The sequence below is a fragment of the Aedes albopictus genome, chromosome 1 (assembly GCF_035046485.1).
Source record: "Aedes albopictus strain Foshan chromosome 1, AalbF5, whole genome shotgun sequence".
Lineage (NCBI taxonomy): Eukaryota > Metazoa > Arthropoda > Insecta > Diptera > Culicidae > Aedes > Aedes albopictus.
The window spans coordinates 173492013-173636191 of record NC_085136.1 but is presented as its reverse complement, the minus strand read 5'-3'; the positions used below and the strand labels follow the sequence as shown (position 1 = coordinate 173636191).

At 40.6% G+C, this 144179-nt stretch overlaps 5 protein-coding genes and 3 long non-coding RNA genes across 9 annotated transcripts; 3 read left to right on the top strand and 5 right to left on the bottom strand.

Annotated features, from left to right (window-relative positions):
- The first annotated feature begins 2335 nt into the window (after positions 1-2335).
- On the top strand, positions 2336-53691 carry LOC109397228 (nucleolar protein 58). Its single transcript, XM_029874165.2, has 6 exons — positions 2336-2566; positions 2681-2757; positions 29800-30237; positions 31637-32037; positions 52805-53295; positions 53355-53691. The coding sequence occupies exons 1-6, from the start codon at positions 2522-2524 to the stop codon at positions 53565-53567; spliced, it is 1665 nt and encodes a 554-aa protein (XP_029730025.2). The 5' UTR covers positions 2336-2521; the 3' UTR covers positions 53568-53691.
- LOC134285300 (uncharacterized) lies at positions 32428-52810 on the bottom strand. Its single transcript, XR_009996281.1, has 2 exons — positions 45470-52810; positions 32428-40066 (listed from the first exon to the last, which is right to left on the bottom strand). It is a non-coding gene; the product is annotated as an uncharacterized LOC134285300 (long non-coding RNA).
- Positions 53692-72268: 18577 nt separating the features above from the next.
- Positions 72269-78927, top strand: LOC134285299 (uncharacterized). Its single transcript, XR_009996280.1, has 3 exons — positions 72269-73350; positions 73421-75912; positions 77163-78927. It is a non-coding gene; the product is annotated as an uncharacterized LOC134285299 (long non-coding RNA).
- Positions 78928-88012: 9085 nt separating this feature from the next.
- LOC115259302 (uncharacterized protein K02A2.6-like) lies at positions 88013-92745 on the top strand. The gene is made up of 4 exons (XM_062845848.1): positions 88013-88131; positions 88623-90741; positions 90799-91562; positions 91624-92745. Exons 2-4 carry the CDS (start codon positions 88814-88816, stop codon positions 92691-92693), a joined length of 3762 nt encoding a protein of 1253 aa, XP_062701832.1. The 5' UTR covers positions 88013-88131; positions 88623-88813; the 3' UTR covers positions 92694-92745.
- A 2992-nt stretch (positions 92746-95737) lies between these two features.
- LOC109423872 (uncharacterized) lies at positions 95738-102850 on the bottom strand. Of its 2 annotated transcripts, none has more exons than XR_009996279.1 (2): positions 102296-102850; positions 95738-102238 (listed from the first exon to the last, which is right to left on the bottom strand). It is a non-coding gene; the product is annotated as an uncharacterized LOC109423872 (long non-coding RNA). The 2 variants fall into 2 exon arrangements; XR_003897701.2 differs by having other exon boundaries at positions 95738-96102.
- An 11799-nt stretch (positions 102851-114649) lies between these two features.
- LOC134289842 (uncharacterized) lies at positions 114650-121072 on the bottom strand. The gene is made up of 3 exons (XM_062856476.1): positions 120896-121072; positions 120289-120639; positions 114650-114844 (listed from the first exon to the last, which is right to left on the bottom strand). Exons 1-3 carry the CDS (start codon positions 121070-121072, stop codon positions 114650-114652), a joined length of 723 nt encoding a protein of 240 aa, XP_062712460.1.
- Positions 120909-124456, bottom strand: LOC134285298 (uncharacterized protein K02A2.6-like). Its single transcript, XM_062845847.1, has one exon. It carries the CDS (start codon positions 124320-124322, stop codon positions 121386-121388), a length of 2937 nt encoding a protein of 978 aa, XP_062701831.1. The 5' UTR covers positions 124323-124456; the 3' UTR covers positions 120909-121385.
- On the bottom strand, positions 124432-125875 carry LOC134289839 (uncharacterized). Its single transcript, XM_062856470.1, has 2 exons — positions 124520-125875; positions 124432-124461 (listed from the first exon to the last, which is right to left on the bottom strand). Exons 1-2 carry the CDS (start codon positions 125873-125875, stop codon positions 124432-124434), a joined length of 1386 nt encoding a protein of 461 aa, XP_062712454.1.
- Between the last annotated feature and the right edge of the window lie 18304 nt (positions 125876-144179).

The following is a 144179-nucleotide window of genomic DNA, read 5'->3' as shown; positions in this document are numbered from 1 at the left end:
TACACGTACACTACCTGAGTTACTGGTTGAAAATAGTAAACAAAAATCAGCTGGTCCCGGCAAAATCAAATGGGCATATTTTCAACCAGTAGATTTGCATTAGTGTTCGTGACACCGCGCTGTGAAACCACTATGGGAGCACACTTTGCATGTATTAGTGACATGTTTTGCACCAGACACGGATCTCACGCACACGAATTATCTTCTTCCCTACCTCTATAGGGCACTGCATTGTTATGATTTTGTATGGGATTTTGACGTTTCTTGGCCTTGTTGTTTACAAAATTTCTGTAAGAGTGAAAGAGAAGGAGACAATTTCATGCAGTGCCCTATAGTGACATTTCAACACACAAACACTAGCGCGATTTTTTCCTCACACAAAAGTGCACACCGATTCAAAGGCTATTGGCCTCCTAAAGTGAGGTTAAGTTATGTGAAATCCCATTTCGAATTTTAGTGATTGAGTCGTTTCGGATAAAATTTAATGTGGGATCGGGGTAGAAAAATTCATTTTATCGATAAATTTACCAAAAAAATGATGATTACAAATATAGATAGTAGAGTAAACATAGATCCGCTAAGATGAATCCGTTGTATCCAAACGAACTGTCAAAATCTGTATCCAAACGAGCATGACGTCACGATTTGGACAACATCAATGGAACGCATGACGTCATATTCAATCGTCGCACTTTTGAAAATTACTACTTACACGCTTGAAAAATTTTAGTCAGCGGTGTCCGCGGATCTATGTTTACTCTATAGATAGTAGAGTAAACATAGATCCGCTAAGATGAATCCGTTGTATCCAAACGAACTGTCAAAATCTGTATCCAAACGAGCATGACGTCACGATTTGGACAACATCAATGGAACGCATGACGTCATATTCAATCGTCGCACTTTTGAAAATTACTACTTACACGCTTGAAAAATTTTAGTCAGCGGTGTCCGCGGATCTATGTTTACTCTACTATCTATAGTTTACTCTACTATCTATAATTACAAATTAGTCTATGATTACACCGAGAAAAATTTCTACTCACTGACTGAGTTGGCCTTACTCATGTCGTTTTCGTTTTTGCGGTGGAGCTACACCGGTGTAGCACTTTTGCACCGAAAATGTTCGTTTTTGATTTTCGTGCTACACCGGTGCAGCACTTTTTCTGCACCGCGAATGATAGTGTAGCACTCAAAAAATCGGGAGTGTAGCTGGTGCACACCGTGTCCACCAATCAGCGTTTGCAAAGTTGTCTATATTTTGGTGTTTATACACGCACACCAATGCAACTGCACCGAAAATGTTCGTTTATTCTGCAAAAAGTGTAGCACGAAGCGGTGTAGCACCGCCGCAAAAACGAAAACGACATCAGAAATCGAAAAATCCTTTGTTTTCTTACTCAGTTTCGGCTAAAAGTGGGACAACCCATTGGCAATGGGTTGTCACACTTTCAACGGAAACTGAGTAAGAAAACAAAGGATTTTTCTATTTCTGAGTATTTAAGACCAACTCAGCCACCGAGTAGAAATTTTTCCCTGTGTAAACTGACGGGGAACTGGTATTTCCTATAGATAGTAGAGTAAACATAGATCCGTCGATGATGAATCCGTTGTATTTCGTTTGTCAAAATTTGTATCCAAACGAGCATGACGTCACGATTCCAATTACAACAATGGAGCGCATGACGTCATATTCAACAGTCGCACTCCTGAAAAATACTATTCGCACGCTTGAAACATCTCACTCAGTGATGTCCGCAGATCTATGTTTACAATAGAAATACACTAGAACTCTAATGGCGCTGTAGTCACTTTTCCTATTTAATTAAATTAGTAACTTTTATTGTGATAATTGATTGTTTTCAAGTGTCCAGCTTGAAGAGCATCTTTTGTTTTGGTAAACAAAATTTATTTGACACTTCTAGTACCGCTACTGACGCTGTAAGGGCGTGGCAAACTAGATGTTAGTCACACGAACAGTCGCGACAATGGACTTCTGTGGCTAGTTATTCTAATATGTTTACTCTACTATCTATAGTATTTCCCTTTCAAACTTCTAAATTTTCACGACATAACCTCTACTTTTAATCGCCAATTCAGATTGCATATGCAAATATTACCCAATCGAACGGGTAAACAATGATAAAACTAACGTCCGGGGTAAGAGTGCAAATATTTTCCTCGCAGCTTCACAACTACATCTACAAAAAAGGCACGCATACATTTGAATGTGATTACCTCTATTAGACTCCCATTGGTTTTTACCTATTAATGGTTTTTAAAAATAATCGTGTAATAGGAGTCTCAGCGGTTTCGCGCTTCCGGGTAAACGATTTGCAGAATACAAAACCACACCATAACAACATTTCAGACCAGACCGTCAAAATTGCCTGTTCAGCACATTTTCAATTCTTGAGTTTGTCCGCGTTTGTCTAAAAAAATCTGAATATATATTGTAGCTTACCGATTAATAAATGGCAGGAACTAATTTCTGATTATTCATTACTAAACAACTATTACAATGTTTGTGCTCTACGAAACCCCAGCTGGTTATGCCATATTTAAGGTAAGATTTTCGCTATGTTTAGCAATGAAGAATGTGCTGAATTGAAATTCCTTAAGAATCCTGATAAATTACAGTGACAGCCAATTTCAATAAAATATTTTCATATCTTCGCAGCTTCTGGATGAGAAAAAGCTTCAAGAAATTGACAATCTTTACCTAGAATTCGAATCGCCTGAAAATGCCAATAAAGTGTAAGTAGCCCCAGTACTTAGGTATATAAATACTTATTTTCCTCGTTCAGTATCATTGGCGTGCGTCTACCTAACTCATTTTATTAATTTTATTTTAAGTTAGGTATGGTGTGATCATTTGAGCATAGGTAGTATTCTATTAGAATGTGTAGTGCAACATTTGATGTTGTCTTGCTTTCTACCAAATGCAATTTCACGTTTCTGAGGTCCCCGTTAATTTCCTAAGGAGTGAGGAAAACTGTACAAAACGGTGCCCAAACTATTTTGGGCTGCTCTATGCATTATAATGATCCACAAATGTTAGTTTGGAGTCTAAAACAATCCCTAGATCTTTTATTTTCTCACAACGTGCAGAGCTGTTTAACATGGCGCGGATTTTGCGTTTCGCGCGGATTTCGCGCGTTTTTGCTAATTTCGGCGCGGATTTTGCGGAAATCGTTTTCAAATGCTTTTACATTTGGACATGAGGCTCAACACAATCAGTAAAAAGTAATGAACATTTTCAAATTAGAGTTATGGAGCTGGGCTTTCTTGGTGAAAGCTGTTTTTTATGGAAATTGTAAAAAGACGCCTACCGGAAATTTTGGAGAAACATTTGTTTGAATTTTGAAGTCACATTTAATAGAATCTCATAAAAAAATCATTGGTTTTGTAGACAGTATGTCGTTAAAATTCAGATATTCCTAAAAAAAACAGGTAAGACGCCCTGAAGACTTTTATGATTGCATTCTTAGAAAATTCCACGCATAAAAGGTTGGAAAAACTCTAATGATTTTTTTTTAACATGCAGGAATTTTTTCATTCATTATGGATGAGTTTAACGGAGTTCACGGAATTCCTGAATCAGTTATTTGTGAAATTTATGTAGAATCGATTTTTTTTGCTAAAATTCTGGCAGAATTATCCAAAAAATACGTAAATTTCTGTTGTAAAATTTCTCTTTGATTTCCAGTTGGAACACTCGTTTTGAGGAGAGTTGCGGGAACGAGTATTAAAGGATTTCTTGACAGAATTTTTTGAGGATTTTTTTTTGCAGAATACTTGTAGAAATCGTTGAAGTTTTCGGAATCCTAACTTGTTAAAATCTTCACTGAATTTTCAGACAGTTTTTTTTTAAGTGTTTCCTTTTTTTAAATGTATCTCTTAAAAGTAAAGTTTATTGGTGGTTTATAAGGTTTATTGGTGATATATTATATCAATGGTGAATATAATAATCAATTAATTCCACTTGTACAGGTAATCTTCGATATAACGTACCCTCGATATAGCGTACCCTCGATATAACGAATTCGATATAACGTACATTTTGCTTCGATATAACGTACAACATTGAAACTTTTTATTTTTTTCCAGTAATGATCTTTAGATTAACTACGAAATCACTCAAATCAATGTTTTGTTGCAGCATTAGCTTTGTTACTCAGAATTAGCGCAAATTGAGGAAAAATTTTGTGTACGTTATATCGAAGCAAAATGTACGTTATATCGAAGCACAAAAACGAAATGACTTTTTCGCGAAAACTCTTGTTTTTCATTTTAATTTTTGTGAATTTCACCGATATCATTATTTGGGGTTTATTTCACGTCGAATCCATCAACACTAGCATATAAAATATTAAATTTTTCTCTGCTTCGATATAACGTACACTTCGATATAACGTACAAAGAGAAAATTTATTTGTACGTTATATCGAAGAGTACCAGTATTACTCTATTTGTATCTTTATAAAATAAGTGTTAACGCCACTGTTGTTGCAGTTAAATCAGATTCTAATGAGATTAGGTATCATATAAAATCACACAAATAGGTAGATCATTTCTGATCATTTTCTGTTGCTTCGGGGTCACTTCGGATTTCCCGCGCAAATAAGCATTATTGTAACCGACTATAAATAGGGTAAAAGCTCCCTTAGTGGAGGTAGTACCAATAGTGGTGGTAATGCCAATTTAGCACTATTTCGAACAAAAAGCTTGCAAATGACATTTTTAATAGATGCATCATAACTAATTAATAACATTGATTCAGTTTTGTCCCTGGCCAAGTTCGCAGGGGTTGACGGTATTAAAGTGAAGGAGTTTCATTTTGATTATTGTAATGTAGTGTTCTTTAGTGAAACATATCACCTTTTCAACACTTTAATGCGCCTCCAACGGTTCATCACGAACTGGCTGCTGCAGATGGAGTATGGCTGATCATATGCATCAGACATGCTCGATAAACAGGAGGAACCGCCGGGGCTCAGTAGAGTCTATTCCTAAGCAATAGTTCCAAGTCGGTTGGATTTGAGAAGGTTTTGATGATCGTTACAAATCCTAATAAAAGTATTATAGGATTTGTGACAGGTTTTGGAACCTTTTACAGCCATCTGACTTCAACATGTTGTTTGGGCTCTATTTCCCACGTTTCTCGGTTGATTTTTATTGCATAGTAATTTATTAATGTCATAGTCGCTTTTTCGAATTTTTACAATGTTAGTTGGTCATATTTTCTTTAAATAAAGCAATAAAAATCGACCGAAGAATCAATAGTGGGAAGGAGATTTGCAGCACTTAATTGTGCTGATAGATTCAAAGCTAACGTGCGAACACTTAAACGCATTGTTGACGTCAATGCGTTCGACGTGACATTTTGTACAAAAACTGACTGCTTTATATTAACTGAACAACGTTACTTGTGTATGACTAGGTTGACATTTCTAGGCTACGCTTGAGAAAATGATATGGTTCATCTAGGTAGGACCGATAGGACAATTGAACGAATTTGAATATTTTTAATAGTATTTGTAACGGGATGAAAGTTGACATGAAATCTTTATTATTTTAAAATTTTATTGCAATCAACTGAGCAACTTGGCGTATTTTTGATTATCTCTTAGATGTTCAGAAGTTCAGTTACATGTTTCTGTGGATTTTGGACCGATGACAATTTAAGGACACAAGAGATGAACACAAGTAGAAAACGATTAGCGAAATCAAGAAAACAATTTGACACAGGATCGACTATATTTTAACATACAGGGTTCGATTGATTCGATAAAAAAAACAACATACGACAACTGACTTTACGAGGAGAAAAACATATTTAACCATACCACAAAATCAAACAAGGAGACAAACACAAACCGTGTGACCATAACACTACATAGGCAAATCCTGACTGACTGACCAATTGAAAACTTTCCAATCTTCTACCGTAACTTTCTGAGTCAGTAGGCAACAGTGTCTTAATGGATATCATTTTCCACGTACGGCTGGCAAACTGCTTCTGAAAGATTACGTACTCTTTTCCATCTTCGGGTCTAGTGTAGAGGTTTCAACTCTATTCAGAGTGCAGCTAGAAACCTAGCAAAAAAAAAAAAAAAAAATAACATTGATTCAGTTTTGTGTTCAGGATTTGCCGAAAAACCTATTTTAAACAATTATTTTCCTTAAATTTTTTGCTCCTTTGCACCTATAGTGGTGGTAGTGTTCCTATAGTGGTGGATCCCATAAGAACCCAATGGGATGCGCCACTATAGGAACCAATGTTAAATTTTACCTCCATAATAGGAACCGTGTACCTATAGTTGGTGCAAGTGATTTATTAGCAAAAACTTAAATAAACAATGTTTTATACATTTTTCCTAGCAAATTTAAGTGAAAAACTACCGATTAACGTTTTCAGACTTTTTATTTTGTGGTATTATTGTCTATCCGGTTGGAATCAAGACCGACATTCAATCAAAAATTGCCATTTTCTTGGTCCACAAGTGTCGCAACTGTTTCGCATCTAGTGCGCTGTGTTGCTGACAACAACGGGAAGGATGCGCACTACTTTTGACATGATTAAAAAACGTCGCGAGTTGGGTCGCGTCGCGACTTGATTGTGCGAAGTCCGGTTTGGTGGCGGCCCGACAATATCAATTTTATTCAATTATTTTTCTACAACGAGCTATTAGTAGCACCACTATTGGTACATTTACCCTACCGATCACAGAAATAAAAAAAATGTCATTTGTCCAGTCTTAGTATAAGATAATCACTATAATAGTTGTAAAAATAGTAAAAATACCTGACCTGAAGATATATGTCAAGTGTTCCACGTCGTAATAAATTAAATGACCAAGAAGAACTGCTCTGTGTTGTATGTCGGCATCGGCAGTCAAGAAGAATTCCCAGTTCCAGTGGTTGTCCAGAAATTGCCCAATTCATGGCACCGGCATCACAGACGCTAGAATGTGCGTGAACAATAAGTTTCTGTAGAAAATAATCCATGAAATTCTTAAGAAGTTTCCGATAATACTAGATTTTATTCCAGGATTTCTACCATAACGTTGGTTATAAATTGTTTCAAAACATTCGCCAAGAATGCTCTCTTTTCGGAATCCTAGAGATCAGGAAAACCTATTCTCGTTAAATTGCACATACACTGATTGATAAAAAATCAAAGAACGATCGATTCAAAACTTTTTATTTCAATAAAATGAACTAGCCTGTTTACAACATTTTTCAATTCTTGTTTGATGTATAAGTTGTCATCTAAAGTCATAGATTAATAATAGTTATAAAATATTTTTCATTAGAAATGCTCTTCATCTGGACTACATCAAAAGTCTGGCTTTTTATTAGTAATCTGCGGAGGCAGCCATTGTGAGCCAATCGTGCAGAGAGAACTGTCAAAGTGTAAGCCAAATGAACATGCTTATCGTTCGTAGGAAGGCGTCGTTTGAACGGTATTGCAATCGGAACTAAATAAATTAAAATTATTTATTTTTAATATCGAGAAATTGGTGGCATATGTAAGTTTAGTAAAAAGATAAAAAATTATTGATTCTGCTTTCAAAAGCTCATGCTTATGACGACACTTTTGTTGCTGCACTTGTCGAAAAAACATCCATTGCTACTTCTTGCTTCACTTCTGCCGATATGATAAGGGTAACACTTTTGCAATAAATTTCAGATTTCTTCGATTGCTCCGCTATTTCAACAACATTTTGAAAGAAATTTCTACCATAATTAGAAAATGTAAACAAAACAACTTGAACCACAACGAAGTCACGCACAAAGTTTGAACATCTTGCTTTGTAGCAAGTGTTGGCAGCTGTTGTAAACAAAACAAACAGCGTTGCCGAATCGACATACGTAACTTCCGCTCATCTCTATGTAGAGGATTTCTACTTTTTATGAGCTTCAGTCATCAAAACCATATGTTTTTGTACTGGCGCGGATTTGATGACCTCGGCGCGGATTTGATGACCTCGGCGCGGATTTCAAATTGATTGGCGCGGATTTTGAGGTTTCCAAATCGACCCTTTTGTAACAGTCCTGAACGTGTAACATATTCGCTTCCTAATACTACTGGAAAACTTTTGTGTGTTTTGTTACTGTAACTTATAATATTACATTTTTTACATTAAGCTTCAATAAACTTTTGCAGCACCACGTATGAAAAACTCATTCTGAAAATTATAGTTCGTCAAAATTTCAGCATTTTTTATTGATGTTCAAAAAGTTATAATCTTTTAAATAAAAAAAATATGTTGACCAAAAAATTTCTGAACGGACGATTGTTTGATACACTGTACTACAAAATCCAAAAACATCAAAAATATTAACCTCAAAATTCATATACAGGTACTCTTCGATAAAACGTACCCTCGATATAACGAATTCGATATAACGTACATTTTGCTTCGATATAACGTACAGCATTGAAAAATTTAATTTTTCCAGTAATAACTCTCAGATAAACTAAGAAATCACTTAAATCAATGTTTTGTTGCAGCATTAGCCTTCTTCTTCTTTATGGCTCTATGTCCCCACTGGGACTTGGCCTGCCTCGCTTCAACTTAGTGTTCTTTTTGAGCATTTCCACAGTTATTAATTGAAGGGCTTCCTTTGCCTGCCATTGCATGAATTTGTATATTGTGAGGCTAGTACAATGATACACTGCCCAGGGAGTCGAGAAAATTCTCCCGACTGGAACGGGAATTGAACCCGCCGTCTCCGGATTGGCGATCCATAGCCTTAACCACTAGGCTATCTGGAGACCCCATTAGCCTCTTTACCCAAAATTAGCGCAAATTGGGGAAAAACTTAGTTATATCGAAGCAAAATGTACGTTATATCGAAGCATATAAAACAAAATGACTTTTTCAAGAAAACTCATGTTTTTCATTTTAAGTTTTTGAATTTCACTGAAATCATTATTTGGAGTTAATTTCACGTCGAATCCATCAAGACTAACATGAAAAATATGAAAATTTTCTCTGCTTCGATATAACGTACACTTCGATATAACGTACAAAAAGAACAGAACATTTTTTGTACGTTATATCGAAGAGTACCTGTATTGCCAATTAGTGTACAGTCTTACTCAAGTCTTAGCTAAACTCTCGCCTTCAACAGTATGTCATGGTCTGAGATAACATATATTTTGAAAGTAGTAGGGTAGAAGCTTCAGTTTTGGCCAGCCCGGAGTTTTGGCCATAGTGCGGTATTCAGCCTGTAACGATCTAAATTGGCATAAATTTAGTTTTTACTAGTAGATTCTAATATAATAATATGATTGCAGCTGTTGAAACCATACATTTTGATTGAAAACTGGAAGAAAAACATAATTTTCCTTAAAAAAATCAGCTCCCATATATCTATTTTGGCCAGGGTGCTTCTAATTTGGCCACTCCCATAAGAAATACACGTGATTGGCCAAAATAGAAACCAAAGCTGAGAATATGGCCAAAACTGCGGCAAAGCTTCTATTTTGGCCAGTACCACTTTTAATACAAAAATCAAGTATTAGCCTGATTTCTGCATTTTTCTAATAAAGTGTATATCGAAACCTTTCATTTGACACGTTGGTAGTTTTCATTGGATTATTGGTTATTTTTATAAAAATGATTTCCCTTAGACTGGCCAAAACCGGTGCCCGCACCCTATCACACACATCGCTAACATTATCCGATTTAACATTTAATTGAAACAGGTTTATCTGGATGCCTGATGTCACGCTCTAATGATACTGAACTTGTTTTTAACGATGGCTTGTTCCACTCGCTCCAAATAGTTTACTATGGGATGAGTTTTAAAGTTACCATCGTAAAGCAAACATGAATCCTTCACTCAGCATTCAGTGATGATCGAAAAATGTTGATTTTGTTTCATGAACACACAAATAGCACAAGGGTCATTCCACATCAAGTGTACACACCGCGTGTTATCGGCTGTTTTGGGACTGGTCCTTAATTGCCTTCCGATGTGGACTGTATTTTAGGATGGGTGTGATTTCGTTGGATTGACTGTCGGCTGGCATCCCAGGGCAATTTAGGTGTAAATTCCTTCAGGGCTTGTTATCAAGCTCCGTATATCACTTAGGGGCGATTTCTTCACCCTGGCTTAAGCGTTAAGCCAGGTTTAACTATATGGGTAAGCCTGGCTTAACGGTTAAGCCGAGGTGAAGAAATCGGCCCTTAACATAACTACACAGTTTTTTTTTTTTTTACCAGTTCGTTTATTTGATTAGGCTCACATGTTTAATACAAAACTCTACAGAGCGGAGGATCAAAAAGATTTTACAAAAATACAAACAAAACACTTTCAGTATTTGGATTTCCGGGCACACTTTTTCTTCGGAACGGTATTCGAACCGGAGCTGGAGCCGGAACCAGAAGCTGCAAATCGGGATCGTCGTTGCTGCGCTTGCGGGTTAGCCATCGCTTCCTGGAAGGCTTTCGCCACCCCTTCCAATACCGCTATGCTTTTTTTTCTCCGTTTTTCTCTATCCAAAACGTCCTGGTCAACAATAGGCTGCACTTGATCCGGAACAATTGCTTCCGGGGGTTGTTCAAAACTTTCCTCAAGAACTTCGATTATATCGTCCTCCAAGACATCTTCCGTACTGTGATCACCCGCTTCCAGTTCGCCACCAGCAACAATTCCAGCATACGAGACTACCTTCCCCTTTTCCTTCTGCGTCAAATTCCGAACTTTTTTCTGAGGACAAGCATCTCTCCGATGTCCGACAGCTTGGCACGAGAAACATGTTTCTTTCAGTCCATCGTAGAACACATTTCCCCTCCAGCCTGCAACATCGATGAATGAGGGAACATTCCTTTTAACATCCAAATATACTCCTCGCACACCAGTCTGAAGATGACCGACGCCTGATTCCGCTGGGAATTTCTCCCTGATAACGCATTCTACCTTCCCGAATTCCGAAAGAACAAGTGATAAATTATCGTTACTTATCTCCGGCGGGAGATCAAATACACGCACATAACGCATATCGGTGCCGGCGATTGCCATCCGAACCTCCACTGATTTGCCGCAAGAATACACAAATGCTCGGGGTTCCGAATTTTTTTTTCAGCGTCATTTTCATAGCGTCCTCGGATGAGAACTTAATGAAGAGGGACCGATTGCGTGCCGTTTTGTAAGCTGATTCCATAAGTAGTAAATCGGTGTCCAGCTGCTTAAAAAAATTGGCAATATCAATCCACGAGGGCCTTGGGCTACCCGGCGGGAAGCGAAATTGTACAGTGTTGAGCATCATCTCATCCATTTCGGTTGCTATTTCTGGAACACAATATGCACCACCGACGAACGAGCGAATGTGAACGACCGTTAAACAAAGCGGAGTAGGTACACGCGCTTTTGACTACCTAGCTGGCACACTATCCGGGAAGAGCAAACTAGCATACGTCCGCGTTTGACGACAGCAGCGACAGAACTGAACTACACAGTTTATTTAACCTTTCAGAACGCGCGCACTCAAGCAACCGAAACTGCACCGCGCTCGCACTGTATACGATGAGCGAGGTTTTTTGGTGGTGTTGTACTTTTTACAACAGCGCGCGTCCTGAAGGGTTAACAACAGACTACATTTATTACAACTAATTACTACACTAACATCTATTTGTCGGAACAACACATAATTTTGGCTCCGCTCAAGCCTCTTGCCGACGTAATACTGAGGTTCGGTCGGTTGTACTATGCTTCGGTTCCCTTGGCTCTCTCATGGGCGATGCATCGCCGAGGGGTTCATCGATGCAGGCCAACACTCTAACATCGACCATTGCTGATTTTGACCAAATTTTGTTTGTTGTCTATAGCATAGGTTCCCAAACTTTCTGGTGCGCGACCCCCTTTTGCCAGCAGACGTACTTTTCGCGACCCACCATAGAAATTCCCTCATTTGTTGTCTGTTGCAGTAAAATGTTGTACTGTACCTCGCGACCCCCCGGATGATGGCCGGCGACCCCCTTGGGGGGTCGCGACCCACAGTTTGCGAAACCATGGTCTATGGAATGTTTGTAAATGGAGGAAGAAAAAATCAACATTTTGGTGCCGATCGGATCACCCCTCGGCCCGTGGCATCTCTCGTCTTTGCCAATACAAGATTTTAAATTTTAAAATAAAAAAATATGTTTGGCAACACTACAAAAAATAATATTTTTCCTGGATTCCTCTGACAATTTTCTTCAAAAATGCCGAAGGTTAAAAATATATTTTAATTTCAAAGCTGTAAATTAGGTATTCATAAAGGAAGGAAGAACTTGTTTTATTTTTTGTTTTGGCAAAGACGAGGGGTGCTGCCACGAGCCGAGGGGTAATCCGATCGGCACAAAAATTTGATTTTTTTTTCTCCTCCATTAAGACAAACATTTCTTTCAACAAAATTTGGTAAAAATCCGTGATGGTCGATACAGGTCGGACTCGATTATCTGGCGCTTCCCAAAATTGTATTTTACAAACAGAATGCTGTAGGAAGCTGAAATTTTGATTGATCACTAATCAAAGTTGGTTTGACAAAATGTCAAAATTTCAGTTTTATAGATCATTCCGTTCCCCAGATATATGTTTGAGAAGCATCCGAACCCGTCTCCGGATAATCGAATCTGATCTGTAACACGTTTCTACTTTTTCTCGGTCACTTCATATGGAATGACCAAAAGAAATACATATAGGGTGGGGCGGGGCAAGATGGGTCAGTGCCATTTTCGGGCGCATTAATAATTTTGTTAGATGACCAGCATGAATATACAAAAGTTTGGGGCATTGATTGAAAAATTATTCACTCTCATTGGAAATAAAAAATAAAATGGTTTTTAGCCATTTTTCTTATGCGATACATTCCATATGATTTCCATATAAACGGCCGCGGGGCAAGATGGGTCACCTTTAATTTTGAACGTATTTTTGGAGCATTCAAAAGTTATTTATTTTTTATTACAAGACTATCTTATAAATGACTTCAATCAAGCGGAATGAACGCTCAAAATTATAACATAAAATTATGCTAATTTTTCAGTGAAAACATCAATTTTCAAGTTGCCTTAGGGCCACTCAAATCGTAAAGTTTTTAATATTCCAAATCTATCTATATAAAAATGCAGTGGCATACGTGGGACCGCGCATAACTTGCGAACGGAAGGTCCGATTTTGGTCGTCATAGTTTTGTTCTGTTAGTTTCCACCCAAGGAAGGTTTATGAGGCATAAAACATGGAAAAATTGAGAGTTTTTGCAAATCGATCTTCCATACATTTTGATCGGGGATTTGGTCTTGCCTAGAAACTTGAAACGTCAAAAAACGCAGTAGGCAAGGCAAAGTTTGCCGGGTACAGCTAGTAAATTTATAAAATGTTTACTAGTAGCTCTTGTTTACTCAGTATGGATATGCACACCAAATTTTGAATTTCTCTTTTTTTTTAACCAGTCTATTTATTTAAAGGCTCAATCGCCGTGAACAGCTTTACAGAGCCGAAACTCGTGACTAATTATACAAAATATAATTAAAAAAAAACTTATCCTTTCTTGTTTTTCATCGTTGAAACTTTTTCTTTCAAAAAAGTGTCGATAATGCGCTCAACTACATGGCCCGTGTTTGGGGAACACTGGTTGTTACATGCTTTGGTTTCGCTTAGAAATCCTCTACATAGAGATAAGCGGAAGTTACATATGTCGATTCGGCAACGCTGTTCATTTTGTTTGCATCAGCTGCCAACACTTGCTGCAAAGCTAGATGTTCAAACTTTGTGCGTGACTTCGTAGTGGTTCAAGTTGTTTTGTTTACATTTTCTAATTATGATAGAATTTTTTTTTCAAAATTTTGAAAAAAATAGCGGAGCAATCGATGAAATCTGAAATTTATTGCAAAGTGTTAAGCTAAACATATCGGCAGAACTAAAGCAAGAAGCAGCAATGAAAGTTTTTTCGAGAAGTGCAGCAACAAAAGTTTCGTCATAAGCTTGAGCTTTTGAAAGCAGAATTAATTAAATTCTATCTTTTTACTAAGCTTACATATACCGTCAATTTCTCGATATTAAAAATAAATAATTTTAATTTATTTAGTTCGGATTGCAATACCGTTCAATCGACGCCTTCTTACGAACGATCAGCCTGTTCATTTGGCTCACACTTTGACAGTTCTTTCTGCACGATTGGCTTACAATGGCCGCCTCCGCAGATCTCTATAACGTAGGATTACTAGTTTCGCTTGCCTCCTGTTTTTTCGTCCGTCGTCGCTTGTGTGTGACCACGCTGTAGTCCGTCGATGAACTCGATTCATTGTCATCAACATCAGTCCAGTCGTCGTCATTGTGTTTTGCTTCTTCAGCAATAGGTACGCCCGATGATGCATTTGGTATGCGCGATGAAGATTTTTTCTGCTGATTGTTTATCGGTGGAAAGTCTGTTTGCTTGAACAAACCGTCGGGAGAAGACAAAGCTGGTGATGTTGCTGATACGGTTTCGTTTGGGGAGTGGGGCTCCGAGCACATCCCGCCGGGCTGCGACGATCCAGATGATTTCGGCTGATTAGGGTAGACAACCATAGTCTTCTCGTTTTGTATGGTGATGACCGAAGGGATATCTCGGAATAAGTTTATTCGCAGCACACGCACGCCGTTCGACATGCCGGGGAAATAATGTTTCCATTTCTCGTCCCTTATGGAAATTACCTTCCTAAACTGCAGCATATTTTCGCAGATGGCTGCATCGCTGATCGACGGAGACAAATCGAGCACTCTAACGGTTACCGCTTCGCAATCGACGTACACCGGGATACGAAACTCTTTGTTATTACAAAGCATTGTTCGCTTCAGATTGTGGTCTGACTGGTAGCGAAAAGCGATCTCGCAGGAAACCATTTCGATGAGCACATAGGGTAGGTAATCAAAATTTGAACCAAATTGCGGCTTTCTGAAGCAGTGCAAATTTTAAGTGATTTTTTCTCCCACATGGAAATAATTCACTACGACAAAATCGTATGTACATGAAAGCCACGGGTATAGGCTTTCTGTTAAATGGTAAAAAGTTTGTATTTGCACCGAATTTCATTGAAATATTTGATTTTTCATCAACAATGATTTTAATCTTAATTTGAACCATCGTAATCATAATTTGAACCAATTTTAATCTTAATTTGAACTACTGGCGGCAGCAGCTCGAGCAACTCACAAAACAGACAATTCCATGCTAAACAATGAAAAATCACATGAATCTGCTAATTCTCATACCTATTTTTCATTAGGCAGTGGAATCTCAACTCAGAATGTTCGAAATTTTTTAGGAATTTGGCAACTAAATTTGGATTTTTTCATCCCCCAAGAGTAAACAAAGCAACCACTAGCGCAATCTACAGGCCAACACTAGAAGCTCCCCCCGTTTACTAGTTCAAATTTAGATTACAAATGGTTCAACTTAAGATAACATTCTCCATGTAAGAATTACTTAAATTTGATAATTTTATGACAAATAATGCGGAATATTATTCGGTCGGTCGATTCTACGATAAATAAGCTTTCATTTGACGTGTTCACATATTACGTTTGATACAATGCATGAGCTGTACGAGTGCACCGAAAATGTGCTTTTTCTTGGGGGAAATGGGTGAAATCACAGTGATTTTTTAATTGCCTGTTTTCCATGACAAAAACGCTTTTTTCAATGCTTTTAAAGTCCATGTTATCAGGTTATATTACGGAAAGCTGTTTAACATCTTTTTCGGGACAATATTTGCCTGAAAAGTACGTCGTTTTAATGAATTTTGAAATGGTTCAAATTAAGATTACAATTTGACTAGTTCAAAGTTTGATTTCTTACCCTAGTTGCGTAAATGATGCAGCTGTATGCTCCTGACGTCCGCATATTGGAGTTTTATATCTTTCTCCAAAAAAGATTGCACCTTTCCAATATCAGGACAAATTGGTAAGACACTAAAAGTAAAATGTACGGTATTCTTCCGCACACCGTACATTTTACACCAGCAGTGATCGATAGCAAAAGAGGAATCAAAAAAGCGCGTCCGACGTATGCGATGTGTGGCTGTGAACTGAATTTTGAATTTCTCATCCAGCAAAACGTATTGCTGGAACCACATCAGCAAATTAAATTTTACTGAACAATCAGTAATGGTAACTGAAAATTCAGCAAACAATTAAATTGCTGGATAATCAGTTAAACACTTGTCAAACACTTACAATTTTCCAAAAATACTTTTGCACGTCTCCTCACATCAACGCGAGCTAACAGGAATCAATAAAAATTCCATCCAAAAAGGTACTCGGCAGCATCAAATGTAATGCGCCACGCCCACGATGGACATTCCTAGCATTGTAGGGCTGCTTTGGAGCTAAATTTGGTGGGTTTAATATTCATTATTGAACTTTCTTTTTTCTTCGAAAAGAAAAAAAACAAAAAATCCGGCCGGAATCGAGCGCGGACAAAATTACTGGTGAACCAGCAAAAAAATCGCATTACTGGATAGCCAGCAAAGTACTTATTGCTGGATGGATTGCTGGATCCACAGCATGTCAAAAACCAGCAAAATTTTGCTGGTTTCCAGTGAAATAAAAATAGTGTGTGGAGCATTAGTATGGGACACGCTTGTATGGAAAAAATAAATCCTCGCTCCAGTCGACTTTTTAGATCCCATTTAGGTTCCATATGAACTGTACAAAATTTCAGCGCAATCGGTGAAACTATAATTTAGCGCAAGCGGTTCAAAGTTTTCATAGGATTTACTATGGGAAAAGTTACACTTTCAAACTAAAAATCCCAGAGGTAGCCCCTTGTCTCCTTAATTCAAATCGATCAACGCTTCTTGTAGAAAATTCATTTATGAAACTTTCCTTCGAAGACCGCAAAACAATTGGATGCTTGTGGAAAAAGTTATTGATTTATTACCGATTAGTGATCCGACGAACGGCTTTTTGTTTTGTTTTATCAGCAGCACTGTAGCTGCTGCCTTGGCTGCTGCTGTTTCTGGGGGTGGTGATACCACCCGCCACCCCATGCAGCCACGGCTGCAGCAGTGCTGCTGATAAAACAAAACAAAAAGCCATTCGTCGGATCAGTAATCGGTAATAAATCAATATTAATAACTTCTTCCACAAGCATACAATTGTTTTGCGGTCTTCGAAGGAAAGTTTCATAAATGAATTTTCTACAAGAAGCGTTGATCGATTTGAATTAACGAGACAAGGGGCGACCTCTGCGAATTTTTATCTGAAAGTGTAACTTTTCCCATAGTAAATCCTATGAAAACTTTGACCCGCTTGCGCTAAATTATAGTTTCACAGATTGCGCTGAAATTTTGCACAGTTCATATGAAACCTAAATGGAATCGAAAAAGTCAACTGGAGAGAGAATTTTATGTTTGTCCCATCCCGGATAAAAACTAACCATAGGGTATTTGGTGAAAACCATTCCTGTACCATACAGTAGTTTCACCTGAGCTGTGGATTTTTTCCCAATTTGACCAATAATTTACCCATCTGTACATATGTACGTTGAGTTATTTGAATTTCATAAACCATATAATGTTATATTATCTCGTCATGTTCCTTCGATAATGGCAGTTCTAGCCAAACTAACCTAAACTCGTCTAAGTCTGAGTAGCCTCTGATTGCATTAACAGTTAAAGCTTAGGCTCCCATGTCCCACCAGCCAGATAACTGGGTTTTGCAAACTAAGCATTATTTGTGGCAACACTTTGAGCGGCATGATGGAACTATGCCTAGCGCGCTAAGTGTTATTAGACCACTAATGTAGTTGCATGAAGTGGGTGACGAGGTACATAAGTATCATTACAGCGTGCTTAACCGTTATTGCAATATTGAGGCTCCATTTTGACTGAACTATGAAATATGTACATAACAACTTATAAGAAAACTGTCAAGTTCGATTCAACTATAAGTTAGGTTAAAAAGCGAAGACGAACTTATATCAGAAGTCGTTTCAGTGTCCAGTCCAGTCCTTATGTTAAAAATGTCAAAGATAAATCGCATTTAATTCGGTTGTTGAACAAGGCAATTTCACATGAGAGAAGACCAATAATTTACCCATCTGTACATATGTACGTTGAGTTATTTGAATTTCATAATTTGACCACACGGATTGGTATTACCGAAAATTTGCACTTCAAGTGAGTCATTATATGGTTTATCTAATGTAAAACAATACAACATAACAAAAGAGAACCATTCCAAAACCATGATTAAATTTATAACCAGTAGTGAAATTACAATTAAAAACAATATATTTACCGTACATTTTATTGTTTGAAACCATACGTGTACCATACAATGTACGGTATATTAAAGCCCACGTATCAGTATTTCGAACAATTCATTTACAATAAAATGTATGGTTTTGTAAAAAAATATATATGGAGAAAAATATTTTTTTATATTGTTACGATACTTAACAACCCGTATAGTATATTGTAAAAATCTTATTTACAATTCACTGTATGGTGTCTACATTACATCTTATTGTTTTTGTATTTTTTATTTTTACAGTGGTGTTAATTGTAACAATATGGTTCTAAATAGTACTGTTACAATACAACATTCGGTTTTTCTACTGTATTTTTTATTCGGGATACTAGTGGAGCATATATGAATGCGGAACAAATCTCATATTTTGACGTTTTTCGTTGAGAAAATGTGAATTACTTAAAAGGTAGATGGGTCACCCCGCATTTTTTTCACGGAGCAAAATCGATCACTATTCAAAAATGCTTGTTTAACATCATATTTCGTATTCAATGAACTTTTCATCGACTTTTAGCATAGTTAAGTAGCGGACGAATACAAATCAATACGATTTGTATTTACAAAGTTATGGTGATCCATCCTTAGGTGACCCATCTTGCCCCGCCCCACCCTAGGTATTATTTTTTTGTTTATTCCTCATTCAATATTATATTTCACCCCGTGTATTGGGGGTCTAAGGTATCGAGTGCACCAGGTCAAATATTTGCCATATGCTTGACACTAATGAGAATTCGATAGATTCAATCCCAACCCGGGAGCAACTAGTAATCCTACATTATAGAGATCTGCGGAGGCGGCCATTGTAGAAATCCTCTACAATGGCCATTGTAGAAATCCTGCCAACACTTGGTACAAAGCTAGATGTTCAAACTTTGTGCGTGACTCCGTTGTGGTTCAAGTTGTTTTGTTTACATTTTCTAATTATGGTAGATTTTTGCCTTTCTCGTACACCAAGGTGTACCGAAAGCCTATATGTTCACTCCAAAAACGAAAATTTGATAGAGCCTCCGGAGGGATCAAGTCTTATATACCAATCGACTCAGCTCGACGAATTGAGGTGATGTCTGTGTGTGTGTATGTGTGCGTGTGTGTGTACAAAAAAACTCACATCAATTTTTGGCAGTAAACCTCAACCGATTTTATTGACCGACGGTTTATTCGACACGGAATCTGGTCCCATTGTTTCCTATTGAAAATGGTTCAGATCGGTCCAGCCGTTCCGGAGTTATGGCCATTTAGGTGTTCCGGACCGGTACCCCAGGAAAGGGCCAGATATGAAAACGCTACAAACCCATCCATGCGGCACATCAAACTACGGCATTTTCAATAACTTGATGAATGGTAAGCAGAAAAATAGTCTCAGACCATATCTGAACCGGTAGTGTCCCGGAACCGGTTCCGGGTGTCCTGCCGGAAGTGACCAAACATAAAAGTGAACTAAACTAGTAATCCTACATTATAGAGATCTGCGGAGGCAGCCATTGTGAGCCAATCGTGCAGAGAGAACTGTCAAAGTGTAAGCCAAATGAACATGCTTATCGTTCGTAGGAAGGCGTCGTTTGAACGGTATTGCAATCGGAACTAAATAAATTAAAATTATTTATTTTTAATATCGAGAAATTGGTGGCATATGTAAGTTTAGTAAAAAGATAAAAAATTATTGATTCTGCTTTCAAAAGCTCATGCTTATGACGACACATTTGTTGCTGCACTTGTCGAAAAAACATCCATTGCTACTTCTTGCTTCACTTCTGCCGATATGATTAGGGTAACACTTTTGCAATAAATTTCAGATTTCTTCGATTGCTCCGCTGTTTCAACAACATTTTGAAAGAAATTTCTACCATATTTAGAAAATGTAAACAAAACAACTTGAACCACAACGAAGTCACGCACAAAGTTTGAACATCTTGCTTTGTAGCAAGTGTTGGCAGCTGTTGTAAACAAAACAAACAGCGTTGCCGAATCGACATACGTAACTTCCGCTCATCTCTATGTAGAGGATTTCTAAACTAAACCCATGCATATCAAACCGCGGCTTTTTCGATAACGTGGTGAACAGTAAGCAGGAAAACATTCTCAGACCATATCGGAACCGGTAGTGTTCCGGAATCGGTTGCAAATGTCCCGCCGGAAGTGGCCAAGTATTAAAGTTAACCAAAACCATGCATGCGACATATCAAATAGTGGCTTTTTTGATATCCGGATGAACAGTAAGCAGGATAATATTCTCAGACCATATCTGAACTGGTTGTGTCCCGGAACCGGTTCCGGGTGTCCCGTCGGAAGTGGCCAAATATAAAATTGAAATAAAACCATGCATGTGACATATCAAACCACAGCTTTTTCGATTACCTGATGAACAGTAAGCAGGAATGCATTCTCAGACCATATCGGAACCGGTTCCAGATGTTCCGCTGGAGGTGGCAAAGTCTAGATTGAGTTTAAATATGGGCGAAAGTAACATGAGAGAGTTCTCTTCATCGACTCTCTCTTCTGCAAATTAAAGTGACAAGATGCAAATTCAATCGAACTTGTTTACACTTAGACGCTAGATCGCATCGCCACCTTGCGATTTATGACCAAAAAGTGCAACCATACTTGCATCTTGTCACTTTAATTTAAGGAAGAGAGAGTCGATGAAGAGAACTCGCTCATGTTACTTTCGCCCTTATTTAAACTCAATCTAGAAGTATAAAAGTTAATTAAACCCATGCTAGGGACATATCAAATCGTGTCTTTTTTGATATCCTGATGAACAGTAAGCAGGAAAATATTTTCAGAACATATCTGAATCGGTTGTGATCCAGAACCGGTTCCGGGTGTCCCGCCGGAAATGGCTAAATATAAAAGGGAACCAAACCCATGCAAGCGACACATCAAATCGCGGATTTTAAGGCATCTTGATTTGACAAAAAAAAAGTTTCCGGCCATATTGGGGACAACCGGTAGTGTTCCGCAACCGATTACGGTTGCCCCATCGGAAGTGGTCTAATGTGAAGGAGAACCAAACCCATAAATTCGACACATATAATGACGTTTTAGGTAAGCTGATGAACGGTTAACAAAAAAATCATAGACCATACTTTGGAAAACCAATAGTGTGCCGAAACCGGTTCCAGGTGCTCCGACGGAAGTGGTCAAATGTAGAAAAAAAACCAAACGCATACACGCAGCACACTAAATAACGTCTTCTTCGATAACGCGAAGAACGGTCAGCAATAAAATAGTCTCAGGTCAGTAGTGTTCCGGAACCAGATGCGAGTGCCTCGCCGGAACTGGCGAAATGCACGAATGAACCAAACCCATACATGCATTACATCAATCTGCGACTTTTTAGGAGAACTGATTATTAATTTGCATGAAACTAGTCTAAGACCACATCAGCGACAATATGGAAGTGGTAAAATGTGATTCGAAAGTTGTAAATGTGAAATTGAATCAAATCCATGCGTGTCGTACCATAAAACCACGCGAATTCGATAATGATTGCTGTCAAATTACCTGTGTAAACTTTCAATTCGATAAACTAACTCTATTTTAGTTTTGTTTAGATTGTATGATTTGTTTTTGAACACAAATCTTACAGATATTGTGGTGGTACGAATTGATAGCTTGTACATTTTACGATTGTTGGCTTCCGAGGTTCACTGCGGTTGATCACCAAACGGATCAGGTGTCGGAATGCACCAAATTAGAACTTTCGGAAGTAGCAGCTGCACGAGGAGCCGCTGCGGGTGTAAGTAACATCACAATATCGTATCATTCGTATTTACAGTGTATTACACTGTGACATTTGATATTTTTTTTAATTCAACAAATTTCGAATGAGCGGGGTACAAGTTAAAAAGTGTCTTATTAAGGAGTGATGAATACGCGGGGTTTGACAGTACATCAAATAGCAGCTTTTTTGACAACTTCTTCTTCTTCTTCTTCTTCTTCTTCTTCTTCTTCTTCTTCTTCTTCTTTATAGCTCGACGTTCGCATTGGAACTTGGCCTGCCTCTCTTTTACTTAGTGTTCTTTAGAGCACTTCCACAGTTAATAATTGAAGGGTTTTCTTTGCCCACCATTGCATGAATTTGTATATTGTGAGGCAAGTTCAATGATACACTATGCTCAGGAAGTCGAGAAAATGTTCCCGACCGGAACGGGAATCAAACCCGCCGTTTCCGGATTGGCGATTCATAGCCTTAACCACTAGGCCAACTGGAGACCCTTTTTTGATAACACGATGATCGATTCGTAAGAACTAGAAATCCTCTACATAGAGATGAGCGGAAGTTACACACGTCGATTCGGCAAAGCTGTTTGTTTTGTTTACAACAGCTGCCAACACTTGCTACAAAGCTAGATGTTCAAACTTTGTGCGTGACTTCGTTGTGGTTCAAGTTGTTTTGTTTACATTTTCTAACTATGGTAGAATTTTTTTTTCAAAATTTTGTTGAAATAGTGGAGCAATCGAAGAAATCTGAAATTCATTGCAAAAGTGTTACGCTAATCATATCGGCAGAAGTGAAGCAAGAAGCAGCAATGGGAGTTTTTTCGACAAGTTCAGCAACAAAAGTGTCGTCATAAGCATGAGCTTTTGAAAGCAGAATTAATAAATTTTTATATTTTTAATAAACATACATATGCCGCCAATTTCTCGATATTAAAAATAAATAATTTTTATTTATTTAGTTCCGATTGCAATACCGTTCAAAAGACGCCTTTCTACGAACGATAAGCATGTTCATTTGGCTCACACTTTGACAGTTCTCTCTGCACGATTGGCTCACAATGGCCGCCTCCGCAGATCTCTATAATGTAGGATTACTTGTAAGAACATAGCCTCAGATCATATTTTAGACAACCGGTAGTGTCCCGAAACTAGTTCTGGGTGTCCCACTGGAAGTGGTCAAATGTAAAAGTGATTTGTACCCTTGCGTAAGATAAATCAAATCGTGTTTTTTTAGGTAACCTGATGTATGATATTGCATCTTTTGCACCGTATTCGACCCCCTGCAAAAAAATTTTGTCCCACCACAATATGTTCCCACCAGTTTTAGCATACATTGGTTCGTTTCGCTGCTAGAATTTTTCAGCGTCGGTTACACTTTTTGGGTGGTGCATGGAATAATCGGTTTGTTTACTTGCTACTTCCTTTGGTGTTCGACGTGTGAACAAATATTTCAAACGTTTGAACATTTGCACGGTAATCTAAAGAGCAAAGCAAGATGCAATATTGCCTCAGACTATATTTGGGAGACCCGGTGGTGCTCCGGAATCTGTTCCGGAAAGTAACCAAATGTACCATGCGACACATCACATCACGGCTTTTTTAATAACCTGAGCAACGGTTAACTAGAAAATAGGCTCATACCACATTAGAGACTACTGGTAGGGTTGCACAACCAGCGTTTGATGCTTCGCCGGAACTACGAAATTAAATAAAATCAATGCAAGCGATAGGGGAGACTGGGGAGACTTGATCCCTTTTTCTTAATTTACCTGAATCTTTAAGAAAAACACAAAACTAGATCCGATTTCCGTATAAAATGGCAGGTAAACATCTATTGCAAGTTTATACACAAAGAAAGCCTTTAAATTATTGTTAAAGTTTTCAAAACTGTGTTTTTATGGAGGCATGTTTTATGATGTATTTTTCAAAAATGGGTGACACTTGATCCCCCTTTGTGAACATGGTTTATTTGAAGGGAAAATAATTCCAGAGTCTTCCTGTTCTTTTTGTTTTCGAGTTTTCTTGTATTTTCGATGAATATAGAGTGCTTGAAATTGTAAGATTTCCTTGAATTTTTAAGGATATGTTGTATTTTCAAAATGGGGAGACTTGATCCCCATTTTCTTGGTTTGTACTAAAGTTATAATTATCTGACACATTTTATCGTTGAATAGACTAGAATTCCAAGTAAATAGAGGCTTCCGAATAGAATTTTATTTTTCACATGTATAATGTGTGTGTAATCCTCGAGGGATCAAGTCTCCCCATGTCACTGTTGTGTATACTAAGCTGAATTAATTAAAATATGTTAACAACAGCCTTATTTGGATAAATAAGTTTGAAAGTATTTTATTAAAACTATGCGCTGTGAAATTTTGACACGATTTGGTTAAATTTTCACAAAGTTATTGAGATTTTTCGGAATCGCCTTAAAGATTTCTGAACTGCCGTGTGCAGCATAGTTGTCCCATGTTAATAGGGATTCCCATAGAACATGGGACAACTATGCTGCACACGGCAGTGAAGGACTGAAAACAAACCATCAGCCGTTAAAAAATAATGCAATGTACAATCGAAATCACTTGCAGCCAAAACATAGTCGTTTGTCCAGGAGTAGTTTTGGAAAAATTATGCTAGAAGAAAAATGTGTTTGATTCCGAGCAAATATGGGGGGAACAAGTCTCCCCAGGGATCAAGTCTCCTCAGTCTCCCCTAAATATGTGTAAGAGAACAAAATCTTGACATATTAAACCCACATACAAACAGACGTCTCACTATACTCACTACGTTCTTGTTTTTAACGGTCAATAAAATATAACCGAGAATGTGCAGAAGACCGCAAAGTTATCTGTGAATGTGTAAAAAGTTATATCTTAGCTTGTTAGTATCGTCTTGATATTGATCAGCTCCCAATGTTAGTGAAGGTACTCAAGCAGTCATCTGAGAAATCTGATATTATTCAGCTCTGCTTTTACGCTGAACACAACGTCGGAATATGTGCCATCAATAAATTTTAAGTCAATTCAATGATGGCTTTGATAAAATGCTTGCTTTTCTTAAAATATATCAGGATTCAGGAACACTTTGACTTACGTTGACGGAAAGATCGTGAGAACATATACGGCGAGAAAGGCACTATCACCTCTAGGTGGATTAATTTGGGTTTTTTTCAAAATTTTGTTGAAATAGGGCACTGCATTGTTTTGATTTTGTATGGGATTTTGACATTTCTTGGCCTTGTTGTTTACAAAATTTCTGTAAGAGTGAAAGAGAAGGAGAGATTTTCATGCAGTGCCCTATAGCGGAGCAATCGAAGAAATCTGAAATTCAATGCAAAAGTGTTACGCTAATCATATCGGCAGAAGTGAAGCAAGAAGCAGCAATGGAAGTTTTTTCGACAAGTGCAGCAACAAAAGTGTCGTCATAAGCATGAGCTTTTGAAAGCAGAATTAATAAATTTTTATCTTTTTACTAAACATACATATGCCGCCTATATCCCGATATTAAAAATAAATAATTATAATTTATTTAGTTCCGATTGCAATACCCCCTGGCCAAGTTCGCAGGGGTTGACGGTATTAAAGTGAAGGAGTTTCATTTTGATTATTGTAATGTAGTGTTCTTTAGTGAAACGTATCACCTTTTTAACACTTTAATGCGCCTCCAACGGTTCATCATGAACCGGCTGCTGCAGATGGAGTATGGCTGATCATATGCATCAGACATGCTCGATAAACACGGAGGAACCGCCAGGGCTCAGTAGAGTCTATTCCTAAGCAATAGTTCAAAGTCGGTTGGATTTGAGAAGGTTTTGATGATCGTTACAAATCCTAATAAAAGTATTATAGGATTTGTGACAGGTTTTGGAACCTTTAACAGCCAGCTTACTTCAAAATGTTGTTTGGGCTCTATTTCTCACGTTTCTCGGTTGATTTTGATTAGTAATTTATTAATGTCATAGTCGCTTTTTCTATTTTTTATCATGTTAGTTGGTCATATTTTCTTTAAATAATGCAATTAAAATCAACCGACGAATTAATAGTGGGAAGGAGATTTGCAGCACTTAATTGTGCTGATAGATTCGAAGCTAACGTGCGAACATTTAAACGCATTGTTGACATCAATGCGTTCGACGTGACATTTTGGACAAAAGCTGACTGCTTTTTGTTAACTGAACAACGTTACTTTTGTATGACTAGGTTGACATTTCTAGGCCACGCATGAGAAAATGACATGGTTTATCGAGGTAGGACCGATAGGACAGAACGATTTTGAATATTTTTCATAGTATTCGTAGGGGGATGAATACATAATAGTTGACAAGCAATTTTTGTTTTATTACAATCAACTGACCAACTTGGCGTATTTTTGTTTATCTCTTAGATGGTGTTATTACACCAACAGAAAAATATCAGGAGTTCAGTTACATGTTTCTGTGGGTTTTTTACACAAGAGATGAACACAGAGAAGTAGAAATCAAGAAAACAATTTGACACAGAATCGACTATATTTTAACATACGGGTTCGACTGCAGGGATAGGGTGCGACTCAAAACTCTTTGCGTGCCGCACACTCTGCTACGAGACAGCACAACAAACTAGAAGGAGACGAGTACGCGCAATCGGTTGTGTGTTGCTCGCTTACTTTGCCGCGCGCTGGAGCTCTCACGCTCTGTCGTATGCACTCTCTCGGTGCTTGTCTCCGTGCTTAGCACTTGGCTTGATACTACGCACGATTGGCAAAATTTCGAATCAAACGACCCATCACTTGTCAACCCTTGACAAGCTTAACAACTTTGACGAAAACACAAACTCTTCAATTAATTTATTAATTGATTTTTTTCTGTTTGGAGACAAGCGCAGTCCAAGCACCGTGCATTACTCCCTGCGCCGTAGAGCTAGTGCTGCGATTGTCTCTCGCACAATTACGAAAGCTCTCACTCATACGTCTCTTGTCTCTCGGCAAAACGGGAGACGAGCACTTGCGATTGTGTGAAGCACACGCTTTTTTCGCACCGCACGGTGCATGCCGCCAATCCCTGTTCGACTGATTCGATAAATCTATCTAGAAGACAATTGACGCTAAGATTGGAAAAAAAGCTTGCAGTTGGGACTAGACTAAAATAGTGGCCGATAGGAAACAATGCGCTAGACAGCATTATTATACATTTTTTAATATTTACCCGCAGGCTTTTCGCCGGTTGACAGTACAGTATTTAGCTGTGTACGAAGATACGGATTAGTTGATGTACAGATGACAGGGTTCTCACGGGAAGTGCTTCAAGCGAGGCTTACATAACAACTGACAATAAAGAAACCTATTTTCCTTGACTTTCTACGCAATGGACATCCGACCGAACACACGTGTTTTCGTTAATCTCCTAGGCATTATTAAGACATGACGTATCTGCAAGACGGAACAACTAGCAGGTTACAGTTCCAGACGTCTCTTTTTATTAACGACATTCAGCATATTTCCAATAAAACTACACTTCAATAAAGCAAAGACTAAAGCTGCTATGATAGAACAAATCAGAATGACTTAATTGACTATTACCTTGGAGATCTACTTCGAATCACTGACAAATTGACAAGAACCTAACTAAATTCATGGACCATACTACAACAAACCAATTGACATAAAGAAAAAAGGGGAAACTTTTATTAAAACTATTTTTGTTCAACGCAGGCCAAAACAGTGTCGACTTGGGCCACGATATGCCTACGTACTTCTGTGTGTTGAAACAAAAATAGAGGCTCATAGAAGCAAACGTAGGGAAAGGGTGCGGTGTTAGAACATAAGCACAGTGTGCTACCGCCGTAATCACTATGAAAAAAAAAAAAAAAAATTTAGTTCCGATTGCAATACCGTTCGAACGACGCGTTCCTACGAACGATAATCATGTTCATTTGGCTCACACTTTGATAGTTCTCTCTGCACGATTGGCTCACAATGGCCGCCTCCGCAGATCTCTATAGGATCAGGGATAGGGTGCGACTCAAAACTCTTTGCGTGCCGCACACTCTGCTACGAGACAGCACAACAAACTAGAAGGAGACGAGTACGCGCAATCGGTTGTGTGTTGCTCGCTTACTTTGCCGCGCGCTGGAGCTCTCACGCTCTGTCGTATGCACTCTCTCGGTGCTTGTCTCCGTGCTTAGCACTTGGCTTGATACTACGCACGATTGGCAAAATTTCGAATCAAACGACCCATCACTTGTCAACCCTTGACAAGCTTAACAACTTTGACGAAAACACAAACTCTTCAATTAATTTATTAATTGATTTTTTTCTGTTTGGAGACAAGCGCAGTCCAAGCACCGTGCATTACTCCCTGCGCCGTAGAGCTAGTGCTGCGATTGTCTCTCGCACAATTACGAAAGCTCTCACTCATACGTCTCTTGTCTCTCGGCAAAACGGGAGACGAGCACTTGCGATTGTGTGAAGCACACGCTTTTTTCGCACCGCACGGTGCATGCCGCCAATCCCTGTATAGGATACTGCAAGATGACGTCACGAAGCCGTGCACTGACAGTTCAGCGAGCTTGTTTACATGGACATGGACATGGATCTCTGGCGGAGATCCGGCAAAATTCTTTTTCGATACAAATTCAGTAAAACGGTAGTTAGGCGATTGATTTTGTGCTGGTAGAGTTGAATATAATCTAGATTTCCGTATCCCAATGGTTTCGGGACGGAAAACGTAAATTTAATTTTCGCCACTCGTTTAAAATTCTAACACCTTGTAAACAAGCTCGCTGAACTGTCAGACAAAGTGAGGTTAGATCAGGTGCTTGCAGTACCCTATAGTCTATTTTACGAAACGACAACAGTGTTGATATTGATATTAACACTCACGGGCTTGGGCGCAACCTCCTGTCGAATTTCCATTCATGAAATGAGCGATCAGCTGATCCGAAACGTCTCGTAAAATGGCTCATAATGTAGGATTACTAGTGTTGGCAGCTGTTGTAAACAAAACAAACAGCGTTGCCGAATCGACGTATGTAACTTCCGCTCATCTTTATGTAGAGGATTTCTAGTTGACACTGATGCTTTCCAGGCTTGAGCCAAGGTGAAGAAATCAGAGAAAGTTAATGATGATTAACCTGGGCTTGTTAGGGGAATATCTGTAAATAAAAAGAAAATCGGGTTAAGTACGGTTCCTTTGAGGTCGAAATACGTATCTGTCAAAGGATGCAAATTCTTAGAGAAAGTTAGCCCGGTTGAAAATTTGCCTAAGCCTACCCTGATAAAAATTTCCAATAAAATCACCATAAACTACCATTGAATAATGATAAATTTGACTATTCAACAACAAATTATGTTGTGTACGTATTTTCCTGCTGAAAATGGTGTATTGGAACTACAATACGTGTACAATAAAATCAATGGCACTAGAGATTTCAATAATAAAAACACCATAAGTTAAATGGTAGTTGACTTGATTTTTTTCCAGAAAATTTGGATTTTTTTATAGTAAAGATACATAACAACCCCCATTTTCTATTGTAAAAGTGAAATTTACAATACATGCTATGGTGGAAAACCATAAGATCTGTTGTTATTCTATCGTTTTAAACAATTGAATTAATGGTAAGTACCATTCAATTCAGCGTGTTGTAACAATCCATTCTGTTGTATCTCTATGATCTTTTTTATCACCTGCGCGGCACCAGGGCACCGCGGTGCACAGTTTTAGGAGAACTGCCGTAGCCGAGTTTATTTCACACCTTTTTTCAGTGTTCTCATATACTGTATTTTTTCATGATATCTTTTCAGGGTTAAATTGAAGCATTTCGAAAAATTTGCTGATACAACTGAAGCATTATCTGCTGCCACTGCTGCTGTTGAAGGAAAGCTTTCAAAATCGCTGAAGAAAACTCTGAAGAAACTTGTTTCCGATGACGTACAAAACCAACTGTTAGTAGCAGATGCAAAATTGGGCAGTGCCATCAAGGATAAACTAGCACTACAATGCGTTTCCAATTCGGCAGTGCAGGAGCTTATGCGTTGCATCCGCTCGCAGTCAGAAAGTTTACTGTCCGGATTACCAAAAAAAGAGATGGCAGCCATGGCATTGGGCTTGGCTCATTCCCTGTCTCGATACAAACTCAAATTCTCACCAGATAAGATCGATACCATGATAGTACAGGCGCAATGTTTGCTAGACGATCTGGATAAAGAGCTCAATAACTACATGATGCGTGCTAGAGAATGGTGAGTATACAGTTTTGATGCATCGATCGAAGAAGAGTCAGATTTTTGGCAATCACTTTTCTTGCCATTTAGGGTAGGACGGGGCAAGATGAGCACCATTGGGATCACGTGGAGTTTATTGAAAGTGAACGCAATTTTTCATAGTATTTTTTATATCCTTCAAAAGAAGAATATTAAAGATGTTGACAGTCCAAGGCTTGTGCAGTCTCCGCTGTGTGGTCCAATGACCACCCGTATTTATACTACCTTAGGTAGACATAATGAATCCGAGTCCGTCACTTTCAAAGAACATATCTGTTTGCTAACAAAACTACAAAACAAAAAGACGATTCCGCTATCCCAACATCGGCAACTTTACCAAAAAAGTACAAATAACACAAATCCATTCACCAAAACATAACATAGGTATGACAATTACGCAACAAAGGAACAATTTCGTTCACCACAAAAAATAACACCGCTAGCCATCATGGTTTCCCATAGCGGAAATCACCATGGTTACAGGTCGCAAGGCCTGATAAAGTGTGGAACGTTTTGATGGCTTTGATCCCTGACCATCATGTAATCAAAATCCCAGGGATACTCAAGTGACCATACTGTTGGGTTGTGGGGGTTGCGTTTGTGGGGTGCATATATTGACAAGCATTGCTATGGATTGTTAGGACTGAGTAGGAGCGGGAAATGGATCTACGATTGCTTAATTGCCATTCTACCTACTGGTATAGTCGTAGTTCAACAGTGGTGGCGCCGCTTTTCGCTTGTGTTCGGCCTAGGTGGTTTGTTTAGGCGGTGCGGGAAGGTCTGTATGTACTTAGTACGTGCAGTGCGTACGGCTTCACCATTGTGGTTATTTGGATAGTGTAGGATAATTGGGTTTGGGACTAAGGGGGTCGTCATTGATTCTGCCGACACCATTGAGTGCTCATTGTTGGCGGTTGTGTTGGTGACGATTTCTTCAGCTTTATAATCTCATTTATACCACGCACAGACTTTGGGAAGAGGGACTGCTTTGTAATGCAGGAGAGGGATTTAAACTCTGCGTTACGGGTTGGCTGAGGTCATGCAGATAGAAGCAACCCAGGTGACCGTGCGGCTCGGGTCGTGATGGATGCATGAGTGCAGTGTGTGTGTGGGGTGCGCTACTTACTGGCACGCATTCGTACACTGATAGGTTGATTTTGAGTCATATCCCTTAATTCTTGGCGATTTCATCGAGTTAAGCAGCATACGATCAGCTACCTATTGAAAACGAGAGTATTATTCAAGTGATGTTTAAGCAAATCAAGGAAACATTAACATATGTTCAATATTGATAAACACATGCTAAACTGATGAAATACTCCGTGATAGCCGATAGTTCAATCGATACATTGCATAAACAGTTTTCTCTACATTACAGGTATGGTTGGCATTTCCCGGAACTAGGAAAAATTTTAACCGACAATATCGCTTTCATAAAAACGATTAAACTGGTCGGTACCCGTGACAACATGGCAACTACAGATTTGTCTGATATCCTGCCGGATGAGCTGGAAGAGAAGGTCAAGGAAGCCGCAGAAATTTCAATGGGTACTGAAATATCGGAGGAGGACATATTGAACATACAAAATTTATGTGATGAAATTCTCTCAATTAATGAGTATCGTTCACATTTGTATGATTATCTAAAGACGAGAATGATGGCAATGGCCCCGAACTTGACTGTGCTTGTTGGAGAAACCATTGGTGCGCGCCTTATTGCACATGCTGGATCCCTAGTAAATCTAGCTAAACATCCTGCCTCTACTGTACAGATATTGGGTAAGTAAAAAATCTAATTCGTTATTCCGGACAATTATGAGGAAACTTTCTCGAAGAACCAGTGCCTAAAAAAAATCAACCCAATGATGTTCAATCAGTGCGGAAACGAACACACAGGATGAACAAATGCAGGGGTTTGGTGTGGCCACAGTGGTTTGGGGGCCCTTCATATAGAGGATATATTTTGGAAAAAATCTAAAAAATATTAATCATTTTTAGAAAAATGTAATAATGGATGGTATTATTGTCTTTGTGCAAGAGTTTGAATCTAGTTGTTCTAGAAGCAGAGCTTTAAAAAATGTTGATATCCAATCGCAGAAGTTTTCAATTCACGGCGTTTTTTTAAGTTTCACATAGAAATCGAATTTGAGAACTTTAGTCTATTTTCTAAAAAAAAAAATTAAGTTTTTCTCAACAACAGTTATTTAGTAGCTTTTTGGCCACACGCCTTATTTGTTTTTACCATTTTTACTCTTTCGAGACAAATGGTACCAAAATTTACCTGTCAAATACGAAGAAAATAAACAAAACAAACGCACGCGTCATTGCACCAACGGCGGATGTAATATTTCGTCGGTAGAATTTAGCTTCTGGATTACAAAAGAAGTGCAGAAATTCACTTTCATCAATCATGTATTCTCATCTGTACTATACTTCAGTGCCAAGATTCATTGAATGGTCAGTTTCAACAATTATTCAAAAGTTACGGTGTAATTTGAGAAAAGTGGCCTTTTCGGGTAAGCCCGTCACTCATCGGCGGGGGTAACACCGTCATGCTTTTCGGATAACCGGATGTTTGTTGAACTGGCTAGGAATTTCTAATAGATGCCACGCAACTACAAACCGATGACCAACCGGGGAAATTTATATAGGGGTCGTCCATAAATGACGTAGCATTTTAGGAGGGGCTGGAAGTTGAAATCTTGGATTATGCTACGAGCCATGTATTACGTATTGGAAAATAGGAGGGAAGGGGGTGTCAAAAATCGTCAAAAATGCTACGTCATTTATGGACGACCCTATATGAGTTTTTCTATGGCGTCTTTCAGTAATTCCTACGGTTCCTAATTTATCCAACTAAATATACTAGGATTTCTCCAGGAGTTCCTTCTTTGGCTCTTCCTGTTTCTTCTGGACCTTCTAAGGGCATGATTTATGGATTTTTTTCAGAGATTGCAAATTCACTAGCGCCGCCTAGTGGCAGAATTCCGAAACACGTGTCCCGTTTTATGTAAGTCTATGTCATACTGATCAACTTTGCCGAAGACACCAACTTTCTAAATTATTGAGATTCTAAGATATGAGGTGTTGAAAATTTACATGCTCACTAGCGCCGCCCAGTGGAGGAATTTTAAACTTCGTAACTCATCATCTGTGGCGTATCCAATAATTTTTCCGAAGACACTATTCCTAATTATCAGGGTCGCATATCGTAACGTTTGCTTAACAACCTAATATGGATCCTGTAGTGCAATTTAGCATCAATCTGTGGCCTCTGGTGGCCACGTTACCAACTAATACATAATATGAACCAAAGCTCTAAATGGTAGATCTGTTCAAGCCCTAAAAGTATTGCACTATCTCTTAACACACCCGAGATAATTGGACATACCCCCAAAAAGTCCAAATCCCATAAGCTTAGTCTCCTATTAAGCGGATTTCAATTGCTAACCCAAAGTTTACAACTTTCGCTAATATGAAAATGAAACAAAATCGGTCGGCATTCTACGGGTGTTTTTTAATCTTCGCCGGATGTCCAATTTTTGCCTCTCGCTTTATTGATTCCACTGCTGTTTATTTTGGGACTACTACGAAAGGCCGAATCACGAAAGGCCGACGGTAACAAAAGGCCGAGGGGAACGAAAGACCGAAAGTAAAAAAAAGGCCGAAGGGAACGAAAGGCCGAATGTAACGAAAGGTCGAAAGTAACGAAAGGCCGAATTACAAAAGTAGTCATTTTATTACTTAACCCTCTTCTTTCCATTACTTTTCATAATTAAATCTAGAGCAAGAAAAAAAAAATACTAAAGCAAATAAATGTCGTTCAACATAAATTCATTTTACTAAAATCTTTTTGGAAGTTGGAACTGTTGTCTACAAATGTGACATGTATAGTGATATTACAGAACATGGCATAATATGGTGATAACAGCAGCATATGATGATAAGAATTGCAAATAGCTGGCCGAACAACTACGTTTGCTATATATCGGGGAAACGCTTGCTGTCCGCACTCGCTAACGCTCGTCGGACCTAAAAAAGATAACTGTTCGCATTCTACCTAGCATACTATTTAAACTACTGTTTTGCTGGAATTCGAATCGATGCAATTACCTTCTGCCTTCTGCCGCCTTAGTTCCTCAACCCTCCATGCACCTACGCCGCATGATTCACATTTATGTGCATTTTACAGAGTGGAACTACTAAAAAATTACAACTATTCAATTTGAAAATATAAACTACTTAAACAACACTTATATGCATTCTTTTAATTGATAAAGCATTTAACTAAACGGAAACCGAGTTAATATGCGTCTTTCGTAATTCGGCCTTTCGTTATATTCTGCCTTTCGTTACATTTGGTCTTTCGTGATTCGGTCTTTTGTACTTTCGGCCTTTTGTGGTAGTTGCACTGGTTTCGGCCTTTTGTGATTCGGCCTTTCGTGTTTCGGCCTTTTGTATTAATCTCGTTTATTTTCCACACCGCTGCTCACTTTAACGCAAAATATAAATAAAAAAGTGACATAACACAAACAAACGGAATAGCAACCCAATGCAATAATTAAGCTGGGCCCCAAGTGTGGAAACTCGCCGCTGGTTCTATGCTATGTTTTTATTTTTCTCTCCGATTTGGATACCACTAGTAATCCTACATTATAGAGATCTGCGGAGGCGGCCATTGTGAGCCAATCGTGCAGAGAGAACTGTCAGAGTGTGAGCCAAATGAACATGCTTATCGTTCGTAGGAAGGCGTCATTTGAACGGTATTGCAATCGGAACTAAATAAATTAAAATTATTTATTTTTAATATCGAGATATTGGCGGCAAAAAGATAAAAATTTATTAATTCTGCTTTCAAAAGCTCATGCTTATGACGACACTTTTGTTGCTGCACTTGTCGAAAAAACTTCCATTGCTGCTTCTTACTTCACTTCTGCCGATATGATTAGCGTAACACTTTTGCATTGAATTTCAGATTTCTTCGATTGCTCCGCTATTTCAACAAAATTAAAAAAAAAATTCTACCATAATTAGAAAATGTAAACAAAACAACTTGAACCACAACGAAGTCACGCACAAAGTTTGAACATCTAGCTTTGTAGCAAGTGTTGGCAGCTGTTGTAAACAAAACAAACAGCGTTGCCGAATCGATGTATGTAAGTTCCGCTCATCTCAATGTAGAGGATTTCTACCCGTAACAGGTTATTGGTTCGTCGAGAAAATTTCCTCTATTGCTACAGTCATAGCACAATTATGGGTCAATCTCATATGTATAGGATAGTAAACTGGCTGACAGGAATGGAAAATAATTAAGATTGCAGCTGAGCGTAGACAAACGCAAACCAAACCTACTCGTGTCTCGCACCTAAACTAGTTCTTCATGAATAAAAACTCGTTTTTATTTCGTGTTGGACGGGCTTGGTGGTTTAGTGGCTGATTCGTATGCAGAAGGTCCTGGGTTCAATCCCTGGCCCGTCCCTTTCTCCTACTTTGTATCTTTCTATACACTTTCTCTTCTCTACATATACAACTCATTTATACAGGTACTCTTCGATAAAACGTACAAAAAAAAAACCCCTTTGTACGTTATATCGAAGCAGAGAAAATTTTAATATTGTTTATTCTAGTGTTGATCTAGGGGCAAGACACTGTGCAAACGAGAGCAACTCTGAGAGATTCTGAGTTACTCTCTTTATCGATGATCGACGAAATTTGTTGAAAGACATCCCTAAAACTGCAATTTTCATTCAGCACATGCAACACTTTACAGTTTGACATTGGTGCCAGATCGCACTTTGGCATAAATGGGAAAATTTCTGAGGAACTGTGAGGAATTCTGAACAACACCTCGAACACGGATTTGCTCTCGTTAGATCTGTCTTCCCCCTAGGTGTTGATGTATTCGACGTGAAATCAATCCCAATTAATGATTTCGGTGAAATTCACAAATCCAATAATGAAAAACATGAGTTTTCTCGAAAATATAATTTCGTTTTTTTTTGTGCTTCGATATTAACGTACACTAAATTTTTCGCCAAATTGCGCTAATTTTGGAACAAGGCTAATGCTGCAGCACAGCATAGATTTGAGTAATTCCGTAGTCTATCTGTTCTGTCACCTTCCAACCACCCCTCGGTTGTTGCGATCGAAAAAGCTCCAACCCACCTCGAAGAGAAAACCACGAACACGAACAGCAATCAGTACGCGCTCGATAGCGGTAGAAACCATACCTTAGTTTGTAGCACTAAGGGTGCCGTTATAGTTACGCGTGAGAGTGAGAGTGCGCGTGTGCGAAGCCGCAAAAAAGAATATCAACAACAGCAAATCCACGAAAATCCTTTGGACGCGCACTCCCACTCTCACTTTGAAGCGGCACTATGTCGGCGCCGTAAGTTTTATTAGTTGGTCCGTCCCTCCGAAGTTCCGCGGTGTCACAGTGGGTGACTATCGTAAACCCGGTAGTATCCGTTCCGCCGTAAAGTGCCACAGTTTGTGGGCCAGGTTCCGTCCCGAATCCGCTTGGTCGCAGGGTCACAGTGTGTGATTGCTGTATTCCGTTCCCGCCGTCGGAGTTACAGTCTTCAAAAACCACCAGTTTCCCGTTCAATCCCGAACATAAAGTGGTCCGTAACGAAAAAGTGAAAAAGTGCAATTCAAACACGTCCGTAAACGTGTTCGAACTTGTTCCGCCAACCGTGTTAATATGTGCGTAAACCATTTCACGAACTCTGCGAGAAGTCCGATCCCGGTCGGAAAGTATTTCGTCGAGGAAAAAGCTTCGTCGAGAAAAAACTTCTTCGCGACAAGTGACATTTGCGTGCGCGTATGTGAGTGGAAGCGAAAGCTCCAGAAAACGATTCTGCGGGTGGACGAAACCGTTCGTCTAAACAACAACAAACTTTCGTTCGTCGTTGCGTAGTGCGTCGCGTTTTCGCGTTGTGAAAAAACAAACATGGAAAACAACAATTCGAATGATCCAACCACGTCTGCAGTGCCGGAGACGGATCAAAACAAAGCGGATCATCAGACCCCGAAACCGACAGGATCCGTGAAAGTGCCGAGGCCTTATGTCGTCGCAGTCGAACAGTAATCCTTTCCGCTGCTACAGTAAAGTCAGGGACAGACTGGTGGTATTCGTACCATGGTACAAGTTGTCAAGAAAATTATTCCAAGCCTATCTTGATTGGAGACAATAATCAGTATGAAACTCATTTCAAGATAATTGTACCATGGTACGTACACCACCAGTCTGTCCAAGGTTTAAGAGGGAGCTCACCTGCGAACCGGAAACGAAAAAGCAGCTGAAAGCAGTCTTTCGGCAGCGCGACCAGATCCACCAAAAGGTTGTGAAGATGGAACGAGTAGTGTCGGATGGTCAACCAAAAAGCCTGGCACAGCTCACCGTCATGTACAGAAATCTGACAGCAGCGTACACGGAGTTCAGCACCTTTCATAGTCAAGTGATGGCTCTGATTCCGGATGAAGATTTGGACGACCAGGAGGTCGAATATGCGACGTTTGAAGAGCTGTACAACTTCGTCTCCGAGATTGTGGAAGAGCTGATTCTGGAAGCCAAGGATGCGGCACCGGCTGCACCCGCTGAGAGACATCTTATTATTCAGCAACAACCGTTGAAAGCCCCTATTCCGACGTTCGACGGTAGCTATGCTGCATGGCCGAAGTTCAAGGCAATATTCAATGACCTGATGTCCAAGTCCGGCGACAGTGATACCTTGAAACTCTACCACTTGGAGAAGGCGTTGGTCGGGTCTGCAGCTGGAATATTGGATACACGGACAATCAACGAAGGGAATTGGGTTATTAAATTTAGAACAATGTATTGTTTTTTTGATTTTATACGAAAGAGCACCTTTTTCTAAGCCAGTTAGATTTTTTTCAGATTTTTAGAACTTTATTTTGATACCTAAATTCAATTACAAACAAATTTTTTGAAATCACCTTTTGACAGCTGGGCAACTGTTTGACAGCTCCGCCCAGTACAAAATGCTATGAGGGGTGATTCGACAAATCGCTCCCATACAAACTTTAAAACGATTTTTAAATTGGTTCCCGGGCACCAAAATTCATGAAAATTTGGATTTCGGCTCAGTTTGGCATGCAGATTCAGAATATGGAACTATCTCAACACCGCTAAAGAAGCCAATTACGGACAGGCGTGGCAAATATTGACTGAGCGGTATGAGAACGAAAGAGTGCTCGTCGAGTCGCATATTCGAGGACTCTTTTCGTTGAAGCGGATGTCGTCGGAGTCGTCAAAGGATCTTCGTGCCCTAATCGACGAAGCTACGCGGCACGTGGAAAACCTCTAATTCCTGAAGCAAGAACTTCTGGGTGTGTCCGAGCATATGGTTGTCTTCCTCATCTCCAACGCGCTGGACAAATCCACTCGGAAAGCTTGGGAGTCAACGTTGAAGAAAGGAGAGTTGCCGAAATACGAACCGACTGTCAAGTTTTAGAAGACCAGATGCCAAATATTGGAAAATTGTGAAGCCGCCGTACAGCCTCAATCATCGCAACAAGTCAAACCAAAGTCTGCTGCTGCCATCAGCAAGCCTCCAGTACAGAAGTGCTATACGAACGCAACGAATCCTCTAAAGTCGCAACAAGAGCTCCGATCGATGTGTGTTTTGCGAAGGTCAGCACCGAAACTTCCAGTGCGATGTTCTAGGCAGCCTTACAACAGCGGAGAGACTCGAAAAGGTCCGAACAGCCCGTGTCTGCTTCAACTGCCTCAGGAAGGGGCATCTATCCAAGGAGTGCTCGTCCTCGAAGCATTGCAAGAAGTGTCTCAACCAGCACCATACGTTACTACATGGAGACAAGGAAGTAAGCGTGAAACCGGAAGCGCAGTCGAACGTGTCCGTCCCGAAGTCGACAGAAGAGCATGCTGCTCCGGCCCAACCATCGGCGCCAGAAGGCAATGCGACGGTTTCCACATCGTGCTCATGCAACTCTGCCCAACCAATGAAGACCGTTTTGTTGCTGACCGCGGTGGTTCATCTGACGGACTCGAGGAATCAGCTGCAACCGTGTCGCGTTTTACTCGACAGCGGTTCCCAAGTCAACTTTATATCGGAGAAGATGGCTGACTCGCTCGGCCTACCGAAGCAGCCTGCGCGAACATCGAAATCACCGGCATTAGCGCTATCCGGACGATTGCACGAGAAAGGATCAAGGTGAAGCTGCACTCTCGTGATGATACGTTCCACACCATTGTGGAATGTCTTATTACTCCAAGGGTAACCGGAACCTTGCCAACTTCCAAGATCGACGTAAGCAGTTGGGAACTGCCCGACGGAATTACGTTGGCCGACGTCGACTTCCACAAACCATCCCAAGTAGACATGCTGATTGGAGCCGCATATTTCTTCGATCTGCTCAATGCAGGTCAGATTCAGCTTGCGCCTCACCTGCCGCAGCTTCGTGAGAGCCACCTTGGCTGGCTTGTAGCTGGCACAATAAACGACTGAGATGCTCCAGTCAGGACCGCTGCACACTCCAATGTAGCATCAGTAGCAGATATCGAGCAAATGATGTACCAGTTTTGGCAGATTGAAGAGGTTCCCAACGTTTCAAAACATTCGGCGGAAGAGCAGTTCTGCGAGGCCCATTTTCGGTCAACTCATCACCGCGATGACACTGGAAGATTCGTGGTCAGGCTCCCCTTCAAGGAAAACGTGGATCAATTGACGGATTGCCGAGAAGTTGCCCTGAAGCGTTTGTGTGTAAGGAGACGCTTTCAGCCCTTACCCGCTGTTACCCGGCAGGGCGGCCTAAAGCAGGGTACCTCCACTAAATATTGGATTTCGGATGAAATGAAATGTTTAAATAAATAATTTTGCAATTTCATATACTTATATTCTAATCTGACCTTTTACCCCGTTTTCCCCTTTGCACTTCGGCTTCGGTCGACTCGTTGGGGCCCTTTGATGAACAGCAGCGGTGGTGATGGTCGTCGTTGGTTTCGCTCCCGCACGGACTATGCGGAGCTTCTTCCTTCTTCTTCTTTCTTCTTCTGTTTCTTCTTTTTGGGCACTTTTAAGACTGCTGAGCAGTCGTCCTTGTCGTTTAGCTAGGGGGAAGAGCGGGCTCCTTTGTCGGATCCCCCCTAGCGACGGTGGTGAAAAACACCGGATCTATCCACTCGCCGTGAATAATCCCGGCAGATTCCGCAGAATGCTGCCACAAGTTGTACGCCCCTTTGTACAAACTTGTCTTCGTTCTCCTTGACACTTAGCTACACGGGCGAGACTGGCTCTATTGGCTGAGCCCGTGTAGCGAGAACGGTCGATGTGTGGTACACTTGGCGAACCGCAATGGCGGTGGTCCACACACCTTTTGACACTATTACTAGCACTCACTTGTTCCCGAACCGCGGCCGGCACTGTCCTCTTTGGGAACTATGAACGGACACTCCCGACGTTGCTGGGAACAACCATCCAGCTAATATATGCGACACGGAGGCTGAATTGCGCTTTTCCCGGTCAAATTAAACGGGGAACCAAATCGCGTCCGTCGTTGTTCGCGGTTCGTAACTTTCTCCTCTAATAAAACAAAACAACACCACACACCGCACTCGATTCTTTCTGCTGCTGCTGCTGCTGTTTTCGATGTGTGCAATGGGGTGGGGAGATTGGGGGTCAAATGCCTCACCGATACAATATATATACGAATTTATTTCCCTAATTTTAACTAAATAAATATCAAACAAAAATTCATAAAAACAAACAAATTAAACTGTTGCAAAACACAGTGGTGTAGGTGGGTGAAATGCACGTAGCGACAAAAGTACACAAAATTGTAACCACGGGTTACAATCTCGCCCACACCGAGGAGAAACAAAATGGAAACCATTTTTTTTTTAACTAACCCTAACACCTAACACCGATAACAATATATATAACGAATTAAAATGAAATAAATCAACATGAAAATAAATAAAAAAGTGTAAATAAAAAATCTGCCTAACCTAACCAAACAAAGACATTTTCCACAGATTAAAATGTTACAAAGACACTATCAGGGAAACGACCGAACAAAAAGAAAATGGTTAAATCGGTACATCGTCTCGTGGTTGTTCTGCAGACAAGGACTGGGACCCGTCGCTATTAACGGCACCAGACCACCCTCGGACACATCCGGTTCTCAATGGGAGAGCTAAGAATCTTCAACTCCCCCAGACCAATTCGGGATAACACTCAAAACAACCTGACTTCCTAAAACCCTGCTAGCCTCCGATTGGAAGTAGCGTAGCAGAGGAACGGTTGTCGTGGTATGGTTTTTTTTCAAGCTATTTTTTCTTCCGACGTCCACTATTCCCGTCCTGACGGTATTTATACTTCCTAGACAGGTGGGGTTCCAATTCAATCCACATTCATCCAAAGTGTATCACTCATTCATCCCAATCACTGGCCTACGCGTACACACAATCACACAAGACATTTGAATGAACACCCCGCCATTTCACACACTTTCACTCATTCTCATTCACTCTCATTATTTCACTCAAACAATATAACTCATGCAGCACACAAAATACCAAAACAAACGGGCAATAGACGCAAGGTATTGTCTTTTACGCTACAAGTAATTCCTTTCCCAAGGATACTTGAGCAAGACACCGAACGTGAATGCAGATTAATTACGAACTGATTCCGTTTGGAATCAGTCGAATTTCCCTGATTCTGGCAGATAAAAACAACGAAGAACAAACAAATTAAAAAAGGTTAAAATGGTGTTGTCATCTATGCGCTGGAAATCAACATGAAGATAACTTTCAGTGTACAGGTGCGCATACATAGATGACCTCCCGAATGGATCGGCGGTCGTGTTTGAGTCCTTCCCTCAGGGAAGGATGATTTAATTGGGGTGTATTGGCGTTGTATTGAGGTAATGACCCCTAGAGGTCACAACCTCGAAGAGTTGTCAGGTGCCGAGAGATTTAGGTGTCGACTCCTGAGGAAAGAAGATGATTGCCAGCGTGAAGTGATGCGCGATGCTCCCGGATCCATCGATCTTCGGAAGCTCCCAAGTGAGCGACCCAGTGAAGTCGATGTTGTGGATCCGAGGAGCTCTAGGAAGATTTTATATTCACGCTGGCTTGGGAAAATTTGCTGCCTCCCTCCAACGGCTCAATCAGGTTGTGTGGGCGACACCATTCTTCTTCAGGTGAGTATTGTGATTAAAGTTAGTGTAATAACCGCTGTGTCCTAGTGGTGACAACCGTAGTTGTCAAGCCAATGTTTGACAGTCTTGGGCTGCCGCTAGGATTATGGAATCGGACACTCCCTGGTGTTCCACTAACTTTTCTCAAAATCTCACACTGAATTCGACATCTACTTGCAGGTCATCGTTGAGCAATATGCAAGCAACGGATGCCTGTATCAAAATAATGGAGATGTTACTATCTTTGAAGTGAAAATTAATGTTCACTCCTCCTGTACCAATTAGGGAAAAAATGCTATGAAATTTTGAAATAGAAATAGCCTTTGAAGAATTGGTACAGATAGGAGCTACGGGACGTTTTCATTGAAGAATTATAGGGAGATTAGATTTCCGACCGGTTTAGTTGGATCTAATCCCATTTTGCAAGCAATAAGGGCACCGAGAAGCTTCAAATCCCTTAAATCCACACAATACGCAGAAATCACGCTTGGGCTTGGAACACTTTTCGTGTTCATGCCCCTGAATTCCACAGTTGTAACACACTCCCAAGTGTGGCGGACGGTGTTTGTCCACCAGGGAGCTCAAACATATTATGCCTTCTTGTCGCGACTGTGAAGATTTAGGGATTGGGCTAGTCTTCTCTCGGAGATTTCTTTCGGGTCGACCTCCCATATCTTTGAAACGAAGAGGTGGAGGTCTATTTCGTTTTGGTGACGATGGAGGGCTATTCTTGTTGTAGAATACCCTTGGTACCCATTTCCATTGTCACGAGATTGTTGTTGCTGCTGGCTTTGTTTATAACCATCATATGAAGCTTGCTTGAAATTGTAGATGCTTCCTTGGGAACTCCAAATACTTTTTGGTAAATTGAGGTTTTGGAAGCATCAATGGTCTTTCCGATGAGCATCAACTCGGACAATGTGTTCACCGGCTTGAAGACGAGTACCTGTTTATAATCAGGCCTCAGGTTTCGCTTGAGGATGTCTAGCTTCTCGTGGGAACTTAGCGGCGCAGGCATAGCACGGAAGATCTTCTCCATCTCAAGATAAAAATCTTGGAAGGATTCATTCCTCTGCTGTCGCCGCTGAGACGCTTTCATCCTCAGCGCAGCATCAAGTTCCGGGTGCACGAAGTTTGCCTTCAACTCGCACACCAGGTGGTTCCAGTTGTAGAACCGCTTCTGGGAACGCATCGCTTGAAACCAAGCCAACGCGTTACCGGTGAACAAATGCATTGCATTGCCGAGCTAAACAGTTCTGCTTCGGACATTTGTTCTGACTCAGCATAATGATGGACACATTCCAAAAATTCGTTGAGTCCCATTCCTTCGTCATTCCCAGCATACTTCCTGATTTTCCAATCGGCCACCCGTTGGGGCCGACGCTGGTAACCGGTGAACTCTACCGATGCTAAGCTTCCCGACTGCTGCGGAAGCGCGAAATTCGGAAGAGTGTGTTGTTGGTAAAAGTGCTGGGAATTGAGCGAAGGTCCGAGATTCTCAAAGCTTTTAGAATTATTCACCTTACGCGAGTCAAAACGTCTAGGAAATGGTTGATTGGGTAGTCCAAAGTTCTTGCTAGAAGTTTGCTTCTGCAGGTTCTCCGGAGTACCCAAACCTTCTAACGCTTGCTGATCAAAATCAGGCAAATCCGGTAGATCGGGACTTTGTTGCAATCGAAGATCATGCGTATCTACCGGGAAACTCTGGGAGTTTGCGTTAGGCATAATTTTGTTGACGATGTCCTGTAACTCAGAGATCTTCTCGCGAAGTGTTTGCACTTCGCGGTTAGTTTTCTGTAGTCCGGATGCAATCGTACTAATGGACGCAAGGCCGCTACCTAGTTTTCTGATTACATCTTCGAGTGAATCCACTCTGGATGCAGTCCTAGTTTCGCTTTGATTAATCTGCTCTTGCGTCCTTTTGATCTCCGCCCTTATGTCAAGTAAGACATCGCGAATTTCTTCGCCCACCGCCTGATTGGAGGATGCTTCAACGATTGGAAGTTGGTTCCCTTTCGGTGAAACATCCTTTCCCGCGGCAATTTGAGCCAGCAAATCCTCACCATCATCTTCTTTGTCTTCCTCGGTTGGCGTGAGGAGAGGCACTAAACTATTCGCAAAGTGGTAGTTATGGAGGGCTACCACATCACTCAACAAATCTACAAAGGCCTCGTTAGCCTCCCCCACGACATAGTTTTAGAGTTTTAGAGCCGAGCACCCAGATGGAGCAATCTGCTCCGGTAAACCTCCTTGTTCGGACACCTGTACCCCAAATCTTCCTTCATGGACTCAAATTTGCCACGACAAAGTTCCAACTCCGCGTCAATATCCCCTTTAAAGGAACGGACAGTGGTCTCGGAGCATTTCTGCTCACTGACCAAAAACGCTCGCAGTCGACTACGCTTTTTGGAACTCGATTGACCCGATTCAGGAGGGATAACAACACCGCGGGAGTTCAATTCAAAGTCAATTTCGTCAGGTTCTAAGTGATCGGCACGCAAATGGAAGTAGGCGACGTTGAACTCCCCCAACGTCAACATGTCGATCGGCATTTTGACGAATGAGATCACAAATCTTAAAAATGTGGACGAAATTAAAACTTACCAACTGTTTCGTAAGTATAAATACGGTGAGGAACCAAGTTTCGGCTTACTGACGGTTCCAAAATGGTTCTCGGTCACCAGGTTGCGTCAAATGCTACCCCAAATCGGCCCAGAAGAATCAAAAATCTCGCCCTGAGAGCAAAGAGACCCAAAATGCACCAATTCGTTCTGCAGACGAGACGAATAACCGATTTAGGACACAAAACAACAAAATAAAATAAATAATACGACCACGCGACTGTGAAAAATGTCCCCACCACTGCGTTTATTCCACCCAAAATCCAAATTTTGGTGGAAGTACCCCTCGCTCAGTGGGAAAAATCGCAGATTTTTCCGCAAAATTTACGTTGGGCGCCAATTGTAAGGAGACGCTTTCAGCCCTTACCCGCTGTTACCCGGCAGGGCGGCCTAAAGCAGGGTACCTCCACTAAATTTGAATTTCGGATGGAATTAATTGGGAAAATATAAATAAATAAATTTTGCAATAAACTTTTATATTAATCTCAAACCTCTGTTTTCCCCTTTGCACTTCGGCTTCGGTCGACTCGTTGGGGCCCTTCGATGAACAGCAGCGGTGGTGATGGTCGTCGTTGGTTTCGCTCCCGCACGGACTATGCGGAGCTTCTTCCTTCTTCTTCTTTCTTCTTCTGTTTCTTCTTTTTGGGCACTTTTAAGACTGCTGAGCACAGTCGTCCTTGTCGTTTAGCTAGGGGGAAGAGCGGGCTCCTTTCCGGATCCCCCCTAGCGACGGTGGTGAAAAACACCGGATCTATCCACTCGCCGTGAATAATCCCGGCAGATTCCGCAGAATGCTGCCACAAGTTGTACGCCCCTTTGTACAAACTTGTCTTCGTTCTCCTTGACACTTAGCTACACGGGCGAGACTGGCTCTATTGGCTGAGCCCGTGTAGCGAGAACGGTCGATGTGTGGTACACTTGGCGAACCGCAATGGCCGAACCGCAGCCGGCACTGTCCTCTTTGGGAACTATGAACGGACACTCCCGACGTTGCTGGGAACAACCATCCAGCTAATATATGCGACACGGAGGCTGAATTGCGCTTTTCCCGGTCAAATTAAACGGGGAACCAAATCGCGTCCGTCGTTGTTCGCGGTTCGTAACTCTCTAACAAAACAAAACAACACCACACACCGCACTCGATTCTTTCTGCTGCTGCTGCTGCTGTTTTCGATGTGTGCAATGGGGTGGGGAGATTGGGGGTCAAATGCCTCACCGATACAATATATATACGAATTTATTTCCCTAATTTTAACTAAATAAATATCAAACAAAAATTCATAAAAACAAACAAATTAAACTGTTGCAAAACACAGTGGTGTAGGTGGGTGAAATGCACGTAGCGACAAAAGTACACAAAATTGTAACCACGGGTTACATGTGGAGCGGTTAGGGTCACCAAGTTTTTAGTCGCACCATGCTATGGGGTGAGGGTTCGATTCCCGCTCCGGATGATGAAACTTTTCGTCAGAATAGTTTCTTCTCCGTATCCACTGGTGCATGCTCCGTGTGCCCCTTGTCTGGTGTTAAGTTTCATTCAGTCTGTACAGCCTCTGGCTGAAGACGGTGTCCGCGTTTTTTTTAAGCGTTTTTTGTTGCTAGAGAAGCGTTTCCTGCGAGATCCTGACCTCAAAGCGCAGTACGTTGAGTTTGTTCGTGAGTACGAGTTGCTGAACCACTGCCACGAGATAAACGAAGCCGACGATACTAAGGACAAACGGAAATATTATTTACCGCACCACGCAGTATTGCGACCTGCAAGTACCAGTACCAAGTGTCGTGTCGTTTTTGACGCCAGTGCAAAACCATCCCCATCTGCACTCTCGTTGAATGACGTTCTTCACGTGGGACCGGTGGTCCAAAGTGATCTGTTCACTATAGCGCTTCGATTCCGTAAGTACAAATTTGTATTTTCTGCTGATATTAGCAAAATGTACCGGCAAGTGCTGCTGGTGCAGGACGACACGTGCTACTTGAGGATTTTTCGGAGGGAGGATCCGTCGTAACCGCTGCGTGTGCTGGAGCTTAATACGGTAACGTACGGCACAGCTTCAGCCCCATTCCAAGCCACCAGATGCCTCATCCAGCTCGCCGAAGAAGATTCCACGATTTCTCCCGAAGTAGCCAGAATCATCAAAGAGGAATTTTATGTGGACGATGTGCTTTCGGGCGCAGACACCATCGAGATAGCGGCTTGGATAGCGGTTGAATACTATAAGAAGCTGAAATCATCTTTGGCTCGTGGAGGATTTCCATTGACAAAGTGGTGTTCCAACTCGGAAGTCTTTCTGCAGCATGTCCCACCAGAAGAGCAGGAGAAGCAGCAATCCATTCCGGTCTACGAAGCGAACGAGTTGATCAAGCTGTTGGGATTAACATGGGATCCGAAGGCTGATACTTTCCACATTGCGGTCCCGTATGCTCCATCGTCTGTCGCCATTCATGCCACCAACAGAACCATCTACTCCGAAATAGTAAAACTGTTCGATCCCCTGGGACTTTTTTCTCCGGTGATCGTTGTCGCCAAACTCCTGGTACAGCATCTGTGGAAGACGAAACAAGGATGGGATAAACCTGTGGAAAGGGAATGTCAGCAGAAGTGGAACGAAGTGCAACAAGCTATACCGCAACTAGCTCTCATCCAAGCGCCTAGGAGGGTTACAAGTGACGACGCAGTCTTCTTTGAATTGCACGGATTTGCCGATGCATCTACCGTTGCTTACGGTGCGTGCTGTTACGTGCGCAGTGTTTTGCCGAATAAAACCGCTAAACTTGTGTTGTTGACCAGTAAATCCAAGGTGGCACCGCTCCATGATCTGTCGATTCCAAGGAAGGAATTGTGCGCAGCGTTGCTTTTGACTCGTCTGTTGCAGAAGGTGATCCCAGCCATACAGATGTCCTTTCGTGAAGTTGTTCTATGGTCCGACAGCAGCATCGTTCTGGCGTGGTTAAAGAAGCCGTTGGACCAACTGCAGACTTTCGTGCGTAACCGTGTAGCGGAAATGTGCAGTAACACGGAAGTTGCCAGTGGAAATACATCAGCTCGAAGAACAACCCCGCAGATATCGTCTCCAGAGGGCAGCTACCTGAAGCTCTTAGCCAGAACCGTTTGTGGCAGCATGGACCAGAATTTCTAGCTTGTTCCGACTACGAAATGGATGTTGCAGACAGTGTTCCACCCGAACCGTTACCAGAAATGAAGGTCGTTGTAGCAGCAGTAACCAAAATTGGTACTTCTCGGTTCGAATTCTTGCATCAACATAGCAGTTTCCGTAAGGTTCAGCGAATCATGGCGTATGTCCGAAGGTTCTTCGATAACTGTCGGAAAAAAGATCCAAGTCAGCGAGTGAAGAATGTATACCTGACCGTCAGCGAGTTACGACGAGCAAGCGAGGACATCTTCAGGGTAGTTCAGCATACTCACCTGAGCGACGAAATCAAGCTAGCTGCGTCTGGTGAATCAAGCAAGCAAATTGGAAACCTCCGTCCTGTCCTCATGGACGGTTTACTTCGTGTCGGAGGGCGTTTGGATAAGTCGGCGTTGCCTTTCGAAGCCAAGCACCCCATCATACTACCTGATAAGGATCCACTGATTAAAATGTTTATTCGCACCATGCACGAGGAACTCGTCCACGTAGGGCAGACCGAACTGATCAATGCCATCCGGCAGAGATACTGGCTGCTGAATTCCCGTTCTACCGTCAGGCAGGTCACACGCGGATGTGTCAAGTGTTTCCGCACCAATCCCGTCGGAACCACACAGCTTATCCGTCACGAATGAACTTCATTGTTTAAAGTGACGTTAATAAAAAAGGCCACACAGCTTATGGGATCCTTGCCATCATCGAGAGTAAATCCATCGCCGTCATTCGCTGTAACAGGCGTAGATTATGCGGGTCCGATCTGGGTTAAACAGGGAACGTACCGTCCGAAGTTGGTAAAGGCCTATGTAGCAGTGTACGTTTGCATGGCTACCAAGGCCATCCATTTGGAAGCGGTCAGCGATTTGAGCACCAGTCATTCCTGGCATCGTAGAAGAGGTTTGTAAATCGCCGAGGTCTGGTTCAGCGGCTTTACTCCGATAATGCCACAAACTTCAAGGGCGCACACCATGAACTGAATGAGCTCTTCAAACAGTTCCAGAACCAGCATACGGTTGACGAGATCCAGCAATTTTGCCAAATGCGTGAGATGGAATGGCACTTCATCCCGCCGGACGCTCCCGAGTTCGGGGGACTTTGGGAGTCCTCCGTGAAGTCGGCCAAAACACACTTGAAAAGGATTGTCGGCAACTCCAAATTGACATTCGAAGAGCTCGCGACCGTTTTGACCGAAATAGAAGCGGTACTAAACTCACGTCCTCTATTTGGCATCTCAAATGATCCAGCTGATCCGAAGGTAATTACTCCAGTACACTACTTGATTGGACGTCCGCTAGTTGCCCCAGCCGAACCGTCGTTGGAAGACATCAAAGCCAGCCGTTTGGACCGCTGGCAGCACCTGCAAGTAATGAGAGACCATTTCTGGAGAGCCTGGAGTCGCGATTACCTCAACACTTTGCTGCCCCGCAAGAAGAATTTGAAACCCGCACCGAACATCGAAGTGTGAACGATTGTCCTGCTTCACGAGAAAACGCAACCTCCTCTCAACTGGAAGTTGGGCCGGATTTCAGCAGTGTATCCAGGAGATGACGGCTTAGTGAGGGTGGTCGATGTTTTCTCCAAAGGGTCTACGTTTCGTCGTCCCATCACGAAGGTTTCGATTATGCCCATCGAAAACAACCGTCCAGAACCAGAGCTTGAGGACTAATGTTGAAATCTTCATTCCAAAGGGGGGAGTATGTTCTGTCACCATCCATCCACCCCTCGGTTGCTGCGATCAAAAAAGCTCCAACCTAGTGCTTTGTGCATGCTTCCTTTCCTTTGACACTTCGGAGCACGGCTTAGACATGACTGAGTACAAACAATGCTCATCTACAGCGATATTTTTTACCAGCATCGCACCACTGTCGTACTGCATTACTTCCATTTTTCACTGCTATCACTGCTTACTGCTATCACTCATGATACTCATACATGAAAATATAAAACAAATATTAGTAGCGCTTTTGGTGATACTTTCACGACCGCCATTCAGAATGGTGCAACGGATGCAGATACGAAGATCTTCCCTGCTGGCTAGCAGCGTTCATCAAATTCAGTTGAAGATGAAACTTAAAATATACGAACACGAAGAGCAACAAATAGACGAACGCGAATATTCTAAAACAAAGAATGATCTTGCATCCTCACAAGCAACATCTTTCGTTCAAGCACTTTTGAATGTCCATATGCAACTTGTTCTCACAAGAAATTTGCCTCGACCAAGTTGGCAGAACGCGCCCAACCGAAGGGCAGGGTGTACAGGTACTCTTCGATATTATAACATACAAAAAAAAAATCTCTTTATACGTTATATCGAAGTGTACGTTATATCGATGCAGAAAAAAATAGAATATTTTGTATGCTGGTGTTGATGAATTCGATGTGATATAAACCCCTAACAACGGTTTCGGTTAAATTCACAAAACCAATAACGAAAAATATGAGTTTTCACAAAAAAGTCAGTTTGTTTTTTGTGCTTCGATATAACATACATTTTGCTTTGATATAACGTGCACTATTTCTTTTCCAATTTGCCCTAATTCTGGGTAACAAGACCAATGCTGCCACAAAACATTGAGTTATTTTGAGTGATTTCGTAGTTTATCTGAGGGTTATTACTGGAAAAAATGAAATTTTTCAATGTTGTGCGTTATATCGAATTCGCTATCCAGGGTACGTTATATCGAAGATTACCTGTATATAACGCCTACAATTTATGCAACCAAAGCGAACTGTGCCGCTTGACCGTCAGTCTGTGCAGCCTTTGGCTGAAGACGGTGTCCGCGTCTTTTTTTTTTTAATATAGTATTAACCGCACAATCTATAACCTTACGAATACTATAAATATCCCCTATCCATGGAACGGTGACTCCCAGATCTCCCATCCTTTCCGTCTAACAAATACTCCAGTCCATGCGGATTGTGGGGACGCAGAGTGATCTCGGTCTGTAGTACCAACAACCAGTACATTCTAACATTCCTTTCCCTTCCAGCTGACTGTAAGGATTTGGCCGGCGCCGTTATTGATCAAAAATGTGTGAGCTGCTTAGAAAACCACTTTGAAAATAAGTTGAGTGTCCCAGCCTCATATCCCAGTTGGATCTCAATGCAATTGGGTTGTTTAGTGAATAAAATATTGCTATTTTCTACAGCCTAATCGAAAGAGCTCATTTTTCTGAGTACAACGTGATTTTATTGGATTCCAACGCCTTTGTTTTGATGGTTAAATTAACAAAACAGTTTTAATTTTCGTGGATACAATGACAGTTCAATCGTTTAAGTGACAGTTCGACCCGAACAAAAAATTTTCCCCATACAAACTTTAAATGCATTTTAAAAATAGTTCCCGGACTCCAAAAATTTTGAAATTTTGGATTTCGACTAATTTTTGGGCGGAGAACCCGATAATGAAATAATCCGGATACCCCTAAAGAACCCAATTGGTATCAGTTTAGATCAATCACGGAAGAGCAACCATTGATATGTATTATACTGCCGTGAATCGCATATCAGTCCCATCTTTGCTGGATTTCCTATGCAAATGGGACAGATATGCGATTCACGGTAGTATAGGGCACTGATTTGCACGGGTATTCAGCATGACCATGCTGAGGGTGACGGGTTCGATTCCCGGTCGGTCCAGGATCTTTTCGTAAAGGAAATTTCCTTGAATTCCTTGGGCATAGAGTATCTTCGTGCCAGTGGCGTAGCCAGAAATTGTCTCTGGGAGGGGTTTTCAACGGCCAATAATACCTTTTTTGATTAGACATTTACATTTTGTGAAATGTAATGAGCAATTGTATTCGTAATTTGAAAATAGCGGCGCAGCCGAAAATTTTTTCGTCGCAAAGCGCTTTATACTGAAAATTTGTTCCACAAATTTTGGCTCTGTGGGGGGGGGGGGGGGGGGTTTAACCCTAAAACCCCCCCCGTGGCTACGCCAGTGCTTCGTGCCTGCCACACGATATACACATGCAAAATGGTCATTGGCAGAGGAAGCTCTCAGTTAATAACTGTGGAAGTGCTCATAGAACACTAAGCTGAGAAGCAGGCTTTGTCCCAGTGAGGACGTTACGCCAAGAAGAAGAAGGAGAAGGGCACTGATTTGTTTTGATTTTGTTTGGGATTTTGATGTTTCTTAGCCTTGTTGTTTACAAAATTTCTGTAAGAGTGAAAGAAGGAGAGAATTTCATGCAGTGCCCTATAGTCAGAATTGATCGTTGATCGTGATGGATTAAAAACTCGTTTTTATTTCGTTTTGCTTCGTTTTTGTTTTCGTTGCGCGTGCGAATAAACTCACACTGCTTACTCTCAAATCCGTAGGTAAGTAAGCCTTGTGTTCGTTTTTCACTCGCGAGTTGGTTCACGATGAGAACGTTTCCGTTGATATTTGTGACAGAGTTACCCATAATTGTGCAATGACTGTAAATTGGACGGATACAATTTTGATTATTCAATGATGATATGAAGGACATGGTTTCGCAACTTCTATATGATAAAGGATGATTTTATTTTCCTTGGCTGTCTGAATGATCATCTATACTTTCTTAAAAAAAAATGTTGTTTCTTAGTTATAACCGTTTCTTTCACTCCTAGGTGCGGAGAAGGCTCTGTTCAGAGCGTTGAAGACAAAGAAAGACACACCAAAATACGGTATCATATTCCATGCCAGCTTGATTGGTTCGGCTAGCGCAAAAAATAAGGGCAAAATTTCTCGATCCTTGGCTGCGAAAGCTTCACTAGCGACACGTGTGGATGCATTTGGCGAGGACGTTACTATGGAACTTGGTACTGAACATCGGGCCAAGCTAGAAATGCGGTTACGCATGTTGGAGGAAGGTAACCTGTCGAGACTTTCTGGCACTGGAAAAGCTAAAGCAAAGCTGGAAAAATATCACTCCAAGAGCGAAGTGAAAGTTTTCAAGGCCGGAGAAGATAATACAATTCCTATTGGTAAAAAACGAAAACTTACCGATGCCGATGACGACGAAGAAAAGGTAGAAATTCCCAAAATTAAAGAGGAACCATTCGACGAGTCCGGCGGCCAGGAGGGGTCATCAAAGAAGAAAAAGAAAAAGAAACAAAAGGTCAGTAAACACAACACTTGTACTTGTACTTGATATTAATTATTATTTCTCTTTCGTAGGAAACTGAAGAACAAGTTCCAAAGAAGATTAAAACTGAAGATGATGCAACAACCAGTGAGAAGAAAAAAAAGAAACGTTTGAGTGAATCGACACCGGCATCTGCATCTGAAGAGCGGGAAGGCAATGAAGACTTCGAAAATCAAACAGAAGTGACAACTCCTAAATCAGAGAAAAAGAAGAAGAAGAAAAAGGCTAAGGAAGAAAGTGTCTAGTTGGGCATTTTTATTTTGTATTTTTGTATTTTTATTTTATGGAATAACTAACTATTGAATTGAATTGATTCAATACTATTCATAGACTTTTGAAATAAATATGAGTATATTTGACAACTTGTTACTTGTTGGGATTTCAATTCTCTCCGTTGACGAATGTTTGTTTGTTTGTTTATTTATTTATTAACGACACTTTACACAATTGTGCATTCGTGTCGCTCCGTTGACGAATGTATACCGTAAACGCACAATAGAGGCTTGCAGCAAAAACCTAACCTCATCGAATTCTCATACGATTTGTAAACATTGCCCTCAATTTTTTTGAGGGCAAGGGCGGCTTTATGCCCGAATAAAAAAATACAGTAGAAAAACCGAACGTTGTATTGTAACAGTACTATTTAGAACCATATTTTTACAATAGACACCACTGTACAAATAAAAATACAAAAACAATAAGATGTAATGTAGACACCATACAGTAAATTGTAAATAAGATTTTTACAATATACGGGTTGTTAAGTATCGTAACAATATAAAAAAAATATTTTTTTCCATATATATTTTTTCACATGTACGGTTTCATTAAAAAAAGACGCGGACACCGTCTTCAGCCAAAGGCTGCACAGACTGAATGAAACTTAACACTAGACAAGGGGCACACGGAGCATGCACCAGTGGAAACGGAGAAGAAACTATTCTCACGAAAAGTTTCATCGCCCGGAGCGGGAATCGAACCCTCACCCCACAGCATGGTGCGATTAGAAGCTTGGTGACCCTAACCGCACGGCTACGAGGCTAGCATTACAAGAATGCGCTTTGGGAATTCTCCAGAGCGTTTTGGATAACCCTTCATATATAGGATCGCCCACGTCTAAGTCTGAGTAGTCTCTGATTGCATTAACAGTTGAAGCTTAGGCTCCCATGCCCCACCAGCCAGATAACTGGGTTTTGCAAACTAAGCATTATTTGTGGCAACACTTTGAGTGGCATGATGGAACTATGCCGAGCGCGCTAAGTGTTATTAGACCTTTAATGTAGTTGCATGAAGTGGGTGACGAGGTACATAAGTATCATTACAGCGTGCTTAACTGTTACTGCAATATTGTGGCTGAGGCTCCAGTTTGACTAAAGTTTGCAATACATAACAACTCATGAGAAAACTGTCAAGTTCGATTCATGTATAAGTTAGGTTAAAAACTCGGTTTTAAAGCGAACCCGCAGACGAACTTATATTAGAAGTTCTTTCAGTGTTCAGTCCAGTCCATATGTTAGAGATGGCTCTACGTCAAAGATAAAGTTCGTCAATCGTATTCCTCTCATCGCACTCTATATACCTAGCCCGCTATATCTCTTGGATCTGCAGTTCATAAGACATCTGGTTTACTACTTATTTAAACATTTTTATTGACTTTAAATTGATGTTTCAACTTAAGGTACACCGGGGCAAGTTGAAACGGGTGGGGCAAGATGAAACAGTGGATTAACATGATGTTTTCTAATCACGATAAACAATTTGATTGCCATAACACATAGTTTTTGATTTAAACGATCTTTTAGCGAAGGATACATTCCCAAATTGTATTGAAACCTATTTCAAAACTCCGTGTTTCATCTTGCCCCACCCGTTTCAACTTGCCCCGGTGTACCTTATTCACTTTTTTCTAGAAATCCTCTATATAGAGATGAGCGGAAGTTTTATATGACGAATCGGCAACGCTGTTTGTTTTGTTTACAACTGCTTCCAACACTTGCCACAAAGCTAGATGTTCAAACCTTGTGCGTGACTTTCTGTGGTGCAAGTTGTTTTGTTTACGATTGCTAATTAATGGTTGAGCTTTATTTTACAAAATTTTGGAAAAAATTGCAGCGCAATCAAAAAAATATGAAATGCATTGCAAAGAGCAGCGCTAATCATATTAGTAGAAGTGAATCAAGCAGCAGCAATGGAAGGTTTTACGGGAAGAGAAGATACAAAAGTTTCTACATGAACATGAGTACTTGAATAAGCATAATTAATAAATTATTATCTTTTTTACTCAGCCCTGTCGTCCTCCTTAGTCACGGTTAGTCGACGACTAAGGAGCATTATTTTTAAGTCAAAAAAGATTTTTTTCAAAACAACCATGTAAAATGGTTCATGTGATTATTACCACCACCCACGTGGTGCACATTTACCAAAAAAAAAATCACTTCACGACCACCCCCTCAGGAAGCAAAATTTAATAAAACTTTATTTTTGACCATTTTGGGTGTTCAGTGTTAACGCCCTGACCGTACCAGATTGAGTGTGAATGGGATTTGGCAAAAGCCGGTGTTATAAACACGTAAAAGCAAAAGGGTTTCGGAAGAACATAGCTAAAGACGTGCTTAGCGGTTTGCAGTCTGAACATAAACTGACTAGATGGTTTATTGCTATCTTCTCATACTCTCTCGATTAACAGTAAATCTCAATGAGGGGGTTTGCTATTACACCGTCATATCTTAATTCGAATGGATTGCGTTTTCGTGATCCTTACAGTTCCTTTACCCTTGAGATAAAAGCTAATTTATTCTGAAATGCTAACTTACACATATAATCAGAGCGCAACTTTTTTACACAATTTTTAATTCCCTTTGTGTTGCTGATTTATTAACTTACTATATGTTTATTTAATCGTGTTTTTATAATAGCTGTTCAAAATCACTTTCTTCAAAAATCCTTGAATCATCCTTTTATCGTTATGAAAAAAGTTCAAACAATTTATGATTTATAAAGAAAAACTACTTCCAGTCAAGAATCTAAATAGTTATTCTGTCCACCACGTCTAGCTAGGTCTAATAATCTAAAATTCCTTGGACACTAAATTTGCTGTCGAAGGTCGCATCCTAGATCTCTTCATATCATCTGTACGATTAGTTGGAATCATCAGTATAAACATTTCCTTTAACGATTAGTGAGCTCATGCTATCAATCCTTTTTAGCGAATTCAGTGGAAGCACGATCCAAACAAGTCCAAGTTCCATCAAATTCTACTGCAGTCAATTGCTCACGATTCCAGTCTCTGACCCAGGTCATAAATGGGGCGCAATTGCTCACCAGACCTTACCGCACGACTTATTCTTGTACATGCACCGTTTCAATGGTGATCTCTTCCCGGTGTTCATTTCATACAAAAAGGAAGGACAAAATCTCCGTCACAAAATGTGTAGAAAACAAAAAAATACAGAGAACACAAAACACAAAATCTATTACTAGATTCAACAATAGGCATATCTGCAGTAAATAAGTTCTCTAAATGTGTCTACAAAATTGCAGGAAAAATATCGGTTGTTCGAAAAAAACGAACCCTCTGCACAAACATTCTTTTATTGTAATCTCACAAAACCAAATATTCACGACAAAAACAGCTTAGGTTGGGCCGTGAAAAAAAAAAACAAATATCACTATTTTTCCTATCAAAGTTACTTTTTCAGCAGCTCAAAACACCAAAACATAAAAGTCATTAAAACATACCATGTGATGTAGCACAAAACAACAAAATTAAAAAATGTCCTAAAGGTGTAATTACCCTAGTCAATATCAAAACTAAACTTGACTCACATGACAATGGAGAAAAAAATACGTACACATTTGCACCCGACACTTCCATCACCAAAAAATAAAAACACCACTCCAAGGCTGACCGACAGAAAAGCGGTCACAAGTGTAAGAAAACTTCCAGGACCAGCAGCAAACAAGAGCTCATGGGCTATGTAAATTCTCATCCAGGTGACGATGTACTTGCATCATGCAAGTTGCATGCACGCATTCGTCACTTCAGTGTGTTTCTCTCTTCCAGCTTAGCTCCATAGTAACTTTCAATGCTCACTGTCGCCAGAATTGCTCACTTCACTTCTCACTGAAGATGACTGGAACCCAACGTAGCTTTGTTCTCTATATGAGCAACTAAAATTATAGCTCATGAGATAATCCGGACGGCGGCTACGGTAAGCTTGCTGATACTCTCACCTCAGAAAACAATCCAACAGAGGCAATGGCGAAAAAGTTGTTGAAATGCACAAAAGAATCTATATGCAGATTACAAATGGTGCAAGTCGACGAAATATGCTATCCTCAGAAGAAAAAAATCGGCAAATTGCGTATACAAATCACGGGTGCTTAAAAATGGGACGGAAAAAATGTTGGACAGGGAAAAAATGTAACGATGCTACATAGTACACCCTTTATCCGCAGAAATACGTCCATAATACAGCAGCTGACCCGTATCAAAAACGATCTTCATTGGGTGGCCTGTTAACAAGTTCAAACTCGCTAAATACTTTTCACATATGATAGACAAAGGCTGCACGCAAAATAATTAGTTACAGCAACACAAAAAGTTACACTTGCCACATTTCACAAAACACAAACTGCAAAAAAAACCAGTTCATCCTCGAAGCCACTGTTATAAACACGTAAAAGCAAAAGGGTTTCGGAAGAACATAGCTAAAGACGTGCTTAGCGGTTTGCAGTCTGAACATAAACTGACTAGATGGTTTATTGCTATCTTCTCATACTCTCTCGATTAACAGTAAATCTCAATGAGGGGGTTTGCTATTACACCGTCATATCTTAATTCGAATGGATTGCGTTTTCGTGATCCTTACAGCCGGTACCCACTAGTAATCCTACATTATAGAGATCTGCGGAGGCAGCCATTGTGAGCCAATCGTGCAGAGAGAACTGTCAAAGTGTAAGCCAAATGAACATGCTTATCGTTCGTAGGAAGGCGTCGTTTAAACGGTATTGCAATCGGAACTAAATAAATTAAAATTATTTATTTTTAATATCGAGAAATTGGTGGCATATGTAAGTTTAGTGAAAAGATAAAAAATATTGATTCTGCTTTCAAAAGCTCATGCTTATGCCGACACTTTTGTTGCTGCACTTGTCGAAAAAACATCCATTGCTACTTCTTGCTTCACTTCTGCCGATATGATTAGGGCGAGAGGGTGACACTCTGATCTTTTGAGTTTAATCTTTTTTTAATCTTTTTTGAATCATTCGGAATCTTTCTGAATCTCGCCAAATCATGCATATGAAATAGTGATGTAATTTTTGCTTCAGTGCATTAACAGCATCTGTCAAACTCGGTTCGCGCGCGGCCGCGGGCTAAAACCTCTACACGACTCCACACGACCAGCAGCTAAAGTGAGACTTTTAACCGCAAAACAGCCGTCTCCGACGAGGAAATCCGATTCCGAAGCATCCTGGAGATGTTTCTCGGCAAAGTGGAAACAACCTCCGCAAGGTAGCTCACAGATATCAACCGTAAGTGCTAGGTACTAAATAAATAAAACTTAAAATTTTGCTTTTTCATTGCAGAGATCCATACGCTACCGCGCCGGCATCTGCGGATTGCTGCTCCATTCAACTTCCTCGGGAACATCCAACACTCGCCAAATACCTCGACGTGGTCAGCTCACCTTGGTCACCTGTGCTCCAAGCCATGCCATACCATCCGGATCTCTTGCGAACATAATCTTTGAAGGATAACTATTCGACATACTTGCAACATGTCCTGCCCACCGCATCCTTCCTGTTTTGGTCACTTTCTGGAAGCTGGTTTCGCCGTAGAGTAAAGCGAGGTCTCGTTCATCTTCCGCCGCCACACACCGTACTCCTGCACACCGCCGAAGATCGTCGTTAGTATGCGCCGCTCAAAAACTCCCGAGTGCTTGCCGGTCCTCCACGAGCATGGCCATTTCTCGTGTTCGAAGAGGACCACCGGTTTGCGTTTTGTAAATTGTACATTTAGTGCGGGGATGAATCTAGGTAAGTCAGACGCTTGTCTCTTAGAATACTTTAGTTTTAATTATTATTGGTGAAAGACTATTGAATTTGCTACAACTTCTTGTTTTTTTTTAAACTACATATGAAATGAAGAAGGGTGTGATTCGGAAAAATGGGTCATTCGAGGAAAAGTGCCATTTGTGGAAACGACATTTGGGGAAAAGTAGCACAACCTGAGACAGCCCAACCAGTTTGAATATATAGATAAGAGTTTTTGAAAACAGATTTACTTAATTTCAAAGACCTTTTACGTTTCTGCGACAAATATTTTGCTTTTGGTTGACATCCGAAGTGGCCTGGAATGTGTAAATAGATTTTATGCCTTTTACATGTCGCAACTAGATTTAGACTACCTAGTGCATATTTTACGGAAAAGCTCATGAAAATGAAAATGAAAATTGATTGATCGCCCGTAGATGCTACTCCAGTATCACCAGCTACGCTCACACAAGGAACCAATGAGATACCTGCTTGGGGTGAACAGGCATCTTCAGTGTGTGAGTACTGATGATCTTCTATTTTTAAGCGATAATGGCTACGTCAGGTTGCTGGTCAATGTGGGGATGGGGAGGGAAGTGATGATTGCAATCACTTGTTGCCAACAGACCGCGGAGTTTATTGTATCTTCCAAGGGGTTGGTCACTCGGTACATTGTGCCCGGCACACATGTCGGCACATTGAGCCCGGCACACATGTCGGCACATCCCGGAACATTTCGGCCCATCAATGAAATCCAACTTTGCGGTATGGAATTAACCTGCCAACCAAGGTTGCAACCATTCATTTGCAAAAATTTACATTCATTTGCTATTATCTCAGTTCAGAAGCATGCTATCGAAAAACAATGTATGGATGAATTTACCCTTGTAGTTTTATCTGAAAGTTTGCCGAATAACATTGAGGTTGCACACGCATTCCAAAGTCGTGAGTGAGCTGTGAAGGCAACTTTCCACAGCGTGAATGAAATTTATATTCACCGCGTGGAGAGTTGCCTTCACAGCTCGCTCACGACTTTGGTATGCGTGTGTGACCCTAATGCTATTCGGCGAACTTTCAGATAAAACTACAAGGCTCAATTCATCCATACATTGTTTTTCGATAGCATGCTTCTGAACTGAGATAATAGCAAATGAATGTAAATTTTTGCAAATGAATGGTTGCAACCTTGCTGCCAACATACTTACAATTGCAAAAATCCTTTTATATGAATTTAAAACAAGTGTTCTGGGTGGGATTGGGTTGGTAAATACTGATCAGAATAACAACATTTGCCAAACATAGACACGGTTCTAAATAGCGAAATCATATTCAAAGAAAACTTCCACTGGGCACATGCGGCACACCTTCGGCACACACTGATAAATAACCGGCACAGTTTCGGCACACATTGGCACACTCAAAAATAACGGCACAAATGAAGTGTGCTGAATGACTAACCCCTTTGTATCTGCACAAGGTCATGCGGATGTCGGATTGATTGATTGATTTGTCTTTATTAGAGAGACTTTCAGCCCTTGGCTAGTTCGTCTCTCGCGGATGTCGGAGTGTTGTTGGGAAATGTTTATTTTTGGCATAGCAGTTCAGAGTAAAATTGATCACTTGTGAACAGTAATCGTTTTTTTTTTTTACATGAAAATTCGTATATTCGCTTTAAAACCCGTTTCAGGTCAACTATGGGTAACTAGCGGTAACATCATTAAAAAAATCTACATGGACCAGCTACTTCACCCGTCTCATCTATCAAATGTTTTGTAATATATTTTTTCACTGTTGTGTAATATCAATAAAAATGCTGTGGGTGGGGTGTTTCATTCGACCAAGCCATCCGAAATTACATCGGGGTCTGACTAGGGGCAACTCGTTGTATGAAAAAAAAATAACTGTTAGGGTGAGGTGGGGCAAGATGTGTCACGGGGCAAGATGGGAAGATATCGTTTTAGAGTGATTTACAATCCGAACTACTTAGGCTGGCCATCCGTCCCGTATTTAACGGGACACTTCAATTTTCAAATACTTGCCACTGGAACATTGTTCATGTTTTTGACTGAATTACTCGTTCTTTTCAGCTGAAATAGCCTTATTCACAATATCCACTTCTGTTCTTGGACATTGATTTCTTTTTTTTTTGTTGAGTTTCCAGCATGTGTCCCGTATTTAAACGGAACAAATCTGGTCAGCCTAGAACTGCTACAATTTGGTTTTGATTATGCAAACCTTCCTAATACATCACGTTAGGAACAGCTCGCTGACGTAGTGTACAGTTTGGGTAAAAAATGACCCTAATGCACAAGGAGGGTTAACATGATTCTATTGGGAAATCAGCATGAATCTATGAAAGCAAAGGGTGTTTATTGAAAAAAAAAATCCCATATAGTCCCCATATAAGTGACCGCAGGGCAAAATGAGTAATAATATTTTTGTAGCGCATTTTTTCGAGTATTGAAAAGTGTTTTACTTTTTATTGCAATACTTTCTCGTAACCAACTGCAACCAAGCAGAATGAGCTCATCAAATTATTTTTTGAGAAAATATAGATTTTTAAGTCGTCTTACAGCCATCCAAAATAAATACGAACAAGACGTTCACTAGTATGTAGCTCTTATTTGCTTAATATGTATATGGAGTATAGATGAATACAGAGAAAATCGTGTATATAGTAGTTTTTCGTTGAGAAAATCTGAATCACTCAAAAAGTTATCCATCTTGCCCAGTTTTTTGTTCTTTTTTGTGAGCAAAATCAATCACTTTTGATAACTGCTTGTTCAAAAGCATGCTAATATATTGAATAGAAAAGGACGAAAACAAAAACTAATGTGATTTGTATTTATGGTGATCTCTCCTAAAGTGACCCATCTTGCTCCATCTTCTACTCCCCCATATACAGCGATGTTCATAAAAATGGCAGTGAAAACCGATTTTTATACAAAATGGCCAACTTTGACATGATGTAACTTTGGTCCCCTATAATCGATTGAGCTGAAAATTTGACAGCGAACAATTGATCATGCGAGAGAAAGTTGGAAATTTAGGAAGTCAAAACTTCGGTGAAGTTCGGCGTCGGCATTCTAATTTGGGGTTCGCCGACGCGTAAGAATTGCCTGTGTCGGTGACGTTTCAATTAGAATTCCGACGTTTTTACTTCGTGGAACTTTTGTTGGGGATAATTGATTTCACATATCGACTTCGGTCTAAAATAAATCAATATGTACAATACAAATATGGTCATTTTGTTAGAGAAAAAAAAAAATTTCGAAGCACGTGGAAAACACTATGTGAAATTGTTCAAAATAATACCAGTATTTGTTTTGATTTTTTTTTAATTCAGCAAATATTTTTATAATTTTTAACCTTATATATTGACTTGTTGCTGAGCTTGTTGCCTAGGCGGTAATAGTTCAAATAGCGTGCGAAAATAATTCTTCCTACTTCAAGGTTAAGCTACAATTCAATTTGTTAACACTGCTATTATTTTGAACAGTTTCACATAGTGTTGAACCTTTTTCCACGTGCTTTGAACATATTTGTAGTTCGCTGTCAAATTTTCAGTTCAATCGATCATAGGAGACCCAAGTTATAGCATGTCAAAGTTCACCATTTTGTATGAAAATCGGCTTTCACTGCTATTTTTATGAACACTACTGTACGTTGATCAGAAAGTGGCGCAAAATCTCTAGTAAACCTCCGCTCACGTTTAATCGTTATGGTATCTTGCACAATAAGTGCGCAAATGAGTCAAAGAATACTGCGTCGAAAACACCAACATGATTTAGACATTCCCTAGATTATGGTTTTTGAACAACTTTGTGGAACGATATCTTTGTGCATATGTCATCGATTTCCAATTTCTACGCTTCAAAACAAATATAATTAAGCAAATATTTCACTATTTGACCAATGCCAAATATTTGACCACTTTTGACAGTTTTGACCAAGGTGTACTGATCTGAAGTCAAGCAGCCTCTATTCAATTCTGATCTTTTGATATTGCTGACTGCACCCCAAATTGGACTATCACTCTATTTTTGGTACGCCTAAAAAGTGTGATAAAAGTGCACAATTGCCTCGGATCGCCTCGACGACTTCGGTGCACTTATTCCTTGATTTGCAAGGAATAAGTGCACCGAAGACCCCAACTCGATCCGACGTGGCCCTGCGCTGCAATCACACTTTGAAGGTGTGTGCACACTATTGTGTCAGTCCAATTTGGGGTGCAGTCAGCAATATGCTGGTTGGCATAAATTGAACATTGTTAAGTATTTTGAAGCGAAAGTAACACCGTGTGGAATGTGTTTTAAACGTACAAGCGGATGTACACTGCGGGAAATAAATATAAAGACAGAGCCGTTTCCCATACAAAATAATCATGTTTATGGATCAAAATCTCTTTTTCTAGCGATTCGATTGTTTTGGAATTTTGGCTGCCACCCTAAAATAACTAGAATTTTGACTATTAGTATAAATTATCATCCACGCAAACGTTTACATAGACTTTTCAGATTCAAATAATTATAAAGACACGATTTTCATACAAAAAGGTGTCTTTATAATTATTTAAATCTGAAAAGTCTAGGTAAACGTTTGCATGGATGATAATTTATACTACTAGTCAAGGTCTAGGTATTTTAAGGTGGCAGCCAAAATTCCGTAACAATCGAATCGCTAGAAGAAGAGATTTTGATCCCTAAACATGAATATTTTGTATGGGAAATGGCTCTGTCTTTATACTTATTTCCCGTAGTGTATAAGACTATTTGCTCCTAACATTTTCGAGCAACGCATATTAAAAAGAATCAACTTATCAAAGCGAAGGTACAAAGTCTATGATCATAACCCGTACGGCAGACATCATACATCAGTATTTATAAACAATTCGTGTATGCGGGTAAGTACTTACATATTTTAAGATACACTGCCTGATAGGTAAACTTTTTATGTTAAATCTATAGAAGTAGATCAGTTTTCTTCATAGTTATTCCTCGTACTGAACAGATCTTGCCGTGAAGAAGGTTCACCAAGTCCTCTGAAGTCGTTTGGTGACGCACAATGAATCTACGTTTAAAATGGATCAGTTTTCTTTATAGTTATTCATCCTACTGAACAGATCTTGCCGTGAAGAAGGTTCACCAAGTCCTCTGAAGTCGTTTGGTGATGCACAATGCATCTACGTTTAAAATGGATCAGTTTTCTTCATAGTTATTCCTCCTACTGAACAGATCTAGCCGTGAAGAAGGTTCACCAAGTCCTCTGAAGTCGTTTGGTGACGCACAATGCATCTACGTTTAAAATGGATCAGTTTTCATCATAGTTATTCCTCCTACTGAATAGATCTAGCCGTGAAGAAGGTTCACCAAGTCCTCTGAAGTCGTTTGGTGACGCACAATGCATCTACGTTTAAAATGGATCAGTTTTCTTCATAGTTATTCCTCCTACTGAATAGATCTTGCCGTGAAGAAGGTTCACCAAGTCCTCTGAAGTCGTTTGGTGACGCACAATCAGGGATGGCAAAAATACTTTTTTCTCTTTTCCGTTCATCGATACTGGCAGTAAAATAAAAACAAAACAACGGCAGCACCAATACCATCAGACGCCGCGCCGACGGCAGTCAAGCAGACGCTTGATGGTTTTCGCTTCCCCACGAAAACATTTATGAGCAGTCATGCTGAGGCGGGTGATTGCGAAAAATGTCAAATATTTTCAACTGCTAATAACTCACTTGTTTTAATAAATAACTTAAATCGATTTGCACAAATAGCTAGAGCGCACTCCTAGCTTTGTGATGCATGTAAAGAAGTTTGTCTGGAAGCGGTTTGAAACGCAGAAAAATGCGAAAACGGGAGAGACAGAAATTTTTGTCGTCGTTGTGCTCGAGTACTGGCGCTCTCGCGCTTGGAAACCGTTTCGAGGAAGAAGGCTGCAGGAAAAAAAAATGTTATGACATTTATTTTTCGAACAGTTTGAGTTTGGCTGGGCCTATGATGTTCGTGTGGAAAAATGTCAAATGTACAGCCGGTAACCGTTTTTTCCAGTACATTTCTCATCCCTGCGCACAATGTATCTACGTTTAAAATGGATCAGTTTGCTTCATAGTTATTCCTCCTACTGAATAGATCTTGCCGTGAAGAAGGTTCACCAAGTCCTCTGAAGTCGTGTGGTGACGCACAATGCATCTACGTTTAAAATGGATCAGTTTTCTTCATAGTTATTCCTGAACAGATCTAGCCGTGAAGAAGGTTCACCTAGTCCTCTGAAGTCGTTTGGTGACGCACAATGCATCTACGTTTAAAATGGATCAGTTTTCTTCATAGTTATTCCTCCTACTGAATAGATCTAGCCGTGAAGAAGGTTCACCAAGTCCTCTGAAGTCGTTTGGTGACGCACAATGCATCTACGTTTAAAATGGATCAGTTTTCTTCATAGTTATTCCTCCTACTGAATAGATCTAGCCGTGAAGAAGGTTCACCAAGTCCTCTGAAGTCGTTTGGTGACGCACAATGCATCTACGTTTAAAATGGATCAGTTTTCTTCATAGTTATTCCTCGTACTGAATAGATCTAGCCGTGAAGAAGGTTCACCAAGTCCTCTGAAGTCGTTTGGTGACGCACAATGCATCTACGTTTAAAATGGATCAGTTTTCTTCATAGTTATTCCTCCTACTGAATAGATCTTGCCGTGAAGAAGGTTCACCAAGTCCTCTGAAGTCGTTTGGTGACGCACAATGCATCTACGTTTAAAATGGATCAGTTTTCTTCATAGTTATTCCTCCTACTGAATAGATCTAGCCGTGAAGAAGGTTCACCAAGTCCTCTGAAGTCGTTTGGTGACGCACAATGCATCTACGTTTAAAATGGATCAGTTTTCTTCATAGTTATTCCTCCTACTGAATAGATCTAGCCGTGAAGAAGGTTCACCAAGTCCTCTGAAGTCGTTTGGTGACGCACAATGCATCTACGTTTAAAATGGATCAGTTTTCTTCATAGTTATTCCTCCTACTGAATAGATCTTGCCGTGAAGAAGGTTCACCAAGTCCTCTGAAGTCGTTTGGTGACGCACAATGCATCTACGTTTAAAATAGATCAGTTTTCTTCATAGTTATTCCTCCTACTGAATAGATCTAGCCGTGAAGAAGGTTCACCAAGTCCTCTGAAGTCGTTTGGTGACGCACAATGCATCTACGTTTAAAATGGATCAGTTTTCTTCATAGTTATTCCTCCTACTGAACAGATCTAGCCGTGAAGAAGGTTCACCAAGTCCTCTGAAGTCGTTTGGTGACGCACAATGCATCTACGTTTAAAATGGATCAGTTTTCTTCATAGTTATTCCTCCTACTGAATAGATCTAGCCGTGAAGAAGGTTCACCAAGTCCTCTGAAGTCGTTTGGTGACGCACAATGCATCTACGTTTAAAATGGATCAGTTTTCTTCATAGTTATTCCTCGTACTGAATAGATCTAGCCGTGAAGAAGGTTCACCAAGTCCTCTGAAGTCGTTTGGTGACGCACAATGCATCTACGTTTTAAATGGATCAGTTTTCTTCATAGTTATTCCTCGTACTGAATAGATCTAGCCGTGAAGAAGGTTCACCAAGTCCTCTGAAGTCGTTTGGTGACGCACAATGCATCTACGTTTAAAATGGATCAGTTTTCTTCATAGTTATTCCTCCTACTGAATAGATCTTGCCGTGAAGAAGGTTCACCAAGTCCTCTGAAGTCGTTTGGTGACGCACAATGTATCTACGTTTAAAATGGATCAGTTTGCTTCATAGTTATTCCTCCTACTGAATAGATCTTGCCGTGAAGAAGGTTCACCAAGTCCTCTGAAGTCGTGTGGTGACGCACAATGCATCTACGTTTAAAATGGATCAGTTTTCTTCATAGTTATTCCTGAACAGATCTAGCCGTGAAGAAGGTTCACCAAGTCCTCTGAAGTCGTTTGGTGACGCACAATGCATCTACGTTTAAAATGGATCAGTTTTCTTCATAGTTATTCCTCCTACTGAATAGATCTAGCCGTGAAGAAGGTTCACCAAGTCCTCTGAAGTCGTTTGGTGACGCACAATGCATCTACGTTTAAAATGGATCAGTTTTCTTCATAGTTATTCCTCCTACTGAATAGATCTAGCCGTGAAGAAGGTTCACCAAGTCCTCTGAAGTCGTTTGGTGACGCACAATGCATCTACGTTTAAAATGGATCAGTTTTCTTCATAGTTATTCCTCGTACTGAATAGATCTAGCCGTGAAGAAGGTTCACCAAGTCCTCTGAAGTCGTTTGGTGACGCACAATGCATCTACGTTTAAAATGGATCAGTTTTCTTCATAGTTATTCCTCCTACTGAATAGATCTTGCCGTGAAGAAGGTTCACCAAGTCCTCTGAAGTCGTTTGGTGACGCACAATGCATCTACGTTTAAAATGGATCAGTTTTCTTCATAGTTATTCCTCCTACTGAATAGATCTAGCCGTGAAGAAGGTTCACCAAGTCCTCTGAAGTCGTTTGGTGACGCACAATGCATCTACGTTTAAAATGGATCAGTTTTCTTCATAGTTATTCCTCCTACTGAACAGATCTAGCCGTGAAGAAGGTTCACCAAGTCCTCTGAAGTCGTTTGGTGACGCACAATGCATCTACGTTTAAAATGGATCAGTTTTCTTCATAGTTATTCCTCCTACTGAATAGATCTAGCCGTGAAGAAGGTTCACCAAGTCCTCTGAAGTCGTTTGGTGACGCACAATGCATCTACGTTTAAAATGGATCAGTTTTCTTCATAGTTATTCCTCCTACTGAATAGATCTAGCCGTGAAGAAGGTTCACCAAGTCCTCTGAAGTCGTTTGGTGACGCACAATGCATCTACGTTTAAAATGGATCAGTTTTCTTCATAGTTATTCCTCCTACTGAATAGATCTTGCCGTGAAGAAGGTTCACCAAGTCCTCTGAAGTCGTTTGGTGACGCACAATGCATCTACGTTTAAAATAGATCAGTTTTCTTCATAGTTATTCCTCCTACTGAATAGATCTAGCCGTGAAGAAGGTTCACCAAGTCCTCTGAAGTCGTTTGGTGACGCACAATGCATCTACGTTTAAAATGGATCAGTTTTCTTCATAGTTATTCCTCCTACTGAACAGATCTAGCCGTGAAGAAGGTTCACCAAGTCCTCTGAAGTCGTTTGGTGACGCACAATGCATCTACGTTTAAAATGGATCAGTTTTCTTCATAGTTATTCCTCCTACTGAATAGATCTAGCCGTGAAGAAGGTTCACCAAGTCCTCTGAAGTCGTTTGGTGACGCACAATGCATCTACGTTTAAAATGGATCAGTTTTCTTCATAGTTATTCCTCGTACTGAATAGATCTAGCCGTGAAGAAGGTTCACCAAGTCCTCTGAAGTCGTTTGGTGACGCACAATGCATCTACGTTTAAAATGGATCAGTTTTCTTCATAGTTATTCCTCGTACTGAATAGATCTAGCCGTGAAGAAGGTTCACCAAGTCCTCTGAAGTCGTTTGGTGACGCACAATGCATCTACGTTTAAAATGGATCAGTTTTCTTCATAGTTATTCCTCCTACTGAATAGATCTTGCCGTGAAGAAGGTTCACCAAGTCCTCTGAAGTCGTTTGGTGACGCACAATGTATCTACGTTTAAAATGGATCAGTTTGCTTCATAGTTATTCCTCCTACTGAATAGATCTTGCCGTGAAGAAGGTTCACCAAGTCCTCTGAAGTCGTGTGGTGACGCACAATGCATCTACGTTTAAAATGGATCAGTTTTCTTCATAGTTATTCCTGAACAGATCTAGCCGTGAAGAAGGTTCACCAAGTCCTCTGAAGTCGTTTGGTGACGCACAATGCATCTACGTTTAAAATGGATCAGTTTTCTTCATAGTTATTCCTCCTACTGAATAGATCTAGCCGTGAAGAAGGTTCACCAAGTCCTCTGAAGTCGTTTGGTGACGCACAATGCATCTACGTTTAAAATGGATCAGTTTTCTTCATAGTTATTCCTCCTACTGAATAGATCTAGCCGTGAAGAAGGTTCACCAAGTCCTCTGAAGTCGTTTGGTGACGCACAATGCATCTACGTTTAAAATGGATCAGTTTTCTTCATAGTTATTCCTCGTACTGAATAGATCTAGCCGTGAAGAAGGTTCACCAAGTCCTCTGAAGTCGTTTGGTGACGCACAATGCATCTACGTTTAAAATGGATCAGTTTTCTTCATAGTTATTCCTCCTACTGAATAGATCTTGCCGTGAAGAAGGTTCACCAAGTCCTCTGAAGTCGTTTGGTGACGCACAATGCATCTACGTTTAAAATGGATCAGTTTTCTTCATAGTTATTCCTCCTACTGAATAGATCTAGCCGTGAAGAAGGTTCACCAAGTCCTCTGAAGTCGTTTGGTGACGCACAATGCATCTACGTTTAAAATGGATCAGTTTTCTTCATAGTTATTCCTCCTACTGAACAGATCTAGCCGTGAAGAAGGTTCACCAAGTCCTCTGAAGTCGTTTGGTGACGCACAATGCATCTACGTTTAAAATGGATCAGTTTTCTTCATAGTTATTCCTCCTACTGAATAGATCTAGCCGTGAAGAAGGTTCACCAAGTCCTCTGAAGTCGTTTGGTGACGCACAATGCATCTACGTTTAAAATGGATCAGTTTTCTTCATAGTTATTCCTCCTACTGAATAGATCTAGCCGTGAAGAAGGTTCACCAAGTCCTCTGAAGTCGTTTGGTGACGCACAATGCATCTACGTTTAAAATGGATCAGTTTTCTTCATAGTTATTCCTCCTACTGAATAGATCTAGCCGTGAAGAAGGTTCACCAAGTCCTCTGAAGTCGTTTGGTGACGCACAATGCATCTACGTTTAAAATGGATCAGTTTTCTTCATAGTTATTCCTCCTACTGAATAGATCTTGCCGTGAAGAAGGTTCACCAAGTCCTCTGAAGTCGTTTGGTGACGCACAATGCATCTACGTTTAAAATGGATCAGTTTTCTTCATAGTTATTCCTCCTACTGAATAGATCTAGCCGTGAAGAAGGTTCACCAAGTCCTCTGAAGTCGTTTGGTGACGCACAATGCATCTACGTTTAAAATGGATCAGTTTTCTTCATAGTTATTCCTCCTACTGAATAGATCTTGCCGTGAAGAAGGTTCACCAAGTCCTCTGAAGTCGTTTGGTGACGCACAATGCATCTACGTTTAAAATGGATCAGTTTTCTTCATAGTTATTCCTCCTACTGAACAGATCTAGCCGTGAAGAAGGTTCACCAAGTCCAAGTGGATCAGTTTTCTTCATCTTCAAAAATAGATCAACTATACTTGCAGATTGGAGGAGCCCATGAGATATTCTTTCCAGTAGTCAGAGCTTGTCCTACCTTTCGATTAATTCACATAACACATTTAATTAGTTTTGTTATTTATTTATATAAACATATTATTCATTTGAATACATAAATAATGCAATATGTGTTCCCCTTTCGAAAATTTATAAATTCTCTCCCGGATTCTCCTACAGAACCAGGGGAATGATTCAAATTCAAAACAAGGAATTGGAATTCCCTATTAACAATCGATCTTAGGAACCTTACGGCGTTTATTCAACTGCGACCGTACTCACTGTTCGCTAAAAGCGCTCCTGCTTCACTCCTTTATTTGTGCAATCATTTCTCCCACTTGTAGTCCTGCAGATCGAGATCACTCAGCTGCGTCCCTTGTATTACTCGTATTAAATATCGTCCCACGAAGATAGGCATCTGTGATCGGTCGTCATCAATTATTCTTTGGTGAAGACCAGCCGACGCAAGGGAATATCCATACCGTACCGGTAGAGCAACTCCACTGGACCATTTTGATGCCGTGAAACTGTTCAGTAAACTTTCACTGGATTTCTCCGATTCGCATGATGGTGATTTGAGCGGCGTTGCTTCGATAGGCCATCAATTTGACACGCGCATCTTTTCGGCACAAGTTTCTTGGTGGGTGGTGGTGACTTTTGCTGACGTACCTTCATAGGTCGATACTCCAGAATGCTTCGTGGCTTCGGCGTGGGACTCGTGGGAGCTTTCTCCGATTCGGAAGTTCGCGAATATCGGACCCGCTCCACTGGTGCTGGCGAAGGAATCGTCGCGATGTCTCAGGTCGCGATGGACGATCCTTATTAGTAACGCGATGTAACTTTGGCACAAGTTCCGGCGATGAGCGGCCGTTAACAGTCATTGGACACCGGATGCATTGCGGGATGATTGCGTCCACTTTTTTCAGTTTTCATATGCACCTCGGGGGGATGACGGCGATGCCGGATGGAAACGCGGACGCCACTCTTTCCAGCAACTGAAAGAGAAAAAACATTAGTTTTTTAATAACTGTTTTATTACTTTAGTGTTTTTTAAATAAATTTATACCTTTCATTTCGACCTCGATTTCGTATTTATGAAATGAAGAATCACTTTTTGTTATGCACGATCAGCATCAGCAGTCAGATCAAAACAAACACTGAACGAAATGATTCAGTTATTTCGATATAACTGACGTGCGTCCTTTTTTCTATTAATCCCGCCAAATCACCTTGAATCTTTTCGAATCTTTTTGAATCTTTTAAATTGATTCCAAAAAGATTACAGTGTCGCACCCCCTGGATTAGGGTAACACTTTTGCAATAAATTTCGGATTTCTTCGATTGCTCCGCTATTTCAACAACATTTTGAAAGAAATTTCTACCATAATTAGAAAATGTAAACAAAACAACTTGAACCACAACGAAGTCACGCACAAAGTTTGAACATCTTGCTTTAGCAAGTGTTGGCAGCTGTTGTAAACAAAACAAACAGCGTTGCCGAATCGACATACGTAACTTCCGCTCATCTCTATGTGAGGATTTCTACTAATGATGGTCCATAATAGAAATCCTCTACATAGAGATGAGCGGAAGTTACGTATGTCGATTCGGCAACGCTGTTTGTTTTGTTTACAACAGCTGCCAACACTTGCTACAAAGCAAGATGTTCAAACTTTGTGCGTGACTTCGTTGTGGTTCAAGTTGTTTTGTTTACATTTTCTAATTATGGTAGAAATTTCTTTCAAAATGTTGTTGAAATAGCGGAGCAATCGAAGAAATCCGAAATTTATTGCAAAAGTGTTACCCTAATCATATCGGCAGAAGTGAAGCAAGAAGTAGCAATGGATGTTTTTTCGACAAGTGCAGCAACAAAAGTGTCGTCATAAGCATGAGCTTTTGAAAGCAGAATCAATATTTTTTTATCTTTTTACTAAACTTACATATGCCACCAATTTCTCGATATTAAAAATAAATAATTTTAATTTATTTAGTTCCGATTGCAATACCGTTTAAACGACGCCTTCCTACGAACGATAAGCATGTTCATTTGGCTTACACTTTGACCACAAACTCATTTACAGACCACTTACTGCGAAGGAATCCGATAAAAAATCATGGTTCTCGGGAATAGAATTTTTCATGAAGTACTAGCACATTTCCCTTTATTTTGATCACGATTTCTTCAGCGTGTTCATCAGGGGCCCCCCTCGTCATGTAAATATTATTTCCGTCTCTTTCTTTCACATGTGAAAATAAGACGTCAAAATCAGAAACACTGATATAAATAACGAAATCACTTTCAATATATTTGTTAGCCAAAACACTAACATTGACCTTAATTGACTTAAAACGATAAATATTTAACCGTATTTTATAGGAATTCATGATGTATAGTTGAATTATTATGAAGTAGTTGTTTCATTTTAGAATTATCGTCATCAAATCACTATATATTCGGTGGCTTGAAATTGCATTTTAAATCAAGCTGCTTTTTCTGCACGGTGCATATCCACGTCTTGGTTTGCGCGGCAAAGCGCATCGCGTAGAAAAACAAAACAAAACACTTTTCTTTCGTCCGACAAATTCTCGGTTTTACGAAATTTTTTAAACTTCTCCAACCCGGTTAAATCTAATTTCAAGGTAACTATCATTTAAATATTAATAGATTAATACATATTGATATCCACCTCATTTATAATATTTCTACCAGGTCGATCAGGAAAGCGCTCCAGTTGCTGAAACAGTGCAAAGTGCCCTAGTTCCATCCCACTGTGGCCGCCGGGTTTTATGAAGTTCAGCTGAACTGGTCCGAGCAATTGGTTTACCCCCTACCGCGGATGTTGGACATTGGGATCGGCAAACAATAATCCGCGAGGTGCTCAACCTGGGTGATCTAGGAGATTCGGATGTAATTTGCGTTGGTTTACTTTGGACACAGGAAGCTCGCACCGGGAAGCGCACTTCCAACAGAAAGATGAGGACGTATCCGACGTGGAAGAGCTGCTGGACGAATTGGAACCGGAGGTCTTCCGGATCCTGACTGGGGTGAATACGGTGATGCACAACTGGTTGTCCATTACAATGCTGCGTGTGCTGCTAGACCTTCCGAAGGCCCAAATTGATGAGGTGCAAACACTCAGCATATCCAGTCTAAAGTGCGAGATGATATAATTAAGTGAACATATACTGATCCGACTCCACACCAAAATCAATGTAAAGCATCATCAAATTTCCACCCGGTAGAGTCTCCAGATTGGGCAACTGTAACAGAACCTTCTGAAAAAAAGTATTTGAAGGCTCTTCCCGGTGAATCTGAACTAGCAGTTGAAATGGCTGAACGTACTGCTGCTAACACTAACAAACACCAATCAAACAATCCGGGTGCCACTTGCAAGCTCACCTTCAACTAAACTGCTGCACGCTGAATCAAATTCTTACACCGTTCGAGAAGCTGCTTAAAATCCGGAAGTGGTGTTCAGTGCTGGAGGAAAAGGCTCTGCGCGAAGAGCGGCGCACCGAAGGCACAACCTACATTTCCCTGCAACTGGGTAAGAAATTAAATAGATTTTATGTCTTTCATTTGCACACATTTGCACTGCGGCTCCGTCAAAGTCTATTTTTCGTTAAGGTGAAGATATGACGAAGCTACAGCTCAAATTTTCAAGAGCACAAATCTTGGATTGAAGAAATGTCGGATTGCGTTGAAAAGTTGATCGATTTGTTACCCGCTGCTGGTGACTAATCAATCAACTTTTCAGCGTAATACAACATTCGGTTATTCAGATTTGTGCTCTTGAAAATTTGAGTTGTGGCTTCGTCATATCTTCACCTTGAGAGAATACTAATTATTAGTTGCGCTTTCATATGTGAATCCAAATACACCTAATTACGACCAGATTCCCCATGTTATTTCAATGTATTTGAATGGAATCCGCAGCAGTATTTAACGGGAGCGTGTTGAAAGTAATGGGTTTGTTTCCCGATCGGTCCAGGAACTTTTCGTGGTGTAAATTTCATTGACTTCCTTGGGCATGAAGTATTTTTGTGTCTGTCACACGATACCTATACAATGTATATGTATATGTATAGTATACATATGCAAAATTATAGTTGTCAGAAGGAAGCTCTCAATTAATAACTTTGCACTTCCACAGTTGTTAACTGAAAGCTTCCTCTGCCATTCAGCATTATTTGCCTGCTTTCAGAAAAAGTTTAATATATACTTTATTATGCTATCAAATATTTTAGAAGTGTTACAAATACATTTCATTGACCCAGGTAATATCAAGAAAATTGATAGATACCCACTACGTTGTTATTTCGATTCCAAAAACCTTATTTTAGGTCAGCTGATTCTTATAATATTTCCCAAGTACATGACCACTTCACGCATTTTGACTATTTTTTTTTTTTTCAAAACAAGCGGCTTTTCTGACTAATGTTTTGTCATCAATTCATTGGATTTAAGATAAAGCTACAATCAACCAAATTGTTTAGAAAATTTGGAAATTTACACTGAAAATACAAGGTGCTCATTATGCCCTCCTACTCCTATCCGTGTATGGAAAATCATGTCAATTGGTTCAAAATTGATGAGTTATAGCAAAAAACAACCCGTGCAAAAAATAGAATCGAGTGTATAATGTTCATTATACAACTCATTTCACTTGCATTGTGAACATTATGCAACCCAAATGAGATGTATAATGAAAAAAATAAACAGCAAAAAATGTTGTAGGTATGTAATTGTTGCAAAACTCGATTTTTCAGCACTTTAGTTCCCCGCTTTAACCTTCCGTCAGTCAGTTATGCACCAGGGTAAACCTCATGTAACGGGTAGTACTCGCTCTTGTAACGGGTAGTACTTGCTCTTTTTAAAACATTTCCGACTGGAAACGTCTGCGTGTTATCAGCACAAGACTGCGTGCAACAGCTAAAGACACATTTACCTAATCGAATTATGGCCAATTCCATAAATACTTGTTTTGATTTTAATGCGTTAAAACAATATTGACCACAGCAATAATGGGTTCACAGAATTATTCCTCAGCTCAACAACACTAATTTGGGAGCTGTTTGTGGACTTAAAATCACTAAATTTGACTGCATGAAGAAAATCAGCTCCAACTAACTGTTAAACAGATTTAGAGCATATGTTAAGAAATAATCAAATTATAGGTTCAAATGAGCTGAACTACGTAGGTTCCCTGGCCAAGATCACAGGGTTCGACGGTATTAAAGTGAAGGATGTTAATTTAAATTCTTGTAATGAAAATATCACCTTTAACACTTTAATGCGCCTCCAACGGTTCATTGCGAACCGGCTGCTACAGATGGAGTATGGCTGATTTATCAGAAATGCTCGATAAACAGGAGGAACCTGCCAGGGCCCAGTAGTTTCTATACCCAGGAAACAGTTCCGGTCGATTGAGTCTGGGAAGGTTTCGAGAGTCGTTGTGAATCATAATGAAAATATTTATGTTTCATGACGAGTCTCGGAATCTTTTTTGAGTCGGCAGACTTTAAACTGTTGCCTGGGCTTCCCACTATTCGGTTAATTTTAACAAATACAAATTCAATTCAAATATAAAATAATTAGTAGTATCCATTTGCTAATACATAGTTCTCAACATTTGATGTGCTTTCGTGATTTAATTTTCTCTATCATTATTTTTATATCTGATAGTTTTGTGAGTAAACCCTAATATGTTTTGAATGCCTAATGCTTAATAATATTTTCTTGCAATATCAATTTAAAATAACTATGAAACTAATAGTGGGAAGTGCAGCATTTAGTAGTGCATGCTTATAGATTCGAAGCTAACGTGTGATCAAGACGAAATCGACAAAAACTGACTACTTCGACTTTGACTAACGCATATTATTTATGACAAATTAGATATGTTTACATTTTTCAACTGAGCATATTAAAGGTTTTTTTTTTTATTTGGACTTATTTGGACAGATGCTGATAGTGCTAGGGATGTGGACGAAAAACAACTTTCAAAGATAATAAAAACAGTACTAAAATGAGGATCAACAAAAATGGACATAACGAACACATCGACCATCTAACAGATCATAGGCACACCAAAGATTACTGAATTATAGGGCACAACATAAATTTGAACAATAACATTCTTTAAGCCTTGACATGACAAAAAAAAACAAATACGAAATCGACCATATGACAAAACCGAAATTTTCACACCTTCTACCGTAACCTTCTGAGTCAGTACGCAACAGTGTCTTACTGGACGACATGTTCCGTGCACGGCTGGTGAACTGCTTCTGAAGGATTACGTTCTCTGTCCTATCCAAAGGCCTAGTGAACTGTCGTTGTCCGCGCAAACGCGAGACGATTGTGCGCACATTGATGGGAGAGGTTTCTACGTCCGTCGGCGTGCCGCTAGGAACCTTTCAAAAAAAAAAAAATGAGCTGAACTACGTAGGTTAAACCTTAATTCAATTTATATTCTCTTTTCGGGCTGTTTATCTCAGTCAAGATAAGAAAAGTACCCCAAACGGGCAGCGGCTGGAATATTGCCGCCAACGCTGGTAGCCTAAACGGGCAGTGTAACTATAATGCCCCCTGAAAAGTTTGAAGAATGTCAAACGGGTAGTGGCAACTTTATTGCCACCAGTGTTTTAAGGCTAAACGGGCAGTGATAACTTGTGATCACACCTAGGAATTTCATTTCAAAAGTATCATTCCAATGGCTCAAGGGCTTAGAAGAAATTTATACATCCAACTGCATAGGCAAATGAAGGAGAGGGATGACCACGACGCTCTTGTCTCTGGCTAGAAAAAAAATCCACTTATCTAATTTTAATTCTGTTGCAGGCACACCTGGAGTAGCTACTTCGTCATCATTCATTCAACGACAGAAATACTGTGGTCCGAGTGGGGTGGAAACATACTATGAATATGTGTATTGCTGAGATTGTATTCATAATTTAAAATAAATAATACTGTGGTGGGTGGGCTGGGGTGTTTCGCTGGACACGATAACTTACCATATCCTTACTGGTTGCAAATAGATGCAACCACGTCTATTGATAACATAGGTCACGTCTCCATAAATTAGTATTCTATAAAATAATTCCCAAGTTATCATAATTTATGGTTATAAAACTTGATCTTGTCCTCTCATGTTGCCAGGTGACGCACAATACATTGAGTACACTTCAGTAGAGCATGGTATATTGTTCAAAGTAAATCAGAATTTGTAGGTTCACTAAGTCCACCCAAGTTGCTTGGTGAAGCACAATACGTAAAATAAGTCATTTCTCCTAGTATTTCATAAGATATTAATCAGAATTTGTAGTTAGGAAGGTTCACTAAGTGCACCCAAGTTGCTTGGTGAAGCACAATACGTCCTTTTTTGTAGTTAGTAAGGTTCACTAAGTCCACACAAGTTGCTTGGTGAAGCACAATACGTTCTCTTTAAAATAAGACATTTCTTCTAGTATTCCATAAGATATTAATCAGAATTTGTAGTTAGGAAGGTTCACTAAGTCCACCCAAGTTGCTTGGTGAAGCACAATATGTCCTTTTTGTAGTTAGTAAGGTTCACTAAGTCCACACAAGTTGCTTGGTGAAGCACAATACATCCTCTTTAAAATAAGACATTTCTTCTAGTATTCCATAAGATATTATTCAGAAGTTGTAGTTAGGAAGGTTCACTAAGTCCACCCAAGTTGCTTGGTGAAGCACAATATGTCCTTTTTGTAGTTAGTAAGGTCCACTAAGTCCACACAAGTTGCTTGGTGAAGCACAATACGTTCTCTTTAAAATAAGCCATTTCTCCTAGTATTTCATATGATATTATTCAGAATTTGTAGTTAGGAAGGTTCACTAAGTCCACCCAAGTTGCTTGGTGAAGCACAATATGTATGTCCTTTTTGTAGTTAGTAAGGTTCACTAAGTCCACACAAGTTGCTTGGTGAAGCACAATACATCCTCTTTAAAATAAGCCATTTCATAAGATATTATTCAGGATTTGTAGTTAGGAAGGTTCACTAAGTCCACACAAGTTGCTTGGTGAAGCACAATACGTCCTTTTTTGTAGTTAGGAAGGTTCACTAAGTCCACACAAGTTGCTTGGTGAAGCACAATACGTCCTCTTTAAAATAAGCCTGTGCTCATTCTGCGAATGGAGTGACGTGAGAAAAGTCGGAGTCGTATATCGAGATGAGGAATACCGTCTCGAATGAAGTGACTCGCCGTGTAAATCAAATGGAGAGTCACCTCATTCGAGTCGAGATTTCTCACCTCGATATACGACTCCGACTTTTCTCACGTTACTCCATTCGCAGAATGAGCACATAAGCCATTTCTCCTAGTAAGATATTCAGAATTTGTAGTTGAGAAGGTTCACTAAGTCCACACAAGATGCTTGGTGAAGCACAATATGTCCTTTTTGTAGTTAGTAAGGTTCACTAAGTCCACCCAATTTGCTTGGTGAAGCACAATATGTCCTTTTTGTAGTTAGTAAGGTTCACTAAGTCCACACAAGTTGCTTGGTGAAGCACAATACATCCTCTTTAAAATAAGACATTTCTTCTAGTATTCCATAAGATATTATTCAGAAGTTGTAGTTAGGAAGGTTCACTAAGTCCACCCAAGTTGCTTGGTGAAGCACAATATGTCCTTTTTGTAGTTAGTAAGGTTCACTAAGTCCACACAAGTTGCTTGGTGAAGCACAATACGTTCTCTTTAAAATAAGCCATTTCTCCTAGTATTTCATATGATATTATTCAGAATTTGTAGTTAGGAAGGTTCACTAAGTCCACCCAAGTTGCTTGGTGAAGCACAATATGTATGTCCTTTTTGTAGTTAGTAAGGTTCACTAAGTCCACACAAGTTGCTTGGTGAAGCACAATACATCCTCTTTAAAATAAGCCATTTCATAAGATATTATTCAGGATTTGTAGTTAGGAAGGTTCACTAAGTCCACACAAGTTGCTTGGTGAAGCACAATACGTCCTTTTTTTGTAGTTAGGAAGGTTCACTAAGTCCACACAAGTTGCTTGGTGAAGCACAATACGTCCTCTTTAAAATAAGCCTGTGCTCATTCTGCGAATGGAGTGACGTGAGAAAAGTCGGAGTCGTATATCGAGATGAGGAATACCGTCTCGAATGAAGTGACTCGCCGTGTAAATCAAATGGAGAGTCACCTCATTCGAGTCGAGATTTCTCACCTCGATATACGACTCCGACTTTTCTCACGTTACTCCATTCGCAGAATGAGCACATAAGCCATTTCTCCTAGTAAGATATTCAGAATTTGTAGTTGAGAAGGTTCACTAAGTCCACACAAGATGCTTGGTGAAGCACAATATGTCCTTTTTGTAGTTAGTAAGGTTCACTAAGTCCACCCAATTTGCTTGGTGAAGCACAATATGTCCTTTTTGTAGTTAGTAAGGTTCACTAAGTCCACACAAGTTGCTTGGTGAAGCACAATACATCCTCTTTAAAATAAGACATTTCTTCTAGTATTCCATAAGATATTATTCAGAAGTTGTAGTTAGGAAGGTTCACTAAGTCCACCCAAGTTGCTTGGTGAAGCACAATACGTCCTTTTTTGTAGTGAAAGTCTCTCTAATAAAGACAAATCAATCAACCTTTTTTGTAGTTAGTAAGGTTCACTAAGTCCACACAAGTTGCTTGGTGAAGCACAATACGTCCTCTTTAAAATAAGCCATTTCTCCTAGTAAGATATTCAGAATTTGTAGTTGAGAAGGTTCACTAAGTCCACACAAGTTGCTTGGTGAAGCACAATACGTTCTCTTTAAAATAAGCCATTTCTCCTAGTATTTCATAAGATATTAATCAGAATTTGTAGTTAGGAAGGTTCACTAAATCCACCCAAGTTGCTTGGTGAAGCACAATACGTCCTTTTTTGTAGTTAGGAAGGTTCACTAAGTCCACACAAGTTGCTTGGTGAAGCACAATGCGTTCTCTTTAAAATAAGATATTCAGGATTCGTAGTTAGGAAGGTTCACTAAGTCCGCACAAGTTGCTTGGTGAAGCACAATACATCCTTTTTAAAATAAGCCATTTCTCCTAGTATTTCATAAGATACTATTCAGAATTTGTAGTTAGGAAGGTTCACTAAGTCCACACAAGTTGCTTGGTGAAGCACAATACGTCCTTTTTTGTATTTAGTAAGGTTCACTAAGTCCACACAAGTTGCTTGGTGAAGCACAATACGTTCTCTTTAAAATAAGCCATTTCTCCTAGTATTTCATAAGATATTAATCAGAATTTATAGTTAGGAAGGTTCACTAAGTCCACCCAAGTTGCTTGGTGAAGCACAATATGTATGTCCTTTTTGTAGTTAGTAAGGTTCACTAAGTCCACACAAGTTGCTTGGTGAAGCACAATACATCCTCTTTAAAATAAGCCATTTCATAAGATATTATTCAGGATTTGTAGTTAGGAAGGTTCACTAAGTCCACACAAGTTGCTTGGTGAAGCACAATACGTCCTCTTTAAAATAAGCCATTTCTCCTAGTATTTCATAAGATATTAATCAGAATTTGTAGTTAGGAAGGTTCACTAAGTCCACACAAGTTGCTTGGTGAAGCACAATACGTCCTCTTTAAAATAAGCCATTTCTCCTAGTAAGATATTCAGAATTTGTAGTTGAGAAGGTTCACTAAGTCCACACAAGATGCTTGGTGAAGCACAATATGTCCTTTTTGTAGTTAGTAAGGTTCACTAAGTCCACCCAAGTTGCTTGGTGAAGCACAATATGTCCTTTTTGTAGTTAGTAAGGTTCACTAAGTCCACACAAGTTGCTTGGTGAAGCACAATACATCCTCTTTAAAATAAGACATTTCTTCTAGTATTCCATAAGATATTATTCAGAAGTTGTAGTTAGGAAGGTTCACTAAGTCCACCCAAGTTGCTTGGTGAAGCACAATATGTCCTTTTTGTAGTTAGTAAGGTTCACTAAGTCCACACAAGTTGCTTGGTGAAGCACAATACGTTCTCTTTAAAATAAGCCATTTCTCCTAGTATTTCATATATTATTCAGAATTTGTAGTTAGGAAGGTTCACTAAGTCCACCCAAGTTGCTTGGTGAAGCACAATACGTCCTTTTTTGTAGTGAAAGTCTCTCTAATAAAGACAAATCAATCAACCTTTTTTGTAGTTAGTAAGGTTCACTAAGTCCACACAAGTTGCTTGGTGAAGCACAATACGTTCTCTTTAAAATAAGACATTTCTTCTAGTATTCCATAAGATATTCAGGATTCGTAGTTAGGAAGGTTCACTAAGTCCGCACAAGTTGCTTGGTGAAGCACAATACGTCCTTTTTTTGTATTTAGTAAGGTTCACTAAGTCCACACAAGTTGCTTGGTGAAGCACAATACGTCCTCTTTAAAATAAGCCATTTCTCCTAGTATTTCATAAGATATTAATCAGAATTTGTAGTTAGGAAGGTTCACTAAGTCCACACAAGTTGCTTGGTGAAGCACAATACGTCCTCTTTAAAATAAGCCATTTCTCCTAGTATTTCATAAGATATTAATCAGAATTTGTAGTTAGGAAGGTTCACTAAGTCCACACAAGTTGCTTGGTGAAGCACAATACGTCCTCTTTAAAATAAGCCATTTCTCCTAGTAAGATATTCAGAATTTGTAGTTAGTAAGGTTCACTAAGTCCACCCAAGTTGCTTGGTGAAGCACAATACGTCCTCTTTATAATAAGCTATTTCTCCTAGTCAGGCTTATTCTGCGCGGCGTGTGAGGTGAGCCGGACGGTTTCGTCTCACGTGACGTGAGACGACTAATTGTGCTCATTCTGCGAATGGAGTGACGTGAGAAAAGTCGGAGTCGTATATCGAGATGAGGAATCCACTCTCGAATGAAGTGACTCGCCGTGTAAATCAAATGGAGAGTCACCTCATTCGAGTCGAGATTTCTCACCTCGATATACGACTCCGACTTTTCTCACGTCACTCCACTCGCAGAATGAGCACAAATGTAAATCAAAGGGGCGAGTCGACTTTTGTCACCTCATTCGACTCGTCTCACCTCACACGCCGCGCAGAATAAGCCTGAGTATTCCACAAGATATTTTTCAGAATTTGCTGTAAGGAAGGTTCACTAAGTCCACCCAAGTTGCTTGGTGAAGCACAATACGTCCTTTTTTGTAGTTAGTAAGGTTCACTAAGTCCACACAAGTTGCTTGGTGAAGCACAATACGTTCTCTTTAAAATAAGGCATTTCTTCTAGTATTCCATAAGTAAGATATTCAGAATTTCATGAAGCTGACAGGTTAATGATATCCTCTATTGTGCTCATTCTGCGAATGGAGTGACGTGAGAAAAGTCGGAGTCGTATATCGAGATGAGGAATCCACTCTCGAATGAAGTGACTCGCCGTGTAAATCAAATGGAGAGTCACCTCATTCGAGTCGAGATTTCTCACCTCGATATACGACTCCGACTTTTCTCACGTCACTCCATTCGCAGAATGAACACAAAAATCACTCCCAAGCGTTAGAAATTTGTGCTCATTCTGCGAATGGAGTGACGTGAGAAAAGTCGGAGTCGTATATCGAGGTGAGAAATCTCGACTCGAATGAAGTGACTCTCCATTTGATTTACACGGCGAGTCACTTCATTCGAGAGTGGATTCCTCATCTCGATATACGACTCCGACTTTTCTCACGTCACTCCATTCGCAGAATGAGCACAAATGTTCACCAAGTCCTCTGAAGCTGTTTGGTGACTCACAATACAAATCTTTGACAATACAATCACTTCTCCTAAGCGTTAGAACTTGTCGTTGAGAAGGTTCTCCAACTCCTCTGGAGTTGTTTGGTGATTCACAATACATCATCTTTGACAATAGAATCACTTCTCCTAAGCATCAAAACTTGTCGTTGAGAAGGTTCACCAAGTCCTCTGGAGTTGTTTGGAAATTTACTTAGACGCTTAGGTTCACCACGAGTTTCTTACTTGGCTTGTTAGGTTTACCATGTCCTATGTTTAAACTAATAAAGTGACGCAAAATATGTTTAAACTAATAAATTTGTAATGGAATTAGTTAAGACGTACGAGTGCTTTTTCATTATAAGCGAAGTTTCTTAGGCTCCCAACTTCTCTGAGAAAAGAAGGAAAAAATAAAAATTTACTAATTTGGTATATTTATTGTCCAGATTTTGGTTGCCCTTCGGAAAAGTGACGTCACTCCGTCCATCGAAACAGAGACAGCGTGGAAGAAGCGTTAAGCTGGGCGCCTCACCGTTCCTCGCTTTTCGTGTGCCTCAGGGTTAGCATCGTTTTGGATAAATGGTGATGTTTTGTCCGATGGCATCCGTAGACGTGATGTGGACTTTCCAAGTGCAATACAAGATTAACCGGGAAAGGCATGATGATTGGAGGCGATGGGACCATTGTTGGAAGCAGTGCTCGCTCCACTGTTAAGTTATGATAACTAATTTAACGGCATTCCAGTTAATAGGTTCATTGGAACCGGCAACACAAAATGACGACTGTGCGAGCTCCAGGTGACCGTGGAGAGCGATCCCGCACTCCAATCAGCTGGAAACCGGCAAGATCGAAGATCCAATCGCTATTATCTTCGCCTGGAAAGACAGGAGAAAAGCAGATTGCAATTACAATCCTAATGATTTCGGAATGAGATGTTACCAGCTGCCGAGAGTCTTATGCTGGTTCAGCTGTCGACAGTCCAATGCCCGGAGCTTTTCTGGTACCGCACAAACGAGCGGTTAAATTCATCGAGCCCGTGAACATGTAGTTCTGCTTGGAATGGAACGTCACCTTTTTCAAAATCCTGGGTGTAGATCTGCAGTGCAAATATCTATTATGGATCAGATTTGTACCGTCGTATCTTAAAATTCGGTGGGGCACCCTACGGATGGAATTTTGTGACCAGATCGCTCGGCAGGTGCTCGATAATCATGTAATTAGCTACATGCATCGTAAGCACCTTCCGCATTCCGACGTACAATTTCTGTTCGATTGTCCACCTCGGTCCACAGAAGCATCCTGAAATCCGCTGACCAGGGGGCATCCTTCTTCGTTGATGATCAGTCTGCAATCTCGGGTCTGTAAGCTGGTCAGCTTTTCCGTGAAGAACCGCAGCTTTATTAGTCGCAAATTTCGTGAACAATGAAAACGAGACTAACTGCATTTTTTTTCGTTTTTTCTTGTTTGGTCGTTGGGAAAACAAAACAAAACGTTTAAACACGGACAAACGTCATATCTGACATAAAACTAGTACCCCGCATTCCACTCTGATACCGCAAATTTTCAGTATCACCCCTCGACGATACACTGTGAATATTCGTTAAGAAGTGAACCATGGAAAAATCGCCAGTGTCCCGTCTGTAAATAAGTTTGTGCTTTGACAGTTCTCTCTGCACGATTGGCTCACAATGGCTGCCTCCGCAGATCTCTATAATGTAGGATTACTAGTCCCCAGTATAGACACTATAGATTCCATAGACTCGCGGAGACATGGTTGAGCAATTCGATTTTAGAGTGTTTTGCCGTGAATTTAGAGTGTACCGAGCGAATATGACGTCACGCAATCCATTGTCGCTACTGAAATCGTGACGTCATGCTCGTTTGGCTACACGAACTGACAGTTCGTTTGGCTACAGTTGTCTTTGCCTCCGCGAGTCTATGGAATCTATAGTGTCTATAGTCCCCAGTTGTTGAGTCTGTCTTTGGTAGCTAAATGTCCTGTTCGTAGTCGATTTATTGTAATTGTATGGTGTGTTGGAAGTTTAATTTCTGAGAACCACGGTTTGCTTTTAACATCCTGTTCTATTTTATAGTGATAAATTCCTTTTTCCTCTGATATAGTTTTGTATCTTTGATTCCAGTAGCATCTAGTTTCAATTTTCAGGTTCAATATTAAATCATCTTTGGTTAAGGGAGTGTTTTCTATTTGTTGGTGGGGCTGGCTCACCGACACTTCCGGTCCGCTTTAGTGCTTTATGCATCATTGTGGCCAGGTGTTGCTCTAGTTTTTCCAACTGTATTGTAAAGCATGAGCGGTGATCCTTGACATTCTTGTGTAAATTGGGGTAGGTACTCGAAATGTTGATCGATCACCGATTTTTGCTGGCAGATGCAGTGGAAAGTTTGTCTTAATACGTATCAATCGTCTCTGACAAACGAGAAAAACTGACTTCACTGATTACCTGTCTCTGAGCCAAATTTGGTATAGAGTCTTCAGTCTCCGATTAATCGCTTCATGTTTGATGGAGGTTTTTAATCCAATGGGTTACATAGCCGCTATCCGAATGAAGAGAGTAATGTTCCGCGTAATATATCACAAATCGAAAGAGGTACGGTACATTACGTGGAGCGGATATACTGAATTGGGTACCAGACCAAGTCCCTGCTGGGTGGCGCTAAATAGATGAGCCATAGACAATAGAATCGTCAATGTCGTAGGGCATAGTATGTGACTATTGTCGAAACAACACTATTATTGGTCATTGTCCACTAAGCGCATAACTATGTTAGGGTCAAGATTAGAATGAAATAATTGGTAAAATATAATAACACTTTTTAGTTTGTGTAGTTAGTTAAACTAGTGTTAACTTTTATTGTGACATTTTCTGTAGGTTTATTCTGGATTACAATGCATTAGCTGCCCTTTAACTGAATTATTTTATAACAGTAAACAACATTATTCCTTCTTGATAAAAGATGTATGGACATAGAATTGCCAAACTATACATCTAATTAGATATTTTTCCGGTATTAAATTTGAGATAGAGAGTTAAACACCTACGGAAAATAGTTTTTCAATGTCAGACAAACATCACATGAACACAGCTACCAATGTACCAAACATTCTCTACTGTCTTCTCATTTCGCCGCTTCCTATCCTCAATTGAACTTATCTGACACTAGTTAGGACTGTCTGTGGGAGATCCGGGTTTCTAATTCTGTGTAGGACTTGTTAAAACGGGATGCCTGATATGTACTGCGGACAAATGGGCTGGAATTACTGAGCAATCACAATTACTGTCGTACTAATCATATTAAATGCATGCTTTTCTACTTACATCGCGAACGTCGCCAACCGACAAAGAGGACATGACGAAAAAACGCGAGATGGCCCTAACAAAAACTAGAAAAGCGATGAAAATGGTCACCGATGCAACGATATGGAAACAAAATAGATGAGAAATTATCGACCAAATCATAATCTATGAACATATCGCTAATGTTCTTTATCATTCATTCTTTCTTTTTCTCGTTTCAGCAACAAAATGGAAACCTCTCTACTATCTCTTCATTTTCTACCTCTTCCCATCCTATTCCCACATCTTCCTATATCCTCTACCCCATCTATTTAATGTATCTGACACTTGTTGGGACTGGTAACGCCAGCGCCTGCCTGTGGAAGATCCCGGTGTGCTAATTCGGTGTAGGACATGTTAACGGGGGAGGCTTAGTAGGTCCACATCTGCCTACAAGCAGATGGGCTGACAGTTGTCGGCCTGGGTGTGGACTGAGCAATTACAATTACAATTACAATTACAATATTAAATCATCTTTGGTTAAGGGAGTGTTTTCTATTTGTTGTCTATCTGTTCCTAGTTTTGCAGCTAAATCTGCTCTATCATTTCCCACTAACCCTGAATGTCCTGGTATCCATTGAATTGTTAAACGTTCTAACTGAGAGTCATTTAATTCTTTTATCAATTTCCCCACTAAAAAGTGTACCGATGGGAACAACTATACCTGAATCAAGAGTCACTTTGGTTATCTGACAGATCTATACATCGCGGGCGGTTTATGTGTGCGTGCGAATAAGGGCATTACTAGAGCGGCAGTTTACGGTTAGACAGGAACGGGAACGCATCGGTACAATGGCGACGAGGATGGGATTTTTGGTGAGTAAAGTGAAAACGGCCGAAAACCTCGAAATAATGTGGAACTGCGATACGAACTGGAGAAAAGTGAAAACATGAGAACAATTAGATCAACGTTTCCGTTCTTCTGGGCGATTGAAAACCATTTTTAAGCGAAAAAAAAAAAATGGATTCGGCATCATAAAAGAATGGGGCCCACCGACGCTGGGGGCATAGTACCCTTCCTGAACTAGCGTGGGTTTTTATTTGGGGTTATGTTGATTGAAACCATGAATGGTGATTATTGATGGGAGTTGCACATGTGTTCGTGACATCATTGAATGATTCATCGTTGATTTGCTCTCACTATCCGAACCTCATGTCAAGTGTCAATTTGTTTTTGCTCTCGTCGGGTTTTTTTTAAGATCGTTTCGCGTATTTGTAAACATACTTTTTTTTTACCGTCTATGCCAGTGGTGACATGCTGCATAATGTTCAGGTGAATACAGTGATTTGGGGGAGAGTTGTTATTGCTAGGCATTAGTAAAAGAAGGTTTGTGGAGGTATGTAAACAAGTGTATCATCTGTTTATTTTGCAAATGTGACAGACAATATTGAATTTTTATGTATGAAAATGTGTTTCGTGTGATAAAGTGGTATTTGCTCAACATCTGATTAGAGTTTTCATGTAGTGCAGTTGTTCAATTGTGTGTATTTTGCGAGCGGAACCACCTGGAAAAGTTATGAAAACCTGGCGGAAAAATGTGTCGACCATTTTAGTATAAAAAAAAGTGAACTTGAAGATACGGAACAAAGAGCCGGGATGTGTGGGTAGCACACAGTGCATGTGGGTAGCACATGTAAAATGAATGGCTACGGCGTGGGGGGGCACACGATGCATGTGGGTAGCACATGAATTGAGAATTATAGCCGAGATTATAGCAATGGTGTGGGCAGCACACTTGTATACGAGCAACATACCTAAAATTGTTAAATAAGATAATTATGTTAAACAAAGTGAAATTCCAACACAGTGTATTTTGATTATTTTTAGACGCAACAGTGGTTCCTCCGTTCAAACCAGGACACGACACTCGTAGCGATTGGCTCAAATGGAAACGCGTATTGGAGCGCTATTTGAAGCTGAGCAAAGTGACCGATGAAGAAGAGAAATGTGACCTGTTGTTGGTACTCGGTGGTATTGAATTGCAAGACCAATATGAGAAAATTGTCCATTATGATGTTATGACCACCGATGCTGAGACAGATGAACAGAGAGTTGACAAATATGCGTCGATCATCCTATCGCTTGACAGATACTACGTACCCAGAACAAACAAGCGATATGAACGTCATCTGTTGCGCAGTATCAAGCAGGAAGAGACCGAATCATTCGACAATTTCGTTAACCGCATACGAGAACAAGCCAACAGATGTGAATTCGCTGACGTCAGCGATGCTACGATCGATCAAATAATCGAAGGCTGTTTCTCCCAAGACTTCCGCAAGAAATTGCTGTCGGAGGACAAATCTTTCGAGGAAATACTGCAGCTGGGAAAAGCAATGGAAGACCTGCAAACTCAGTGTAAGGCGTATGTGAAAGATGTTCGTCCATCAGAATTCGTACAACGAGTGCAGCCGTCCTCGCAGCCATCAAACAAGTCAGCAGTGAGATGTTTTAGATGCAACCGTTTGGGTCACATTGCGCGCGACAAGAACAAATGCTCAGCATCTGGTGTGAAATGTCATACATGTGGCGAGCTTGACCACTTCAAAATTTGCTGTCCGAAAAAACGCAAATGGGATGGAAGTGACAACTCGGGACCTGCTAAGAAACAAAAGGTGGCGTTCAGGAGAGGATTATACTGCGTCAACGCTGGAGATAAAAGCGATACCTTGGCTTTCGAAGTTGGTGGCATAAAAATACAGATGTTAGTTGATTCCGGTTCACCGCCTAATATCATCACACAGAAGACTTACGGAGAGCTGAAACGAGCAGGAGCAGATATCATCAACGAGCGCGAAGCATTGGAAGAGAGCAAGCAATACCAAGGATACGGATCATCAGACACCATCCACTTCAGTAAGGCTTTCGAAACCGAAATAAAAATACCAGGTGAAGAAAATGGAGTCTGGAGTTACGTTCTGGTTTCTCCTAATGGGCAAACCAATTTACTATCCAAATCGACGGCTTTTGCTCTCGGAGTACTGAGAATTGGCTATGACGTTGGAAGCGAAGTCAATACCATTACTGGCGCTGAACAAAACCCTAAATCGCCTTTCCCAAAAGTGCCAGGAATTCAGTTGAAAATACACATTGATCCATCCGTCACTCCTGTATGTCAGCCAATACGACGTTTACCTATCGCTATGGAAGCAGAAGTTGAACAACAGATACAAGAGTTACTGGCACAAAAGATCATAGAGAAGGTTGAACATCCCACAAGCTGGGTATCTCCACTAGTTCCTGTCCGGAAAAGCGATGCGAAACTCCGTCTGTGCGTCGACCTTCGAGCAGCGAATAAGGCAGTACTAACCGAGAAATATCCGATGCCCAACATAGAAGAAGCTTTATCGTCTATCCACAAAGCTGAAATGCTGTCAACGCTTGATTTGGAGTCCGCATTTTACCATCTTGAGCTTGAAACAGAAAGCCGTGATATAACTACATTTGTTTCGAGAAGTGGACTGTATCGTTTCACACGACTCGTTTTTGGAATAAAAAGCGCTCCGGAGCTATTCCAAAAGACAATAGCAAACCTTATCGGCGGGATCAAAGGGGTCATAATATACCTCGATGATATATTGATCTTTGCTGATTCAGTCGAAGAACACGATCGCATTCTTGCATTGGTAATGGAGCGGCTGAAAACCTTCAACCTAAAGGTAAACGAAAAGAAGTCCGTATTGAGAGCATCAAGCGTTGAATTTCTTGGGTTCAAGGTTTCGAAGAAGGGAGTAAGTCTCACTGAAACGAAGATTAAGGCATTTCTGGACATGCGCGCTCCACAAACAACTAGTGAGCTGCGTTCACTTCTGGGTACTGCACAGTTCTTTGGAAAGTTCATTGAGAACCTTTCAATGCGTACCCATCACATGAGGCAACTACTGCATAAGGGAACCGCGTTTTGTTGGAAGCCATGCCATCAAAAGGAACTTGACGATCTGAAAACGTTAGTAGGGAAACATTAGACTAACACACATAGAATAACTCGTTTCGTTTCTTACAGGTCGATAGCAGATCAAAGGACGCTCAAGTATTACGATCCTCGTGATAAAACGTATTTGATAACCGATGCCGGTCCGAGCGGCCTGGGCGCAGTTTTAGCACAAGCAGAAAATGATGAAATTCGTCCGGTTGTGTGTATTTCTCGAAGCCTCACACCTTGTGAAACCAAATACTGTCAAACCGAGAAAGAGTGTCTCGGAATTATCTGGGCTATGGAAAAATTGTATATCTATCTCTACGGAACACGTTTCACCCTCATTACGGATTGTAAGCCGCTTGTGTATTTGCTTGACCGCGTCCGTTCGAGACCATCTGCTCGAATGGAGAGATGGATATTACGTCTCCAGAATTTTGACTTCGATACACGTTATGAACCGGGCGACAAAAACGTTGCCGATGCTTTCTCAAGGCTTTGTTCACCCCAGCCCCATGGTGCTCACGAAACAGATGTTGTGAGCTGGATAACACCTTACATGCAGCCATGTAGAATCAGCAAAACTGAACTGGAACGAGCCAGTGCAGAGGATACGATTTTGAACAAAATCCGTGAAGCTTTGACAACAGGGGATTGGACGGACGTTCCAGCTCAGTTCAAAACACTTGGAATCAAAGAGGAACTGTCCCAGTACGGTGAGTTGATTCTACGTGGAGACCGAATCGTCATTCCTGCGGCTCTTCAACGAAGAGTCACAGAGATAGCGCATCTTGGTCATCAAGGATCGACAGCGATGAAAGCACATTTAAGATCGAGATTGTGGTTTCCAGGTAAGAGTTAAAAGGATGTGTTTGCCAATAATTACCTCTATAAATGTTGATTACGTTTCAGGGCTAGATGACCTCGTAGAAAAGACCTTGAAAGCGTGTAAGGAATGCACGATGATGGCGAAACCTGATCCACCGTGCCCAATGGCAAGAAGACTACCGACTCTCCCGTGGCAGGATGTTGCAATGGATTTCATCGAAGGACTGCCCCAGGATTACTCATTGCTCGTAGTAGTTTGCTACACAACTCGATACACAATGGTAGAACCAATGAAGCATCCAACTTCGTCGATGGTGGTGATGGCACTGCTGAAAATGTTCAGCAAATTTGGCATCCCTCAATCGATAACAACTGATAATGGCCCTCAGTTCCGTGCCGCAGAACTCGCAAAGTTTTGCAACTCCTACAATATACATCTGAACCTAACAACTCCGTACTGGCCGGAACGCAACGGTGCTGTCGAAAGACAAAACCGTAATTTGAAAAAGAGGATTAAAATCAGTGTGGCACAGGAGACCGATTGGAAGCGGGATCTCTACGAATATCTCTTGTTCTATCATTCGACCCCTCAGGAAACTACCGGCCTGTCTCCAGCAAAAATGATGTTTAACCGAGAGCTGATTAGCTATCTACCGACGATTCAGGATCCGAAGAGAGTATTCTTTGAAGGAGCAGAGGAACGTGATGCGTTGACCAAGGAACGTAAAAAGCAATATGCCAATACAAACAGACATGCCAAAGAAAACGATCTTGTGGCTGGTGATACCGTGTTAATGCGTAATTTGAAACTAGGATCAACCCAACCAAACTTCCGACCAGAAGAGTTTGAAGTAATCGATGCGAACGGTAGTGAACTTGAGGTCAGGTCTAGAGAAACCGGAAAGGAGTACAAGAGAAACCGAACTCATTTGAAGAAACTATCCTCTCACGACTCCAGCGACGTTGTTATACAATCAGGTCTACAACCACTTCCATTGGACGTTGTCGACGACTGCCGGGAACCTATCGGTAACGGGTCTCATTGCGAACAAGAGCAGACGAGCTTCGAAGTGGTACAGCAAGAAGAGGATAGTCGCCCCCGAAGGAAAAGAAACGCTCCAGGAAGATACAGAGATTTTCACGTGTATCAGTAATCGCTGAACATTTCAAAGACAAGATATTCACTAATAAATAAGAATTAAATGAAAGCTATTGTCTTGGCTATTGTAGATGTTATATCCAAATTGGAGGAGGGATGTACCGATGGGAACAACTATACCTGAATCAAGAGTCACTTTGGTTATCTGACAGATCTATACATCGCGGGCGGTTTATGTGTGCGTGCGAATAAGGGCATTACTAGAGCGGCAGTTTACGGTTAGACAGGAACGGGAACGCATCGGTACAAAAAGTTATCGTTTGTAGTGTTATTTTTAATAAGGAGGGTTGCGCTTTTTGAGTCCGTTAGAATTACAGCAGTTTGAGCATTTTTTGTTTTTAGATATTCTACAGCTTTTAGAATCGCGAATATTTCTGCATTCATTAAGGTACACCGGGGCAAGTTGAAACGGGTGGGGCAAGATGAAACAGCGGATTAACATGCTGTTTTCTAATGATGATAAACAGTTTGATCGCCATAATACATAGTTTTTGATTCAAACAATCTTTTAGCGAAGGAAAAAATTTCAAATTATATTGAAATCTATTTCAAAACTTCGTGTTTCATCTTGCCCCACCCGTTTCAACTTGCCCCGGTGTACCTTATTGTAAATTGTGTTTTTAATCTTCCACTATAAGATGTTTTCTCTATACTATCATATATCCCATATCCTGTCTTTCCGTTTATTTTGGAGCCATCCGTGTGAATTTTGTACTCATTTTTGTATTTCTGTGAAATTAACTCTAGTGTCTTCTGTTTCTGTATGGCTGTGGATGTTTGTTTTTTGTTCAAGTTATCTACTTCTGTCTCTACTTTTAGTTTAGTTGTACTTTCATAAGGCAATTTTGTTCCCAATTGAATTTAATGAAAATTGTTGATTGATGCAATGCTTTCTAAATAGGAACTATGTTTAGGCAACTCGTCTGATGTAATAAAATATTGTATAAACTTAAGCAATGGAGTGTTCTGGTAGTACAATAATTTAACTATTTCTTTTAATGTCAAATATTCTGCTCTTTTTTTTAAAGGTAAAATACGACTTTCCGCTAATATAACGTGATTGGGTGTCGACCTCAAATATCTCATACATGTTCTTATATATAAATGTTGTACTGTTTCAAGTTTAGCAAATATCGTTTTCGATGCTTTAGCTATTATTGATAGTCCGTAATCTAAGTGTGGTTGTACTATAGCTTTAGCTACTTTTAACATTGTTTCCGGATGAGCTCCATTCTTTCGTTTCCCTATCATTTTTAAAATATTGATTTTCTTTTTGGCTTTAACAACTGTTGTATTGATATGTGTTTTATAGTTTAGTTTGTGATCAATTTGGATACCCAGAAATTTATGGAATGCTTTTATTTCTATAGGATTATTATTGATGTGTATGTTTGTATTAGGATGAAATTTGTTAGTAAAGATTATAGTGGCACATTTATCAGAGTTAACAATCATACCTAGATTATTGAGTTTTTCAACTATTTCCGCTAAAAAGGAGTTCATTTTTTCCGTCGCTACTTGTAGATTTTTGGCTATTATCATGACAGTGAAATCATCGGCAAATTGGAATTGTGGTGTATACCACCCTTACACCGACCACTGTATTGATATATAGCTAAATAAAGCATTCGAGCAAAGGCTCGATCTCTTTGTATGTTAACTCTTGAACGAACAACAACTGTTTTATTTAGTCTCCTCCAGAAGTACCCCATATAGCCCCATGTATAATTTATTTATATTAAACAAACATAACATAAATATAAAAGTGGCGACGAGGTGAAAATTCGACGCACCGTGAGAAAATGAAACGAACGAGATATTATACGCATTGCATCGTTTTTAATATTTAACTCATCATATCATCCGCGGCGCGGCGTCGTACCTACATACCATTGTGATGTGAAACAAATATCAACCTACAGTGTGAAATTAATTGCCTTGCTTAGGAAGTACAATGAGATGGCGGCTTGATACCTATGTCAATGCCATTTGATGCGTATTAACCCTAAAAGGGATACCTGGGGTCCATTGGACCCCAGGCGCCTTTCAGAGCTCGTTTTTGATGGAACACACTCAGCGAGGTGACGAAACTGAGGCCATGAAGGTATCCCTTTTAGGGTTAATAACATACGAACTTTTTTTTTCTAAGGTTTAAGGGATATTTGACAAGCTTTCGTTGAAGCACTTTGTAAAGACGGGTAATCCACTAATATTTCATAAATTGCACAGCCAACGGGCTGATCGTTTTGAGGAAGGTGATAGAAGACAAAGGCCGTATTCAAGCGATGATGGTTGCTACTGCGAGATGGGAAAAGTCAGCATCTACGATCTGGAGCTTGAAGCCATTGATGAGTGCATGCAAGATGGATATGCATGCTCAGGCACTTACTAGTATATTTGTGTGTTGGACGATGAAAGTGTCGTTTCGAAACGTTAGGTTAAAAAAAAGTCTTATCACGACTATACATAAATGATTGTTGTGAAAAAGAGTTCTGAATAGGACTAGCTTGCAAATTCATTGTTATTGTGTGGAATATAATTAAGTGATAAAAATCAGGGTCATGTACAGTTATTTTAATATGTTCTTTTATTTAAAGGGGGGAGAACTGTGGTGTATACCACCCTTACACCGACCACTGTATTGATATATAGCTAAATAAAGCATTCGAGCAAAGGCTCGATCTCTTTGTATGTTAACTCTTGAACGAACAACAACTGTTTTATTTAGTCTCCTCCAGAAGTACCCCATATAGCCCCATGTATAATTTATTTATATTAAACAAACATAACATAAATATAAAAGGAATAAAATTTTATCATTTTCAGTTAATTGATGTAGTTCTGCTGTATATACATTAAAAAGTATAGGTGAAAGAGGGCAACCTTGAGGTATGTATACCCTTATTTGTTGTTGAAGCTAAAACACTGCCGTCATTAAGAATCAATTTTGTATTCCTTTTGCTTAGATAGTAATAGATCCTGTTACACCCTCAGGATTCGGATTCTTCGGAAGATATTCATAAATAATTAACACTCTTATATTCACACAATACAATATCTATATTATCATAATCTACACGCTAGACATTCATCATTACACATAGTAAACAACAACACAACATATCCCTCACTCTCGCACTCTGACAGCTGCTTCACAGGGTGTTTCATGCCGTATTTTAATGACATGCACAGGGGGTGCCACATCTCGTTTTTTCTCAAGGATAAGAAGACTCATCATCAACGACGTAATCATCAAACTTCGTAGGACGTCGACTCAATCGTTTCGGTCGTTCAGAAGGCTCTGGTTGTTCCTTGTCCAGTTCCAGGTTCATGGGTTCTTCAAAGGTCGTTGGTTGATCTGACCTGCTAACCATTTCCGATACATCATGGTCCTCTTGAAAGTCCTGTAAAGAAGAATTTTTAGAAGTTTGGAGTTGTTCCTTACGGTCTAAAATCTTCTTCAAATGTGTCGAGCTGCGTTGATAAGTTCTTCCTGTCTGTTGGTTTTGCACTGTAACGCCTGTATCTGCCTTTGCTATTACTGCACATTCCGCTGCATCATACGTAGTTGCTAACTTGTTTCCTGATGTAAGGTTTGCATCACCACTCCATCTCCTTCCTTCAATTAGATTCTTTTGCATGCCGTTTTTCGTTTTCCCGTTTATGAGAATGATACTTGCTACTCCAGTCACAATCTTGGAATCCTTCAATGGAAGGGATTGTCTCTACATCCCTGAGAAAAAGAATTTTAGTTCGAATTGCACTGCCCATCAAACAGCTGAGTTGGAGTTTTTCCAGTTACAGAGTGTGAAGCTGAGCAGTACATGATAAGGTATTCATTTAGATCCTTTTTCCAATCGCGCTTCAAGGCTAAACTAATTTGTAGTCGATTTAGCAGTGAACGATTTTGGCTTTAAGTTCTCCATTTTGTTGTGGTCAGTAGGGTATTGTGAAATTTAAAATAGTACCAGCGGCGTCGTGGTCGCATTTTTTTCGCAATCAAGTTCGCAGATTGTGAACAATAGAAATCCTCTACATAGAGATGAGCGGAAGTTACGTATGTCGATTCGGCAACGCTGTTTGTTTTGTTTACAACAGCTGCCAACACTTGCTACAAAGCAAGATGTTCAAACTTTGTGCGTGACTTCGTTGTGGTTCAAGTTGTTTTGTTTACATTTTCTAATTATGGTAGAAATTTCTTTCAAAATGTTGTTGAAATAGCGGAGCAATCGAAGAAATCCGAAATTTATTGCAAAAGTGTTACCCTAATCATATCGGCAGAAGTGAAGCAAGAAGTAGCAATGGATGTTTTTTCGACAAGTGCAGCAACAAAAGTGTCGTCATAAGCATGAGCTTTTGAAAGCAGAATCAATATTTTTTTTATCTTTTTACTAAACTTACATATGCCACCAATTCCTCGATATTAAAAATAAATAATTTTAATTTATTTAGTTCCGATTGCAATACCGTTTAAACGACGCCTTCCTACGAACGATAAGCATGTTCATTTGGCTTACACTTTGACAGTTCTCTCTGCACGATTGGCTCACAATGGCTGCCTCCGCAGATCTCTATAATGTAGGATTACTAGTGAACAATCCTCGGTATCCACTTTACGTAATTTATGTTTAATCCCTTACTGTCAGAGCTGTCAGATCAGTGTAACACGCTAAATAAAATTTACACAAAAGGCTATTTACACGAAAAAAAATACACGATTATGAATATTTATTGGGTACCGGACTGGACACTGAAAATTTGATCGTTTTCTTTGGTACATCGAGGTCTTTAAATTAGTCTAGGATAGTACCATTTGTTTTACAATACTAAATTGTTTGGCGTTGTCTAACATAAAGGTGCGAGGGAATCCCAACCGCCTGAATTTCCTATATAATGTATTTACTGTCTCTTGTCAATTATTTTTGTCATAATTTCGGCTTCCTTATATCGGCTATAGCAATCAACTATCACAAACAAATATTCTCCGGAAGGCAACGGACCAAGGAAATCGATCGTCACATTAGTCCATAGTTCTGAAGGCAACGGTCTTCTATGCATTGGCTCTGGTTTCTGAGGTAATCCAACTAGTCGACATCCTTCACAAGTACACATTCCCAGTCACCATTTATTTTAAATATTAATTTGATGTCAACCTTAGGACTAACATTACACTCACCAGCCACCAAACTTTATCGCGCATTTTCCGTTTCATCGTGTTTCACCTGAATGTCCTTCATGAGCTAACTCTATGAACCTTCATCTTAAGCCTTGTGGAATAACCGTTTTACACGCACTAAGTTCACCAACAAGGACTAGCTCATTTTGAAACGGTTCTTACGATTTTGTCTCAGATCTATACCATGAGCCGTTACATCGATGGCAGATTATTCCAAGATAGCTAGTATTAGAAATTATTCGTCTTGCTCCATGTCCTTATCATCCACAGGTCGATGCTCCCTTAGTCTTGACAACTGATCAGCAATGTTTGTCGAGCCTTTCCAAACCTCCACCGAGAATGTGAAAGGTTGCAATCTTAGAACCCACCTGTCGATCCTCGGGCACGACCGTAAATTTGGTTTGAATAACATTTCCATAGGCTTATGGTCAGTCTCAAGTTCAAATGCGCGTCCAAGCACATATATAGAAAACCTTCCCACACTAAACAAAGGCTTCCTTATCCGTCTGACAATAACGATCTTTTGTAGTTGCGAGGCTTTCGCTTGTATAGCAAATGATTTTATTATTACTAGCTTTATTAATGAGGCTTTCAGCCCTTGGCTGGTTCACTTTAGATAGCAAATGATGTAAGGATCAGTATCAATGAACTTGTATGAAAACTGCACCCAAAAGAACAGGCGAAGCATCAGCATTTTTTTCCTTGTTGGGTATATGTTACTGCAACTAGTTTTTTTCTTAGCATCAACAATGACTCTGGTACACAAATTATTGTTCAAACTTTTTAGATGTTCGACATCTGCAATCATGTTTTTCATTTTTTAAAAACAGGAGTCCTGGTTTGCATTCCAGACAAAAGTTGTTCCACTGTTAACCTGATAAGGTGCTGAAATAGTCGCAAAATCTGGCAAGAACCAGCTCACATACGTTGCAAGCCCAAGAAAACTTCTCAGATCTTCGGCATCATGTGGCGGTCTAACAATTTGTAGAGCTTTTACTTTACTTTCGGTAGGTCGAGTACCTTCTCTAGAACGTAAATCATCTGGTCAGAAGTCTAAATCGGTGACATTGAAAACACATTTCCTAGCATTCAGTAGTACATCATGGTTTCGTAAAAACATCCAAAAACCTTTCGCAAACAACGATTATGCTCTTCCTCATTAAAATTGACACAGCTCTCACAGTTGGCCAAAATTTGCTCAATTATCTTTTGAAACATTTCTGGAGCGCATGACATTCCAAACATCAACCGCAATGACGACCAGAGGCGAAATCAAATATCTGTACTGTATTGATCCACCTACTCTATTATATCCGTTGGAACTCCCCTTCGCAGAACAATCACTTCATTTGCCGTATCCTTCCCCAGAAGTGGCTGATATCCGTCATGTACTATGTAGAACCTTGCATCGCACTGGGCCTGGTGATTTCCATTAGGTATCTCGATAGTAGAATCAAACATCCGTATGCACGAAATTATTTATTACCGCTCTTGGTCATTTCGAATAACAATAGTTTGCAATTTAAGCGAATTCCAAGTAGAACAGTCAATTATGTTCTTGCGACTACCGGAATCAATAACATTGGAGTCATTACACCTCCGAGCTTTAGCCAAATGAAATCATCGCCATCGCCAATGGAAAATATAAAACTCTGAGGATTTTCTTTATCGACCTCATCTACATCTTACGACGAAACTACTCTGATACGCTGTAAAGATTGTTGTGGGCCGCTTTTCATAGGTTTGCTCCTTTGAGAAACACTAGCGATGTTTTCGCATTAGAAGTTTTACATTTCTTGGCATAATGCCCAATACGTTTTTTTTTTTGTTTTTATTAATGTGTATTTTAACTTAAATGCTAATTCTACACTCGTGCCCAATACGCTTGCAGTAACCCCATTCCTTGTCTCGAGCAGGACACTTGGGATATTTCCAAGATGTTTTTTTTCGACCACATCGAGAACACACTAATCCAACTCGCCCGCGTTGGTAACCATACATACGATTTACGCTTCCTCCTGCATTAGAATCGTTTGTTCCATCGAATCATGGTGTTTCGGAACAAAATATTCTTCTAATTTACCCAAAGCGACTTCGTAAGGGTTAATATCGTCCGACTCTACCACATCAGCATTGGGAATAGACTGAAAAACTTCTTGTACGTCTGGCCCTGCTTTCGCCAGCAATAGAAATTTCAATTTCGTTAGGTCTTTTCCTCCACTAGCGGCACTACGGCAAGTTCCAGTGGAGCCATTGTCCTCGAATCTCATTCTGAGCTAGGACCTTAAACGCAAACTGTTGCATTTTCCATTTATTCATTATCCTAGACACAAATCAATATGTTACTCATAATGAATTGAAATAGTGTTACGGCATTTAAGCCCCACTGTAAAAGAACTTCTGCTTTTACCAGTATCAGTTTTTCACTTATTTTGATCAACGGCATTAAAGCCAAGTTTTCCGGCATTTAAACCAAATTTTCCGGCATTTAAGCCAACTGGATCAAACCCTTTCTTATCGACATCGATACCATCGGCCTTTATTTGGCAATCGGCATTTAAGCCATCTTCATTAAACAACGGCATCTAAGCCTAAATCTTTCGCATTGAAGCCTTTTGTAGTAGAACCACATACGAATTTATTATTATCTTCGTTTGTGGTAGAACTTCCCATTTTCTCCGTTTTCATGGATTACATACCTTTGGAATATAGCAGACAAATAAATATAAACCCGCATATTAAATTACAGTTTGGATTAAGTTCCAAACAGTATGTCTCCTGTTTCTGTTAATGTTACTGTACCACAATCAGGTACTTTTCTGTTGAAAACTATGAAACTCGAAGCATTTGACCATCAGGAACGGTCTAAGTAACGCATACTAATTTGTAACAGTATGTTATACTGTACAGGCATTGTCAGATATTATAGCGATGAAAACTTGTGAACATGGTGGGAATATGGAATGGCCATTTCTCAAATGGTTTGTGATATAGATAGTAGAGTAAACATAGATCCGCGGACACCGCTGACTAAAATGTTTTGAGCGTGTAAGTAGTAATTTTCAAGAGTGTGACGGTTGAATATGACGTCATGCGCTCCATTGATGTTGTCTAAATCGTGACGTCATGCTCGTTTGGATACAGATTTTGACAGTTCGTTTGGATACAACGGATTCATCAACACGGATCTATGTTTACTCTACTATCTATAGTTTGTGATTATGTTTGCGCAACACACTTATACATGTGTATATCACTGTATGCAACATAAATTTAACAGTTAGCCTAACTGTTGCACACATTAGTATTTGTAAAGACCATACATTTGCAGTTTGCAGTTTCTTAGCAGAAAAAAAAAACGAAATCTTTCGTGAGGTCACTCGTGTGTTGAAATTTGCTGTGGTAAACAAGTAGAAGTATCTGGAGCAGCCTGGATTAGACAACCCGCATTATCACGAACTGTAAATACAACGTTTCTCATACTGTAGATGCCTATTAAAAATTGTCATTTAACCATTTTTCGAACTGTCCGAGATAACAGTAAGCAAACCATACCACGTACAGATTTGCCAGTTTGACAAATGGTAATCCGCTAAATTACAGTATGAGGTATAGGCGGTTAAGATAGGTTACCATAAAAAATGGCTCGTTTTCTCGAACAAATTTTTCGCAAAACAGTAAAAGATACGTCAATTTACTATCCCGTTTTTTTCAAGCAATTCACTGCATGGCAGATGGTTAGAGAACAGTAAAACAATAAATCTAGAACGGAAACGAACAATGTATGTGGTATTGTTGATTTTTGGTCATCTATGGTACATTAAGCTTATGATATATGGTTCTATTGCATTTAAACTGTTAAAATAAAAAGTCTGTTATGCGTTCACCAGAGAATATTTTATTCAAAAATAAAATTCCACCTCGGCTATAACTCCAAAGCGCATTACTTCTGTCGCCCTCCACGCATAATATTTTCTGGAATTACCCGATGCATACAATCCTGGATCCGTTGGCACCTATGATGATTGCGGGAACTTCGTCCGGATGGGGCGGATTCCGTACAATATCTGCATACAGCAGGAGGGATCTTTCTCACCTTCCTTTCGCGGAATCCCTCACAGTTGCACAGAGTAAGGCGGAATGTGGCTTATGCTGTTGGCGAATTCTGCAATATAATTAATATCCGATGAGTTATATGTACCACCAAAAAATATGATGGAATAATCAAGCAAAACTTACCCTTCCCGCATATTAAATTACAGTTTGGATTAAGTTCCAAACAGTATGTCTCCTGTTTCTGTTAATGTTACTGTACCACAATCAGGTACAGGGAATGTCATACAAAATTGCCCCCAGCCGATGCACTAGCCAAATAATTATTCTTCAGTTATCACTAAAATCAAAACATTTACACTTCTCACCTTTCCGTTTTGCCCAGGTTCAGAGTACCGTCCTCGTCGCCAATGTTACACCCTCAGGATTCGGATTCTTCGGAAGATATTCATAAATAATTAACACTCTTATATTCACACAATACAATATCTATATTATCATAATCTACACGCTAGACATTCATCATTACACATAGTAAACAACAACACAACATATCCCTCACTCTCGCACTCTGACAGCTGCTTCACAGGGTGTTTCATGCCGTATTTTAATGACATGCACAGGGGGTGCCACAGATCCAATTAACAATTACACTTGGGACATTAACTTCTGATAATCTTTCAAGCAATGTATTTACATTCACGTTATCAAAAGCCTTCGTAAGATCTAAAAAGGTGGCAATAGCTACATTACCTTCTCGCTTTGCTTTATATACATGAGAAATTAATGTGTTTACGCAATTTATCGCAGAAGTCTTTTCTGTTTAAATCCAAAGGAGTAATCTGGTATGATATTGTTAATCTCTAAAAAAGAATTTAAGTATTTTTTTACCCTTCTTACACCCCGAGTTACACCCATAAGAAGGGTATAAATACCGCTTGGAAAACCGACTTTCGATCCGAGGCCCGCAGGGCCGAGTCACATATACCAATCAACTCAGCTCGACGAATTGAGCAAATGTCTGTATGTGCGTGTGTGTGTGTGTATGTGTGTGTGTGTGTGTGTGTGTGTGTGTGTGTGTGTGTGTGTGTGTGTGTGTGTGTGTGTGTGTGTGTGTGTGTGTGTGTGTGTGTGTGTGTGTGTGTGTGTGTGTGTGTGTGTGTGTGTTACAAAAAAATGTCACTCAGCCGTCTGTTGACCGATTTGAGTTCTCTTGGAAGCAAATGAAAGCTACTATATCCTAGTAGAACGCTATTGAATTTTATTTTGATTGGACGTTCGGTTACCGAGATATCTTTCAAAGAGTGCTAGGGAGTAGTACAACTTAATTATTTTAGATATTTTTGACAAAGTGTATCACCATAAATTTCTCAGCCGTCTACCAACCGATTTGGGTTCTTAAGGCCCCAAACGAAAACTACTACATGCTAGTAGAACGCTTTTGAATTTTATTTTGATTGGACATTCGGTTACCGAGATATCTTTCAAAGAGTGCTAGGGAGTAGTACAACTTAATTATTTTAGATATTTTTGACAAAGTGTATCACCATAAATTTCTCAGCCGTCTATCAACCGATTCGGGTTCTTAAGGCCCGAAACGAAAGCTACTGCATCCTTGAAGAACGCTTTTGAATTTCATTCCGATTGGACATATTGTAATCGCGATATCTTTCATTGGTTTCTGAAGGGAATGTGTGCTAGAGAGTAAACAACTTGTGGTTGCAGTTGAATTGACCTCGAAACACTGTGTTTAGTACATCTTAACTGAATTCCAGTTGGTCAAACGTGTCTCTAGTGATAGAAGTGCTTGAACTGTTTGAAGTTTGCAACTATCGAACGTTTTTTGTGGAGTTTTATCAAAATTTTGAAGTGGTTGCTCCATAGATAGTATACGCATTGCCCCCTTCAGAAAATTATCTCTACTGAGCGGAATGTCGATGGAAAACAACAAACCACTTACTCGTTCCACATCCTCTTCTTCATCATCGTTGACAAATGAAAGCAAAGTGAACAAGCAAAACAAACATGACGATGTTGATTCGCTGGGTGACCTGTGGAGCAAAATTAAGAGAATGTTTGCGGATTCGAAATCGGATATCGAGGAGAAAATTGTGAGCTGCAAAAACGATTTGGAATTGCAAATTACTGGGGTCGAGCAACAGCTAACGGATCTCAAGTTGGGCTGTGAAGCGAAGATCAAGGATGTATCTGATGCTGTAACCGGTGCGCGTAACGAACTGGAGCTAACCAAAAGGAACGTAAACCGTCTTGCTACGACAAATGAACTTATTGTCACTGGTGTACCGTACACGACTGATGAGGACCTCTCGCAAGTTTTCCAGAATATCTGTGTTGCTGTTGCCTATACCCAATCCAACGTACCCAACGTGTATCTGAAGCGGCTCTCCAAAACACCGATCACCGTTGGTTCATCTCCCCCAATATTATGCCAATTCGCATTACGTGGTGTACGTGATGAATTCTACGGTCGATATCTTCGACAGCGTTCACTGAATCTACGTCACATCGGGTTCAATAATAGCAACCGCATATACATCAATGAAAACCTGACGGTGCATGATAGAGAAATACGAACACAGGCGATCAAACTACGAAACCAGGGACGACTCCAACAAGTGTACACCAGGAATGGAGTGGTCTATGTGCGAGCAAAGGATGGAGATGAAGCGAAACCATTCCATACATTGGATGAACTCTTTGCATCAGTTAATTAACCCTTCCAATTCGTTTTTCAATTCCTTCCATTTAGTCCATGTATCACATCCCTGTTTTTCCAATGTATCCATTGCCACTCCTAAAAGTTGAATAATTTAAAATGCCCTTCCTGGATTTGTCCTCTTTTCCTTCCAAATAACTCCATGATACCGATCCTTTGATATCCATGTTTTCTTCAGTCCTAAAAGTCAAACTTCGTACATACATCGACGATAAGCACGAAAATATCAACGACGAGACTGTGGACATCTACGTGAGTTACATCCCGATGACGTCGGCAAAAAGTAAGAATGTGTGTTGCGGTTCATGAGCGAGTTCCACTGCTTCTACGAAGACTGTCCACCGAAGCTTCTACGGAGATAACGATGACGACGATGAGGATGATGATAACGTTCCAATGCAATGTAATCACTGTTGCTGCTGCTGTTGTTGTACCCTGGACCCTGTTGCTGTTCGATGAGTTGAATATGTTGCGTTCGGCCTTTCGACAATGATGACTATCCGTGCTTCTGCTGTTGTTGCTGCTGTGGCTTGAGTCCTTTGCTGCTTGATGTTAGATCAATCAGTCAGAAAATCAGATGTTAACTAAAATAGCCCTTTGATATTATCCTTTTAAATCTACAGCTAGTGCTGTTCATACATGCTTTACCCTCTTTTGTAGCTAGCCAATTCAATTGCAACAGCGTGTAGTGATTTTGTTCATGTTCAGAAACTTGTTAGAATGTAGTATTAGTATTAGGTTAAGTTTCCTCATCATTGATGCTGGTTTGTTTTCGCCAATGTTGCTGAATGGATCTTTTTTGGGTTTTGCGGTAAATCTCAATGGCTACGGATGATATAGTTCAAAACAACGTCTCTGCGTCTATGTTGATTCCAAAAGCTGTTTTCAATGCTATTTTGACTGAAGATAAAATAAACATTTGTCATATAAATGTTCAAAGTCTTTGCGCGCGTAAGTTCACAAAGTTCAATGAGTTGAAATGCAACTTTATTGATAGTAAAATGGACATTGTTTGCATGACTGAAACCTGGCTGAGTGATGTTATAACTAATCAAATGATTTCTATGGAAGGTTATAGTTTGTTACGAAATGATCGCAACAGACATGGTGGTGGCATATGTATTTATTTTAAATCCAATCTGAATTGTAAAATTGTGAAAATGTCTACATCATTGGGTCACGGGAATCTCACTGAGTATTTACTTCTTGAAGTTCGTGGTGGTGGACACCCCTTCTTAATTGCAGTTTACTACAATCCCCCAGAGATCGACTGTTCAGATGTACTAAATGAGCATATGGAAGAATTTACTGTAAAATACAACCATACTTTTTTCATAGGAGACTTTAATACAGATCTTTTAAAAAGTACTGCAAAATCAAATAGGTTCAAGAACTCACTATCTGCATTGTCTTACACTTGCGTTAACAATGAATCTACTTTTTTTCACTCAAACGGTTGTTCTTTATTGGACTTGCTTATAACAGATTCTCCTGATTTTGTCCATAAGTTTGATCAAGTTTCTGTGCCATTTGTTTCGAAGCATGATTTAATTTTCGCATCACTGAATATTTCTAAGATTAAAGCTGGATCAGTCTCGTACAGAGATTATAAAAATTTCGATGCTTCCCGATTAAATCAAGAGTTCCAAAGAATGGATTGGAACTCTATGTTGAGTATAACTGATCCTGATATATTTCTGGATATTTTTAATAATCGCTTGAAATTTCTGCATGATGAACTTATACCGCTCCGAAAAAGTAAACCTAAAGTTAATCCATGGTTCAATCATGAAATTGAAAAAGCAATTATTGACAGAAATGTCGCATACTCTAATTGGAAACGTAGCCGAAGTGAAACTAGTGGAGCACATTTTAAAAGCGTTAGGAATCGCGTGAATATGCTTATAAGAGATGCAAAACACCAGTATGATCGAGAGAGATTCAACGCTGATTTGCCTAGTAAACAATTGTGGTCTAATGTTAAAAAATTAGGTGTTTCCAAGTCGCAATCGACAGACTGTGGTTCAAATTTCGATGTTGATGAGATGAATAAGTATTTCACTGATAACTTCACCATAGATAATTCTACTAGATTTGAAATATCAGGCAGATCAGATGGTTTTAGGTTTCGCTTTGTTGAGGATTTTGAAATTATTAACGCTTTACATGAAATTAAATCCAATGCTACAGGATTGGACGGAATTCCTATAATTTTTATTAAAATTATGATCCCCCTGATTATACTTTACGTTAAACATTTGTTCAATATTATAATTTCGAATTCTAAGTTTCCTCGGGGATGGAAAATTGTTAAAATAATACCCATAAAGAAAAAGCAGAATGTAGATGATATAACAAATCTTCGTCCAATTAGTATACTGTGCGCCCTTTCTAAGGTTTTAGAGAAGCTTTTGAAAGCACAAATATCAGTTTTCATAACAGAAATGAATTTTTTACATCCCTTACAATCGGGATTTCGTCAACATCACGGGACGAATACAGCTCTTCTCAAAGTTCACGATGATATTGCTAGGGTAATTGATAAAAAAGGAATTGCAATTCTGTTGTTGATCGATTTCGCGAAAACTTTCGACCGTGTGTCCCATAAAAAGCTCTTGATGAAGTTGAATGACTTTTTCCAGTTCTCTGCTGATGCAAATCGGTTGATTCATTCATACTTATCTGGTCGTTCCCAAGCAGTGTGTTGTAATGGAAATTTTTCCAATTTTGATTATATTACATCAGGTGTTCCGCAAGGTTCGGTGTTAGGCCCTTTATTATTTTCACTATTTATAAACGATTTGCCATCGTCATTAAAATATTGTTCCATTCACCTTTTTGCCGACGACGTCCAAATTTACTTGTGCGATAGTCATAATAGTAATTTAAACGAAATCTGTTTCAAAATTAATCACGATCTGCATAATATTTTTCTGTGGTCGCAAAGCAACCTATTGCCTATTAACCCAACGAAAACTAAAGCCATGCTTATAAGTAAAAATAGGAACACAATAGCATATCCTGATTTGTTCTTCAATGGTGAACAAATTGAATTTGTTGATAAAGTTTCTAACTTGGGGATAACATTTACAAGCAACTTAAGTTGGGATGACCACATCAATGCCCAATGTGGAAAGATTTATGGATGTTTGAAGAAACTAAATATGACAACCAGGCATTTCAGTACGAGTACTAAATTAAAACTGTTTAAATCATTGATATTGCCGCATTTCGTGTTTGGAGATTTTCTTATAGCAAATGCTTTGATTTCTTCCATTGATAAATTAAGACTCGCGCTAAATGCATGTGTGAGATATGTTTTTAAACTAACTAGATATTCCAGAGTTTCCCATTTGCATAGTCATCTTATTGGTTGTAGTTTTTCGCATTTTTACAAATTTAGATCATGTGTCACCTTGTGTAAAATAATGCTTTCCAAAAAGCCAGGCTATTTGTTCAGCAAACTGAATCCAATGAGAAGCGATAGAAATAAAAACTACCTCATTCCTCAACATCTGTCTGCTTATTATAGTCAATCACTGTTCGCACGAGGCGTTGTATATTGGAACCAATTGCCCCTCAATATTAAATCTAATACTACGATATATAACTTTAAAAGGGATCTTAAGCAACATTTGGCAACATAAATCAGCAATAGATGAGAGGAAACCTCAGGAACATGAATTCGATAAATAATATCATAGATTATAATCATGGTGTAGTGATAAAAAAGGCTTTCAGCCTTATGCTACGCGAATAATGGTAATGAAATAAATAAATAAATATCTTTCGGGGAGTACTTTGGAGTAATACAACCTAGAATACAACTTAACTTTTTAAGAGGTCTTTGACAAAATGCTTCATAATAAATGAATCAGCCGTGTGTCAATCTATTTGAGTTGTCTCAGCATCAAATGAAAGCTACAGCATCCTAGTACACGCAGAAAAATGTCGCATATTTGAAACAAATGCATTACAACTTTGATTCAAATTCATTACTGTTTTTTAAATCAAAGCAAATCAATATTTGATTCTAATACTAAGCGACTTTGATTCTAAAATAAATGTATTAGAAACAAAGCCGTTGTGTCTTTGATTTAAAAAAATAACTACTTTGAAATAAATGTATCATTTTGCACAAGTGGATCCGCCGGCATTTTGTTTTCATTGTTAAAAAGTGACAAAAAAAAGACGAAATTGTCGAAAAAGAGGTCGTAAAACATTTTTTTTAACGTTTGGTGCCTTCATTGGTAAGTACAATGAAGTGAAACTTATTGTTTATTTCTAAAATTCATATCCTTCTAAATAACGGCTACACAGCAAACCTGTTCAGGATAATCGAGCGCAAGGAACTCGAGGAACTCACTCTGTAGTCGTTTCTACAGTCGTTCGTTGCCGTAATGGAGAAAATACCTGGTAAGCATATATTGTTCATAAAATTATGTTTTCTAAGGAAACCCATTTTGATATACAGAATCTTTCTCCGCTATCCAGCGAAACTTCCGCCGAATCTGCGTCTGCAACTACGCCGCTTCCAGGAGAACGTGCCTCTGGAGCTGACCTACTGATACGCCGCTTCCGCCCAGCTCCACCGGTTATTGCTGATGCAACAAAAGGCAACTGCAAAAAATATAAAACTGAAACATTCTAAAAACTTTCATTAAGATTATGTAATTAGGAAAATATAGTAAATATTGCGCATTTCCCACCCCACTGGACCCCTTTCGCAGTAAGTATAAGTGCGGGATCATGAATAAAACTGCGATTTTGCATCGAATCGTGTCGGTGTCTTCTGCGCACTTATGCATTACAAAGTGCTGGATAAGTTCGCAGAAGACACCGAAACAATTCGATGCAAAATCGCAGTTTTATTCACGATTCCGCACTTATACTAACTGCGAAAGGGGTCCAGTTGGGTGGGAACTGCGCAATATTGTTCCTGAAAAGTTTTATCCAATTCTATTGGATTATCTGCTTTGATTGAATACGACTTTTAAGCAGCATTTATGGAGCATTTTGATCACATGCTCTCAGTATTTATAAGATCGCAATCAATTCAAAGCAGGTAATCCATTAAAAACATATTTTTATGGTCTTTTTGAAGTATATTACTATCAAATAGTATTATTTTTAAAACAGAAAAAACCGTATTTGATTTAAAAATAAATATTTTTGAAATAAAGTAGTAATATATTTGTTTCAATGAACATTAGTATTAGAATCAAATATTTTACACTTTGACAGCTGGACTTAAAAACAACAAAATAAATGCTTTGAAGCTAATACTCGCTGTTTTTGATTCAATAAAAATTGCACTTAGGCCGTGGATCAATGCTATTTTATTTTTGATTCAAAGTCGTTTTTTTTAGAATTTAAAATATTCTGCGTGTAGTATGCTATTAAATTTCATGCCGTTTGGACATTTTGTTTCCGAGATATCTTTCCACGAGTACTAAGTAGAAATCCTCTACATAGAGATGAGCGGAAGTTACGTATGTCGATTCGGCAACGCTGTTTGTTTTGTTTACAAAAGCTGCCAACACTTGCTACAAAGCAAGATGTTCAAACTTTGTGCGTGACTTCGTTGTGGTTCAAGTTGTTTTGTTTACATTTTCTAATTATGGTAGAAATTTCTTTCAAAATGTTGTTGAAATAGCGGAGCAATCGAAGAAATCCGAAATTTATTGCAAAAGTGTTACCCTAATCATATCGGCAGAAGTGAAGCAAGAAGTAGCAATGGATGTTTTTTCGACAAGTGCAGCAACAAAAGTGTCGTCATAAGCATGAGCTTTTGAAAGCAGAATCAATATTTTTTTATCTTTTTACTAAACTTACATATGCCACCAATTTCTCGATATTAAAAATAAATAATTTTAATTTATTTAGTTCCGATTGCAATACCGTTTAAACGACGCCTTCCTACGAACGATAAGCATGTTCATTTGGCTTACACTTTGACAGTTCTCTCTGCACGATTGGCTCACAATGGCTGCCTCCGCAGATCTCTATAATGTAGGATTACTAGTCAGCCGCTACGCTCGGTTAAAGCTCTGACGGTCGGGAAAACAGACAATTTACAATGGCGACGAGGATGTTAATTGGTAAGAATTGCGTGCAAAAAGAAGGGACAGTTTTAATAAATTATAGCAGCTAAATGGAAAACAAATATTTCAACGTTGACGGCAGGATGGGCATCCATCGGGTTGGCACGAAAGTGCAAACATGGCGGATGTGGAAAAGTGTGGTGCGGGGGAAAAAAAGAAGGAATCCATTGTTTCACCTAGTTGATTTTTACAAACGTTCAGCGATACGGTGGAGGCTTCGTGCCGAAGGGGAGGTTTTGTGTTGAAACGAGAGGCTTCGTGCCGAAAGAGGCTACGTGCCAAAAGAGGCTACGTGCCAAAAGAGGCTACGTGCCGAAAGAGGCTACGTGCCGAAAGAGGCTACGTGCCGGAAGAGGCTTCGTACCGAAAAGAGCTTTGTGTCGGAAAAAGGCTTCTGCTGAAATAGATAGCTCCGTGCTGCACTAGAAAGCTTGATGCTAAAATGAGTAAGCTTCGTGCTGGAATGAAAATAAATGTAACATCGTAGTACTAGAATGTTTGTATTTATATAAAAAAGCTCCGTGCTTCAGAGTGTTTACTATACCAAAACAAATAGTATTTTTCATTGATACAACAAGGATCGGTAATGCATATCTTGATAGCTTTAAAATATTTGTTTTTTTTTTTCTTCTCATATAGATGCGGCAGCAATGCCACCGTTCAAAGCGGGAGATGATCCGAGAAACAACTGGATAAAATGGAAAAAAAGCTCTGGAGCGATTCTTGTGCGTTAACAAGGTTGAAGCTGACGAAGAAAAATATTATTTACTGCTTGTTTTGGGGGCGATTGAGCTACAATCGTTTTACGATAAAATCACGAAATGGGAGTGCCGTCAACCGACATCCGATACTGGTGATGAGTTTGTGGTTTTGCAGTATATGTCGGCCATAGCGTCACTGGACGCGTATTTCGCACCACAACTCAACAAACGATTTGTGCGTCATCTTTTTCGTGCTATGAAGCAGGAGAGCCAGGAACCCTTTGAGGAATTCGTGTTCCGCCTCAAAGATCAGGCAAACCGATGTCAGTTTAGTGACGTGGACGATGCGATCGTGGACCAGATCATAGAAGGCTGCATCTCACCGGAGCTGAGGAAAAAGTTGTTGACTGAGGATCTCAACAAATATTGACAGCGCAATGGCAACGATTACTAAGGTAAGGAATTGATTCTACTTTATTTTCTCTGGTAAAAAAATGATTATAGAAAATTTTGAAACAGGCCGTGAAGATGTCAAAAATTGACCTGGAAGCAGCATATTACCACTTCGAACTACATCCCGAGAGCAGAGATATTACTATGTTTGTAGCAAGAAGTGGTGTCTACCGTTTCCGTCGGCTCATGTTTGGGATAAAATCTGCTCCAGAGTTGTTCCAACGTGAGATGGAATCCGTATTTAGGGACATCGAGGGTCTAATCGTCTATATGGATGATTTGTTGCTACATGGCGAGACTGAGGAAGCACATGATCGTACTCTGGAGGAAGTGATGAAGCGAATCGCGGAGATGAAACTGAAAATTAATGAGCAGAAATCGGTATTCGGCGTGAGCGAACTTTCTTTCCTGGGATACCACATCTCCGAAGATGGCATTCGACCCACAGGCGATAAAATCCAGGCCATACAAAATTTGCAACCACCACAATCTGTTTCTGACCTAAGATCTCTCTTGGGATTGATCAATTTCCTGGGCAGATTCGTTCCTAATTTGGCAGATTTGACTTTTCACATGCGCCAGCTGCTTGTGAAAGGTACCCCATTCGAATGGAAGGCATCACACGACCAGGAACTCAACAAACTAAAGGAACTTCTGGGAAAGGTTGATTCGTTGGCCTTCTTTGACCCGACAGACGAAACCTTACTGGTTACCGACGCCAGTCCAGTTGGGCTTGGTGCCATATTGATCCAGATTAAGAATGGTTCTCCTAGACCAATATCCTGTGTATCCAAAAGTTTGACAGCATGCGAAAAAAAGTACTGTCAGACTGAAAAGGAGTGTTACGCAATTATTTGGGCTATGGAGAAGTTGTTCATGTACCTCTACGGACTACATTTTACACTCATCAGTGATTGTAAGCCCCTGGAGTACCTCTTTAATAGGGCACAATCTAAACCGTCAGCTAGGATTGAGCGCTGGATTCTCAGACTGCAAAGCTTCGACTTCACGGTTAGATACGAACCGGGTGAAAACAATCTAGCTGACTCTCTATCCCGACTTTCGCAGATGGACCATGTTTCAGAAGAAGGCTCGGATGTGATTGCTTGGTTATCCGAAGAAATCAAACCATCGGCGATATCAATTGAAGAAATCGGTAAAGCAACCATTGAAGATGACGAGCTGCAAAGAGTGAAGGAGGCCATTTACTCAGAGGATTGGGAAGGTGTACCAGCCGAGTATAAGACGGCGACTGTTCGCAGTGAGCTTAGTTTGTATGATGACCTAGTGCTTCGAGGCGACATGATCGTGGTTCCCGGACAATTACGAGCAAAAGCTCAACTTCGAGCCAAAGTCTGGTTTCCTCAGATGGACAAAGCAGTAGAGTCGACTGTCCGGAATTGTAAGCCCTGCATCATGACATCGATCCCTGATAAGCCGAACCCGCTGTCCCGACGACTTCCGACGGAGCCATGGCAGGACCTCGCCATAGATTTTAAAGAAGGACTGCCGGATGGTTTGTCGTTGCTGGTAGTGGTATGCTATACTTGTCGGTTCGTTCAGGTCGAACCAATGAAACCAGCGACAACACAACGTGTCATTGGAGCATTACTGAGAATGTTCAGTTCTTTTGGAATCCCGCGGTCAATTACGGCAGACAATGGACCGCAATTCAGAGCTGCAGAGTTTTCGAAGTTTTGTAACTGCTAAGGGATTCATCTCAACCTATCAACACCATACTGGCCAGAGCAAAATGGTGCTGTGGAGCGCCAAATGAGGAACATTGGCAAAAGGTTGAAGATCAGTGCGATACAAGATACCAACTGGAAGACGGATTTATACGAATACCTTACACTGTACCATGCAACTCCACAGGAGACCACCGGTTTATCTCCTGGACAGATGATGTTTGGTAGAGATATACGGACTCGCATACCTTCGATCTATCAACCACCGAAACTGAGATGGGAAGCAGCAAAGGATAGGAACATGATGATGAAAGAAAACCATCAACGATATGCTAATGAAGAACGTAATACAAAGGAGCATAATCTGAAGAGGGGAGACGTTGTACTGATGCGTGATCTCAATCCGGGAGCCATGCAGCCAAACTTCAGACAGAAAGAGTTTCAGGTAACACAGGTGGATAAGGGAGCAGTCACTGTGAAATCGACTAATACTGGGAAGGTATACTTGCGGAACAGCACACATCTTAAGAAACTTAAGGACGCCTGTTCTGAGGAAGATGCTACGGCACAGCCAAATGACTACAATGGTTCAAACGAGGCTGGCCCACAGGATGATGATAGATATTCAGGAACATCATGTGAGGCTGCCGGACAGGTGGATTCGAATACGGATGACACTGCAGACAAATGTGATCAACGACCCAAACGTGCCAGCAGACTACCGAATAAGTTTCAGGATTTTGTGATGAATATTGACGAGTAGAAAGGCTAAGGATTGATGTGAGTTACGGAACTTTTAAATAAAGATGAATGATTTGATAACTCGTTAGAGGGTCGGATTTTCTATCTAAAAATAGGAGGGATGTAACGATGCGATGGTTTGAACTTAAGCTTTACTTTCAGTGTAGGTAAGTACCGGAGTTGATTGGGGCACTGCTACGTCAGACAGCGAGGGAAACAGGATCATTGGACGAGAGACACTGGAGCAGGTCAGACGCTACGCTCGGTTAAAGCTCGGACGGTCGGGAAAACAGACAATTTACACGGTCCAAGAAAGATCGTTGCGGGTGCCGATCAGTGCAGAAGTAAAGATCGTGGCGGGTTGCCGATCTAGAAATTTTCGACCGTGGCGGGTGCCGGTCCAAGGATGATCGTTGCGGGTGCCGATCAGTAGATAAGTAAAGATCGTGGCGGGTTGCCGATCTAGACATTTGTGACCGTGGCGGGTGCCGGTCTATTGAAGATCGTTGCGGGTGCCGATCAATGGAGAGGTAAAGATCGTGACGGGTTCCCGATCTAGAGATTTTCGACTGTGGTGGGTGCCGGTCCAAGGAAGATCGTCACAGGGAGTCGATTAATGGAGAACTATAGATCGTGGCAGGGTGCCGCTCTAGAAAAACAGCTTTTCTACCGTGGTGAATAATTGTGGAGGGAGGCCGACCAAAGTAAGGGTGTGGTGTTTGTGACTGGTTCCTGCGCGTAGTAACAAGACAGGTTCATGGCTTGGCGGCAAACGAAAGAATGGGTTGCCTAGAAGGTCCTAGCAAATGTAAATGGTTTTGGGAGCAGGATGATATTTGCACTGGGAAGGAAAGTTAATTTTCACTTGTTGCTCTTAGAGTCGTAGGACGGAATAGTTGTTTTAAGGGCTGTTTGCAGATCAGAAGGAATTTCTCAGCCTATCTTGATGCATGGGAAATTCCTTGCCTGAATTGCTCAAGAAACCGTTTTTCTTCGATCGCAGTACGCAGTTGCGAAGAAATGACAGTTCAAATGTAGAAAGTTTCTGCCAGGAATGGGTCAAGAAGTTTCTTGAACAATTTCTGTTGAACTCGAAACTGGGCTTTATACCTTGAATATGATTGAGGGCAAAAGGGGTTTACCTTTGAAGTTCCAATTGAACATGGGAACGTGGTAAAAAAAATAGTTTCCTGGAAGATTATGATGGAAATAGAATTCTGATGTTTTCTATAGCATGAAGTTGTCTAGAACACCAAAAAGAGTGAACGAGGGTTTTTCACAATAGGGTTTCTACAGATTCTCGATCGGTTCGGGAATTGTTCGTAGTTTTCTTGTGAATTTTCTTGGATTTCTTAGGCATGGAGTATCTTCGTGCATTCCTCAGTTAATATGAGCACATGGGTGGTCATATGGTGAACGGACCTCGCAGATAATAAGTGTAGAAGTGCTCGCTCAGCACTGGCACAGCACAGAGACCGATAAATGGGCCTTGTCACCAGCGTAACGTTGCATCAGGAATATATGGAAAGTTGTGAATAGGAAGGACTGATTACATAAACAACAGGATGATTGTTTAGCATGCGATGCAGTTTATCGAAGTGACCAATTGGCACAGTTGGCATGATATGCTACGTGACCCTAATACGGGAAAGTAGGATGTTTTTCAAATGCACAAATTTGGCGATTCACTTCATCTCAGGGTGGATCTTTGAAGTTGAAATGATGATGTAGAAGATGATCTAGAACAACAAAAGTCTAAAAGTTCTTAAAGCACTATAGTGTTAATGTGAATATATTTAATTACAGTCGGAACTCGCTCGTTGAGCCACAACCTCCACCCAACCAACGAATTCGATTCGCTAGTTGGGTGAAGTGACATCAGCACAAGGGGCGTGCGCATTGTTTTTTTTTTAAATCATGTTTAGTTTGGAAGTGTAAAGTAAAATGTTTTACATTTAGAGCAAAACTGATACGTTTTGCAAGATACATATATGGCCAATGCGAGAAATAATTATTTTCATCCATTTTTAGCCGGTGAAGTGAAAATATAGATGTTTATGAAACAACCCGGACCAAAATGCAAGCACAAAACTCTTTCATTGATCGACAAAATAAAGATTGCCGATGTTTTGCATTTGTTTCGAAGTAATTGTACATATTGTTTTTTTTTTAAGAAATATGAAATAGAAATTCTTCTCGATTATCAGTAAAGTTTAAGAAACCAAAACTCATTAGCTCGCCCCTCGGAATTACAGATTGGTTGTCATTTTCAGTTTGACATTGAATTATGACATCCAGGTGCTTTTTAGTTGGCTGACAGCTCAACTAACGGAGCCCCAACTAAAAAGTCACCCAACTATTAAGCCCCCAACCAGCGGGTCATGACTGTACTTGGAATAATTGTTTGTTCAACTTAATAGGTCACTTTTTTAATATAACTTTTTGGTTCTAATTTGAAACACCGAGCTATAAAAGTTGACGAATCGCACGAGAATAATAGCCCCCTAACAGGAAAATCGCTTTTATCAACTCTACAAAATTTCGTATCTATTTTGATACGAACGCAATTTAAGGCCACCTCATCTCATTCTGCCTTCCGCTAAACAGATAAAGCGATCTCATTTTGGCCAATTCTTTGATGATGGAGAAAGATCGCAGCAAAGCGGATTGAAAATACTACCAGCGGATTACATTTGAAAAGGCACTTGATCTGCATTGCGATCTAATAAATGAGATCCGTGGAGGTGCTCACGAGTATTTTCGGAGACATTTGAAATTAAACTTTATCGAAAAAGCATCAGATGTCCCAACTCATTCTGCGAGATGGCGTGTCGGTCACTGAAAGGGTCTTATGTACCAGCTTTTTATACACTGTTAATTTTAATTAACGGTGATAGATTTTGGAGCTTATTATTGGTCGTTACATTTTCGCCAATGCTTAATTTAAAAAAAATGAAATTTTCAAATTTCATTTTTTTTAGAAGTTTGAAATTGCATTAAACAAAGCACTCTTTTAGAATACCAAAAACCGAAACTTAATATCAAACGCAAAATTTTTCGATTTATTTAAACGAACGGATTGAATATGTAAAGGGGTTTGATTGAGTTTTTTTTTTTTTTAATACAGTGACGATTCGTTCGTTGAGAGCTCGTTAGATGGGCTGTCTCGATGGTTGAATGTTCACTGGTTGGGGCAAAACCCAACTAAAAAGCACTGTCAATGTCAAAATAGATGTCAAAACGAGTTTGACGTCTGACCGCCGTCGCATCACAGCTCCTGTATACAGAACGTTTACGCAAGTATGTGAGTGTTCCGTGACGTATTTCTCGTCACTTGCGTGTGTCTAGAGCATTTTGATCAGTTGTCAGTTGCCCCAACGAACGAACACGATTCGCTAATCGGGGCGCAGTCGTGACCCAACCAGCGAATCCGGACTGTAATTTGAAATATATGCGCGAAACATTGTAATTTAAACAAAGGTTACAAAAGGGAAAATTTGAACGCAAAATAGTGAAATTTTATTTAATACACAACAGATTGAAATTTTCTACCGGATATTCTGAGCCAAACTAACTCCATTCCTCATTTAAATCTAATCTCATTCACCTATCCTAATCTCAACGACATCAGAAATTTCTGATTAATTTGTTCCTATTCACTAACCGAGTTACTTCAGACATATCTGAAAAAATAATTTTATTCGCTAAAGAAATAACTCCAATAATGATTGGAAATGTGTATTTTTTTCGAACGTGTAACCTAAGCTATAAAACTCTCATCATCATTCACGCCCAAAAGCTCGCTCTCTCAATGAGAGTAAGCACTTCCCAATCAGAATACCCGGATCGAAAACATCGCACGAATTAATCCTATAAGAAAACTAAATCAAAACAAGAAACTGTCAACTGCTATGGAACGTGAAAATTTATCAGAAAAGTGCTAAGAAATGGTATTAATAAAGTGAAACTTACAGTGAAAACCGGGCTATGGAAAAATTGGAAAGGCATTGGAAGAACTGTCCTATTGTGAAATATGGAATGGACTATTGCTGAGTCTAAATTACTAACTGTAAGAACTCTAATTCTAAGTAAAAACGTACCCAATCAGAATACCCGGATCGAAAACATCGCACGAATTAATCCTATAAGAAAACTAAATCAAAACAAGAAACTGTCAACTGCTATGGAACGTGAAAATTTATCAGAAAAGTGCTAAGAAACGGTATTAATAAAGTGAAACTTACAGTGAAAACCGGGCTATGGAAAAATTGGAAAGGCATTGGAAGAACTGTCCTATTGTGAAATATGGAATGGACTATTGCTGAGTCTAAATTACTAACTGTAAGAACTCTAATTCTAAGTAAAAACGTACTGACTTACTAATTTATTCCTATCGGCATTACAGGGACGAAACAAAACAAAAGGATGGTGGATCTACGTGCGAGGAAACACTGGTGTGACATCTCTAACACGGATAGGAGTACCTCTAGGAGTGTTTTGGACAGTATGCTCTGGTTGAAGGAGACTAGCTCGACTTCGACATAGCTGGTTCTTCAGTGATTCTTCAACGTGAGTTCACACTTAAAGTGACTCTCTCAACGTTGGAATAAACAACCTCAGGGGAGTGTTTTCATGATAACAATACTCATAGTTTATGTGCACCTAATGATGACACCGACATGAGCCTCTGCACGAATTTGCCCTGTCCTGCTCACTTCCACAGAAAATTTGAAAACACCGCGCACAGTAAAAGTCACATTTGACTTTTACTGTGCGAACTGTTTTCAAGTTTTCTGTGGGAGTGAGCAGTACGCCAGATTCGTGCAGAGGCTCATAGCTTGAGTTGAGCCAGTATTATGCTCTTTTTAAGAACGACCCGTGATACACTCCAGAGATTCGTTTACCGTCTAAGCTCTCAAGGATGTAGGAATTTGTCCCTACTTTTTCCTTCACGCGGACTCTCGTGAATTTACTCGCTAGTTTGCCCACATACAGTGTATCAAACAATTGTCCGCACAGCAAATTTTTGGTCAAAATAATTTTCCATTCAAATGTTTATAACTTTTTCATACGTCAATCAAAAACGCTGAAATTTTGACCAATCATAAACCATATATTGCAGCTCCATTGGTAAAATTTTGAGCGAGATCGAATAAGTTTTCTGAAAGTTATAGAACTTTTAGTAAAACTTTTAGGATTTTTGAACAAATTTTTAAAACATTATATCTCAATATGTAGTCGATGAAACTTTTTCGATCTTTTTTGTGTTACAGCTTATACCTAAGGATTTTATATGCAGCTTCGTTTGAGGTTTTATATTCACTATAAAAAATATGAAAAATCTGTATATATTCAGTGTATAATTTGGAAATTTATCATATTTTGATCAATAAAAGTGCCAAGTGTTTTCAACTTTTTTAAACTCTTTTAATGTGATATTTTTATACAGGACCTACTAAACAACATATGAAGAGTAGGTCCTATGCATTTTTTGTTCAGTTAATGCACTTTTATTGGTAGAGAACGTTTAGCAGATTATATTTTCAAAATATGGTGATTTTTTAAATACCGTCAACTGCATAAGCAAATTTTTCATATTTTTTGTAGTGAATATAAAACCTCAAACGAAGCTGCATATGAAAGCCTTAGGTGTAAGCTGTAACACAAAAAAGATTGAAAAAGTTTCATCGATTACATATTGAGATATAATGTTTTAAAAATTTGTTCAAAAATCCTAAAAGTTTTACTAAAAGTTCTATAACTTTCAGAAAACTTATTCGATCTCGCTCAAAATTTTACCAATGGAGCTGCAATATATGGTTTATGATTGGTCAAAATTTCAGCGTTTTTGATTGACGTATAAAAAAGTTATAAACATTTGAATGAAAAATTATTTTGACCAAAAATTTGCTGTACGGACAATTGTTTGATTGATACACTGTAGTCTCGACTTTTGTCGGACAAATTTATGTTTTTCTTAAAAACGATGTGACCGGGTTCGAAGTTGTGTTTGGCGTTTGCTCGAAGGTTGTACGTCCTGGAATATTTCTGGTATGCCTTCATGAGATTCTGTCGAACTATTCCAAATAGTTGTTTCATTTCTTCGCTTAGTTTCAACGGACATCGAGCCGCATCTTCCGATTTTCGCAAGAAATCATACTCTGCACCCGAACTAATCATATTGCGTCCGAAGTTTATGAAAAACGGAGTATGGCCGGTGCTATCGTGAACCGTTGTCCTGATGGCCTGGGCGATTTGGTGGATAGATCGATCCCATTCCCGGTGATCCTTTTGTTGATGTAGGGAGCAGCGAATAGCGGTTACTATTGTGCGTTTAGCACTAAATTGATTTCCGAAAAAACTTCATTGACTTCCGCTGCCTTTCCTATGTGTTAAACATAACGTCGGAAGTAGTGCGCTGTATAGAAACCAGATTAATTGTACAGCGCACTACTTCCGACGTTATGTTTAACGCATAGGAAAGGCAGCGGAAGTCAATGAAGTTTTTTCGGAAATCAATTTAGTGCTAAACGCACAATATTACCCGATTCACCCTCTCAACGGGATTCGGGCTAGGGTGGTAGACAGCGAGATTCCAATGTGTGACGTCGTAGGTCTTCAGTAGCTTCGCAAAGGCATCGGATTTGAAGACCTTTGCGTTATCTGTGATGCAGATGGCTGGCACTCCGAACAGGTTAAATATCTGGTTCTCCACAAACATGCACACGGCCGGGGCTGTAGCGCTGCGCATACATTGGTGTCGTAACGTGACGAGGCGGTGAATAGACTTAAATTGTTTAAGCATATAAATACGCTACGATTTAATAAAATAGTATATTTCGCGGGACACTTTAAAACATGTTCTTCATTGTCGAGAATTGGAACAATACAATGATATTATGACAATCTCATTCTAATTACAAAAGGTTAGTCATGACACATGTGACGTCGATCCGGATGACAGTCGCCTGTCAACGGTGAGCCCTGTGGTAGGTTCTGGGTCAGAGTTGCCAGTGTTCCCAACATCTCCCTCCTTAGTATCTGCGGTACGCCTGGAACCATTGAGGCGGTCTTCGGTTGCGAGAAGAGCGCCTAGGTAGCCTGACCGCAGGAGACGAGTCGTTAGCAGATCGGAAATCCGCTGATGAAGACGAAGTTGAAGTTGAGCTTGAACTACTGGATGCTGGGGAGGCCACAGGCTGACCCACTATCGACGTTGGCGACGTCGGTTCGACATTTCCCAGCGGTGGTGATGTGGACGCCCACGCTACAGGCGTTGCAGCGGTGGACAGTTTCCATTCATTCAACAGGATGTTGATTGGCAGCTGTTGCTTTGACGATGATGACTTCGCTATGGTTGAATTTGTCCCGGTCCTGGCCCTAAGCTGGTTTATGTGGGACCGAATCATCCTCCTGTCATTCAACCAGATGTTGTACATCACCTTGCCCACTTTCTCGACCACGGTGCCCGGCGTCCAAGTCCATTTGTTGCGTGAATAGACTTTGGCGTACACGAAATCCTTAGGTGCGAACGCTCTGGTTTGACTCGAGTTGGCTTGATCTGCTACCTGTTCGGGCGGTGCTCGAAGAAGATCCATGGTTGTTCGCAGTGGTCGATTGTACATTGCTTCTGCAGGTGATTTCTTGTCTGGCACGTTCGGATTCGGTGTAGTGCGGTAGGTCATCAGGAAAAGGTCGAGTGCTTCCTTGATAGTGCCTTCTCCTTCCTGGATTTTTCGAACTGCTCGCTTGAAGGTGTCGACAAACCGTTCGGCTTGGCCGTTTGATTGTGGGTGAAACGGTGCCGTGGTGACGTGTCGTACACCGTTTTCGCTGCAAAACTGGCTGAACTCCGCGCTCTTGAACTGGGTGCCGTTGTCTGTAACGAGGAGTTCCGGCATCCCTTTGTTGGCGAAGAGCGAGCGAAGCAGGTTGATGGTGGCTTTCGTCGTAATTTGGCGGGTCGGAAAAATTTCTGGCCATTTGCTATAAGCATCAACGACGATGAGGTAGAACTCTCCGTCCAATGGGCCCGCATAGTCAGCATGAACACGCTGCCATGGAGCGGTTGTAGTTTGCCACGGTTCCGGTCTAGCTTTCGGAGGAGACCGTGCTGCAGATGCACAGTGCTGACAAGCCTTAACGAAGCTGGATATTTCCTCATCCAATCCTGGCCAATACACATAGCTGCGTGCAATGGCTTTCATCCGCTGCACGCCCGGATGGCCCTTGTGGAGTTGATTCAAGCACCTCTTCCGGTAAACTGCGGGGATCACCAGTCTGTCCCCAAACATAATGCACTCTTGGACGATCGACAGCCCTTCTTGGCGGTCGTGGAATTGCCGTAGTTCGTTGTCCCGTAGATCGTGCTTCGATGTGGGCCAACCATCTCGGACGAAACGATACACTTTGCGAAGAACTGGATCGGTTTTGGTTGCTTGTTGGACCATGCTGAAACTGAGAGGCAAACAATTTACGCTATTGACCGCTACTGACCTCAAATCTTCCTCCAAGGTGGTGCAGGCCACGACGAAATCCTCGTCTGGTTTGGCATGCTGGTCGATGAGCCTGGACAACACATCAGCATTCCCGAACTTGTCAGTCGAGACGTATTCCATGGAGAAGTCGTAGTTGAGTAGTGTTAGGGCCCAGCGCTGGAGCCGGTTGGCCGTGTAAACCGGGATGCCCTTTTTGGACCCGAAAATCCGTAGTAGCGGCGCATGGTCTGTTTGAAGCCGGAATCTTCTTCCAAAGATGAACTTATGGAATTTTGTTACTGCATATATAATAGCTAGACCCTCTCGATCCGGCTGGGAGTATCCTGTTTCCGCCGCAGTCAGTGCCCGGGAAGCGTGCTGGATGACTTTGACTTTACCGTCAGGGAACTTATGGCTTATAGTTGCCCCAACTCCAACTGATGACGCGTCGGCGGACACTATTATTTCTTGCTTCGGGTCATAATGGGTGAGCAGGAGGTCGGAGGACAGTATTTCCTTGAATTTGTCGAACGCCTGCTGGCATTCTGGGGTCCAGTTGAACGATGAGCTGCATTTGAGTAACTCGTCCAACGGATAGCGAAGAATTCTCATATTTGGGACGAATTTCGCATAATAATTTATAGCGCCTAGAAAAGAGCGAACTCCGCTAATGTCCTTCGGTGATGGCATGTTCTTGATTGCTGCGATCTTGACAGGATCCGGGCGGATTCCATGGCGATCCAGCAGAAGACCCAAGTACCCGAGCTGATGTTTCGCAAAGGAGCACTTTTCAGGACGTATGGTGAATCCGTACTCTTGGATCCGCTGCAAAACTGCGTGAAGATTGCGTTGGTGCTCCTCGGCGTTCTTGCCACCGACGATGACATCGTCCAAGTAGCCAGATGTACCCGGTAGTCCGGCCAGCATGGTGTCTATCATTTGCTGGAATGCACCTGGAGCAGCTTTTACACCGGGTGGCAATCGATTATTCTGATACAGGCCACGGTGTGTATTAATCGTGAGCATGCTACGGGAACTTTCATCGACCTCCATTTGAAGGAACGCGTCCGACAGATCGATCGTACTGAACACCGTGCAACCCGCCAACTTGGAATAGATGTCCTGTGGCAGGGGGAGCGGGTATTGATGAGGTTGGAGTCGCTCGTTCAGTCCAGTGGAGTAATCTCCACAAATGCGAATGCTGCCATTCGCCTTCCTGACCACCACGATTGGCGCTGCCCATTCGGAATAGTCCACTGGTGAAATGATGTTCAGCCGTTCCAGACGGTCGAGCTCTTGATCCACTGTTGGTAGCATGGCGTATGAAACCGGTCTGCGAGGGCGGTAGATCGGTCGGCAGGATTCCTTGAGAGCTAGCTTGATTTTGGCCTTGTTGCACAGGCCCAGCGTGTTGCTGAACAGCTTCGGGTACGCTTTCTGCAAAGAACTGGCATCAACAGGCACACCGCTTACCTGATTGCAAAAGTTGTCCATCGGTAGTGACCAAAGGTTGAACTTATCGATGAAGTCGATGCCCAGTAAGTTGAGCGAGCGCTTGGAGACAAAAATGCGGCCCTGCTGGGCCAACCCGTTGAAAGACACCTCACATGCGAATTCGTGTTCCAAATCGATGCTGATTTGGCGATCTGTGTTGCTGGAACCACAGTTGGTTGGCCTAGTTGCTTCCAGACCTGCTCGGACACAATGGTTATGTCCGACGCCGTATCCAGCTGAAGACGCACAGGTACGCCGTTGATTTCCACCTGCACAAATCGCCGCTTGCTCTGTACGTTACCGACGGTAAGTGCGATGGTCTTGGTGGAGAACTTTCCGCTACGCTGCTTCTTCGGCTTGGACGATCGCTTGGCACTTGAGCAGTAACCCTCTTTATGGCCAAACTGCCTGCATTCGGTGCATCGGTGATTCCGGAAACTGCAGTGGTTTGAGAAATGCATCGCACCGCAATTCCAGCACGGAGTGGCTGGTACCTTCTTCTGCTCATCTGGCGCTCGTGGAGCATTACGCCTTTCGTTTGACCGCTTCCGGAACTTACTGTGATGCTGTGGACCTCTTTGGATTGCTTGCACCTGTCCCGATGGGCCGTCGATCATCGCTGTGTCGTTCTTCAAATTAATTAGCCGCTGACATTCCTCGATCATCGCTTCCAGGGTGACGTCATCATTGCTCTCGATCTTCGCCAACAACCTGGTTCGTACATCGGCGTCGCACTCTCCCTTCAATCCGCAAACGAACATCAAACACTTAAATTGCTGCTCGGACATCTTCGTCAGCTCGAATTCTACGCACATTTTGTTCACCCGACACGCAAAAGTGGCATAATCTTTAGTCGGGACTTTAGTGATGGTGAGCGTGCTGTAGCGTTTCTTCACCGTTGATTCCGTGGTCCCGAACAGCGCTGTGAGCTTCTGAACTGTGACGTCGAATGTGAAGTCCTTCGGCGTACTGGGAAGTATGTAGCTCACATACCTGTAGTGCTCGTTGGTTCCCAGGCGACGCAAAAGTAGCCTTACCTTCGCATCGTCATCGAGCCTCTGCGCATCCTTGGCGAAAAGATCTTCGTAGCGCGCAAACCAAGCAGCAAAGGTGCAGTGGTTCTCAGGATCAAACTGGAACTCTTTGATGTTACCAGCTAAAGAGTCCAGAATCGCTTCTGGATTTGGCGGAACGCTGACATTGATAGAAGCCATGGCATTCCGGAAAAGCGCTTCCTGCTGCTGCAGAAACCCCTGTTGTTGCTGGGCGGATTCGCGCTGTTGTTGAAGAAGCTGGTTCGTGACTGCCTGCTGCTGCTGCAGTTGTTGCAAGATTTGCACGATGACATTGTCTGCCGACATCCCTGGAGGGTAAATCGGCTGCTGGCGATACTGCGTATGCTGGCCGGGTGGACTGTTTCCCGGATTGTGCCATTGCGGAGCTTGAGGAGGCAGCTGCTGCTGCTGGAGGAACTCTGGATGTCCGTTCGGATGCTGATTCCGATCAGGTGGAACGTTTCCCTGGCTCGGATCCACATGCTGCTGCCCGTCCATTGTACTGAAAGTGCGCTTTCTTTTGTTCGGCGGCGGCGTCGTGGTTAAAATTCGATCGCGCTTTTTCTACGCGAATTTCCCGGCGAAACACTCGCGAAACATACGAATAACTCGCGTTCTCGTCGCCACTGTCGTAACGTGACTGTCGTGACTGCGGAAAACTACCAGCCAAATCTCAAACAGATGATGCGCAAAACACATCCATCTGATCCAAGATCAGCCAACAGAATGCCCTTGCCTTTCAAGACAAGAGAAAGCAGAACCTCCAACTTCACGTGCTCTTGTTCGAATACACCAACACATCTCCCCTCTTACATAGCTTTAGATGATAACTATCACGCGCACCATTCTCAAGCGCAACGTTATGCACTGCACACATCCATGAGGGCTTTTATGCTGATGATCATTATCATCATCGCTTGCTCGAAAATAGAGCACTCTCAAAATATACCATCTACAAATACACACTCTAAAATATATTTAATTTAATTCCACATCATATCTACTACATTCTCCTTCTCGTCTACTCTTAAGCGACCATAAATATATTATTTTAAAGTTTAACAAAGTTTATCATTTACTAAAACAAATTAATTTTTTTTTTCAAACTTATCTAAACTGAGGGGCTAATCACCATTAAAACAACAGAATAGAAAATGCGTTAGAAAATGATTAATTTGCCCAGATTTGGCCTAATGCATTGAAAAGTACAATCTAATCTAAATTTAACCCTATCCAAATCCAATCTGAATCTAATTCTAACTAAAATTTAATCAAAGTCCAATAAAAATCCATATCTATTCTAAATATATTCTGGATTCAATCCCAATCCAATAATCATTCAAACCAATAAAAATCTGATTCAAGTCCAATCCAAATCCAAATCCAATCTAAATACATTCCAAATCAAGTTCAAATTCAATCAAATTCATATTTATACCGATCCAAGTTAAATCAAAAACTAATACAAATCCAATCCATTTTTAATCTTATTGCAATCCAAAACCAAGTCAAATTCAATCCGAACATAATTCGAATTCAAATCCAATTGAAATTTAATGCGAATCCAATTCAAATCCAATCCAAATCCAGTCTGAACGCATATCCAATCCAAATCAAATCCAAAACCATTTCAAATCCAAAACAAATCCGAATTCAATCACAATTCAATACAATCTTAATCCAAACCAAAACCAATTCAAATCCAATCCGTATATAGTTCAAATCAATTCAAATCAAATCCAATCCAAATTCAATCCGAATCCAATTCAAATCCAAATCCAGTCTGAATACATATCCAACCCAGGTAGACGAGAATATCTAAATCAAATCTCAAATCAAACAACTTTTGCTGTCAAAGTTTGATATGATTTTGATGTGTTATTCAAAAATTCAATGAATATCGCACGAATAGCTCAAAGTGATATGACATCAGTTTTTGTTCCTGTCGAAATATCTGAAAATTTCTACCTGTCTCTTTCTGAGCTGTGGAAACGAAGAACGTCATGCTCTTATTCCCATGGTATTCACAACAGTGAGCCACATCTCTTACCTCTCAGCTATTTCACCGCGTTACTGTTCGAAAAAGGTCGACAAATCTTGTCCGCTGTTGGTTTGATCTTGTAATCTCTTAACGAGCTATTATTGAGCAATTCACCATACTAGATTTAGCTCTTATTTCTGATCTTTTACCTCTTATATCAATTAAACCAATATCAGTTTTTATTCCTCAGTATTGTGCGTTTAGCACTAAATTGATTTCCGAAAAAACTTCATTGACTTCCGCTGCCTTTCCTATGTGTTAAACATAACGTCGGAAGTAGTGCGCTGTATAGAAACCAGATTAATTGTACAGCGCACTACTTCCGACGTTATGTTTAACGCATAGGAAAGGCAGCGGAAGTCAATGAAGTTTTTTCGGAAATCAATTTAGTGCTAAACGCACAATAATTCAGTTAGTAGTAACTGAATATGGTATCAAAATCCAAACCGAATCCAATTCACATCCAATTCAAATTCAATCCAATCCAATCCAAATTTAATGCGAATCCAATCCAAATCAAATCCAATCCAATTCAAATCCAAAACAAATTCGAATTCAATCACAATTCAATACAATCTTAATCCAATCCAAAACCAATCCTAATCCAATTCAAACAGAAATCCAGTATGAATACATATCCAAACCAAATCTAAACCAAATCCAATCGAAATTACGAATCTAATCCCAGTCCAAATTCAATTCAAATCTAACCTAAATCCAATCCAAATTCAACTCGAACAAAAAATCCAATCTGAATACATATCCAATACAATCTAATACAAATCCAATTCTAATCCAATCCAAACCCAATACAAATTCAATTCAAGTCCAATCCAAATTCAACCCAAATCCAACCTGAATCCAATCCAATTCAATAAAAAAATTGTATCCAAATCCAAACCAAATCCAATTCACATCCAATTCAAATTCAATCCAATCCAATCCAAACCTCATCGATTTGAAAATTCAAAATTCGAATTCAATTCAAATCCAATCCGAATTCATATCCAATCCAAATTCAATGCAATCCATATTATTCCAAATCAAATCTAAAACTAATCCCAATCCAATAAACATTAAATTCGATCAAAATCCGGTCCAACTCCAATCCAAAACCAAATACAATCTAAATACCATCAAAATCTAATTCAAAATCAATACAAATCAAATCTATAACGATCCAAACTCAATCAAAATCTAATCGAAATCCAATCCAAATTAAGTTTGAATATGTTTCCAATTCAAATCCAATCCAAACTCAATCCAAACCCAATCACAATCCAAATTCAATTCAAACCTGATCTAAATCTGATGCTAATTCAATCCAAAATCAAAACAATAAATATCCATTCCACATCTAATCCAAATCCAATCCTAATCCTTTCCAAATCCAACTCAAATCCATTCCAAATTCAATTCAAATCCAATTCAGTCTGAATTTCTATCCAATCCAATCCAAATCCAGTTCAGATTTAGTATGATCCGAATCAAAACTAGATTTCATACAATCCATCCAACTTCAATTTTTTTCGCCTTTTGGTGAAGATCTATGTGGTGGGCCTACTGGAACTCTGTTATTTTTTTTATTGCATTTTTTTTGCTAGTGTCTTGGATCATTCACAGCCTACCCACCATCAAGTGGGCCTACTGGAACTCCGTTTGTTTTTTTTTTTTTGACAATCTCGGATCATTCTCAGCCTACCCACTATGTGGTGGGCCTACTGGAACTCCGTTATTTTTTTTATTGCCATTTTTATTTGCTATACTGGAACTCCATTCATTTAAATTTTTATTTCTTTGCGTGAATCTCGGATCATTCTCAGCCTACTCGTAGTGAGCCTACTGGAACTCCATTAAAAAAACATCACTTTCCTTTATACACACTGATTATACTTACGCTACAAAAAACACGAAATTCTTCGTACCGACTGCGCCAATTGTCGTGACTGCGGAAAACTACCAGCCAAATCTCAAACAGATGATGCGCAAAACACATCCATCTGATCCAAGATCCGCCAACAGAATGCCCTTGCCTTTCAAGACAAGAGAAAGCAGAACCTCCAACTTCACGTGCTCTTGTTCGAATACACCAACACATCTCCCCTCTTACATAGCTTTAGATGATAACTATCACGCGCACCATTCTCAAGCGCAACGTTATGCACTGCACACATCCATGAGGGCTCCTATGCTGATGATCATTATCATCATCGCTTGCTCGAAAATAGAGCACTCTCAAAATATACCATCTACAAATACACACTCTAAAATATATTTAATTTAATTCCACATCATATCTACTACAGTGACGAGGCGGTGAATAGACTTAAATTGTTTAAGCATATAAATACGTTACGATTTAATAAAATAGTATATTTCGCGGGACACTTTAAAACATGTTCTTCATTGTCGAGAATTGGAACAATACAATGATATTATGACAATCTCATTCTAATTACAGAAGCGTAGTCATGACACATGTGACGTCGATCCGGATGACAGTCGCCTGTCAACGGTGAGCCCTGTGGTAGGTTCTGGGTCAGAGTTGCCAGTGTTCCCAACAATTGGACCATGATAAACTTCGAGAAATGGTCGCAAACCACCAGAAGCCAGATGTTCCCATTCTTAGATCTAGGGTAAGGTCCCAGAAAATCGAGGGATATCATTTCCCAGGGACGAGAGCAGATTTTCGGTTTTCCACAGACCGGCCGGACATTAAGATTAGGGGTTTTTGACTCTTTGCAAATCAGGCAGTTATTACAAAAGCGCTGGACCTCCGACGCCATTCGCGGCCAGTAATAGCGCTCACGAAGGCGGGCTAAGGTTTTAAGAAACCCGTAATGAGCTTGTTCGTGGGCGTGTTTGATGAGATCACGACGTTCCGGTAAGGGAACAACATACTTCCATCTAAATCCTGGATCTTCCAAAATGGTGCAGTTAGTAATGAACTTGAAGACTTTCCCATCAGTGATCTTGAAATCTTTGTAGCGCTCAGGATACTTTTCGACCATGGTTCGTAACTGGGTTATGTACGGGTCCGGCAAGCTGTCCTCAAGCGTATATATAGATCGAGACAGGGCATCCGCGGGAATATTCTCCGATCCCTTCTTGTATTGGTATAGCACATCGTATTTCGCCAGCTTCAGAGCCCACCGTGCAATTCGAGGTGACTTGGACTCGATGGACATACTGTGAAGAAAGGTCAGGCTCATAGCGTCCGTTTGGACTATGAACTGGGACCCTTCCAGGAAGTGTTTGAAATGTTCGATGCTCATCAGAACCGCAAGACACTCCCGATCTGTAGCGCTATATCGGCGCTGAGTGCTGGACAACTTTTTCGAGAAGTATGCGATAGTTCGTCGTTCTCCATCCTGGATCTGCACCAGTACAGCACCGATGGCCAAATCGGAGCTATCCGTTTCGAGAATGAAAAGCATTTGGAAGTTGGGATTTGCGAGGATTGGAGCAGTCACGAGTGCCGTTTTTAACTTCTGTAGAGCTATATCCGCTTCTTCGCTCCATGCGAATTTCTTCTTACCTTTTTTGAGAAGGTCAGTGATGGGGGTTGTTATGTCGGAATAGTTTTGCACGAATTTCTGATAGAAACCGGCTAATCCGAGAAGTCTCCTAGTGTCCTTCACGGTTTTTGGAGTCGGGTAATCCAGCACGGGTTGGATTTTACTGACGTCCACCGCAAGACCTTTTTCTGACAAAACGTAGCCAAGGTAGCGGATTTCTGTTTGGCAGAATCTACTTTTACTAAGGTTGATGGTTAATCCTGCTCTGCGAAGGCGTGCAGCTACAATCCGTATGAGCTCCAAATGTTCCTCCAGGCTATTGGAGACGATTATAATATCGTCCAGGTACACGTAAACCCGGGGCTCTAAATCATGCCCAAGAACCTTGGACATTAGACGGGCCATAGTCGCCGGAGCATTGGTAAGCCCGAAAGGCATGACGGTAAATCGAAAGAGACCCTTGTTGGTCTTAAAAGCTGTCTTATCTTTGGCGGACTGTGCTAGTGGAACCTGATAATACGATTCCGAGAGATCGATAACCGAAAAGAATTTCGATTTCTCGATTCTCTGTAGAATTCCCATCATATTTGGGAAGGGGAAGTCGTCACGTTTAGTGCCTTGATTGAGTCGCCTCGAATCCAGGCAAATCCTCCATTTGCCGTTAGACTTTTTGATGGGGAGTAGAGGATTTACGAAATCTACGACTCCTGAACACTCTTCGATCACCCCTAACTTGAACATTCTATCGACTTCCGCATCGATTACCTGTTCTACGACCGGAGACCAACGGTATGAGGGGATTCTCCGAGGTGATGCCCCTGGAAGTAGCTCAATCTGATCCATGATGTGAGTTCGGCCTAATGATCCTTCTTTAGTAGCTGGTAGTTCTTTAACGACATTGAACAGGGCTAAACGTTCTTCTTCGGACAAGGCATGTTCTGTATGAACATCTTCAGGACAATTTAAAGGACACTCTGGGATTTCAATTGTGGGGACTTCGAGGCTTTCGTCCACTTCGATGTTTGCTTCCTTTTGATTTTCCGGTATCGACACCGGCTCCAACTGAAAACAAATCTTTTCTCGATCTCCGAAGTATTCTTCTACACAACCAAGGCCTTCTCGAAGTGCCAACGATTCTGAACTAGATCCTTGAGGACCAACAAGCTGGAATCCGAATTTATTCAAGAAGTCGACTCCTAGGATAAGATCCTTCTTCATTTCCGGCACTACAATGGTCGGTAGAATGTGGGTTGTTGATTGATAGGTCACTGGCAAGTTCACAAATCCAAGGCAATGGTAAGGAGTCCCGTCTGCCGTTGTTATTTGTAGTTGAAGCGGCTGAATCTTCAAACCAAGCTTGCTTATAAGCTTCACCGAGCTAATCACTGATATGCTTGCTCCAGTGTCGGCCAAACCTTCTACGTTTTCTGACATTATCTGGACTTGTAGGTGGGGACATTTATGGACTCGAGTATCGATCTGAAGAACTTTGTTGAACTGAGAATACTGGGGATTGGGAATCTGATTATCAACGGATGAGGAAAAGCGATTCCCACACCGTTCCTCGCTTATTCGTTTTTTGATTCGTCGTCATCGCGTGGTTTTAGATTATGTTGATTGGGACATCTGTACGCAGTAGTGTCCACATGTCCACAAATGTGGCAAAAGATCTCCTTTTTCTTATTACAGTCCTTCCACAGATGTCCGGTCTGTCTACAGTTCCAGCAGACTAATGGTGACCCAGTCTGATTCTCTGAATCTCCTGATCCATCCTTATTGACTCGTTTGAATTTGCCAAACCGCTTTTGTAACGCGAAAATCTGATCCATTTCCTCCGAATCGTAGTTGTCTTCCTCTTCATCCTCGGCTGTAAGTTGGTGTACCGTAGCTTTCGTCGGAGCTCCTGCTGCATACAAATTAGGCTCGAGAGCATCAAACTTGTAACACATCTGGGCCAAGTGCTCAATCGATTGTATCGGCTCCAAGCTAAACGGCGCTTATACCCAATCTTCATATTTTCTATGATCAACTCATATTTTTCCCTTTCCGTCATTTTGTGGTTCAATCGCTGGGCGAGCATTTCAATGTCAGCCAAGAACGCACTGAACAGCTCGTTTGATCGCTGCTTGCGGTTCCGAAGTTCTTCCTTGACGATATGATCCCGGTTAGGGTTGTCATAACGCATCTTGAGATAATTTTCCAAAGTTTCCCAAGTTTGAAACCTGTCCTCGTAGGTTGTATACCAGACGTACGCATTGTCTTTGAACAAAAGATGTGCATGCATTCGCAATTCCTGCTTACTTATAGCGTAAGACCGACACAAAATGTCGATCTGGCGTAAGCCGGCACTAGGCGGCTCAGAAAAGTTTTACTAGGGCGTTCGGGTTGAAGGGAAACAAAGTGGCTTATGCGCCACCTCCGAAGAGGACCACCTGTCGATATCAATTGCCCAGCAAACTCAAACCTCAGGGCGAGTTCAGTTTAAATCAAACGACCGAACGAACTAGCAAATGTTCTATGTTTGGAAGTACTCCAAACGCTATCGACTGACCGACTCAAAGAATAATCAAAAACACGACTTTCTACCGATAACGAATGCACGTGGTCGACCTGTATCATCACAGGCCAAGTCCGTCTCGACCCCAATTCTCTACACGCTTCAGGACAAAAATGGAGGACTGAGGAGTCCGACTTGGAGAACAACAAATCAACGAAAACTACAACCAAAACGAACGAAACGTGAAAAAGATCCTAGAACCAGTGCATTAACTACGGGAAGCTCTAACTAACAGAATTACTCACATCATTTAGGGAAACACCAACTTTCAAATAACATTTATTCCAACGATCTTACATTTCTATTCGGGTACCCACTTCACATCTCTCAACTTTCCTCTCCCTTCTATTGCTCCTAACTGTGCGGATTTCTATTTGGCCTATCGATCTAATTTTAGATTTTCGCTCTCGAGCTCTCACGAACGCTTCCCACTCTCACATTCCTTCACTGTCTCAATCCATCCAAAAATAGCAGAAACATGGGCAGTCTACTTACGGTTGGACTTCTGCTTTACCGTCTCTTCATTGCCGGTTATACCGGCACCGTCGCCCCTTCCTTCGCGTCGCTTCTGCGACGCTGACCCACGTGGATGAACAAAGGGACCACAAATGAATGGCGCTTGGTGATGCAGGCCGCCGGCGCAGTGAATTCTGCTTCCTGGCGGAAAAATCGCTCTGGTGGAGTGCGATGGTGACGGCGCAAACTCCCTTCTAACTCCGGCCGGCAGTTAGGACCTTCGAAGCTGGCGCGTGGGGTCAGAAGTGTGGAATTGGCGTATGGGGCGCGGTGTGTCGAGCGGGAGGGTTGGTGGTGCGGGAAATCAAACTGCCAAATAAAAAGCCGTCGAACGGCTATTCGACGGGAATGAGCTTTTGTTCGGGAAGCGTTCAGTTTTCTCCTTACCTTTTTTTAGTCTCAATCTCGCACAGCACCGCACAACCTGGCTAATTTATTGCTTTTAGCACTACCTATCGGGAGGGAAAATCTAGCTATTAAACACTGATCACTAAGAGACTTCTCACGTTTTAATTACCTGGGACAAACACACCGCGAAACTATTTAAAGAAAAACTTCACACTCCTGCCTCTTCCACGGGTCAGATCAAAGTGGACGAGACAGAACTTGAGATGCCTCAGTAAGGTCGTCTTTTGGGTTTTGGGCCTTCGTACCGGAAATCGGGTAACGATCTTATCAAAAGTCGGTTCCCGATTACTCTTTGAGCCGATCAGTGATTTTGTCCTTTTCCCCCTCAAACATTTCGCATTTAGCTAGCTCGGTTTAATTCTTTACTTCTAAGTCTTATTCTTTGAGGGTAACGACAAGTGATCCCGACGGGAGATCTTACTCAATCCCAACGGACCTTGGCACATGCTTCGTGAGATGAGTTATGTACGCTCCAAGTGAGTGAACGATAACTTCCGAGTTTATTAGTGAGTGATCTTAGTTCATTATTGCATGCAAGTAGATGAAACATACTGCTGTTCGTTCTGAAGGTTACTGAATTTATATTGCTGTTCGTTTAGTTTAGTTTTCTCATATGATAACATAATTTATTGGTTCTCTATCGACTACCGCTACTTAACACTAGACTTGTTTTACGAAAATTTGGTTGTAGGAGTACAACCAAATTTTCGTAAGGGCAAGCCTTACTGTATCACAGAATTTCAAAAAATGAGACACCTACATTGTAAATAAAACTCTACACAAACTACGCATAAATACTCAATAAATATAAATAAATTTGTAAATAATGTGTAAATATCTGTACAACTTTCCAAAATATGAAAAAAAAACTTCAAAAAAAACATAAATAAATAAATAAATAAATATAATAATAAATAACTAAATAAATAAATAAGTAAATAACTATGTAAATGCATAAACAATAACATGTACACAGATATATTTACAACCAATCAACAAAACATGAACACATCAATATATAAATTCGAAAAAAAGATCAACAAATATATCACCAGTTCTACATACGTCAATGAATTAACTACATCGGCTGTTTTCCTACTCTCCGCATCGACCAATGTGGCGCTAGCTTCTATGCGCGAAAAATCGCTAAAAGTAAATCGCAAAAATATTGTATGGCGAATACCATCTAAAGGCAAATTCTTCAAAGTGGAACACATTATTCGAAAAAATATTTGGTAGTGGTTGTGCACAATGGTAACCACTATTAAGCCTACCAAATATTTTTTCGGGAAAAGCTTTGTATTTCAAGTAATTCAAGTTTAGATGCATTTCGCCATACAAAATTAAATTGATTTACTCCTGCTGATCAACTGTGGCTGCGCGCAAAGCGGGTAGTCCATTGGAAAACTACTTTATCAGAGAAAATAGGTAGAGAAGCGAAGAGTGAACAGCCGCCTGAACGGCAACACTTTTTCTGTTTTGATTTCATTGCTCGGATGCTGGCAACTGTCGCAAAGCAGATTAATCCACCCATCGAAGGTAGTGCCTATCTCGCATACCGCATTTGAAAACTTTTTATACTGTTGTTGTATCAACTAGGAATTATCAAACTGATGTTCCAAAATGGAGCAATTTTCATTAATTCAAGAAATCAATGTTGTTTGCACTGTTATCCATAATAATTGGAAACTTTGGTGAAAATTTGTTTGAAATGAGTGCAATACTTATCTTCACTTTTGCGGCAATCGTCAAGGTTTGTTGATTTTGTTCATTAGGATACCAGTTTGACAGTTCGATAAGGTATTTTTGGCTTCACACTATTCGCTTCTCTACCTATTTTCTCTGTACTTTATATTTACAATGAATTGGGTCTCGAAATTTACACTATAGTACGGATCTTTGGTTCATTGGAGAAATCAATAAACAAATTCAGTCTCAACACCTTCAACCACAACATCATAGACATCAAAATCACTTGGATATTGATTCATGACGACTTCAACTACTACCACTTACCATAACCGACTCATTCAGCCATGAAGCTACCCCATACCTGATGATGGCAATACTACTGCGGTAAAATAGAAAAAATCCAACGGGGTTGCGGTGGTTTCGACCGCCGCAGTCGTTCCGCAAACGTCAAAAGTGCTCGGTTCACGCTAAAAAGCTCTCACTCACTTGGTTGCCATAAAATTAAAAAATAATGAAAATTGTTTCATTTATGGTTTATGTAATCGCAATTGTTGCCACAACATGTAACTTATTTCTAAACTATATTAGGTGTAGTTTTAACACTTTAGTATGCAGCTGTACGCCATTAAACACGATTGAGATTTTCAATTATTTATTTTTGTTTCAAGGTTGTGTGCATACTTTTTGAAGTGTGCAGCAGTTTGACGTTTGCGGAACAGGTCTTCTTTGTCTTCTTCACTCCGCCAGGTTGGAAGATTTCTCTGGATAAGCAATACTTCATTCTGAATTCGCCTCACTGTTTGCTCTTAGATCGACCATCAAGGCTACTCCCTGATTAAAAGCTTTCTAAGAACAAACGTTATAACTTAAACTCTAAAGCGCGTATGATTACGCATCGTCTTCAATACCAATACCTTGGCTAGGAAGAGAGCGCTTTCATAGCATAACTTGATCCCACATACGGAATATGCCAGGGGGCCAGCGAAAGGCAAAATCCCCGTAGCTGACAACAAAAACACGTTCAAAATTGTTTGTGCTGAAAATTCATGCATTACACAATTTATTACTGATTTATTTGCTATCTTTGCGTTGTCGTGTAATTTCGAACGATTGCACGCTAAAATTTTGATAATCCTTTGCTAGTTTTACACGTTTTACTTAAGTAAAAACTTATGGTTATGACTAATTCGCAAATGTCGTGCACATCCCAGATCTGTCAGAGTGCCCAAAAGTGTCAATTTCCCAAACATGTCAAATTCATGTGGACTACGGCTCATCTATTCGTGGTTGACGTCCGTGCTGCCCCGCTGGAATATGCCGAATCAGTACTTCAACATCCCATTTCTGTACTGTTTCTCACGTCAGGCATCGAGCATGACTCACCGAAACCTGTAAGAAGTGAGTGACTCCACAACTCATGAACCCTGAATCTGTTCATCGATAACTCCCAGTGAACCGCTGATACGTCAAAATAGGTGGACTGCTGTAGTTATTTGTTTATCATTTGATACGAGCGGAACATTTAATTTTCATTATTGTCAGAATTTACGTGCTAAATCAACAAAAAAGTGTCAAAAAAGTAACTACACAATCAAAAAATGAGAGAGGTATGTGTATAATATGTTTATATTGTTTTGTTTGTAGCTAATTGGATGACTACGGAGACGGCGCTAAACAACCATGAAACTGTACGATGGAACTATCGAAAACGACCAAAAATTGAAGATTTTCAGCTGGACAACTTCTGGATGGGTTTATAGGAGCTTTGTTGGATGCGGGATGACCAGATCTACACGGAATCAGATAAGTATCATTCCATTTAGTAATTTTTAATCGCTCATGTACTATTTCTTTATTTTTCTTTTTAGGGTCACTCAGACGGCGACAAGCAACGAAATGGTTCTAGCGATGGTTAACCCACAGACAGACGTAACACTCTGATGATTTCCATCGTACATCAATTTAACGGTATATTTTAAAATTTGATAGTTGGCCAACTGGCCATCCTTGGCGCTCGCATCGTTTTTGTTAGAGTTTGACGTTTGCCCACTACCGCCACCTAGTTGATGGTCGGCCAAACTCAGTCCTTTTAGCATTGGGTGAACATGTTGCCGTGACTATGATGTGAATCGAAAAATGTTAGAAGTGTTACGTCTGTTTGTCTGTGGTTAACCGCTAACCAGGAAAACGATGACGTCACAAATTTGCATGCAGATCGAGATAACTAATCGACCATAACGAGAATAAATAACAAAAAAAAAATAAATAAATAAACATCTTCATAATCAACTAAATAAATAAATCATCTAATAAATAAATTAATAAATACATGTAAAAAAAATAGAGCATCTCCTAAACTATAAATAATGCATCTAATAAATACTATACACAACAAACAACTAGAATAAGGTAAATAAATCATCTGATAAATAAATAAATAAATAAATAAACGAACAATGAACATATTTACAGGAGAAATAAAGCTTTTAGCCATAAGTACTAAAATAGCTTTAAGACTCGATGTGCACTACATGCTAACATCCATCATCCATCCATCAAGAAAAACCCTTGATTGGTCATATTTGATATATACAATTTTAAAAACGTTAAGTTTGGTCATTTTACGAACTAGAAGACTATTTGCAATGGGAAAAGTATTTACAATTAGATCCTTAGTACTATGAATTCAATTTGCAACTTCGGTTGTTCTGACAGCTCGATTGACTAGATTAGCTCTTCTTTATCGACCCATTTCTGGGCAATTGAGTCTATTTCGCGATCAGCGTCTGAGCATCCCCAAACTCACACTCACGCTTTCACCTTCCAATCAAGTACTTCTCGTCAACGCTTTCTCAGCTCAGAGTTTCTGGCAAAAAGGTCATCGTCCTTAATAATCAAGGACTCCCTCTGTCTTCTGGTCGAGGGGATAGGCATTTGCAGAACAAACCAAATTGAAATAGAATTTACCATCCTAAGGCGGTCAAAAGTTAACATTGACCAACTCATTTGTGAAGTTTCTTCTTGGGCTAGAACGAATGTCCTTGCCCAAGGATTCCCCCAGTAGATAGAGTTTTTGTGGGGGCGGCATCAGACTAGTTCTGATGCTAAACTTCACAAACGGTGGCAAGCGTTTCCGCTGCAACCAGAGCTTTTAAGCATCATGGCGCAATTGTTACTACTCAACTATACTGAGAGCTACATAGCTTGACCAACGAAGAAATCAGTTCTATTGAACCAATTTCTTCAAAAACTTACAATTGAAGATACCTAATCTTTTCCCACTGGGGTCTTCGAGATCGTAGCAGTGGCTTCCTACCACCTTCTTGACCACTGCCTGGACATATTTTGGTGCTAATTTAGAGCAGAACTTGTTGCCTTTGTCTGATTGCTCCATGTTTTTCTTCAAGACTTTTTCACCTACCTCATATGTTGGGCAATTTGTATTGGAGCGAAGATTGTAATAAGACGCGTGTTTTTCATATGCCTTCTTAAGATTACTCCTGACATCTTCAAGCAGTTTTTCCCTTTCATCAGTTTTAAGCTGGTGGTCTTCTGTAGAGTTAAAATCTCGTAACTTCCTGTATTCCCTACCATCGGAAACCATGTTGCGACCAAACAAAACGAAGTAGGGGGTGTAGTGTGTGGCTTCGTGAACTGAATTTCTGACAGCATTGGCGATTTGCTGAATATTGTTGGACCATTCAGTATGACCATTTTTGATCGAAGCGCGGATCGCCGTGGTGATCACGCGATTCACCCTCTCCGTATCATTGATCTGCGGATGATAGTTTGGAGTCCGCCAATGATTCACGTGGTACTTTGCCAGTAAGGATTGGAACTGCTTTGAAGTAAACTGTGTACCGTTATCTGATAGGACTACCTCAGGTACTCCAAAGAGTAGGAACAGGGAGTTTTCGACAAATTGTACTAATGTATCTGCCGTGGCCTGTCGGAAGGGCTGCACAATGACGAACTTCGTAAAAAGGTCCGTAATGACCGAAAGGCAAGTGTTTCTACTGCGGCCTGATGCCGGAAGTGGGCCTACATAATCCATGGCCAAGAATTGCCATGGATATTGTACAACTTTTTCTGTTCTGCCATTGGGGGTGTGGTATTTTTGTTTGTTGCTTTGCTTGTTTGGCATACAAGGCAACTTCGACAAAACTTTTTGATTTCTACGCCCATTGAGGGCCAGAAATAACGTTCCTTAACCGCTGAAGTCGTTTTCTCAGCACCAAGATGTGCTGTATCGTGAATGTCCTTTATGATTTCTTGTCTTTTGGACTTTGGAGGATAGAGCTTCCATTGGAATCTACTATCTTCGAGTTTTCCTGGAGTTTTAACAAACTTGTAGACCTGATCATCTACAATTCTGAAATCAGGATAATCAAAGGGTTTTTGCCAAATATAATCCAGAAGCTCTTGGTATTCGGGGTCTATTGCTATCGTGGGCTGCAAAACGGTGAGTCGATAAGGAGAGCGTCCAATATAGCTCTGGTCCTCACAAGTTCCTACCTCATGCTTCCACGGGTCAAGCGATGACAAAGACCGCCAGCTAAGAGTTGTGTGCTTAGCTGATAGTGCAGCCTGGGCACTGTTGTCCTTCTGACTTCAGCTAGATTGAGGAGGTACGATCCGAGTGTCTGTTCACCAAGGAGGTGCGGCTCAAACAGCGTCTGTTCTGGCATCCAGCGGCTGAGTAAGAAACGCTGCACCACGCCCAGCTAGATCCAAGGTGGTAGCCCCATCAGCGTGGTCGTCCCAGTGTTGGTTGGGACGTTAAACAGAACTGGCACGATGGCCCTCCGGCGAGACAGGAGTGTTGGCGTAGGCCCAATAAGCCACCCGTAAAAATCCCCATTGCGAATAACATAGGAGAAAATACGACTCGATACAATCGGCAAAGACCCACGCGACGAAATAAGGACTACGATTGGAAACTTGGAACATGGAATTGCAAGTCACTAGGTTTCGCAGGATGTGACAGGATAATCTACGACGAACTACATCCCCGCAACTTCGACATCGTGGCGTTGCAGGAACTTTGTTGGACTGGACAGAAAGTGTGGAAAAGCGGGCATCGAGCGGCTACCTTCTACCAAAGCTGTGGCACCACCAATGAACTGGGAACAGGTTTTATAGTGTTGGACAAGATGCGACAACGTGTGATCGGGTGGCAGCCGATCAACGCAAGGATGTGCATGTTGAGAGTTAAGGGCCGTTTCTTCAACTACAGCATCATCAACGTCCACTGCCCACACGAAGGGAGACCCGATGACGAGAAAGAAGCGTTCTACGCGCAGTTAGAGCAAACATACGATGGTTGCTCGCCGCGTGACGTGAAAATCGTTGTCGGCGACATGAACGCGCAGGTAGGAAGGGAGGAAATGTACAGACCGGTAATCGGGCGAAACAGCCTGCACGCCGTATCGAATGATAACGGCCAGCGATGCGTAAACTTTGCAGCCTCCCGTGGTATGGTAGTCCGAAGCACCTTCTTCCCCCGCAAAGATATCCACAAAGCCACCTGGAGATCACCCGACCATCAAACGGAAAACCAAATCGACCACGTTCTAATCGACGGTAAATTCTTCTCAGATATAACCAACGTCCGCACATACCGCAGTGCGAATATAGATTCGGATCACTACTTAGTCGCTGTATGCATGCGCTCAAAACTTTCGACAGTTATCACCACGCGTCGAAGTCGAACGCCGCGGCTCAACATCTAGGGGGAAGACAGATCTAACGAGAGCAAATCCGTGTTCGAGGTGTTGTTCAGAATTCCTCACAGTTCCTCAGAAATTTTCCCATTTATGCCAAAGTGCGATCTGGCACCAATGTCAAACTGTAAAGTGTTGCATGTGCTGAATGAAAATTGCAGTTTTAGGGATGTCTTTCAACAAATTTCGTCGATCATCGATAAAGAGAGTAACTCAGAATCTCTCAGAGTTGCTCTCGTTTGCACAGTGTCTTGCCCCTAGCTCAACATCGAGCAACTTCGTAACGAAGAAGTGGCTCAAGACTACGCGCAGCAGTTAGCAGTGGCCCTACCAACGGAAGAGCAGCTTGGCGCAGCTACACTTGAAGATGGCTGGAGGGACATCCGATCCGCCATAGGCAGTACCTCGGCTACAGCACTAGGCTTTGCGACTCCGAATCACAGAAACGACTGGTACGACGGCGAATGTGAACAGTTGAAAAACGAGAAGAATGCAGCATGGGCGAGAATGCTGCAACACCGTACGAGAGCGAATGAGGCACGTTACAAACAGGCGCGGAACAGGCAGAACTCAGTCTTCCGGATGAAGAAGCGCCAGCAGAAAGAACGAGATCGCGAAGCGATGGAAGAGCTGTACCGCGCTAAGGACACACGAAAGTTCTACGAGAAGCTGAACCGCTCGCGCAGAGGCTTTGTGCCACAAGCCGACATGTGCCGAGATAATCACGGGAATATTCTCACGAGCGAGCGTGAGGTGGTCGAGAGGTGGCGGCAGCATTACGATGAGCACCTCAATGGCGACGTTGCAAGTACCGAAGGTGGCGTGGTAACAGATCTAGGAGTATGTGCACAGGACGAAAGACTTCCGGCCCCTGACCTTCAAGAGATTGAGGAGGAGGTTGGCCGGTTGAAAAACAACAAAGCCGCTGGAGCAGATCAACTACCAAGCGAGCTTCTAAAATACGGTGGAGAAGCACTGGTGAGAGCACTACACTGGGTCATTACCAAGATTTGGGAGGAAGAAGTATTACCGGAGGAATGGATGGAAGGTATCGTGTGTCCCATCTACAAAAAGGGCGACAAGTTGGATTGCGGGAACTACCGCGCGATCATACTACTGAGCGCTGCCTACAAGATACTCTCTCAAATTTTATGCCGCCGTCTATCACCGATTGCAAGAGAGTTCGTGGGGCAATATCAGGCTGGATTTATGGGTGAACGCGCTACAACGGACCAGATGTTCGCCATCCGCCAGGTGTTGCAGAAATGCCGCGAATACAACGTGCCCACACATCACTTGTTCATCGATTTCAAATCGGCGTATGATACAATCGATCGAGAACAGCTATGGCAGATTATGCACGAATACGGATTCCCGGACAAACTGATACGGTTGATCAAGGCGACGATGGATCGAGTGATGTGCGTAGTTCGAGTATCAGGGACACTCTCGAGTCCCTTCGAATCTCGCAGAGGGTTACGGCAAGGTGATGGTCTTTCGTGCTTGCTGTTCAACATTGCTTTGGAGGGTGTAATAAGAAGAGCGGGGATAAACACGAGTGGGACGATTTTTACGAAGTCCGTTCAGCTGCTTGGTTTCGCCGATGATATTGATATTATTGCTCGTAAATTTGAGACGATGGCGGAAACGTACATCCGACTAAAGAGTGAAGCCAGGCGAATCGGATTAGTCATTAATGTGTCGAAGACAAAGTACATGATGGCAAAGGGCTCCAGGGAGGAATCACCGCGCCCGCCACCCCGAATCCATATCGACGGTGATGAAATTGAGGCGGTTGAAGAATTCGTGTACTTGGGCTCACTGGTGACCGCCGACAACGACACCAGCAGAGAAATTCAGAGGCGCATTGTGGCAGGAAATCGTGCCTACTTTGGACTCCGCAAAACTCTACGATCGAATAAAGTTCGCCGTAACACGAAGTTAACTATCTACAAAACGCTGATTAGACCGGTCGTCCTCTATGGGCACGAAACATGGACCCTACGTGCAGAGGATCAACGCGCCCTTGGAGTTTTCGAACGGAAGGTGTTGCGTACCATCTACGGCGGAGTGCAGATGGAAGACGGGACTTGGAGAAGGCGAATGAACCACGAGCTGCATCAGCTGCTGAGAGAACCAACCATCGTCCATACCGCGAAAATCGGGAGGCTACGGTGGGCGGGTCACGTCATCAGGATGTCGGATAGCAACCCGACTAAAATGGTTCTCGAGAGTCATCCGACCGGTACAAGAAGACGTGGAGCGCAGCGAGCTAGGTGGGTCGACCAAATGGAGGACGATCTGCGGACCCTACGCAGAGTGCGGAACTGGAGACAAACAGCCATGG

Bases quoted from the DNA above. Each gene is read 5' to 3' on its own strand.
- LOC109397228 (XM_029874165.2), top strand. From the start codon at position 2,522: ATGTTTGTGCTCTACGAAACCCCAGCTGGTTATGCCATATTTAAG. The intron at 32,038-52,804 runs GTAAGTAAAAAA...TTTCACTCCTAG, and splicing joins CTCTACTGTACAGATATTGG to GTGCGGAGAAGGCTCTGTTC. The intron at 53,296-53,354 runs GTCAGTAAACAC...TCTCTTTCGTAG, and splicing joins AAAAGAAAAAGAAACAAAAG to GAAACTGAAGAACAAGTTCC.
- LOC115259302 (XM_062845848.1), top strand. From the start codon at position 88,814: ATGACCACCGATGCTGAGACAGATGAACAGAGAGTTGACAAATATGCG. The intron at 90,742-90,798 runs GTTAGTAGGGAA...CGTTTCTTACAG, and splicing joins GAACTTGACGATCTGAAAAC to GTCGATAGCAGATCAAAGGA. The intron at 91,563-91,623 runs GTAAGAGTTAAA...ATTACGTTTCAG, and splicing joins ATCGAGATTGTGGTTTCCAG to GGCTAGATGACCTCGTAGAA.
- LOC134289842 (XM_062856476.1), bottom strand. From the start codon at position 121,072: ATGTTTGTGGAGAACCAGATATTTAACCTGTTCGGAGTGCCAGCCATC. The intron at 120,640-120,895 runs GTAATATTGTGC...CATCAACAAAAG, and splicing joins CCGTTGAGAGGGTGAATCGG to GATCACCGGGAATGGGATCG. The intron at 114,845-120,288 runs GTATCAATCAAA...GATCTTCAATAG, and splicing joins ACAAAAGTCGAGACTACAGT to ACCGGCACCCGCCACGGTCA.
- LOC134285298 (XM_062845847.1), bottom strand. From the start codon at position 124,322: ATGGACAACTTTTGCAATCAGGTAAGCGGTGTGCCTGTTGATGCCAGT.
- LOC134289839 (XM_062856470.1), bottom strand. From the start codon at position 125,875: ATGGACGGGCAGCAGCATGTGGATCCGAGCCAGGGAAACGTTCCACCT. The intron at 124,462-124,519 runs GTCTGGAAGCAA...TCGCCAAATCAG, and splicing joins TAACCATTGTGTCCGAGCAG to CATCGATTTGGAACACGAAT.